The sequence below is a fragment of the Homarus americanus genome, unplaced genomic scaffold, assembly GCF_018991925.1.
Source record: "Homarus americanus isolate GMGI-L3 unplaced genomic scaffold, GMGI_Hamer_2.0 scaffold4060, whole genome shotgun sequence".
NCBI classification, from domain to species: domain Eukaryota; kingdom Metazoa; phylum Arthropoda; class Malacostraca; order Decapoda; family Nephropidae; genus Homarus; species Homarus americanus.
This window is the reverse complement of record NW_024746161.1, coordinates 8236727-8355276: the sequence shown is the minus strand read 5'-3', so window position 1 is coordinate 8355276 and position 118550 is coordinate 8236727. Positions and strand designations below refer to the sequence as shown.

At 38.9% G+C, this 118550-nt stretch overlaps 7 protein-coding genes and 1 long non-coding RNA gene across 11 annotated transcripts in view; 4 read left to right on the top strand and 4 right to left on the bottom strand.

Annotated features, from left to right (window-relative positions):
• Positions 1-4144: 4144 nt before the first annotated feature.
• On the top strand, positions 4145-22586 carry LOC121879017 (carcinine transporter-like; the record flags this gene model as incomplete). Its single annotated transcript, XM_042385470.1, is given in 12 exon segments — positions 4145-4203; positions 4750-5006; positions 6716-6825; positions 8369-8466; positions 9619-9784; positions 13165-13319; positions 15687-15855; positions 16319-16391; positions 17651-17805; positions 19895-20109; positions 20650-20825; positions 21850-22586. Coding segments are annotated over 11 exon segments (1698 nt in total). The 3' UTR covers positions 22120-22586.
• Positions 22587-25111: 2525 nt separating this feature from the next.
• LOC121879016 lies at positions 25112-32586 on the top strand. The gene is made up of 3 exons (XR_006091268.1): positions 25112-25305; positions 26615-26862; positions 32525-32586. It is a non-coding gene; the product is annotated as an uncharacterized LOC121879016 (long non-coding RNA).
• Positions 32587-37635: 5049 nt separating this feature from the next.
• On the top strand, positions 37636-44688 carry LOC121879014 (organic cation transporter 1-like). Its single transcript, XM_042385469.1, has 7 exons — positions 37636-37822; positions 38660-38828; positions 39873-39945; positions 40772-40926; positions 41459-41673; positions 42191-42366; positions 44350-44688. The coding sequence occupies exons 1-7, from the start codon at positions 37651-37653 to the stop codon at positions 44617-44619; spliced, it is 1230 nt and encodes a 409-aa protein (XP_042241403.1). The 5' UTR covers positions 37636-37650; the 3' UTR covers positions 44620-44688.
• Positions 44689-47615: 2927 nt separating this feature from the next.
• LOC121879066 lies at positions 47616-53843 on the bottom strand. Of its 3 annotated transcripts, none has more exons than XM_042385557.1 (6): positions 53739-53843; positions 52040-52141; positions 51070-51190; positions 50520-50723; positions 49833-49953; positions 47616-48286 (listed from the first exon to the last, which is right to left on the bottom strand). In XM_042385557.1, exons 2-6 carry the CDS (start codon positions 52131-52133, stop codon positions 48092-48094), a joined length of 735 nt encoding a protein of 244 aa, XP_042241491.1. In that variant the 5' UTR covers positions 52134-52141; positions 53739-53843; the 3' UTR covers positions 47616-48091. The 3 variants fall into 3 exon arrangements, with proteins under 3 accessions (XP_042241491.1, XP_042241492.1, XP_042241490.1); XM_042385558.1 differs by lacking the exon at positions 53739-53843 and adding an exon at positions 52740-52871; XM_042385556.1 differs by lacking the exon at positions 53739-53843 and adding an exon at positions 52295-52414.
• Positions 53844-57415: 3572 nt separating this feature from the next.
• Positions 57416-69621, bottom strand: LOC121879022 (translation initiation factor eIF-2B subunit beta-like). 2 transcript variants are annotated; one of them, XM_042385487.1, is made up of 9 exons: positions 69518-69602; positions 67986-68160; positions 67479-67565; positions 66416-66512; positions 65128-65312; positions 64843-64999; positions 62061-62255; positions 60508-60686; positions 57416-59382 (listed from the first exon to the last, which is right to left on the bottom strand). In XM_042385487.1, the coding sequence occupies exons 4-9, from the start codon at positions 66461-66463 to the stop codon at positions 59310-59312; spliced, it is 837 nt and encodes a 278-aa protein (XP_042241421.1). In that variant the 5' UTR covers positions 66464-66512; positions 67479-67565; positions 67986-68160; positions 69518-69602; the 3' UTR covers positions 57416-59309. The 2 variants fall into 2 exon arrangements, with proteins under 2 accessions (XP_042241421.1, XP_042241420.1); XM_042385486.1 differs by lacking the exon at positions 67986-68160 and having other exon boundaries at positions 69518-69621.
• Positions 69622-71819: 2198 nt separating this feature from the next.
• On the top strand, positions 71820-77438 carry LOC121879042 (N-acetyllactosaminide beta-1,3-N-acetylglucosaminyltransferase 2-like). The gene is made up of 4 exons (XM_042385525.1): positions 71820-72272; positions 73781-74601; positions 76664-76811; positions 76907-77438. The coding sequence occupies exons 1-4, from the start codon at positions 72200-72202 to the stop codon at positions 77260-77262; spliced, it is 1398 nt and encodes a 465-aa protein (XP_042241459.1). The 5' UTR covers positions 71820-72199; the 3' UTR covers positions 77263-77438.
• A 2858-nt stretch (positions 77439-80296) lies between these two features.
• LOC121878942 (GPI ethanolamine phosphate transferase 3-like) lies at positions 80297-95396 on the bottom strand. Its single transcript, XM_042385381.1, has 8 exons — positions 95192-95396; positions 91599-92103; positions 89617-89718; positions 89215-89427; positions 85599-87349; positions 85105-85384; positions 82919-83039; positions 80297-80928 (listed from the first exon to the last, which is right to left on the bottom strand). The coding sequence occupies exons 2-8, from the start codon at positions 92081-92083 to the stop codon at positions 80731-80733; spliced, it is 3150 nt and encodes a 1049-aa protein (XP_042241315.1). The 5' UTR covers positions 92084-92103; positions 95192-95396; the 3' UTR covers positions 80297-80730.
• Positions 95397-109143: 13747 nt separating this feature from the next.
• LOC121878977 overlaps positions 109144-118550 on the bottom strand; it is a 32186-nt gene continuing 22779 nt past the window's right edge. The window contains exons 9-13 of the mRNA XM_042385428.1: positions 115861-118040; positions 114257-114411; positions 113507-113686; positions 111518-111746; positions 109144-111283 (exon numbers count right to left, since the gene is read on the bottom strand). Coding sequence (XP_042241362.1) covers positions 110284-111283; positions 111518-111746; positions 113507-113686; positions 114257-114411; positions 115861-118040 — 3744 coding nt within the window. The 3' untranslated portion in view covers positions 109144-110283. The remainder of the gene's footprint in view (positions 111284-111517; positions 111747-113506; positions 113687-114256; positions 114412-115860; positions 118041-118550) is intronic.

Genomic DNA, 118550 nt, shown 5'->3' with positions numbered 1-118550 from the left:
AATTTCCTAATTTATTTTGTCAAATAAGATTGAGATTTATTAACCTGAAATTGTTAAACTTTGCACTGGTCAATTGTTTGTTGTATAAGTCTATGTCCCTCATTCTTTGTACTTGATTTTTTAAATCATCAATATGAATTTGGAGAAGCTGATCAAACCCCACAAGACGGTAATTTTTCAAAGGAAATGAGTCCATGCGGAGTAATCTTTTAAGAATCATAGAATGTGGGCAGTATAATATCAATAAAAGTATAACAAACTGGAAGGCCATAATCAAACATTCAATCTATTAGTCGGTGAAGTATCCCACCCTCTGCCAGCCCTGGTGGATTATAGTAGAGGCACAAAGTTATGTAACACCCTGGATGAAGGCGTGTGGCTGTTCGAGGCAGTGTGGAGCGATGTCAGCCTGGATTTACACATAACAAGTCATTCTGATATAAGGGAGAGGACATGGAATGACAAGACAGCTAGCTTTTATCATCTTTATTTTATTTTTACTAATTGCAAATTCTTTGATGTGGAAAGTATCTCACTAGAAAACATCATCACATTATGCTTCCATTTAGATTCTCAGCAGTAGTATCAGCCAGGCTGCCCACACTGGAGATGTAACCAGTGCCGGATTTAGGACTTGTGGAGCTCCATGGGCAGCCTTTGTGGAGGCCTTCATTATAAACACCCCAAGAGGGTAAAAGTATGAAGCGACCCAAACATCTGGGAGTTCCAAATACCAAGCCTTGAAAATTAAAATTGAACATTGGTAATTATGTCATGCAGTTATATTGAGAGTACCAGAAACATTAGAGAAATTTTAATCACCGTAGATGATGAGGTGTGTACTGAAACACACACACACACTCTCAGTAAGCAATTCAATGAATTTTAAAGAATGAAAACAAAAAAATAAACAAAATAAAATATTGTAATATGAGGCCCTCAGATTGTGGAGGCCCCTGGCAAACAATTTCGTTCAGCCTCCCAATCCATGGGCCCTGATGTAACTTCTGGTTTTTTTCTATATTAAAATATTATTGTTGTTTTTTTTGTCGTATATTAAAAAGTGTTGTTAATGCCTCACATTGATTTCTGGACGGACTGTTACTGACTGGACAGACCAGAATGCAACAACGTCTTCTTAAATGATGCAACAGCACTTTTTCAAAATTAGTTAAAGATGTTCAGAGTTCGTCGGTCACATAACATGATTTGAATGTCTCACTCTTCCTGTAGATACCTGGATATCGACTGATATCTATAACGTTCAAGGGAAGATACAAAAACACAAGTACCAAATTCTCATGGAAATATGTATGTAGTTTATCAGAGAGCTTATTTTAGCCCACTCAAGTACAGTAACCGACCCACATCAGGGCCTGGGGGGCAAAAAATATAACACTACTACTATCATTACTACAATGTACTCTCCAGCTTCCCCTGTATGAAATGCCACACCTTCGCCATACCATTTATTTACCTTACATAAACATCTCAATATATAAGAAGCTATCTCTATCTAAAAGCATAAATGAAGAGCCATAAGATTCATATGCGGGTATTCAGTGACTGTAGCCTCATAAATATCTGGCAGTTAGTCGGAGTAGGGCAGAAGCCTTCAGTTCTATGCAGAGCAAAGCTGACCAAAGAGAGAGAGAAGGAGCAAATTAGACATCTCATCCGCAGCTGTATAGAGTAACTTCAGCTGCTGCTGTTCGAGACTGCCATGAATGATGGTGAACATCTCCACTAAATAGGGCCCATCCCCACCCGGAGGTTGTGAACACTAGAGGAGATGCAAAGCCGTTTTGATCAACATTTTAATTCTCCCATATGCCCCTCTTCGTTCTTGTTCTTCCGGCAATTATATTAAAATAAGTGACAACCCGCCATAATCCTGATGCTGTCCCTGAATCCCTCAGAGCACTTTGACGTCCACGGGCTTCTGGAAGTTGATGGCTGGAAGCCCCAAAGGAAGATCTGCCATCCGGTGAGGCCTGTTCCACCGTATGACGTCCCGGCAGATTTCTTCAATTAAGGTCATAAGCGAGATCCTCACTGGTCATGCCTCATGGCGGCGAAGCCCTTTGCAGAGACCATGGCGTGATCGGAAGACACGGGCCAGGGCAAAACCATTCGTCAACCGTACCTCCTTAGAGCAATGGCATCTGTAAATTTAGCCACGAAAGGGCAATGTTCATTTGCCCTTATCGGCATCGTAGTTAACCAGTTCGAGGCGCTCACCGTGCCAGCAGCTGCACCTCGAACCTGGCAAAGCAACTAAGGCTTAACAAAGAAAACAGCGGAGAAACGATACACATGGCGGCAGCAGGTTAAGAAAAGAGACACCACTGTGCGTAAAAATGAGGCAGAACAGCCTGTAGCAACCTGTATCATCGCACCCGGTGATGACTCCAGGTCTTTGCAGTCATTTATCCATTCTGCATCTTGCAACGGCCATGATGCCTCGCTTCGACGATCAAACACCAACCATAATTGAAGTTATACTGTCCCGTGACCAGACGTATGCCACCGAGGTCACTGACGACGTAATATGCCGACAACAGTGATGTCATCGCCGTATCGCAAAACGCGGTGAATTAATTCACTTCGGCCATTCCCCGAAGGCTTCTTCCGTTCATCGCCCATGATCAGCGTCATCAAAAAGTTTCCTCATAAAATTTCAATGTGCGAAAAGCAGCTGACCAGCGCAATGATTCCCGCGTTTTCTCGACGAGGTTTTTTTTCATGTACGACATAATCATGTCCGAACCAACCATTTTCATGATAATTTTATCTTGTTGAATGAAGACAGAATGCAATTACTGCTAGCTAGGAGTTGTACAGAAGATATATCTCACCACCGAGGTTTGAAGCGTACCGCAGTCTGTGTTGTCTAGTAGCCACCACGTGCGAGCATTATAGGGATTATGTCGAGGTGCTGGTTATTGGCCTGAAGAGCGCAGGTAAATCAAACCAAATGACAAGATATAACCCTTTGTTGATGTTGTAAAATTAAAAGGTGTTTTAGTGGAAAAGCAAAACGGCGAATCAGGAAGCTAGCAAATCAAGAGCCTTAACGGATTGATGCATAAGAGAGACTTTCCTGAGATTGTGAGGTCAAGCCAGAGTTGTGCCATTTATGGGGACTGTTTCAGAGGATTATGGGTCTGAAAACAAATATCGACGCAAAATGAGATGTGTTACATCCAAATCGAGGATATCAGAATCTCCGATCCGTCGTCACTAGTACGCAGACCTCCCAAGTAGAGATACTGGCACCACATCAAACTGGCTCATAGAAGACGTTGGTCAAAATGATGCTCAAACTGCGAGAGCTGTATTTAAAAAATTCTCTTACCCTCATTCAAAGACAAAATAGGTCGTATGAAACGTTGAGAATATAGTTCTTAACAAGAACTTTATGGAGGACACGGGCGGTGCTGCGCCACGAGATATGCGCGGAGCTGAGAGCCATACATATTGGTGGGCACCAGTGAATGAACCACAGCCGTCGCGTCCTCCTCCGAGGCCCACTCATTTGGTTACATGCTATCGGAAAATCAACGATCATTGGTATTTCTGGAAAAAATCAAGAGAAACGAAGATAATGAAATTGTTTAGATTTTAATATACGTGATGAATTAAGGGTGATAATGTTAATTTTTAAATTTTAAGATTAAGAGTCAATGAATGAATGCTTTTAGTGAATCGTTGTTTACACGTTTGTAACGAAGTGTAAAATTTAATACATGTAATTGCTTAATGATTACATATACTGTATACATTTTAACGTAATCCTGCTAAAATGTAAGTTTTGATAGCTGGTGACAAAAGTGAAAGTGGCAAGCCTCAACTGGCTATGAGATGACGGGCAATGAACTTCAATATTGGTGACTCAATACTCAGGAAATTTATGGCATATCAAGTCTTAATTTTATACGGCCATCGCCCTGCCCAATGAACTAGATAGGTATCTGATGATCTTAGGAAGTGAAATTGGGTCCTAGAGGCATAACTCTGTTAGTGACTGTGTGGATGTGCATTAACAGGCGACAGGCGACTCAATGACCGCCTTCATTACTAACTAAAGTTCACACATACTATGAACTGCACAGGATCGAACCAGCGACTCTATAAAGATGAGATGTTTCCAGTCAGCTTCTACGCTCCTTGCTGGGCCCCATTAAATAAAAAAAAATAAAGGTGACATGATCAGACACGTCCAAAAAGCGGAACACACACGAGCAAGTATATAAAATACAATACTCTGAAAACATCTAGAAATTTTGATATCCCGCTTGATATATTTTTGTACAAATATTGGTGAGGTATAGACTGTACACAAATTCCTTTAGTCAGATAAAAATAAATTTACAACGGTACTTAATTTTATAGAATTCAACATATTTGGATTAAAGATAAAACACCGCCTCCCAGGACGGAAATTAACGGGATTCATCATTCATTTGGGAGACGATTTCACCCGAAAACCGAAATACAGTCTGAATGTCTGAAGGATCTAGAGATTAAATTTGAGTCTGCATAACTTTAACTTCCTGACTATCATATATATATATATATATATATATATATATATATAATCAGATTCTTCAAAGGTCTGCTGATGCTGATTTGATTATTTGCCGATTTGATTACCAAGTTTACCTGATGGTCAGCCTATCTAGTGTGGCTTGTAATAGTAGAGATATGTATCAACTTGATAATAACGATGTACTCTTCTCAAGGTAGATAAGAGTGAGGTAAGCGTGGGATTACGGCAGATAGGACAGAAGGCACTTTGAGATATAGAGAAGAGGCTTCAGACAAGATAACAGCTGAGTACGAACATCACCATCACAGGGACAAGGTGAAGCTGGAGACACCCGGAAATTACCATGGCGAAAGAATTTGACGAAATCCTGGAGAGTGTTGGGTCCTACGGCTACTACCAGAAGTGGATGATATTAATTTTCTTCATGCCAATATCATTCTTTGTTGGATTTACAGTGAGTGTTTAGTTCTTGGGTAATGCATAAGAAGAAAGCCCTAAAAATATACCTTGGTGTCGTAAGGTGCCTCAAATGGTGGTCTACTGTACGTTTAGATGCACTGTCACCACAAAATTAATTTTTTAAACAAATGTGCACGAACTCGCGTAGATGATAAAATATACACAGCCACCTACAACATTTAATGTGTGGCAAGGTGGGGGCACGAAAATGATGATAACAAACAGATAGGTAACATACACTTATAGATTTAGCAATTTACGTACAGGTAGAATTGCTAGAAATTTTATCGAATAAGCGGAAGAAAGTGAATCAAAGATTTGGTAAGAAATGAAAAGTGTTAATTGGGAGATAATGAATTATAGTGAAACACAAACTGTATGTAAAAATAATGAATTTTAGGCATGTGAGCTGCAGAATATCAACTATAAGTCAAGTACTATTAAAAATTGATATATGGATCTTGTCTTGGTAACGAAGATGAAGTTACTTAAATAAAAAAAAGTTATGAATATCTTTAGGAAATAAGTTTTAAACGAAATAGTAAACGTGTGTACAGATGCCTAAAGAGTGAAGGGGGGGTTTAAGATGTGGCAATAAAACTCAGGAGTCCCAGGTGAAACAGTGGTACTGGAGGTGATAATTATAGGACGGAGGCAACTGTGATCATTAGTGTATCATATTTATCTTCTCGACACAAAATTATACTTGTGTCCAGAACGCAGGGAGAGGAAAGTTAATAAGAAAAAGAAAAAGAAAAATCATTGGTGATTTATCTTCTAGGAGTATACTGTATATAACAGGTATGGCATAAGAGAGGCAGGGACTCTGTAATCATGTGACAGAAGATTGTAAATTAAGGATGTGGCCAAGTTCCACTGAGCCTAACATGTCCCTTACAGACATAGGGGATAAAAATGGTAGGTTGAAAAATGAAAGAATATGACGAGACATTCCGAAAAAACTGAGTAAACAGTTAAGTGATGTTGACAACTATACACCATGTTGTGGTAGGCAGCTGTGTGGTGGTGGACCCGAAGGGGGAATGCTGAAGCCCGCAGCCGGCAGAGGATGTGAGAGTTAACATCAAGTACACCAACTGTTGATATGAGAGTGAGTTGCAACACCACCACCCTCATACGCGACACATTTCATAAACCGGAAACATCATAAACGGTTCTTAAATGTGTCAGACCAAGATATGACTGGTGTTTCAAGTTGCATATACTGTAGATTATTATAATATTATTAATTACAACAATAATAATAATAATAATAATAATAATAATAATAATAATAATAATAATAATAATAATAATAATAATAATAATAATAATAATAATAATAATAATAATAATAATAATAATAATAATTATTATTATTATTATTATTATTATTATTATTATTATACAGATATCCGTGAGACACTAAGGAAATGGAAAATTGTTCAATGATCACATTCCTCAGTTTAAAATAGAGTAACTTTGAGCCAGTCGTGTTAGTGTTTTCTTAAAATGCAAAGTAATGCTCATTATTCAAAAGAAATTTATTTATTTTCTGCTGCTAAAAGATACTAAAAAATGCCCTTAAATATATTTCGACGATATGGTAAACAACTCTGAGATCAGAGGAGTATGGAATTAGGGAAAGGGGAACTTAAGCTATAGTCGTCCTTCAGTAATATTTATGTTCCCTCTCGAGCACAGATGAACCTAATGTTGTTCCAAGTGGTGGTGCCGGATCACTGGTGTTACGTCCCAGGACGAGAGAACACTACACTCTCCCCCAAGGAGTGGAGGGCCCTCACATTGCCCAGGTAAGTCTCATCTGGTACACACACATGGTAATACCTAAGGTTTCAATCAAGTATTACATAGGGAAGAAAGGTTTAGATACAGAACTGGTGAGGTCGTAGGCAGAAATGGATGGAGGGACGGAGACAGATATGTTTTTATGCTCCGGCGCTCCGTCTACAGGGAAGGTGTCCAAAGAAGATTATGTGTAGGGGCTTCATGCAGGAGCAAATTCAATGGGGAGTAGTGGCACCTGACGTGTGAAACAGCAACTATTGTAGATCGCGCTGCTGGCCCTGGCTGGCAATAATATCACTCGTGTTCTTCTTAACAGACTCCATCCTGGGGCAGAAAACTTCCTTACAGTTAATGTGCTGGTTTAGACCGACGGCACATCTAACGTGGTATTTGCTGCCCATCAGATACAGAAGTGCAGCGACCACCCATTCATGTCTTACACTAGAAAAAATTAAAATACATTTTTGAAAAACAATATCAGACAAAATCCCAAATGCAGTTAATGATTCAATGGCATAAAGAATTACTCTTATAGACACAAAAAACAACAAAAATATATAAATTTGAAGGCAAAAAAAAACTGAAAAGTTATGAATTTTAAATAACATTTATAATTATAATGCAACCATTAAATTTTCTTAAACATACTTGTCATGAGTTCTAGACCACAGAGGTTGAGCACAGTAATTGATTACACATATATAATTCCTGAATATATATATATACTGTACAGTATTAAATATAAATTGATATCAGTGAAATTAGTAAAATGTTTGAATTATAACCATATCCAAAACATAAACAAATAAATAAAGGCACAAAGCATAACTGTAAATATATTTTCAAAACATCCCAAAAAATATAAATACATAAAAGACTTTCTTAGGAACTATAACTTGCATACGAAAATAAAAATGTGTTCTGTCCCAGGGCGGTCATCTCGTAATTTACGTAACTGTTTTCATATCAACTTTTACTAAGTTTTCAGATAAATAATTATCGGTTTTGTATTTTTTTCAGACTATAATTTTTACATTAATTTCCACATAAGTTTCAAAATAAAATCACTCATACGGTTCCACCTGTTACAGTGGTTGGCGCATTTTTTGAGATGTGGCAGATCTGTCTTTGTTTACATAATATTAAAATTCCAGAAATGGCCCTAAGGAACCTCACAATAATAGCCATCTCGGAATGCAAACATTTCTCGCATGGTTATAGTTTAAATACAGGTTGCAAAATAAAACGTCATTGGCTCCTATCTGCTACTCTAAGCTACTGATACCAAATTCGGTGTCTGTATGACTCACCCATGATGGCTCTGGAGAAAATACAGTATAGTATGCGAAGACCAATTCTGCCACCACCACATAGTTAGTTAGGATTAATACTTATTAGGCGTCGTTTTATTAATCTTGAATAAAACGGTATATTTTAACATACAACAATTATAAATGACAAAGGCCAGGTACCACGAGACTGGGTCATCTCGTCACTCAAATCTTTATGGTGTTTCTGTAATTTCAACAGTTCCGGCTTGTTTTACAGAGCCATCGAGTCCGAGAAGTATTCAAGCTGTTTGATGTACAAAGGGGAGTGGAGTGAGGACGACGGGGCGAACTACACCGTCACCAACGAGACACAAGGTGAGTGGCTAGTACACCTTAAATGCTTTTAAACTGTAGTGCACCATTAAAATTTAGATAATGGTGATGTATAAATAACATCCTGTAATGTTCTTCATTTATAACTTGTATTTACACTGTGTCAGACTACTACATGGTCTCCAACACAATAACGAGTCAGTCTTGTTCTAACTTAAATGAATTGTATTAGTAGAGGTACTGTACTGTATAAATAGATAACCCACCAGTGACGTAGAAAGAGTTGAGTGCAAGTACGAAACACTACAAATTTATAAGCAAAGTTGTTTGAGTCTTAGTTAACTGGTCACGTGTCAGTTTCAGTGACAACGAAAAAAAAAAGAAGAAAAGCAGGAACTGTGAGCCTCGTTATTCCAGAAACGGATTACGACCACGGGAGGGTAGCAAGGGTGGGTGGGTGAGACACGTGTAGTCAGCCTTCGCCGACTACAAGTAAGAAATAGAGAAGGGAGTGATATTCACGTCATTTGGTAACATTATATATATATATATATATATATATATATATATATATATATATATATATATATATATATATATATATATCTCCCGTGCTGTTTATGTGGATGTCAGTAGCATTTTACCGAATCTAGCTGGTATGAAACACGCGGTACCATGTAGTATACTTCATTTTTAGTCCATATAACATAGGTCGAGGGTTCGAGTCCTGGCTGGTGAGGTCGTTGATTTTATATATATATATATATATATATATATATATATATATATATATATATATATATATATATATATATATATATATATATATATATATTTCAGAATTTGTAATAAATTATTGGTTTGGGATTGCATTGGATTTCAATTATTTTGTGGACATTATTAAGAGTATTTTGTTGATATTGTTCAGCTATGTAATAAACACCAGGGGGGAAGGATCTTTTGATAAATGGCGCGATATAAGGTGTGACTGTGCACTCAATCTAAGCTGGGCCAGCGCGGACACCAACAACAAGGGTTAATCACTTACCTATAGCTTCAGGTAGGTGAGCGTGTGGCTCAACAAGAGCTTAAAAATAAAGGCTTATAATAAAATGATAAGTGTAGTTGTCTTATTGTATCATGTTATACTGTAATAAATGATGTACAGTGTGAAGAATATAACTATTACCGCAGAGTGTATCAGTGGGTGGCAGCACGACCTATCACAATTCACCACCACTTTGTCTACTGCATATGAGTGGGTGTGTGAGCGGGAGATATACTCCCAACACGTCCTCTCCATCACGATGGCTGGCAACACTGTGGGCACATTCCTCTTCCCGCTCCTTGCTGACAAATAGTGAGGCTTTTAATATCATCAATTATCTGTAAGATGAGTGATAAATGTAATTTTTAACTGATCTTTCATATTTTTGTTAGATCACTGTACGGTAGTTAGTATGGCTCTATAACACTAGTTTTAAGGACAATAGTATACTAATACTACTACTACTACTACTACTACTACTACTACTTTTTTATTTTTTTAATAAAATACGTGGCCTCCAGCCTCCCCAAATAGCCACACCTTCGCCACCATTTATTTACCTTAATATTAAATATCCTAATACATAATAAGCTATCCTATCTGTGTTAAATTAGTTGAGCCGCAGATCTATGCGGCATTCAGTGCCTGTAGCCTCATAGTACTACTACTACTACTACTACTACTACTAATAATAATAATTCATGATGACGATACTAATATTGATTCACAATTATCATTATAAGTAATAATTACTATCGTACCACTAATATTATCATTGTCACTACTACTACTATTATTACTCTTACTATTACCCATAATAATTTCCACAACAACACACATAGAGTGGTGGTACTGACGTCACTGTTATGGACATCCTCACCCTTCACACGAATTATCAACTGTATTAGTGTTTTCACATCCACAATCACTAGTTGTGGCTTAGATAAGATTAATCTCTTTAGGTATATTGATCAGTACCCCACTCTGATGTACTAAAGCAATTCAACCTTAATATTATTACATTCATAATATTACACTGAAGGTATAAAAGAATATGGATATGTATAAATATTTTCTAAAGGTTGGATATGGGACCGATGTCTTGATCATCTTCCTCCCCAGTGAAAGAGATTGAAACAGGTCCCATAGGGTAGTGTGGATATAGCGCACTGAATACCACGCTTTCGTCAGCTACGCATTGTATTTGACCACCTTCACTTTTCCAGCTGCAAAGTTAGGTAACCATTTTCAGCAAGGTGGACTGGAGGTGCCCTGGATATGAATGAATGACCCGTAGGAGAGATTACTGTACTTTTACCTGTATCTAAATAAGTGAGTAGTCCAGATCAGTGTGTCTCAGACTCAGAACTGTACCGCGGCGAGGTAAGGTCTTCTCTGCTCCCGAGGTACTACGTGAACCTGACGATGAGGCTGATCTGTGACCAGGCGAAGGACGTAAGACTGTATCCAGTCACATGCCCTTCGCGCAAGCAACTAAACCTTGTTCTAAGGAAGTTTTTTGACTCCTTGGGAATCAGGGGGGTGACAAGGGTCGTCCGCAGACCAGTGAGTGGTGGCCTAATCGTCACCTTCGCGGAATGGGGACAGGCCAAGCAAATAGCCAACATAACAGAAATTAATGGGATCAAGATATTAGTGGAAGCTAACACAGAGGATAACTTGGTGTTGGGAGTTATCTCCCACACCGAGATAGAACACCTTTAAAAAGAAGAACTGGCCGAGCTGATCGGAGACCAGCTCTCAATAGTACGGAAGCTGACCAGCATAACTGCACTGGTTGGTTACCCAAAGAATCTACCAAGCACCGTATTGCTGGGATGGGAGAACATCCCATTAAGACCGTATGAAAGAAGACCAACAATGTGTTACAGATACCAGACGTATGGCCATCTGGCAGGGAAGTGTCGAGATCGGGAGTCTGTTGCAGTTGCGGGACACCTGGGCACCAGCACACCATCTGCTCGGCGGCCGCCAAGAAATGCGCAGCTTGTGGTGGCCCTCACTCCTCCTCCGACCGTGAGTGTCCCAAGTGGAGAGAGGAGTGTATGTAGGTTGGCTAAGCTGCGAAGCAAGAAAAAACTGAGCTACAAGGAAGCTCTCCTTGTAGTGAAGACCGAAGAAAAGAAGAATTAAGACTCCAACAAGGCAACAGAAAAGAAAAATCAAGACCCCAAGAAGACCACAGAAAAGAAGCCAGAATTAAACCCACATGAATATGACCTATATATACTGTTAATGAATATGATCTATTCCTTTGTGTATGAACCACTGTCCTGCGTGGCATTGAGAAGTGCACCTTCAGTGTCAAGACCTGACTGAATTATTCAGAATAGACAAACTGTACTCCAAGCTTTGTCAATAAATTTGTTAAACTAAAAACCCTAACAAAATTGAAGAAAAGACAAAAAAGCCAGATTTAATAACATTAAAATCATCAGCGTTTTTAGACTTTTACGAGAATATACCAGAACAAGACCAAGAAGAAGAAGAATGGAAATTGAAAAGCAAAAAGAACAAAAGGAAGAAGTCCAAAGAAAACGACCCAGAAAAAATTAACACCCTTAACTATTCTCGGGTTAAATTAATTTATTCATCGTGCCTTTCCCTTTGTTTATGATTGTTTGTAAAGGAAAAATACAAATTATATTCTTTATGCATTCATCAGTCCGTTTGTATATCGAGTATCTTAACACTGAAACACAACGGTGGGTGAATTATTTAAACAAGCATTGCAACAAAAATTGTGACCAAGTCCCAGGTTGCTGAGCTGACTTCTGCCTCATTTACACACAATTACAGGGTTTCAATTGTTTCTCTTTAACAACACAACATACGTAATGTACATCGTTTCTCATTTTTTATTTATTTTTTCCCTTTTGTATTTATTATTTTTATTATTATTATTTTTATTATTTTATTTTTATTTTTATTATTTTGTTATTGTTTTTTATTAATAATTATAATACTGATTATTATTATTATTATTATTATTATTATTATTATTATTATTATTATTATTATTATTATTATTATTACTATTACTATTACTATTACTATTACTATTACTATTACTATTATTATTATTATTATTATTATTATTATTATTATTATTATTATTATTATTATTATTATTATTATTATTATTATTATTATTATTATTATTATTATTATTATTATTATTATTATTACATTTTCGCCCCCAGACCCTGATCTGTGTCAGTGCCCTGTGCCCGTAAAAAAGAAAAAAAAAGTCGAAAGACGACTGACAGACCTGAGCATGATAGACCCATCAGGCATAACCCTTATGTACTACACTGACTACAGTATTCCCAATAAGCGTGAATTCGGATGCTGATACTTATATTAATATTTATGGTTAGGTGAGACTGCCTGACCCACTGTGGGACGTGGGGTGACTAACTCACTGAAGCCCAATGCGTGGGTGTTAGTGCATGACTCACTGATGCCTAGTAGCTGGATGTGAATGACTGACCCACTGAAACCTAATAGGTGGATGTGAATGATTGGCTCACTGAAGCCTAATAGGTGGATGTGGGATGACTGGTTCACTGAAGCCTAATAGGTGGATGTGGGATGACTGGTTCACTGAAGCCTAATGAGTGTTCGTGCTTCACTTATTCCTCTCACTGAAATATGTTTGTACCTGGCAGTTTGGGGCGACACTCCGTCTTCTTCTTGACTCTGGCCATCCACATCGTCTTCACATTACCATATTGCTGGGTTTCTAACATTGGCCTTCACCTCACACTCCGCTTCTTCCAAGGACTCAGCTTCGAGAGTAACTACCTAATGCCTTACACCATCGGTGAGTAACTACTTCTTTCCTTACAACATCATCGTCAGTAGCTGCCTCATAACCCACATCATCATCAGTAGCAGCCTCATGACCCACATCATCATCAGTTGCTGCCTCATGACCCACATCATCATCAGTTGCTGCCTCATGACCCACATCATCACCAGTTGCTGTCTCATGACCTGCATCATCATCAGTTGCTGCCTCATGACCCACAGCATCATCAGTTGTCTCATGACCCACATCATCACCAGTTGCTGTCTCATGACCCACATCATCACCACAGTTGCTGCTTCACACCCACATCATCATCAGTTGCTGCTTCATGACCCACATCATCACCAGTTGCTGTCTCATGACCCACATCATCATCAGTTGCTGACCCACATCATCACCAGTTGAATCCCACATCACTGCCATCCCACATCATCATCAGTTGCTACCTCATGACCCACATCATCATCAGTTGCTGCCTTATGACCCACATCATCATCAGTTGCTGCCTCATGACCCACATCATCATCAGTTGCTGCCTTATGACCCACATCATCATCAGTAGCAGCCTCATGACCCACATCATCATCAGTTGCTGTCTCATGACCCACATCATCATCAGTAGCAGCCTCATGACCCACATCATCATCAGTTGCTGCCTCATGACCCACATCATCATCAGTTGCTGTCTCATGACCCACATCATCATCAGTAGCTGCCTCATGACCCACATCATCACCAGTAGCAGCCTCATGACCCACATCATCATCAGTTGCTGTCTCATGACTCACATCATCACCAGTAGCAGCCTCATGACCCACATCATCATCAGTTGCTGTCTCATGACCCACATCATCATCAGTTGCTGTCTCATGACCCACATCATCATCAGTTGCTGTCTCATGACCCACATCATCATCAGTAGCAGCCTCATGACCCACATCATCATGAAGTGATTTATGAAGTAGTGTGGATATGAGGATATTATGAGGGTGGGATACATGACATCGCTGACATATGTAAGAAAAATAAGGGACGAAACAACAGATTGAGTACTGAAACCTGAGGCTAGGAGGAAAGTCAACAGAAGTGAAATTTTCCGGATGGTTAATGGCAATAGCAAATATATTTTTTTAATTTTGCAGGAGTTCATGTGCCCTAGAATGCTATTTTTCTTGCATAATCAACGTGAATAAAGTTTTTCGCTTATATTTATAACATATACTATAGATAAGTCATGATGACCCTCTGCCAAGTCCGAAATTTCATTTGATTAATATATACAGTAGGTGACAAGAAATACTCGGTTATATCAGTACTCTTAGTTGTGCTGATGCCAGTTCTTCACAAGTTGGTATGTGCAATAAGGCTTTAAGTGACTATCTTATGCACCACTTCATTAACTGCTGCCTTTGGTTTTATGGTACTAGAAGTCATCAAAATGTTATAAAGAATCTATGTAAATATTTTTCATGAAGAAGGACTATTTTCTTTTCCTCGGTTGAAACATCCTGACATGCTTGATAATTATCTTATGAAGATTGAATTGAAACAGTTTATTTTGCCAGAAAAACACAGATACAGAGTGGATAATAATAACAATATTAACATGGCTGAGCCAGATGAGAACCTGAGCTCTCCTGTAGGCACTTGATAAATATATACTATACATTTATCTCAAGGAAGTATTATGTAACATTTAGCATCATCTGGAATAGTTCAAATAGCATGGTGGTAATAAGAACATCTCCTAATGTTACCACGGTTGTCACTTCGATATTTATTTATTTTATTTATTTATTATTTATTTTAATTTTTGAAATTTGTATTTTATTTTTTTACATTTATGTTATAAGTATTATACATAAGTTACAGTGGAGTTGAAAAACATAAGTATAATGGGGGAGCAGTACAACATGGGTTGTACAGTCATAACGTTGAACAAGAGGACAGAGCTGTCAGGAGTTTGTCTCGTTGGCAAATATATTTATTGCAATGGTAATTTCTTATCTATTTACATGATAATTTCCGATAAACCGGTTTTGCTGGTAAAATAAAAGCACATATATATAGTCGGTATTACAAGAAATATCAATACGTAGACAATAGATTTTTTTTTGAAATTATTTAAAGGACGGGAGCGTAGTCTTTGCTCGGATGGGTGGGGGTAAGTTGTTCCACACCTTCACACCATATGTTATGGAGGTCTGGGACTGAGAGGAGCGCATGGGGGGGGTGGTCTTAGTAGCTCTGGGTGCCTTAAGTTGTATCTCTGATTATTCGGCTAGGTCCGTATTATTGAACTTAGATGTCAATGTCTACTTGCACTGTAGATATGAGGGCAACGAATTTGTAAAAGCTTATTATTTCTGTTCCAAACAGTGTTGGAGGTGGTTTCGCCAGACCATCGTGCACTGGTCATCATGCTGTCTTTTATCTCATGGACGTTTGGGATGTGCTTCACCGCATTGGTGGCTTGGCTCATCCCTAACTGGCAGTATCTAGCTCTCATATCCTGCCTCCCTTCACTTCTCGGCTTTTTGTACTGGAGGTAGGCCGTCACTACACCCCACTTCCTTGCCACCTTATGCTAAGCACATGACCTACGAAAAATAACTTTGGATTTATATGGTTTATGGTTTTACAGAAATAATCCGTTATTTTTCGCTCGATTTCGTGAACTAGATCGCAAAATTGAGATTAATTCCGTTAACACGCTCAAACCTACGGAGACACCCCAGACACATGATACAGTAAAACCTACTTTAGTTTACGGAGAATGTACTAAATGTGTGTGTGTATATATATATATATATATATATATATATATATATATATATATATATATATATATATATATATATATATATACACACACACTATCACCGCCAGAAATCATGTTGTAAAGTTAACTCTAGCTATCATTTACATGATCTTGATTAGTGTATGTCTAGCCGTAGGAGGTCTGTGTGTGTGTGTGTGATATTATTGGTGGGGTTGTTTATCTTCCTCAGGTACTTACCGGAGTCGCCACGGTGGCTGTTATCTAAAGGTCGGCTGGGACAATGTGTGGACATTCTGCTCGAGGTGAGTACCTCCAGCCCCAGTGTATCCTCAGGGTCATTTAGGACTCCACCTGTCAGGCCTCTTTGTGTCATTATTCGCATTACTATGTGAGTCTTAACTAATGTATCTTGTTCTTGTATCACTAGTGTATTAAAATTTTAATGTTTCTTTAAAAAATGGGCAATTAACAAAAGGTTTGGTTCTTCTTACGATACAATAATACAAGTTAATGGTTAAAATAGGCTAAAAAAAGGTTGCACCGTGGTTGGAACACATGTTATACTCCACAAGTGACCTTATGATGCACAATTTTCGATGGCTGGTGTCTATAGTAAAATTGTGGAAGTGATCTTGTGTTGTTGCTCTGATGAACAATAGCATGAAATTCCGACATATAACCAGAAGAAATGGTTTCACAAAGCATTGAGAATATAGAGAATCTCCCATTTTCCCATTACAGGTATTAGGTTATACTCGTAATTTAGCTACTATTTCATAAGAAAAGGCAATTTGATTTGGGCAGATTGATTGGTAATCATGTGTTATATTCGCTAAATTAAGTAACTTAAATGAATATTCAAACCATTGTAAAAAAGAATCAATTAGAGTGAACAAGTGATCGCGGGCCCTTCGTGCCCTGTTCGCCGTCCGGCTGACAGTGTACAGCGAATGAGGGTGCGCCAAGCCCGTAGACTTGCATCGTTTTCCATCGTAAATAAAATGGTTAATTAATGTCTTCCTAAAGAAACCATCGACATGGGACCAGGTTTGTTCTACTCTACGAATTTGTTGCGATTTTTCCACCAAGTTTGATGAAAAACGATTGTGCCGTTTCGGCTGGCCAGAACAGACAGACAGACAGCTAGTCCTATAGTATATCAGACAAGTGATAGCAGGCACCTTCGTGCCCAGTGAAAGTTTGAACGCTCGTGCTTGGCTAGCGTACAGTGAATGAGGGTGCGCCAAGCCAGTAGTCTTGCATGGTTAATTAGGGTGCTCCAAGTCCGTAGACTTGCATCATTTTCCATCGTAAATAAAATGGTTAATTAATGCCTTCCTAAAGAAACCATCGACATGGGACCAGGTTTGTTCCACTCTACGAATTTTTTGCGATTTTTCCACCAAGTTTGATGAAAAACGATTGTGCCGTTTCGGCTGCCCAGAGCAGACACACACACACACGCCTAGTCCTATAGTATATTAGATAACATGGTGCTGATGCAGTTGGCTGATAGCACTGGAGATGTGGCAAAGCAGTTAATGTGGATATTTTTTAACAGATAGCGCGGGAGAATGGCAAAGAGGGAGTGTCACGAAGAAACCTGGAGGAAGAATTGAAGCACCTCACTTTGACACAGCAAGAAGAGATGCCCTTTACACAAGCCTTAGCCTACCCCAAGCTTAGACTCAGGGCCATCTTGGTCTTCCTCATGATGTGAGTACTTCTAGTGTAGAATGACCCTTTAATCCTGGGTCAAATCACTGTTCTTATGCTATAATTATTGTTCTTACATTCTACCACTGTTCTTATAATGCACCACAGCTCATGTGTTTCACTGTTGTTCTCGTGCTGCATCACTGTTCATGTACTTCACTGCTATTCTTTAACTTTATCACAGTTCTTATGCTGCACACTTCTTGTGTATCTGAACTCACTCATACAGGGTGATTCTCAAATACGTGCAGTAAATTGCAGGGTGTATTCTGGGACAATTCTAAGGCACATGTCGATATGACAAAATGGCGGAATCCGCGTAGTTTTCTAGTTGCAGCACCTAGAAGAGGTTAAGGTAATGATAGTGAGGTTGGAGTGAAGCAGCCGAAGATTTTATGCACATAACACTACACAATGTGATCCAGTTGTGTTAATGAAGTCAATGTTCAAATTTACCTCTCTCTTTCTCTCTCTTCCTCTACCACATTGTGCATTACAGTGTGAATTACACGAAAGCGCTTGGGAACTTCGTGTTTTCTTTTTCCTTGTGGTTATCAGCATATACCTGGATCACGCGCACCTACAGTGATTTACTTGCACATATATATATATATATATATATATATATATATATATATATATATATATATATATATATATATATATATATATATATATATCAAAACAAGGATGATTTGATGGCAGACTAACTTTTACTAGACATAAAAATTAAAGTTCTATAGAATTCCCCCAGCGGACTTGAAATTTTTTAATATCTTTTTACTGGTATTTAATATATGTCACCCCAGCAAACATTTGCCGTATAACCTTTTCAAAATGTTAAATAACTAAAAATTAAATGAACGACGGTGGTTGCTATGTTGTCCAGTGGATTGCGTGATAACACACCCAACGGACACTGTTTATGCGCACCCTTGCCTCTCGTCCTCAGAACTGTACTCACATTAATAACCTCGAGGGTGGAATCATGTACCACGGTGGGTTGTAATTGTTACTTAGGTTTATGCTGTATAACCATGACTGTTACAGTTTGCCCTTCCTGACACGGGTAACCACCTGAACCTAACCTAACCCAGTCTAATCTAATCTAACCCAACCTAACCTAACTTAGTCTAACATAACCTATCCTAAACTAACCCAACCCATCCCAACCCATCCCATACCACCCCTTCCCATACCATCCCATCCCAACCTAACTTAACTACTTCCGTTTTGGAGCTATGGCTGGAACAGACAGACACACTCACAGAAAGACATACACGTAATTTTATTATTAAAAGTAGATAGATAGATAGATGTTGACGATAATGTTATCAACACTGTTGCATTGGTGTGAATCCACATTAAGAATAACATCCGGAGGCATATTGTGACAGCACAACATTGTTCCCGTCTTCAGAATATAAAGTGACCATTAGTCCCAGCATTAAATAATTATAAAAAAATGTAAGGTAAAGTGGGTCTGGTATAGAAACGTTTAGAGAAGATAACTAAAACAGACAACGTAACAGTGATGTATGGAGGTTGGGGGCGAGAACACCATTAGTAGGAACAAAGGATCTGGCTCTGGCTTGTGCTTCACATCGTTTAACGGATGCAGCGTAAGTTACCATTTCAGACAGAACTGGGGAGAGAAAATGTAGCTAATGGAGGTAATCTCTGTGCATATTTTAACCATCTTCCTTGTGTCATAACTTGCATGATTCACTGACATGATCCTCCTTTTAGGTTAAAGAAAAAGAACATACATGAGATTATGGGTTAGGTAGACCATCGGTCCTCCTGTTACTGAGCCTATTAACTACTACTACTACTACCAACCCTACCACCAAACATCTGCAGCACCACCAACACCATGCACCACCATTACTCCCATCATCACCACCAACCCACACCCTACTCCAGCAGATATTCACTCGTTTCTCAGCAGAAGAATACAATTCATGCATCTTCTGTTGTATGAAACCGATGTTTCTACGTGTTCGACAGTTTTTCTCCACCCAATGATACTTCCTCACCCGCCAATGGTTCTCAATCTCTAGTAATGTAAGGTTCCCCCCTCCCCCAGGTACAGCGTGTTCGTGGTATATGGTATCTTGCTGCTGGGAATCAACGTCATGCCCAGTAACTACTTCCTCAGCCACTTTATATTGTCGATCTCGGAGCTGCCCAGCAACTTCCTGGGGTGGATCATCACACACTACCTGGGTCGCCGCTTCATGTGCTGGTTCACTTATATCCTCCTCGCTGTCTTCTCCGTCGCCGCCACTTTCTGTACTCAAGGTAACTTTCCAGCATCATTCTCCCCCTCGGCGTATGGCCAAGTTTCTCCTACTTAAACTAACTGTAATTATAACCTTTGCACTGGATAACTTCTTACTGATTACTCAAACACTGTATGTAGATGATATCTCATGAATCAGTGGAACAAATTTCCAAATTTTCACCCGGTTATACTAAGGTCTAAACCCGGATCACATAATTATACATACACGTAGCTGTAACAAATGACACAATATGCAATTAATTTAAGGATACAAAATCCTTTGTTATGTTAACACTTACAAGAAATGCAATGGGAAAATGAAGCACATTTTACTTTGCTCACTGATGCGTATACACAAGAGAAGGTTCACGACACCGCACATTTAAAACCCACGACACTTAATAACATTAGAAAGTTGGTTGATTGTTTTAAGATACTGCTACTGTTTTAGAGAAGTACATTATCATAAATATTAATATCTAAATAGAAGGTTAAACATATCACAGCGTCAGGATTTTAACGGATCAAAAAGTTAACGTTCGCATCATGTGTTGCAGACGAATGGCTGCTGCTCATTGTTTTGGCGATGGCGAAGCTGCTGGCCACTCAGGGGCTGTACGTGATCTTCGTGTTGGCCTCGGAGATCTTCCCCACCCCCGTCAGGACCTCCGGCATCGGTTTAACCATCGTCTTCGGGATGTTGGGCATGGTCGTGTGTCCCTATGTCCTGAATGTAGGTGTCGGTTCTGTTGATGCTATTAATGCGATGTTGATGGCGATATATTATAAAGTTGTTAAGTTGTGGCCCAAGACGGTGAGACAGACGGAGGGAGGGAGGGAGGAAAGGAATGGACGGAAGGAGGGAGGTACGAAGTGAGGTAATCAGAAGGTCGGAAAGCCGTATGCTATAGTACCCAACTTCATTTTATAAAGGACCGTTTTAGGAACGGCATTCACCGTGAATACAACAGAGGTGCGTGAAACCTGGCAGCTCACCCGCCACCATCTTGGTCAAGGCAGCACGGCCACAGTTGTCGCAGCTGCTCACTAACAAACGGTGGTTACAGATAATTATGGAGGATTTAAACTCTTGTTTTATTTATCACGCACATTATAGTGGGTCAACCAAGGAGGTTGAAGGCACTTGAGTGAGAAGTGCTACCATATTGGTCAAGGCATCAGTCATTAACCTCACTTTAGGCAGCGGATGCGACTCCACCCATTCAAACTCCTTGGTAAGAACACACTTGCATGTGTATTTACAGTTGGTTAAATATCTAGGTAAGTATTAAATTACTTTATGTGACTAGTGTCTTTAAGACTTAAGTTTAGAATCATACAACTCTGTAGTTCTGTAAATGTTTCTAGTAAAAGTGTAATGATAACACGTAGAAAAAGAAATAATGATATAAAATCCATTAGTTTATTATTTATTTTCATTTAGTAACCAAACACTGAGAATATCGATGTTACTGCAACAATCGTCTACTCAACTGCGTGCGGGGAGGGGAATGTCTCCTAAAAGCTCTCGTAATTCCTACGTTAGTGTTTAATCAGGGCTACCGCCCATAAAATAAAAGTAATGGGATTAGTCACATTATCGCTATCTGTTTAAGCAACATCCGGCACGGAGAACGATCTAAAGTACTAGACAACGGTTTATATCCATAAGTGTACTAACCCTAAGTAGTTTTCTTTAGTCATCACTAAACATATACTTTATATGCTTGAGTAGTAATTGATGTATGGTGTTGCAGTCCGGGCTGGGTGCGACCTTCCAGTACTGGGTAATGGCGGGTCTGTCGCTGATGTCGCTGCTGCTCTCCCTGCCAGTACCGGAGACCATAGGGCTGCCCCTCCCCCAGACCTTTCAGGAGGCTGAGAACCTGGGTGCTGGCCGGCCCCTCTCGGCCTGGATCCACCACTGGAACAAGAACGAGTACCCGACCCCATCACCACTGCACCTACTCCCGGATCACCAACAGGAACTAAAAGAGTTAAACCCCAAAAAGCCTTTCGTTCAGTAAGGTGAGAAAAGAGTGTGTCACCAATACACCGATGCCAGTAGAGCGAACATAGAGAGAAAAAGAAAAGAAAACAGAAAACTTTATTTTTGTTGGGCGAACACGACCCTACAAGAGGCACTGCTCGCTTTGTTCCCCTACCACTATGTTATCTTTTATTTTGAAAATATATTGAACTTTCGACTAAAGGAAATACTTTAAAAGTAGCATGAAGCTTTCAGTGTAAAGATGAGACATTCTTCCTATGTGAGCCATAGTCTTATTTCTACTTAAAATATTTGTTCTTGTTTCTCTGAAGTTTGTGGAAAATCTAGAGATGATTTTTTTTTAATTCACGGGTTTCTAATAATAAGTTCTAATGCAAATTGTGCAAAACGTATCTTATATTAAAAAAATCTTTTTCCTTGACTTTTTATATTAATTTATTTTCCGATTTTAAATTTAATTAAATTTCTCAGTAAAGTCCTTTACTTGTATTGTTTTATTTATATCCATTCTGAATGAAATCTAATATATAAACTTTTTTCTTTTATATAATTAGGAAATAACAGCACATTACGTTTGATCTTGTTTTACCTGTATGACAAAATATAAGAATACACAAATTTAGCTGATACTATTAAGTGGTGTTTTATTTTATTACTATATTGTAGCAGCGCTGTTGTCGTCTGTCTCTTTAAAATCATTATCAGTAAAGAGAGATTTTTCATTAAAGTGGTTATGATTATTATATGTAATGTGAAAATACTCAGTTATTTATCAATAGAAAAGATCGAGCAAGTGAATTCATTACTAGTAATGGGCAACAAAATAGCAAATTATACTGGAAGCCCATAATCCAATGTACACCCACTAAAAAATTATTCGGCACCTGTGTAATATTGTATCACGCCGTAAGGGTGCCGAATAATTTTTTAGTGGGTGTACAATTGTACATGTAACTCATAACATTGGCTGTGAGGAACAGCCCAGCTTCTACCAACCTCGTGAAGTGTGGTAAGGACTAAACACCCTTTGAGTGTAGAGGTTAGAACTGATGATGCTACTGGTCCTGCGTGAAGATGGGTCGTCAGCCTTGACTTACTGTATATGACGTTTTGATTTAATGACGTAAAGAGGAACATGACAGGCATTCATAGTTAGTTATTGGAAACTATTGTAATATTTGGGACATATCAATTTTTTTTTACTATTTCAATATTATCATGTTACTTATTATTAATTTTCAAGATAGGCCGTTCATTTGTATGTCCAGGGGCCGGATACTCAAAACACCTCATAAGTTACGTTTTTCAGCATGATACAGTACCATATATTGAGGAAGCCTTACACTACCATAAATTTAGCAAACTCCAAATTTAATTATGGTTCCGTAAGCCTTCCGTAAGTTCTCGTAACTCTAGTGTTTATCCTGCAAATTAAGTTCTCTTGTCGGACGGTAGATGTCATTGCAGATGCTAGTTGGCCAATCAACGCTCAGTTAACAAAATCATCAACCAATCACAAGAGAAGGAGAAATCAGCTGAGAGCGACGCACGTAATATTATTTTGTAAACATGGAAGGACCACCAGCCAAGAAGAGACGACCTAATTTCATACAAAAAACAACAATTTAAAACCTGAAAATATATCGGATTAGCCGTAAATTTTCTTAAATTAATACTCTACCTACGATAATGTTCAAGGAAAGTCTGGAACTAGGCCTAAGGTAGCTGCTAGACAAAGTGTCTCACTGACGGCCTGACGCTCACCAAAAACCATGTACACATTCTCTAACCTAACCTAACATACCATAACATAACATAACATAACCAAACCAAACCTATCTAACCTATACCCTATTAGTATAATTTCTTATTTAAATAATCCTCATGTTCTAACTAAATTAAGTAGGCCCCATGTTTAAACATTTATTTGCCTAAGACTGAAAAAGCAGTTATATAGGCACCTATTAATCAAGTTAATTGCAATCCATATTTTACACCTAATATCATTTAATTTTGGCTAGCCTATGGAAATTTATAGCCTTTCATGTTATCATAAGCCATATACATAAGAAAATAGGCTAAGGCTATTGGTTGAATATTAGAAAAACAAGGCGAAGTCTTGGCAGGAATGTTCACTTGACCTCATATTTGGCTTTCATTACTGAGGGATATTTACGGCTATACAACATTAATAAGTTCTATCTGCAAGTTTACTTAGTCATAAAACATATTTTTACCCTAAGTGTGAACAATACAAACCTTCTATTTTGGTAAGAAATACTTTATAATGTGTAAGAAGACAAAAGATGCGTCTCTTCCAAACTGAGACAAACACAAACACTCAAGCCTCTTATTATACAACAAAAAAGTTACGAAAAAGACAAAGTGAAATATTGTATTTCAGTATGTTGATGTACAAAACATTTTCTTCTTTATTCTATGATAAAACAAGTCTAACAAGCATTATTACAACATATATTATTATTATTTTCTATACAATCGGAAATTAGTCACTACTACATCCGGGTTGAGAGTGTTACACAACCTCGGGAGCTGGTGTAAGTTACCCACTTTAACTTACGGAGTTCGATGTCAAATATTGGTTTTGAGTATACCATCTGTGTTTTGAGTATGCCAATCTGAGACTGTGAGTCCAGCTACGGGTACGCAACGACATACAGTCCCATAAATTTTTTTGAATATCCAGATCTCTAGTTGAATAGTTGGCACTTGTTAACAACAGAACTATTTTCGTAGTTTAGTTTGTGGACATGTACTGAAGTGTTTAAAACTATGAACTTGTGTGGCCAGAGTATCGGGCAGGCTCCTTCATGATATATTCCAACGATCACCCTGGATGTCTTAAATATATAAGAAAAACCTCTTGCGAAACATTTTGACTATAGTTCTTGATCAGAGAAATATGGGCGGTGCTGCGCGAAGAGAATGCGCAGTACCCACAGTCATTGTTCATTGGTAGTTCCTGACCCTCCCGACGCACACTCGATTTGTTACTTGCTGACGGTCAGTCACTCAACGATCAGTCAATATTGTCAATAGCTGAAGGCAAGAGAACTGGGATTGTGAAACGTTGTGTTGTGGGATTTTGGTGTACGTGACGAATTAAGAACGTTGTTTCTTTGTTGATGTTATAATGTTATTAATGCGCTTCAACAACTAAGGTATTTAAGCACGTAATTAGGTAAGTAATTACATGTCAACATCAACAATTTAAAAAATATATAACTCCACTGTTGACTGTAAATTGCAGGATTAAGAGTCAAGTAAATGAATACTTTCAGTGACTCGCTCTATACACACATACAGTACTTCACGTAATAATTGCTGTTGGATATACCAGAAAATTTGGCAAATGTATTCTTGATGATCTGTTATGATGGAAACCTTTTATTTTAGAATAAATCAGGTCAGAAGGGAAGTTATTTTACTTGCTTATGAAAGTGAAAGTGGGTCTTATAGGCCTAATGGCCCATCAGGGGCAGTGTGGATGCAGCAAACTATTAAGCTTTTCATTGCACAAGGAGGGCAGCAGGGCCGACACTAGTTATAAGCTTTCACAAACTTCCGACAAAATTCTCACCGATAATTCTTCACATTAAGGCTGAAATTTGATCCGAGTCTAAAGTTAATAGGTTAAAATTGATAAAGTTACTCTTGATAGCTTGACCTTAACCGTAGAACCAAACCCAAGTAGCTTCCAGGGACTTAATTATCCAGGAGAAGACTTCGACTACTGACCAGAAATGAATATAAAAGTTAGAAAGTAACATCTTAAAGCCAGTTCAGTGACTCCCGACTTCACGATCTTGACCTTAGACCTTTATCTAATCCCAGTCCAACAAAACAACCTTATTCGTTGAGAAGAAGTCTTCAGTTGGTTAGAATCAAAGCAGAGCTTAAGGCTCTTTCTCTATTGAAACACAAGATAAATACTTCACCAGATATAACGGAAATATAATAAACTAGACCAATTTAGGTTAATGAAGACAGTACTGACGAAAATCTAACAATCTTATTTCCATTTAAGAAAAAATAAATAAAAAAAATAAATAAAAAAATGCTCACGGTCCCAAGAGGAAAACTTCACAGAGGATGATGTTAGTCTTCAATGGTGTGCTGATGTCGATTTGAATATTTACACACGCTCAAGAAAGTATTTGTACACATTGCGCGCGAAATAATCTGGCACAACATACAATGGATATTGCAAAATGCCACATATCGCTTGCTAGCGACATTTCCTGTTTTATCTATGGTAAGTAATGTTATTATATGCACACTCACAAGAAAATCGATTAATCTTGGGAATAATATGTTGCGAGGTTTATGTTTGTGGTAACATTGCGACATAGGTGTATTGATCATTGAGGAAATCATCGGACCTCCCCTCCCATGTACACAGATATTTTTTTGATCGATGTATACAATAAGATAATATTGATAAATGATGTGTGTTAACATGCTGATTACGTTGTGTTTTTTCGACGTAGGTAACAGTGAGGCAGGATATAGGGAAGAACCTTGAGGCTCTAAGAGGAGGAGGCTTCAGACAGTCCCAAGCTGCGAAGACCCACCACTACCACAATAGAAAAGGCGAGGGAGAGGAGGGGGAGAACTTGGAATTACCATGGCGAAAGACTTTGATGAAATTCTGGAGAGTGTAGGATCCTACGGTTACTACCAGAAGTGGCTAATATATGTTCTCCTTATGCCAGCAACCTTCTTTAGTGGATTTACAGTGAGTAGTTAGTACTTGGGTAATGTTTAAGAAACAAACCATATAAATGTACTCGCTCTCTCTCTCTCTCTAATCAACGACCTCACCAGCAAGGAATCGAACCCTCGACCTACTGGGTGTGACTAGGGAACGCTTACCGGCTAGGCCACAAGGACACTAAAAGCAGTTCTAGACTCTGTTATATTTCACACAAAGCCTGTTCATCGAGCTGATGGCGCCGTGAACCTCAATGGGAAACTGCCCGTGCCTCTTATGTGGTGTCAGTAGCATTTTACCGAATCCAGCTGGTATGAAACGCGAGGTACATATATATACTTCATTTTTAGTCCATATAACACGCGGACTTTGAACATATAATCAACGACCTCACCAGCAAGGAATCGAACCCTCGACCTACTGGGTGTGACTAGGGAACGCTTACCGGCTAGGCCACAAGGACACTAAAAGCAGTTCCCTAGTCACACCCAGTAGGTCGAGGGTTCGATTCCTTGCTGGTGAGGTCGTTGATTATATGTTCAAAGTCCGCGTGTTATATGGACTAAAAATGAAGTATATATATGTACCTCGCGTTTCATACCAGCTGGATTCGGTAAAATGCTACTGACACCACATAAGAGGCACGGGCAGTTTCCCATTGAGGTTCACGGCGCCATCAGCTCGATGAACAGGCTTTGTGTGAAATATAACAGAGTCTAGAACTGCTTTTAGTGTCCTTGTGGCCTAGCCGGTAAGCGTTCCCTAGTCACACCCAGTAGGTCGAGGGTTCGATTCCTTGCTGGTGAGGTCGTTGATTATATATATATATATATATATATATATATATATATATATATATATATATATATATATATATATATATATATATATATATATATATATATATATATATATATATATATATCTTGGTGTCGTAAGGCGCCTAAAATGGTGGTGTGGGTTTAGGTGCACCTTCACCACTGAACTGATTCTTAAACAAATGTACACGGACTCGCGTAGATGGAAAAATATACACAGCCACCTACAAAGTGCACTCTATGACAAGGTGGGGGTACGGGATGATGATGATAATTAATAAAGTAATGTATATATATATAAGATTTGCTACAGATGTGTTCGCGTAATATGAAGGATGTGAAACAATTATTTAGAAAAAATGAGAAGTGTTTGTTGGGAGACAATGAATTATAATGATACACAAACCGTATGACAAAATAATGAAATTTAGTTATGTGAGCTACAAGATTTCATCCATACGTTAGTGGGGACATTAATGTTAAGTTCTATTAAAAATTATACATGGGTCACGTCTTGGTAATTAAGATGAATATACGAAAATAAAAGGTTAAAGAAAGATATATTCTGATGAGAAGTAAAGGAAAACATCAGATTTTTGTGTACAGATTCCTGAAGTGTGGTATGAATCAATGGACTGGTGAATGAGTATATGTGGCTAAAAATGTAAGCAGTCCCTGGTGGTATGCATATTTGTGTCCAGAACGTAGGGCATGGAAATTGAATAAGAAAAGAAAGAAAAAAATCATTGGTGATTTATTTTCTAAATTAATGTATGGAAGGTATTATATAGAACAAATGTTCCAGCACAAGAGGAATGCAAGGCCTTAGTGTAATAGGATGACAGAAGACAGTAAGGATGTGCCTATATTTTTCTGAACCTGAACGTGTCAGTTAGAAAACATGGGGGATAAAAATCGTAGGTTGAAGAATGAAAGAAAAAGATGGTTGGACATTCGAAAGAAACTGAGTGAAAAGTTGGGTGTTGTTGACAACTATACACGACGTTGTGGTAGACAGCTGTGTGGTGGTGAACCAGGAGGGTGTATGTTGAAGGCTGTAGCCGGCAGAGGATGTGGGAGTTAACATTACTGTAAGTACACCACCAACCGTTGGTGTGAGTGACACCACCACCTCCACCACCATGTACGAGACATTTCACTAGCAGAAACATCATAAACGGTACTGATATGTATCAGCCCATTTTGATAATGATATCTTACCTCATCAGATTAAATAACCTTATATCAAGAATGGTTATATTAGAAACTCCCCGTGAACAGGCATGAACCAGTTCTGTTATCATGTTACTATACAAGGTTCATAGCCAAAATTATCTCCATAGATTTGAGAAATGTGTCAATTTACCTTTTGTAATATACGGTTATTATTATTATTGTTATTATTATTATTAGTAGTAGTAGTAGTAGTATTAGTAGTAGTAGTAGTAGTAGTAGTATAGTATTGTGTTTTAACTATTTTTATAATTATAATTATAATTATAATTATAGTTACAGTTGTTGTTGTTGTTACTACTACTACTACTACTACTTTTTTTTCAACGTGGCCTCCAGCCTCCCCCAATAGCCACACCTTCGCCACCATTTAATTACCTTAATATTAAGTATCCTAATACATATGTAGCTATCCTATCAGTGTTGAGTTAGTTGAGCCGCAGATCTATGCGGCATTCAGTGACTGTAGCCTCATAGTCAATATCTGCAGCAGTTGTCGGAATTGGGGCAGAAGCTCTCGTTCCCCTGAGGCAGAGCAATGCCGACCGAAGGAGAGAGAAAGACAGTCGACATCTCATCCAGGCTGTAACAAAACTTCTGGGCTGCTGCTTCTGTTCGGAGATCACCTCCGCTAGTCTGGCGTAGAAACATCTTGCACTTGGTCCCATTCCACCAGGGGTTGTGAACACTAGAGGAGTGAAGCTGCCTTTATCAACGTTTTGGATTCTCTCCCCATATGCCCTTATCTTGTCGTTCTCGTTCCTCCTATGTGCAGCATGGAGAGCTAGGTTACGGTGACATGCGGCCATGGGATCAAAATTCCTGATGTCGAAGAAAGCTCGCTGTCCCCGCGTCCAGAATCCTCGAGCACTGACGTCAACACGGGCTTCGTTAGATGTGTTTGAAGTCCTATGTTGGAAGATCTCACCATCCAATGGAAGGAGGGTCGGTTCTACCATGACATCCCGTGATGATCCCGGCAGATTTCCTTCAACATATTTGCTGTAAGGTCCCTTACTTCGTCATGCCTCATGCAGATGAAGCCCCCTTTCTTGCACACCATGGCGTGATCGCCGTCATAGGAAGAGCCACACACGCATTGGGAGGGCAAACCTTCTACTGGCCGACCGTACCTTAGAGCAATGGCATCTGTAAATTCTTGTTTGTTAAGACTGAAACCATTTGCCCTTATCGGTAACGTAGTTAACTAGTTCGAGGCGCCCACCTCCTGCGCTATAGCTACTTTTTTTTCTAAAATTTTCTGGAACCTGCAGCAACAGTTGCTGCAACTTATCATTTTGGCAGTGCTGTCAATCTGTCGTAATGGACCTACGAATCTCGTTTACTTCACTGGTATCGACCTCCCCTGTTGCGTTCTGGGCTATCATGTGGTCCGTGAGGGCTGCCGTGAGCTTAAGTGAATTTTGATGTTCGGTGGCTGCAATCTCCTCTGGATTGGTTAGTCCCATCCCTCCCAGTCTTGATGGAAGTGCAAGAAGTGCTCTTTCTGCTGGGGTTAAATGTGTGTGTTTTACTAATTTGGGAATGAACTTGACACTGATAGCTTCTTCCAGAGTGTGGAGGAGGGGTCCGATATCAGGGATGGTACGCATCAGGTAGTTCCAACGATGCTTGACTCCATGAGTGAATGCAGCAAAAGCCGCATGTGGCTCTGTGTTAGCAATCTCAGACAAAGCTTGGATTTCACTAACCCACTCATTCACCTTTCCCGCTACGTACTCGGTCTTGAAGTCCGTAGTGCCAATTACTGCGCCTAGATGTCTTTGGCCGTCCTTAGTTATTTTGACCTCACTTCCGCCAAAAACCTCCTTTGCCCGTTCGTAATGTTCTGGCTTCACAATGAGGAAGGACTTGCTGGCGTTTGGGTGGTACCCTATTTGTGGACCTTGCGATGTTACCAAGTCCCACCACTTTTTGATGCCCTCCACTTTTCCTGCTCCTGTAAGGTCGTCAGCATACGCCATTTGTTTGACCCCAGTTGTTTCAAATTTTATTTCTTGTTGGAGCACTGATAGGCCTATTGCATACATTGCCATTGCAACAGGGTCCCCCTGTGTTGTTCCCTCGGTTGACTGTAAGATGGTATCACCTCTTAGGGCCTTGTTGTTTACTATATAAAGGTCTGATGGATTCCTATAGGAGTTTTCAACGTACATTGCAAAGCTTGGACACTTGATCTTAATGTTGTGCAGTGCGGCCTTGCGGTTAAGTATGTTGAATGCGTTTGAAGCGTCGACCAGGAGAACGGCCTCACAATCGCGTTGCTCAAATATCGTTCTCATGGCGTGAATGGCAGCTTCCCCTCCAGCTTGTTGGCCAGCACAAACTTGCAGGTTCCCTGCTGCTGCCCTGACATCGTCCTTTACCACCTCCATTATGCATTTTCCGATGATTCGCCTCAGCACTTCCCCCATTCCTATTGGCCTACATCCTGGATTCTTATCCAGGGGAATGAGGCGGCAGGCCGTCAGAGCATGAAGGTGATGGCAGCATGAGGATGCCAGCTTTCTTGCAAGGACGGCAATGGCCGTGCAGAGATCACTTGCTGCGGGGCCAAACTTGTTAGTACTGAGGATGACTCTCCAACCGTTTGCATCCAGACCTGAAGGGCCGGCACCTCCCTGAGTCTTCAGTGCCTTTTTCCACACCATCCCTCCTGTTATTTTCTCGAACAGGACAGCATTTGGTGGGATATAGGCACCCTGAAACCTGATGCCTTCGTCTTCACTTGCAGAGGGATGTTTTTCTTTCAGTTGTTTTAATGTCTCTCTACTACTGTACTACTACTTCCGCCGCTACTACTACTACTACTACTACTACTTTTTTTTTTTTTACTACTATTACTACTACTACTACTACTACTACTACTACTACTACTACTTTTTTTTTTTTTAGCCTCCCCAATACACACCGCCACCATTTATTTAATATTAAATATCCTAATACATAAGCAACTATCCTATCTGTGTTAAATTAGTTGAGCCGCAGATCGATGCGGCATTCGGGCTGTACCCTCATAGTCGATATCTGCAGCAGTTGACGAATAGGGGCAAGCTCTCGTTCCCTGAGGCGAAACAAGCCGACCGAAGGAGAGAGAAGGACAGTCGACATCTCATCCAGGCTACTACTACTACTACTACTACTACTACTATTATTATTATTATTATTATTATTATTATTTTATTATTATTAATTTATTATTATTATTATTATTATTATTATTATTATTATAATTATTATTATTATTATTATAGTATTATTATAATTATTATAATTATGATTATAATTACAATTATTATTATAATTATTATTATTATTATTATTATTATTATTATTATTATTATTATTATTATTATTATTATTATTATTATTATTATTATTATTATTATTATTATTATTATTATTATTATTATTATTATTATTATACATAGATATGCCTGAGATACGCAATAAATAGAAAACTTTTCAAATGTTGTTTAGAAGGAATTCCCATATATTCCACTATTAAATGTAAACAAAATCACTTAAAATAATTTGAAAATAAAAAACAATTCGAAGGTGGGGGTTAAGCTATAGTCGTCCTTCAGTAATATTTATGTTCCTCTCGAGCACAGATGAACCTAATGTTGTTCCAAGTGGTGGTGCCGGATCACTGGTGTTACGTCCCAGGACGAGAACACTACTCTCCCCGAGGTGGAGGCCCTCACATTGCCCAGGTAAGTCTCATCTGGTACACACACATGGTAATACCTAAGGTTTCAATCCAAGTACTACATAGGGAAGAAAGGTTAAGATGCAGAGCTGGTGAGGTCGTAGGCGGAGAAGAACTTGTTTATGGCTCCGGTACCTAAACTGTTTTCCGTGCGACACTGTATCATTTAGGTAAACAAGATCAGAGCTGTCAAATTTCGGGCAATAAGCGTGAAACTCACATAATATGCGCTATTTTTCTTAAATGCATTATTACATCATAAAACAGCATTTATATTTTTTACAATATTATAAAACATCAGAGCTTTGTGATTCTCAACATAGATGATCTAACATCAATGTCATTTAATACTGAAGCCTTATCATGTAATATCTTTTACATTGTCATTTTATCTATGATGTTCTCATGCAATATTTTTTTCAACTAAATATGAGACGAGGCACATGCAAGAAATAATGCGTATTTATCTTGAACTCTGATTATATCAATGAGCGGATAATTTAATTGTGTTTAAGCATTTAACAGTGATCATAAATAAATTTGTGCAATTATGTAATATTTATTATTATCATTATTATTATTGTTGTTGTAATTCCTCACGATATAAGACACGGCAAACCAGTACAAGTGTACATTATTAAATGATAATTTTTCTATACCTGAGTGTGTATAGTCGATGGATAGATTAAGCAGTTTTCTAAGTCGACGGCTTACAGTTATCAGTTTTGATGTACACCACTGAAGAGAAAGTTACTGACAGGAAAACAAATGAAAAAGTACTAATATTAGCAAAAACTTCAGGAGAAATACCCGAACTGCTTACCCAGAAAAAGAAAAACGAGATACTTCGATCATATATTAAGGACGAGGAAGAACAGAAATAATAATGGGGGAAAGTTAAGGGTAGAGAGGGTCAAGGAAAGCAGAGACTGGGATGGATGAATTAAATTAAAACTGGGTCCCCCATAGAGATGCAAAACCTTGAATTTTTGACTGGCAAGAAAATAATGAGAACGTTTAGAGTGGTCATAAACCCTCAGATATGAAGACAGTTCTCGATAAGCATATACCAAATGAAAACTGTTTCCACTCGAGCCTAGGTCATTTCGTCGCAAGAAGAGCATAAGAATGGAGAAACTGCAGCAAACCTATTGGCCCATACTGGGCAGTCCGTTTACACCCAAACTCTTTCGCTCATATATCCGCCCAACCTATATTTGAAGCTACCCTGCATGTTCGAGTTAGTGGTGATGTTTGGTAACTTATTGCCACTCGCAGGCTTCTCTATTTCCGAAATAAGAGTACTGTGTACTGCCGCCAGTTTTCTCGTTATAGTTAAATTTCAGCGGACTTCTGTAATTTCAACAGATCCGGCTTGTTTTACAGAGCCATCGAGAGTCCGAAGTATTCAGCTGTTTGATGTACAAAGGGGAGTGGAGTGGCGGCAGGGCGAACTACACCGTCACCAACAGACACAGGTGAGTGGCTAGTAGACCTTAAATGCTCTTAAACTGTAGTGCTGCCATTAAAATTTAGATAATGGTGATGTATAAATAACATCCTGTGTGTTCTTCATTTTATAACTTGTATTTACACTATGTCAGACTACTACATGGACTCAACACAATACAATATGTCTTGCTCTAACTCAATGAAATGTTAAGGTTTCGTCCATATACAATATTGTAGATAACCCAGCATTGACATTAAGGGCAGCTTGAGAACTTCAAGTCAAGAATTTCACCACCATGTTAAGTTGGGAGTACTCATGAAACACCAAAACTTTCTTAGAAGGTGTACCTCATTAAGTTACTAGTCGCGTGTTAAGCAGGCCGGCAATGTAAATTTGTCACAGTTGTCCTTTATATTCAGGGGTCTGTAACTTATCCTGCTGACAGGTGAGCTTGTGGCTGGTGGCAGCTTTTTGAAATAAAGACATGAATAAGAAAATAAGTTATTGTACGTCTGTAAATGAAGCACAGTACAATGATGTTATAGCCCATAGATATTTATTGACTATGTGCTAAGTGATTATTGTGTATGCTGAGTGTAATAGATATGTACAGTATTACTGCAGAGTGTATCAGTGGTGGCAGCGACCCATCACAGTTCACCAAAGAACTTTGTCTACTGAATTGGGTGGGTGTGTGGGCAGAATGCTCCCCAACACGTCCTCTCGCCTTCACGATGGCTGGCAACACTGTGGGCACATTCCTCCTCCGATCCTTGCTGACAGATGAGTGAGTAGCTGCTCATCCTTTCTTTTAGATGGGTGAATTAGTGTAATTTAATTTACATGTACAGTAGAACCACGTTGGAAACACTATTTCTTTTCCGATCTGCGAAGTTAAGCAATGTTGAGTTTACTTAGTACTTGGATGGATGACCTTAGAACACCAGATGTTGCTTGCATAAGGACTCAAGTCACTCTATTGGAGACAAGCCTCTCACGGCGTTGTCAGCTGTTCTTGGTCAAATTGACTGAATAAAGAAATTTGTTTATATTTTTTGTTTGATCAAGGTAGTATTGCTCGATAATACTAATGATTAAGAATAATAACTGCAGTGCATGTGTTGACAGGATCATGTTACTATAACTTGTGGATACAAGAGACCCATGTTTGTATGTTGGAGTTAATAGAATCGTCAAACGAATTATATACCATGTGTCCCTTAACCCTTCTGTTGCAATTCCCGCACTTGCCATTTTATTCGGGATACCACCAGACGATTTTATTCCGCTTAGGGTAACCTCCCGCAGCCAAATGATTAAGACCCGCTTTGCACAAGCGTTTTTGTCCCATGCAGATAATTTCACGCCCGTGAGTTTTTCTAGAAGCCGCGTGCTCGCTAGGGTGTGGTTTTTGTTTTTCACGCTCCGTCTGCTTGCATCTGGTCATGATGGAGGACGCAAACAAGAGAATTATTTATGTGTTTGATGAACAATATATTCTGAGGAAGAAATACAGCACAAATGGCGGGTCCATCCAATAAACAGTACTAGACTATTAGACGGTACATCCTGTATTTTATAATTTATACAGGTCTGAAAGCTGATGAAGTTACAGTACGTTCATATCCTAAAAGTCAAATATCACCTGACTGGTCTATTTCCCTCCCACCCATCAAATGACGATTCATGACAACAAGTCGATTTGATGGGTGGGAGGGAAATAGACCCGTCATGAGTTCAGGTGCAACACCTATGCAAAGTCTAATTAAACCAAGTCTACCCACGAGCAAGGGCGAAACTTATTATGTGATGCCGTTGGCGATAGTAGAAGAAAACGGTAGTAAGGGAGGACTGTATATTAACACGGGTGAGACCACCCCACTGTATTAGAATATATTCTTGCCATATTTCCTGACTTTCTCTTCCCCTGGCACACTATCTTTCAGTTAGTCACTTGAACTTCTCATGTAATCATTATTTTTATGATATTCCTGTTCTTATTATTAAAAAAATATTATAATTATAATTAACAGTTCTCTTCTTCCTCTCTCTATTGTTAATTATACTCTTATGATTTTCCTGCCAGTATCAGTGTGAAAGCAATTAAGTAATGATTAGCAATCATAGGAAAAAGGCTAGCTATTTACTGGGGGGGGGGGGCAGAAGGAATACAGGAATTAAATAAAATAGTTAACGAAAATAATAAAAATTGTTAATGATTATCATCATCATTCGCTGTCCCCAAGCTATTGCAGTAAATCAGTGAATACAAGTATATATGTGTATAAGTTTTAAATTTATTAATATGGCCATAGATATATTACAGATGGCTAGGCAATACAACAGTTTCAAGCAACAAATAGGTACTTGTCTCTCCACATCCAGTTTCTTGGCCGAAGGTTAGACTTTAGGGAATTTAAATTAAATCTGCCAAGGCTTCTCAAGCAGTGCCCTTCCTCCTGTTGACCCAATATATTTGCTGCATGCACAATAAAATCCACCTTTTTCTCAGTTTTTCATTCTTTGGAAATTGATGAACTCTCAAACTTTTATCATGTAGACTGTAATTTGATATGCATCCAAATACGGAGCATTTATCAGGCATTGCCACAGACCTTCTCACTACGACGGCCAGCTGGTAACTGAGGTCCCACTCTAGGGCCCGACCACACTCCCGGGCTGCCGGCCAGATGACGTCATGCTGGGTGAAGAACGAGTTTTCGACTCGAAGTGGGTCGACTTGGTATATTTAGACTTTGCCCCTATGTATGAAATCTAAAGGTCTAGGACTGAAGTAATGAATATCTGCATAGAAGCTTCACTAGTGACCTCTGGCAATGAGAAATTCTTTTTAACAGTAATTGAATTAGTAAATCGCATGTGATTTATAAAGTAGTATTTTATTTTATTTTAATTTATATAATTTCATAGTTTTAACTTAAAACTTATCTCATTGCCAGAGGTCACTAGTGTACAGTAGGTTAAGTGCGGTTGTCCACGACTTTAGTCCTAGAGTGTACTACTCTCTATAAGCGTAAAGTCAGACAAAGTAAAATATTTTCACAAGTGCGTGCTGGGATTCGAACTAGGGCCACTATGATTAGTGATCAGGCAGTAATCCACGGTGTTGTGCTGGATATTTTATGAAAAAGATCTCTGGAACCTGTGTGTGGGTGGGGTGCCCTAACTTATCAGGTTTACAGTTCTTGTCGTGGGACCTTGAGCTGTAAGTGATCAGCTTTTTGCCCATCGTGTTCCGGTGGATTACTGCTTGCCTGTCAACCTTGGTGACCCAAGTTCGAATCCCGGGCCACACAGGTGAAGATTATTTTCTTGGTTTACCTGTGTAAAGTACAGGCTATCATAAAATGAAGTCATATACTGATATTTACATTAAAGTTTACATGTATGTAGTTTTGTTAGCCCAGTGTTTTAAGTGTGCGTTCCTAATCCAGTGAAGCCGAATATGTGGGTGTGGGTATCTGACTCACTGAAGCCTAATGGGTGGATGTGGGATGACTGGTTCACTGAAGCCTAATGAGTGTGGGTGCTTCACTTATTCCTTTCACTGAAATATGTTTGTACCTGGCAGTTTGGGGCGACACTCCGTCTTCTTCTTGACTCTGGCCATCCACATCGTCTTCACATTATCATATTGCTGGGTTTCTAACATTGGCCTTCACCTCACACTCCGCTTCTTCCAAGGACTCAGCTTCGAGAGTAACTACCTAATGCCTTACACCATCGGTGAGTAACTACTTCTTTCCAGACAACATCATCGTCAGTAGCTGCTTCATGACCCACATCATCATCAGTTGCTACCTCATGACCCACATCATCATCAGTTGCTGCCTTATGACCCACATCATCATCAGTTGCTGCCTCATGACCCACATCATCATCAGTTGCTGCCTTATGACCCACATCATCATCAGTAGCAGCCTCATGACCCACATCATCATCAGTTGCTGCCTCATGACCCACATCATCATCAGTAGCAGCCTCATGACCCACATCATCATCAGTTGCTGCCTCATGACCCACATCATCATCAGTTGCTGCCTCATGACCCACATCATCATCAGTTGCTGCCTCATGACCCACATCATCATCAGTTGCTGCCTCTCCTATATTTCTAATATTTACTAACGATAAACCATTATAAACCCTCTGCTAAGTCCGAAGTTTCGTTTAAGTAATGAATAGGAAACAAGACACTCTGGGTTACTAATGGACGCTGTTAGCTATTCTTATTTATAATGTTCCCATTTCTTAACAAGTTGGCTCATGTAGTTAGGCGTTAAGTGACTACTTCCAGCCCTACTTCATGAGCTGCTGCCTTTGGTTGTATTATACTGTACGTTATTAATAGGCTGTGAATAATCCCTTCAAATGTTTTTCGTGAAAAAAGACAATTTTCTTTTGATTGGTTGAAACATCCTGTTATGTCTGAGGAGTGTGTCATACACCTAGGGCCATATTCCCAAACCTCCTTGAAAGTCTCCTAAGTTCCACTATTCAGATACATTGTAGACGCGAGGACAACGAATCTCTATATGTGCTCATCATCTCCCTCCCAAACAGTGTTGGAGGTGGTCCCGCCAGACCATCGTGCAATGGTCATCATGCTGTGTTTCGCTGCCTGGTCGTTCGGGATGTGCTTCACCGCATTGGTGGCTTGGCTCATCCCTAACTGGCAGTATCTAGCTCTCATATCCTGCCTCCCTTCACTTCTCGGCTTTTCGTTCTGGAGGTAGGCCGTCACTACACCCCACTTCCTTGCTACCTTATGCTAAGCACATGACCTATGAAAGAAAAGGTTGGAGTTATATAGATTTGGGTTTTACGAAATAATAAAAAAGTCCATTTCCTCTCCCTCACCTTGTAAATGGCCTACAGTGCATAAAATCAACTGATATTTGACACAGGCAGTGTAACCCAGACTCAAATCTCCCCATTTTAGGTCAACTAGAATAAATTATCATTGTCATGTCCTCAAGTGTGGTTCCTCGGGTGGATGAAAAGCAATACATAAGTTATAAGTTTTATGAAGTGAACCATCATCATTGCTCTGTGTTAAGCGTAAAGTGAACTCCACCTCCTAAGCTCTAAAATAACAATTACCCAATGGAACAAGAATGCGCCCTGAAGAAATAGCTAACAGTTTAAGGGTGACTACACATAAGCATCCAACCCTTTAGAAAAAAAATTATTTTTACCAAACTATTAGCAAAGAAGAGTGTGTGATTAAATTTCAATGTGTCACAGAAAACCCCCAGAAATAAAGAGCTCTTGCTAAGAAACTCATGGGTCCGTATAGTGGCAGACATCTAACTATGAATGAACTGTGTTTTAAACTCACTGAGGCTACCAAAGACTCCAGAGTGTCCAGTTACCAATTCCAGCAGCTCCACATAACATTCTATATGAGGATCGTCTGCTGTACATTTCAAGGCCATTGGATTAAAAGAGAACTGACGTTTTACCAAATAGGAATACATTTACCTTTATTGCTTCAACTAATTGGAAATTTATAGGTTAATGTACAGTTTCCCCCGATTCATTTAAGACAGTGGTATCCGACCTGTAGCTCGCGGGCGCCATTATGGCGCCTACAAAGGTTTATTAGAAAATTGTGAATTATTTGGGATTATCTGGAAGAGTGAAATTAATGAAAATATGTAATAACTTGATGCAACAGCTATAATTTACATGATCTTGATTAGTGTATGTCTAGCCGTAGGAGGTCTGTGTGTGTGTGTGTGATATTATTGGTGGGGTTGTTTATCTTCCTCAGGTACTTACCGGAGTCGCCACGGTGGCTGTTATCTAAAGGTCGGCTGGGACAATGTGTGGACATTCTCCTCCAGGTGAGTACCACCAGCCCTGGACTGTATCCTCAGGGTCATTTAGGACTCCACCTGTCAGGCCTCTTTGTGTCATTAATCGCATTACTATGTGGCTCTTGTAATAATATTACTGCGGTTCAATAACGAGGGTCTTTAGGCGCGTTACACAGTAATACACAATCCCAACAACATTAAAAATTATGAGATAAAACTCTGTGTGTTCTCTCTGTGGCTCTTATCTATTACATCTTCTTATGTTGCCACCTTAAAATTATATTTTTTCATTACCCAAATACAAAACATTTTCTGTAACTTTTAAAATAATTTAGGTTTCTTTTAAACGAAAGTTATAAAATTTACCAAATAACACATTGTTGGGTATCCATTACAATACAATAATAGAAATTAAAGGTTAAAATGGTCTAAAGAAACTAATGAAAAGTTATCGTGGTAGTTGGAGCACACCTTACGCACGCTTCGCAATTGAGCTGTAGTCTATAGTAGTACTGTGCAGGTGTTCTAGTGACCATTAGATTGAAATCTAGGTGTTCGAATCTCACATAAACTCAGAAGAAATGGCTGCCAGAATCATTGAGAAATTAAAGAATCTCTTCTCTTTTTTTCATAATAAACTCGCACTTTAACTGGTCATTTCCTAAGAAAAATGATTGATATGAACCGATTGATTGATTAATCATACTTTGTGTTCGGTAAATTTAATAACTTATAGAATATTCAAACCATTATAAAATGATAACCAAATAGGGTAAATAACGTGGTGCTGATGTGGTCGGCTAATAGCATGGGAGACACGACAAAGTATAGTTCACGTGAATGTATTCAACAGATGGCGCGGGAGAATGGCAAGGAGGAAACGTCACGAACTCACCTGGAGGAAGACTTGAGGCGCCTTACATTGACGGAGCCTGAGAAGGTCCCCTTTTCGCAAGTCTTAGCCTACCCCAAGCTTAGATTCAGGGCCATCTTGATCTTTTTCATGATGTGAGTACTGTACATTGAATGTAGAATGACTTTTAACCTGGATTGAATCACTGTTCCTTTGCGGCATCATTGTCCTTGTGTTTCACTACTGTTCTTGTGCTGCATCACTCATTTTCTTGTTAGGCATTTGGCGTTTGGCACTTGTTATCTTATTGTTACTGTTCTAGTTCTTCGCTGGTTGTTTTAGTGCTGCAGCACTTTTTTGCTGCACTGTTTTTATTGTTTTGCATCACTGTTTTGTGTTTGATCGTTTTTCTTGTTATGTGCCGTTCTTCATGTGGTTCACCACAGTTCCTGTACTACGTCAATGTTCATGTGCTACATTATTGTCTTTGTGCTGCAACACTCTTATTTTGCTTCTCTGTTGTCTGGTATTGAATTTTTGATCCTGTGGCCCACTACTGAAAAAATTTGGGCGACCCTGTACTTATGGTTTTATGTGTTCGACAGCTGTCCGCAATCCTATGACACTGCCTCACCCCATCAGTGGTTCCCAAACTCTAGTAACACCAGTCTCCCTCCTCCCTTCCAGGTACTGTATGCACGCAACTTACGGCAGCTTGCTGCTGGGAATCAACGTCATGCCCAGTAACTACTTCCTCAGCCACTTTATATTGTCGATCTCCGAGCTGCCCAGCAACTTCCTGGGGTGGATCATCACACACTACCTGGGTCGCCGCTTCATGTGCTGGTTCACTTATATCCTCCTCGCTGTCTTCGCCGTCGCCGCCACTTTCTGTACTCACGGTAACTTTCCAGCATCATTCTCCCCCTCGGCGTATGGCCAAGTTTCTCCTACTTAAACCATCTGTCATTATAACCTTTGCCTAGTTGATCCATGAAGACTTTTTCTTCTCTGTAGTAGATGCACTGCATAACTTCTTACTGGATACTCAAATATGTAGATGACATCTCATGAGTCAGTGGTACAAGTTTCCAAAATTTCTCGAAGCTGTAACAAATGACATGATATGCAGTTACTTTAAGGATACAAAATCTTTTCTTATGTTAATACTTACAAGATATAGAGTGTGGAAAACGAACCACATTTTACCTTGTTAAAACTGATTTGCAAACATGACATAATACTCATTTAAAACACTGAACAACATGAGAGAGCTGGTTAATTGCTTTAAGGTATTTTTACTGTTTAAGAGAAGCAAATGGCCATGGATGTTAATATCTAAACAGAAGGATAAACATATCACAGCGTCAGGATTTTAACGGAACATAAAGTTAACGTTCGCATCATGTGTTGCTGCAGACGAATGGCTGCTGCTCATTGTTTTGGCGATGGCGAAGCTGCTGGCCACTCAGGGGCTGTACGTGATCTTCGTGTTGGCCTCGGAGATCTTCCCCACCTCCGTCAGGACCTCCGGCATCGGTTTAACCATCGTCTTCGGGACGTTGGGCATGGTCGTGTGTCCCTATGTCCTGAATGTAGGTGTCTGTCCATCTCTAGTTTGAATTATATCTGTGTTTCCTTGTGTGTATGTTTGTATTCATGATCAAAGAATGTCTGATACTTCAGAAGTCCATAAGTGCAAGAATCATAAAGTAACCTTTCTCGTTGATAATATTGGCCATTGTCTGATGTTGATAAAAAATTGCAGGGTCTATTCTAGGCCCAGATGATCTCTTTCATATGGGAAATTTTATTGTGATCGATCAATAATCGGAGATGTTCCTTTGACCTACAGTAGACCTTGATCTTGTCTCCAGTGTTGACCATTATGTCTGGTGATGATGCATACTGTCCTAGTGGTTCTTGATGGTGTCCTTTTTGTTTAGGAAGTTGCAGAACAGACATGAACAGTTTGGTTGTGTGTCCAAATTTGACCTTTTACCTCCAGCTGACCTGGAATATTATGACCAAAAATACGAATGTGAAAAAACTGGGTTCTGTTAATACTAATGATGTGATGTTGATGACGATATCTTATATATGTCTCAAGTTGTTGCCCAAGACGGTTAGGACAGGCGGAGGGAGGGAGGTACTGAGGGAAGGAATGGACGGGAGGAGGGAGGTAAGAAGTGACGTAAGCAGAGGGCCAGAAAGCCGTATGCTATAGTACCCAGCTTCACTGTACAAAGAACCGCTTGTAAGAACACCTTGTATGTTTACTTGCAGTTGGTCAAGTATCTAGTTAAGTATGAAATGAATTTGTTTGTTTAATGTCTCTAAAACTTAAGTTTATATTTAGATAACTCAGTAGTTCAGACTGGTTACCTCAGGTTAAAAATGATACTGCATAAATGTTGATATTAAATTATATATTAAATTCCAGGCATAGGAAAAAATATTGGAGACCAAAAATTGGTCGGGTCGTCTCGACACATCTGGCTTTTTCGATTATATTCACGAGAAAGAACAGAGTTGGTTTGCAGGTTGGTATTCAAATAAAAAACAAATATTATAACAATCAGAAAAATAAATAACGATACAAAATTCTTAAATAAGGCATGGGCAACCTTTCCTCACTCATGGGCTGCATTACTATTTAGGTATTTTTCTGCGGATTAACCCACCAACATTTACATCTAATCTAACCCAAAAGTAATGTTAATATTGTATTAGCACGGACAGTGAAACAGTTTATTGTCACGTCCGCCTTACGATATTTTTAGTTTACAATCACAGTCCTTTTCCAGTTTATGAAACAAATCCATAATAATAATTGTGTATGTGAAATGCTAATGTTTCTTGGCATTTAACAGAAGATGCGTGAAGCAGTCTGTGAATACGTTGATTTTTCCTCCAGTTACAGCTTTTTTCTTACACCCACCAGAATAATGTGAATGTTAATCTTAGCGCATGAGGAACTACAATGAAACAATGACCATCGCCCGCCACCCCACTTGGACTTACCCAACCTTAGTTAATTCCCAAGTGACCCACTGCCCGTAAACTCACAAGTTAAAATGTTTATAGTGTTGACTATTTATAGTTATTTCACTGTTCATTTTCGTAGTTATTTACTCTTAGATGATGAAACAGTAATGAATTATGTGTGAAGATTTTTTTTTAAATATTGCTTTACTCACCACAAGCTGGCTGCATGTACCTGAACCGCGGGCCGCTGGTTGCCCATGCAGCCTAGTTTATTAATCATTTTAATTTTATAACCGAAAACTGAGAATGTATGCGGTTGTGCAATACCTGCGTGCGGGAGGGGAATGTCTCCTAAAAGCTCTCGTAATTCCTCCGTTTGTGTTTAATCAGAGCTACCGCCCATAAGATAAAAGTAATGGGATTAGTCACATTGTCGCTATCTGTTTAAGCAACATCCGGCACGGAGAACGATCTAAAGTACTAGACAACGGTTTATATCTATAAGTGTACTAACCCTAAGTAGTTTTCTTTAGTCATCACTAAACATATACTTTATATGCTTGAGTAGTAATTGATGTATGGTGTTGCAGTCCGGGCTGGGTGCGACCTTCCAGTACTGGGTAATGGCGGGTCTGTCGCTGATGTCGCTGCTGCTCTCCCTGCCAGTACCGGAGACCATAGGGCTGCCCCTCCCCCAGACCTTTCAGGAGGCTGAGAACCTGGGTGCTGGCCGGCCCCTCTCGGCCTGGATCCACCACTGGAACAAGAACGAGTACCCGACCCCATCACCACTGCACCTACTCCCGGATCACCAACAGGAACTAAAAGAGTTCAACCCCAAAAAGCCTTTCGTTCAGTAAGGTGAGGAAAGAGTGTATGTCACCAATACACCTTTTCACATATCCGTTGAGACATTGTTGCATAACTATTTGACAAATTTCATAACCGAATGACAGACAGAACACATATCGAATGACAATCTAAAATAAGTGTTGGTGGTATGTCATTCTCCAATTGTTACATTCTCAAACTATATGTAGACTGTCGGTTTATTGTTCACGTCTGTCAACTTCATAACTTATGTCAATCATTTCCGTTATCATGAACGAACAGTTATTTTAGATTGTCATTCGATATGTGTTCTGTCTGTCATTCGGTTATGAAATTTGTCAAATAGTTATGCAACAATGTCTCAACGGATATGTGAAAAGGTGTACATCGATGCCAGCAGAGCGAACATAGTGAGAAAAAAGAAAACAGAAAACTTTATTTTTGTTGGGCGAACACGACCCTACAAGAGGCACTGCTCGCTTTGTTCCCCTACCACTATGTTATCTTTTATTTTGAAAACATATTGAACTTTCGACTCAAGGAAATACTTTAAAAGTAGCATGAAGCTTTCAGTTTAAAGATGAGACATTCTTCCTATGTGAGCCAGAGTCTTATTCCTACTTAAAATATTTTTTCTAGTTTCCTGAAGATGTGGAAATTCTAGTGAGTTAATTTTTTTTCACCTTTTCCATGTGCAAAATGTAAAAAATATTTTGTTTTCAAATTTTTTTTCCAAGTTTTTAAGACAAAATTATTTTTAGCAAATAACAGCACATCATGCATACCTTGTTTTACCTGTATGAGAAAATGTAAGCATTGAAAAATGTTAATGATACATTCATGTGGTGCTATGCTTGCTGTTAGGCTGTATTGACCAGTAGGCTTAAGACAGGGATAAGAAGAGCAAAGAGAAATAGTGAACTAAAGGTAGCAAGAGAAGCGAAGTCAACCCCAAAGAGATTCTTCCAAATGTTTCAAACTAAAACAAACACGAGACAAGACTGAACCAATGCAGTCAGATCCCGGCGAACTAACTGACAACGACGGAAAAATGAGCAATGTATAATCTAAACAGATATTTTTCAACAGTTTTCACCACCGAAAATTTAAACATGATCCCGAGGCACCGACTATATACTGAGATAGTGAAGAAATAGATTAAGCGAGATAGAAGTGACTAGTAACGATGTTAATAAAATATAGATAAACTAAAACTTACTAAGTCACCACGTCACCCATTAATAATGGGTGCAGTACCAGAATCCTGGAGGATAGCGAATGTGATACTGATTTTCAAGAAGGGAGATAGATCACTATCCTTAACTACCGCCCAATCAGCTTAACACTAATTGTAGGCAAATTATTGGAAGCAATAATTTCAAACTCAATTCGAAATCACGTCGAGAAACGCAAATTGAGCAATGGTTCCCAGCATGGCTTCACAGTGGGCGTTCATGTCTGACATTCTTATTATCATTCATTTTAAGTGTTTTAGAATCAGTGGATGACGGATACGATTAGGATGTGGCTTACCTCGACTTTATTTAAGCCTTCGCCAGGGTCCCCCATGAAAGCCTAAAGACGGCGGGCGGCACACTGAGCACTTTCCTCCAAAGATATTGCCCATTTTGCTGGCCGCTGGCCTGATAGCCCAGCAAGCAGCAGGATTACGGCTGTTGTTAGAAATGGACAGGGGTTTGCTGGCGAGCTTTATTGACGGATTAGTGCACAAATGAGCTTTCCATGTAATTTCAAGTAAAAAAATGAAATAAATAACGAAACAATAATAATATAAAATATAACACATAAAACGGTGACATGTTTCTCTTTATTCGTCACTTTAAAACTTCTGTAGTATTATTAAATTATTCAGGGTCTTCTTTGACCAGCAGCCGTCGCCATTTTTAAAAACTCTCGACGCACCCATTGTCCTTTCTTTAGCTTTTGCAGACGCCTCTCACTTGCTTCAGCAATTGAAGAACTATAGCACAATCCTGCAAGGCCTCAACTGTAGTAACGGAATCCATGGCGAACCTCGTCTAGACGCTTTGTTGTTGTTTTCTTTGCCTTGGGCAGACGGGGCAACAAAATATCCCAGTGTGGCGCAAACGTCTCTTTGTTTTGCTGGACGGACAGTGTTTGACAAACATGTTGGGAGGAAAAGTGCGCAGTGTGCTGCCGCCTTAATACGTGAAGTGGGGGCTCTTGGAAATGGAGGAGATATTCTAAACTGGATTATAGGGCGTGGTTACAGGACAGGAAACAGAATAAACATTAGTGGTTCTAAATCGGATTGGGGGTAACGTCACTAGTGGAGTACCCTAAGGCTCAGTATTTGGACCATTAGTATTTATTATATCCATAAGCGACATCGATATAGGCATAGACAGCAACATAAGTATATTTGCTGATGACACTAAAATAGGGCCTGTGATTAAATCTGACGAGGACTCCGCAAAACTACAGGAAGATCTAAACAAATTTTTCGCATGGTGTGAAAAATGGCAGATGAAATTTAATGTGGAAAAATGTAATGTATGTAGATAAGGAGATGTAAACAGAGAAACCAGATATCAGATGAACAACGTTGATATAGAGAAAACCGACTGTGAGAAAGATTTAGGGGTAATGATAAGTAGGAATCTTAAACCAAGACAACAATGCCTATTTGCTCGAAACAAGGCTAACAAAGTACTTAGATTCATACAAAGGAGTGTTAGTTAGAAGCCTACTGATTTATCGATGAAGGCAGCTCAGTGTGTTTACCTTTAGGTCACCGACCCGCATCGAAGCCTGGGGGAGGTAAAAAGAAAATAATAAAAAATAAACACAGTACCGTAATGGACAAATTAAAGAAAACAAAGAGTGAGAAACGATATATATGTTATGTTGTCAAAATAAGAGAAACAATTGAAACCCTGCAATTGTTTATAAATAAGGCAGAAAGTCAGATAGCAACCTGGGACTTGATCACAATTTCTGTGGTGCCATATGGCAGCAAGGTCTACCATTAGATAACACAATATTCTTCCAAATATCTTCCCAGGTGGTAGTACCTCCCTGTTTGATAGCTGCTGGGATATCTCTTTATTGATATCGAAACTTTATACATTTTCTTTGAACACGTTTTTCTCTTCCTATATACTCTCTATGTTTCGTCATAAGATGTCAGAACCAGGAGTATATTGTTATCAAACACACACATTATTATTGCCATAACCACGGGTGATGTGGACCCGAACACTCACTGATTCGTAAACCTCCAGCGTAGTTGGGGTGTAAAAACACATCTAAATGGCTCTTTCCAAGACTCACTTAAATGGTGTTATAACTGTATTAAGACTCAAATAATTCATGTTTTGTTTCTCTCTCTCTGATCCCCATTTACTAGTATAAAAAATTCATGTCCAAATTTTTTAGAAATCGGGTCCCTGTGACGTGGCCTAGGGACATTGGGCCCTAAGCTCATGTGACCGTGGTTGGAGATCTCACGTCGATTTCTTAGGGTTCGACGTCACTGTGGAGGGTTGCAGCGCTCGTCTTGGGGGGAAAGAGGCTGTTAAGGAATTCGACCAGTTTGCCGCTCTTATTGATCTTGTCCTCCAGTATATCGAACAACTCTGGTCCATGCTCGCTGAAGAACTCGTTAAACACCTCACCCAGGTCACTCTCTGGCATCAGCCCCTCGAAGTCTACCTGTGGGAGCACACTTACGTTACGACATACACATGCCTGGGGTGTAGATAGGAAAAAATATCAGTCGAAAACTCGCGTAACCTAACTTAGCCTAACCTACCTAACCTGATCAATGACTTTTTGTCCCATGAGCTTTTGTTTGTGCACCACCTAGCCTGGGGTCACTGCACACACCTTGGGTCACCATTCATATGCTTAATTACTAAACATACTAAAGATCACTATACCTACCTGGGTTCAAAACACACATACACACACACACACACACACACACACACACACACACACACACACACTTGTATCACCACGCACAAACTACATCACCACACTCCTGAATCACCACATACAGTATTACTACGACCTTGACACCACACACACACACACACACACACACACACACACACACACAAGTAATAATTTCATATATAGTTTACACATACCTTGTACCGGAAACAACATTAATATTACTGCATTTACTAAACAGCTAAATATGACCTGTAGGATGAAATATAGACATCTATTAAGGTAAAAAAATAGCTTACTATTTTTTTGTGTGTGTGTATGACCCATAAATGCTGTCAATCATGGTCCTTTTGTCTTTTTATGAACCCCAAAACTTACAGATTTACTTTAGTGGAGTTTCGAACAATCTATTTTTACACAAAACAGAGAATGGCTGGACACGTTTACACACAGTTGCGCGCGTGCTGCAAGAGAGACTTCCATACCGAGGATTCCCAAGTGATACACGTATATTATCCTAGAAACTTTTTCACCTTTATATTATCATTACGTAGATTTATAATGTTTTGGTTAATTAATGAATAATCATGAAGAATAAATATTTAACAAAAGTAGACTTATCATTAAGAGGGTAAGTTTCAAGTACTGAAGATGTCTTGGTGTTTGCTGTAGATATAAGGGGTGAATGTAGAAGATTGTTTAAAGTTAAGAAATATAACTGAACATAAAGACATACAGTACGTAAATAAATGATAAGAGGAAAAGTTAAGCTTACCATACCATTAATATATAACTAAAGGAAACATATTCATGCAGTTGCCATCGCGTAAATAATTTTTTTAGAAATCCTAATGGAGACAACATTCAAAATTTACCTGAGACATGTTTTATATGTATGTATGTATGTATGTATGTATGTATGTATGTATGTATGTATTGTATGTATGTATTGTATGTATTGTAATAGCAATCTATGAATTAAATTTCTTGAAAACTTTTGATTGGTCATAAACGTTCAAATAGATAAATATAGTAAATAAAAATTAAAAGTCAAATAGAAAACCTAACGAAAACTACTTTGGTATCATTTGGCTGTCTTGTAATGGTAAAGGACGTTATAAATGAAATGAGTAATTTTTACCGTACACGAATTAATTTCCATAAAGGTTTAGCAATAAGAACAAATATCCCATTTCGGTTAAAAATGGTAATTGTTTTTTAAAGCTTAATCAGCAATTATCCCCATTTACCGTGACATATACAGAGAGAGAGAGAGAGAGAGAGAGAGGCGTTAACAACTTACTGTCCAGCGCCTCATCTCCAAGTCAATGATCGCGCTGTCCACCACCATAGTGATAACTTTTCCTGAGATGTTGATGATACCTTTTACTGCCACACTGAGATCAAAGTCATCGATAATAAACCTGAAAGAGAAGAAACCTATAAAACAGATGATCTACAATGTATTGAAAGAGAGAAGAAGAGGGGGGGGGGGGAGGACAAGTCATGACTGAATAGGTACGGGAGTGTGCAAACTGTTTGAGGTATCTTTTATAAGACTATATGAGGAGTACATGAAGATAGCTTCGACTAAAGGTCCACTTCAATCCCATGTTCATTTTACTGTTAGTATACTATCCATAAAAGGATAAATACTTACGAAAATCGAAGTCTAATTTTATACAATTTTTTAGGGATTTGAAAACAACCCCCTTCTCTTTGTGATAACTCTTCTCTATCAAATCAATTTACATTATTTATTCTCGTATTTTTTTTATTTGTTTGCTAAGGAGACCACCAGGAAAAACTTTTATATTACTATATTACCTGTTGAGTTTTCCCATTCCAGAAGGACAACGGGAAAGGAACATTGTATTAAGTTTTCGAGGCAGATTTTCAAATATAATTGGAATAAGTAAATATGTATGCTTCACTGATTCATAATTATAATAAAGAAAGAAAAAGACAATTAAGTACAGGAAATACTAACGATGCAGGTCCTTTGCCGTGTAAGTCGATGTGGTCGACGACGGTGCCGTTGATGACGTAGGCCGGAGTCTTAATCTTGAGCTGCGGCGACTGGAACTTGAGCACAACGCTTTTCTTGTCGTTTCCTGCATCGTCGTAAGTACAGTCATGGGCAGTAAAGCTCTTCACGCCTGCCAGTGTTGTCTTCTCCATGTACAGTGTAACGCTGTACGGATATGTGATATTATTTATTACACTTTAAATGACTATTACGCACACACACACACACACACACACACGTGTCTCCATGACCAGCCCAGGCCCGGGCCATCAACTGAAAACTATAATAATTTGTATGTTCAATCATTGTTCCTTCTTCTTTCAGTAATGAAAGCTTTTGTTAAACGACCCACCCACCCCATGTCTTTGTATGTAATAAGTCATTTTTGTCCAAAGTATATTTTCAGCCCACGGGCTGCAGAACTTTTTCAATTGAACTGTTAATTATTATTATTATTAAGACCTTCAATTGAACTGTTAATTATTATTATTATTAAGACCTTCGCACTTACTCGGCCATGTAGGGTGCATCGATTCGGAGGTTCAGGGGATCCTTCAAGTTCAAGGGGTCGTCAACGGAATTCAGGATGAATGTTAAAATCTCATTAATTATCGTTGTAAATTCGTCATTTCCTTTGGAATAAAGAAAAAGAAACACCAAGAAATTGATTAGTGAACAATACATTAATAAATTAATAATCGAATGAATAAAACGCAATATATATATATATATATATATATATATATATATATATATATATATATATATATATAAATAATTATTCAAAATAAGGAAAGCGTACAAGGAGTTGATGTGATCAGCCTTGCATTCCATCGCGTTCACTTCCCAATTGTAAAGTTATGTACCCATTTGAAACTGGGTGAACTAGGGGCACTTAAGGCACGAACCAGTAACTTTTAGGGCAGTAAGCGAGCGTTGTATCCACTCAGCCAATCATGACCCCAGTCACCTCCTAAGAACTTAGCAGTACAGTGGTACCGGGCTCGTCTCTCACCAATGCGCCCCCGATTCGATTCCCAGGTCGGATGTGAGAAGAGTAACATCCAGAGTAACCTTTCCAAACATTGCACGCTTTCTACGGGTACTGGACAATGAAGGTCGTAACAGAGAACAGACAAGTTACAGTAGCAAGCTGACAATTGGTCAAAATGATAAATGAAAACAATAAAAATTAATGAACTTGTGTGACCCCATCTTGACACCCGTGACCTTTATTTTTCATCCCATTAAGACACCCATCGCCCTATGTGATCCCATCCTGTCTAGATCTCAGAACCTCACTTCACCCCACCCATATCCGCACGACTCTACTTTGCTCCTGTATCCTCATCTAGATCCACGTAACCCAGTAACACTCCACTTTTACCCCAGTGACCGTTTGTAGTTCCCCATGACACTGTGTTACCCCTATGACATGTGTAGCATCACCTAGATCACCAAATGAATCCACGTGACCTCACCTGGAGACTGTAGGTAACCTGGGGCAGCTTGTGTGCCCTGCAGTAGAGCCAGCACCATTACCACCACCATACCCAGCCTCGTTGTTGGTCCCATCTTGTTGTCTGCAATGTTAAGCTCATTATATGCCACACAAAATGGGCAAGTAAAACAAAAAGACGAAGTATTTGTGTTCGTCTGGCTGATGACTCTCCAACAAGATAAACATATCCTGTATTATTCAGTAACTCCTACACTTGACTGGACAATATATTAACCTTTCGTCAAGTTATTAGCGTGGACAACTGCAGCAGACACCAGCGTGACCTCTCAAGTGGGCAGGAGGAAGCTGAATGACAGTGGTTAAACACACTGGTGATGCTGAGAGCTTTCAGTTCCCACAGGTTCCCTCGCGCAGTTGACCCTGCCCCAACCTCACTACACTATTCTAACCCGCCACTTCTGTCCTCCCATACTCTTTCCACCACACATTATAACAAACATTTTCTCTCACCCATTCTCTCCTTTCAAACTCAATTATCTTAAAAGACCTCTGTAATGAAACTATTTACCGGAAATCAAAACCGTACATTAATTACACTTTAAGCTTCAATGTTTACGAGTGAATATAAAAACAAACGAGGAGAAGTTAATGGCAGGTGAGTACTAGTACCGTAATGCAGCTGGTCGTCTCCCACATATCTGTTGTTTTTACTTTTTTACCTTTTTATCCTCTTCGCCACTAATCGGCTCGTTCGCCACTTGGGTGGGCGGTCACGACTGTGTTACGCACTGTTGGCAAGTACTGGGTATGCACTGGCTCCTGAATGTATCTGTACCTGCTCCAGTGTTGGTCAAGTCTGGTCTGGAAAGAGCTCACAGCTCACACTCGGTGCCGTCACAACACTCTCTAGCAGATTTGTATATGTATTTTTAAAAGTAATATCTAGATATAACAAAGTCCATATTCTCAGGTTATCTATTGTTATCAAAAGAAATTTCACCTTATTGGTGATCACAGGGTTCGTCATTATACGAACTGGCCTGTACTATCTGCAGTAAACCTATGGACTTTAGCACAACCTACTCGAACACCTGTACTCGGTCAGGAACATATACCAACAGGAACATACACTGTCGACTAACACATACGTTCTGTATAGATTGCAAACACACGACTTAATAAGAAACTTTTGGCAAAGTTTTGAAGGTGACATCACTGTTTTCCCCCTTCAGTAACCCAAGTTAACCCAGTGGCGTGAGTCGTAGTATAAATACATTTTAAATTCAGTAATAATTACACGGATGTCTTTCTGTTATACGTAAAGATGATATGACCTGATAATGTACGTTACTCCTAAATGACGAGTAGGATTATTAGCCTTTTTAAATGCTTCTACCTGTACTTCTATCCATCCATTGTTTTCTTTTTATTAATAAAATTAAATAAAAGTAGATTATTTCCCCCAGTGCTATGATTAAACGTTCCGACAACTTTATTACACCACTTGTTTTTGCGTCGTGTTTCTAAAATTAATCGACATATCCAAACTAGAGCGATGTGTCACATATGAGTACAGGAGCTGATATTATTCTAAGAAAGGCAAGCAATATCAAAACAGGTTATATACAACAATATATTAAATTTGAGAATTGTGTAACATTGCAGCTCTACGTTCACTGTGCAAGAACCCAAATGGAGGACGCATGTCGACAATTTACCTTAAAGAATGTAATAATCAGTGCGACAAGTATTTTGAATATCCTTGGTGAGTGAAGGTCCACGAGTGATTGATTGCCACATCACCGTCGGAGGAACAGCAGGTGGTGGTAAGGACGGTGAGTGGCGCCACCTGTACCTTCACACGTACAGGTATTGTAACTTATTTACAGGTAGGGGTAGTCGGTTAGAGGCCCACTCCGGCATTCCCAGTTATACATACATACTGTACATACTTCCTTGGTAGTTGTTTATGATTGACACTAGTTTTATGCAAATGAATGATGAATTGTTCAAATCATCGCTTGACTTGACACTGACTTTTTATTCTATTTTTATTTCTTTTTCATATCACCATTTATTAACTTTACTAGCCGTTCAAGTTGTTGTCTGTTCTATGTTGATGTTATAATGTATTAATGCGCTTCAATAACTCAAGCCACATAAGGGGTCACAGCTCAAGATTAAAGAAGGCGCAGGACCAGAAAACTGTGAGGGCAAACTTTTTCGGAGTGAAAGTTGTGAACTCTTGGAACAATCTACCAGAAAGTGTTGTAACGGCACCGAGTGTTAGCTCTTTCAAGACCAGACTTGACCAACACTGGAGCAGATTCAGGTACATTCAGGAGCCGGTGCATGCCCAGTACTTGCCAACAGTGCGTAACAGACACGTGACCTATGTACCAAGCGGCTAACGAGCCGATCAGTGGTGACGAGGATAAAATTAAAAGTAAGTCTGTCGGCACTTTAACTGATATTTAGTATAAAGACACTTGGATTTTTTTTTTTTTTGTAAGTTGCAACCCCAAGCATTCTTCTCCTGTAATTTTTCGATGCTAATTTTTTAAGTTAATTCCCAATTCCATATTCACACCCGGTTGGATTTTTTTTGAGTAGCCCACCCAGGCAGCTGTCACCAACCCACATCGGGGTCTAGGGGAGACAAAAAAGAAATGAACCAAAACTAAATACAGAAATTGAAAAAAAAAATCAAGAGTGAGAAACGATATATATGTTGTTATCAAAGAAAGAGAAACAATTGAGACCCTGCAATTGTGTGTAAATGAGGCAGAAAGTCAGACCAGCAACCTGGGACTTGGTCACAATTTTCGTGATGCCATATGGCAGCACGGTCTACCATTAGACAACACATTATGCTTCCAATATCTTTCCAGGCGGTAGTACCTCCCTGTTTGATAGCTGCCTACTACCTAGCCCGAGATTCTTAGAACAAAATGAGTGCAGTTAATGGGAAGCTTGACAAGTCTCCAAGGCGAGAATAAGGTGTTATGAGAGGAAAGTTGGTGCATTTTAAAGGAAGGTTAGGATGTTATGGGAAGATGTCTTGAGGAACAGTTAATGTGTTATGAGGGAAAGTTAACATAGTGTGAGTGAAAGTTAATGTGTTATAGTGGTGAAAGTTAATGTTATAGTGGTGAGATTAAATGTTATATGGGAATGTTAACATGTTATGGGGGTAGATAGTCTAAGAAAGGTTAATGTGTCCTCAGGGAAAATAATCATGTTATGAGTGATGGTCATCATGTTATCCAGAAAGATTGTCCAATTAGAAAGGTTCATGTGTTATAATGAAAATTTAACATGCTATGAGGGAATGTTTAAGTGTTATAGAGGGAGGCCATGGTATTACTCTATAACAAAATGGTTTATTTGCTACAGTATAAGGGAAGATAGTGTGTTATACGGAAGTTATAATGTGTAGTGAGGGAAGGTTAATGAGCTATATAGAAGGTCGACATGGCATAAGAGAAGGTTAATATGGTATAAGGAAAAGTTAATGAGTCATGAGGGAAGGCTAATGAATTATGAAGAAAAGTATAAGAGGAGAGGATATTGGGTGCTCGGATGACCCTTATCTCACGGAGGATGGGAAGAACGCAGCTGTTCACCTAAACCAAGTGGGTGTACTCACTCCTGGTAGATGACAGTAGTTCTTGATCAGAGCCACGGGTCCTCCAGCCCATAGGTTAACCCTTTCACTATGGGATACCACTTTTAAAACTAAACAATTAACCAAAGCAGCTAAGCTAATTAATTTTTCTCCTCCTCCTATTCCTGTATTATTAGTATTAGCACTACTGTACTTCTGACTAACTTCGAAAATTCATGATAATTTGTATCCCACCCTGGCTGGATTACTGAAAGCCATGCATTTGCAGAATATGTGCTAATAAGCCAATGCTAATTATACCAAATACAACTTTGCCATTTGGAGTCATTTTTCACCCAGATTATTTTACGAAAGAATGTGTTGTGTAACCTAGAAAAGGAAAAAAAAAGTTTTAAATTACACTGTACCTGTCACCCACATGTACAGTATTCGTATACACCTTAAAACTTACTACTATGCCCTAATTGGTCTGATTCTGATAACACTGCTCAACAGCATATCCAGGTGTACGATAAAGCTCAACTCTGCCCCCCTCCTAACCTGTGGCTCGGTGTTGTATTTCCATCACCCTACTACTACCGTACTGTCTGTTTCGCCCATACTGTAATGACCTTCCAGCACTTGACGGGCAGCAAATCAAAAACGATGATAACCCCCATTGTGTCTATACAGTCCTTTGGCATTACCCATTACTTTCATGAGTACAGTACTGTATATCTTCTTGTTATTAATCATGTAATTATCAATCTTCATATTATTACAGTATTATCATTTTATTATAATTATTAACTTTCAATGTTTATTTGTATTCTGTTCTCATTACATCAGTTTAGGTACAGGTTACAAAGCAATATTTATGACTTAGTGGTTAAGATTGACAACCACACTGGGCATGATTGAAAAACATTAGTGTGCGGTATAAGGTGTGATATCACCTTATTATACCGCCTATATTTCACCATCCAAAGTTCCCCGCCCCTTCATCACCTTTCCTCCCACCCTATTTCACAGACTTCTTATCTTCCCAATCCTGCCTCTCTCCCTCTGTTTCCAGCTAAACTTTTCTATTTATCCCTGCCCCTCTTAACAAGACAAAATATTCCCTTGCAAACACAACATCCTAGGTTCAATTTATTTGCAGAACTGTTATGCTTAAGCACTTAATAGGAGCCTTATTATGCTTCATGATCATAAATGCAATTATATAACATGAAACACTAATGAAGATATTAATATAAAGCCCCAAAACCTTAGAACCAGACTGTGCAACTCCCTCATGACCACTTGCAAACCACTTCCAAACTTGCACAGGACACTAAACTTGGGCTCTACATCATTGAAATGTTGTATGTCACTTGTGAACATCCACAGGTTATAAATACAGGAATACAGAATTCTCTTCAGAACTGATAACTATCATAAAATTTATTGTAACTTTCTTCCTCACAATCACTAGAAAAAAAAAATACAATTACAGAAGGCAAATTTATTTTATCAGTTACTAGATTGCAATGAGATTTAATGGCAAGTGTTATACATAATATTATAAGGGTGATTCAGCAAAGACTACATTAAATTGGAGGATGAAATGCTTGGATAATTCTAAACCACAATGCCTCTATGGTAAAATGTCAGGTTCTGCATAGTTTCCATGTTACAATACATTTAAGATGTTGTATTAATGAGAGTGAATTTGAAGTAAAACCCCGTAGGTTTTTGTAATCATTTATTCACAGATCTCTACAGTGTGACCCCTCTTTGTTACAACCTAAAGGAAATGTTTAAAGTTGCCCCCTTCTGACATTTTACCATAGAGACATTGTGGTTTAGAATTATCCAAGGATTTCATCCTCCAATTTAATGTACTCTTTGCTGAATCATCCTGTATACGTATAATTAGTCATAAATTTCAATAATTAAACACACAAGAAAATAGGATCTAAACATTTATGAAAAGGACTGTCTACTGCATCTTACTGAACTCAAATTATTTTCATGATTAACGAATGAGTCCACTAATTACTCAGGGTACATCCATATACTGTAGTTGGTGTGCATTATAACCTTAGTTATAAAAATATTTGTTGTGCTATTTATATTCATTTTCCTTTCGTTCACTTCTGTGGTGAGCAATTACTTAAAAGCTGTCTCTTTTAAATTTACATTTCTACAAACAATGACAAAATTCTTACAACAAAACAAAAGAGGTGAAATGTAAATAATACAACTTTCTTGTATTACTCTCATGGTGCTAGGTCCCAGTACTGTACCCAGAATCCCCCTCACAGTTGGCCAGAACCTGGGATATTGGCTGTCCAGCAAAAAAAAATTTCACCAAAGCAAGTTTTCCAACCATGAATTGATATTTATAGAATTTCAACAATGTCTATAAATACAAAAGCATGTAAGGAATGGATTTTAGAAAACAAAAGGTGGCCATGACAAGAAAGGAGGCCAGTGGCCTGTGTAGGATCCCTCCATTGTTCTTGATAATTTTGTCAAGGACCATTTTGAAGCCCAGTACAGTACTGTTTTTTATTCCACAACTTGAGCTGGTAGACTGTTCCACAGGTCTACCACCCTGTGAGAAAAAGTATTTCCTTATACAGTATTCATTTATGGTGTTGTTAGAATTTATGTCCCAATTCTCATGCATCAATAGTGGATAGTGTTTTAATACCAAAATTTGTATTTTGTGGATGGAACTATTGAGTTCAAGACCTTTGAGTGTAGAAAAACTTTCAGACATGCCAGTTGCATCCAAGACTGTGAGTGTTAAAAAAGTTGATTTTACTATTACCTATGTTTGTAATTTGTCTCTGGATTAAGGAACCTTTTTCCAACAATAAATAATAATAATAAAAAAAATAAAAAAATGGTACCTGTATACTATTCTGCTAATGTGACAACACACGTGCCCTAAATCCTTCAATCATCAAAGCTCAGATATTGGGGTGGCCTTATCAAAGGGGCCAATTTCAACATTGGAGAAGATGGAAGGTTATCCACCACCACCACCACATAAACATACATGTTTGTATGAAGAAATATTTTATCAAAATCAAAATTTTTCTTCCTCACAGCATGATTTAATTACAACAGATGCCTAAAATGTCAAGAGGATAAGAGAAATAGGAGAATATGATGCATTATTTGAGTGGAAAAGAAGAACCTAACAAGAAATTAGATCCATGGTGTTTCAAACAGACACGGGGATTACCTCTGATATGGTTTAAAAAGTTGGTTTATATAACATATTTTTGATAAAGGTAAAATTTACTTTTAAAGAGTGTAAGAAGCACATAAAAGTGGTCTTGTTAGAGCAGCAACAGAAATACAAGTGAATGTGAATGCAAATACACACTTGTCTCTCTAACAATAATAAGTCATGTTATTGGAGTATTTATTGGTGAAGGACACAGATACTGGAACTGCCTAAAATTTCCTTTGCCAAATTTGGCAATCTACCAGATTTTCACACCATTTATATTAAAAAATGCATCCAGAGAATGAAAATTAAATAAGCTTCTGTTATAAAAATCACAATTGTGAGGATGAAAAATATTCTGCAGTATATTGAAAGAATTCAACTCTTATTTGTTTCTACTGTATTTGTGAAAGCTTATTCACCCAACCAAACAAATGCATGCTAAATCTAATTTTAAAGATCATATGAAGTTGGATGATAAAGTTCACTCAGTTGTCGATATACATAAGATGGTGCAATGCCACGACTGTAAAAAGAAAGAAAAATTAGATTATTTAGACAACATGAAAATTAAGTAAATGTACAGTACAGTGTATTGACAGGATATATACCAAAACAAATGATGGTCATATAATGTGTGTGCCTACACTTTTCTGTAAAAAATTTCCAGGTATGAATTGTTGAAAAATAAATGTCATCCCTGTCTCATAATAGCCAGCACTACAAAATAAGAGGCATTCCAAGGCTGCTAAACCACCTGGCCTCATTATGACTATAATATCCTACCTTCAACCCACAGCACCAAAATCCAGTAACTGGGTATGTATATTTCAACTAGAAATCATGAAGATTCACATTACAGTATAAGTAAGTTACAGTAATTAAGGTAATTATCATGCAGTCATTTATATAGGGCACTGTCTTCCCTCTGCCATACAGTCTCCAGGTTCCACATAAAGTATATGGATTAACATACAACTGCAATAATATCTCAGTCAGCCAGAATCCCTCTTAGCTAGAACTCTCCAATAGCCAAAATTGCAATTCCGAGTTTGGGAAAAATTTTCTGAAGTTGAAAATCAGGCTCATTTTCTTGAAAATCCTGAGAAAAATTGCAGAACCCTTTCTCTCTCTCTCTCTCTCTCAAAAAATACAAAATAAATAAATAAAATAAATCCCCGGGTCTGGGAACAAATTCCGAGGTTGAAAATCAGGCACATTTTCTGAAAATTCTAAGAAAAATTCCGGAAGTCTCCATTTTTTCCGGGTTTTGGAGTAAACTCAAGGGATAAAATAATGTGTAATTCTGGAAACTCTCTCCAAATTTCTTTCTGATCTGGGAGCAAATTCTGAGGATGAAATTATGCACAATTTCCAGAAAATTACAAGAAATTTTTCCCAGGTCAGTGCCTGGAAAACTTCCCGGAATGGGGGATTTTTTCTAGGTTTGAGAGTTGTTTTGTTAACCGGAAATTTCTCATTCCCAGAAGGGCTCTGCACCAATTGTTCTGGCTAACGGGGATATCAATTATGTTGTAATATTTTGAGAACGATGTGCATGAGATATTTAATAATAAAATGGTTAAAAGCATCAAACATGATGATAAAAAAATATATATATATGTCTGCATAAAATACAAATTATACTTACTTGTTTGTAATAAAACTAGTGACATTTTCTGGAGGGACATAGTCAAACTTTGCCACTACAACATTAACAGAGGATGTCAGATTTGAGTCTTGGGGAACAATAGTACTACCACTGCCATGATGATTCACTTCCTCTGAGCTCACCAGGCTGAATTTGTATGTTGGAGTGCAGACATATAACTGATGAAGAATCAACAAAAAAAAAAAGAGTAAGGTTATGTAAAGAATCAGTTACCTGGAGAATATCAATACTGTAGTCTAGGAAAAAAAATGCTTAAATACTGTATTATCAAATAAAACATTGTAAGAAACTCACATCAGCATGGTTCGGGCTATGGGTGTTACTTGTATTATATACATGTTTATTCCAGACACATGGAATACATTACCAATCAGAAAGTCCACCACGCCACCTATGACAAAAATACAAACTACACCTGCATGGCTAACATATCCCTCATATTGATAAACACTGAAAAACAGCAAGGCCAACTTAATTTACTACTGTTACACACAGGAGGATAGAGCACTGTAGAGGATCTCAGTCCCTCCAGTCTCCTGCATCCTGCATGTACAGTAGTCAAACAACTGCCAACTGGCAATGCGATAGTATTTTTTATTTCTTTATTTATTAGTGTATTTTTCATTTATTCCTTACATTTACTGGTACTACAGTATACACATGACCCTGGTCTCCAATAGCCTTGGATAATAAGGACTGTACAGTACTGTATATCGAAAAATACTATACTGTATGTGGTGAAAGTTGCAAGCTGGGAACACATCCCCATCTATTTACATTAATTCTTAAGGGTTCTGCACCCAAACCATCCTCTGAGCAACGTGACAGTTCAACCAAGCAGCCACCCAGCCGACTCAGAGACGTGTGTCTACTGCGCAGTGTGTGTGCCAAAGAGTCACATCAGAGGAGGCAGAGCAACTAGGGTGGTGATGCAGTTACAGCCCATTGCCTCCACACGTGTTCACTTTCCAGACATACACACCCATGCTGTTCATTTTTCTAATTCATAGATTTAAAATATATTTTCTTTCTTTCTAACTCTTATTAGAGTATTAGAATGATTTTTCTACCAATTTTATAGTTTCATTACATGTAACAAAGGCAAGATGCATAGCCATCTCATAGATCATCTTATCCTACACCACCACCATCTTCCAGTCTACATAAAAAATGACCTGTACCGACTCTATACTATATTTATAGTGAAACATATTAATGTACATTTACGTATTATTTGTGTGTATTATGTTAGTGAGAAAATGGTTCAGAATTGGGTCTTGGGACAAGGTCTGGAACCTACCCCCCTTTGTACCATGTTAAAATAGATTTGCTTTAAACACCCTTTTCTAGGAATGCATCCCTCGTTTAAAGTGAGGGAGTATTGTACAGTACAGTAATAACTTGTCTAAGCAAAGCCCTAAGATCACCAGCTGAGATCAGTTTGGAAAAAATATTTGGTTCTGTTTCATTTCTTATTTTTACATTTACAGTATCACAATAGTAAAGACAACAAAAATCACAATATTACTAACCGGAACTGAATAAAACTTTGCTGCTGAAGCCAAGGGGGCTGCACCAACAAATGTTTTGATCCCACCATTGCTTAAAACTGTCTGAGTACCAATTATAACCTTATTGACACGAGACATCATGGGAAAAACAGCACAGTCCTGTATCAGGGTGGTCTGAATACCAGCAGAACAAAGAGATTTTGCCATTGGATGACCCTGCAAGAGAATTATGATTTCCATTAATTTACTTTTTCTTAATAGAAAATGATAGGAGTGGAATGATAAAAGGACAAGGATGCAATTTTGGCAACGCTTGCATAGTACTGTACAGTATATATAATATGTAGGAAGGATATATGTGGAAGGAAAGGCAAGTACAATGAGGATGTTCCACTGTTTCAAAGAATGGGAAACAAAAGTTAAGAGGGAAAAGGATGTTTTCATGTGTGAATTTTTGGCAGTGCAGTGATAAGAAGCACCCGAGAACTGAGAAGCTTATCTGAGTTTGAATGAGTGGATTAAATTTTTTCCTTGCATATGCATATCGGAATAGGGAAATTATGTTGACAGTGGATAAACAGAGTCAAAGACTTAAGGATTTATGGATAATAGTTGGATAATAGTTATCAATTAATTTCAATTAGTGATGTTGCATCCCTTTTGGTACTGAAAACTCAAAGCAATACCTGTTTATATATTATGTAATCAAGAATATTCTATAATTGTCTAGCTATCATGTGTATGAACAATTATTAAACATTTATGGTGAAAATGAGACAACATAAGAAAATCATGAGCATCCTCACTGTTCACAACAGGAAATACAGAAATTTGAAAGCCAACAAGAACAAAAATTATCTTACGAGTGTTGAGTATGATATTGTGGACAGTACCTGTTGAGTTGCAAAACTGATTACGATATAAAAAGACCAACAAGAATTATACAAAAAAGGTCACTATAAATTAGTAATCAATTTAGTTAATAAAAAATGAGTACTGTACATGAAATCCTCAAGCTGGAGCCACTGTCAAGAATTCATGGCATGAATTGATTTAGGGTGAGGGACAGTCAGTAGAGCTGGTTGAACTGATAGTTATGTAACTAATATAAGTAAGACATCTTAGACTTTATTTTTTTTCTATTTTTTATTATGGAGAGAAGGATATACTGTCATGAGTGCATAGCCTTTCTTTTACCATTTACTAGAGTTGTGATGGGCATTATACTATGTTAATTACAGCAGGTTTTTGAGAAACAAATACTGTACTGTATTATGTTTTGCATTTAATAAGGTTCAGTACAGTCTTTGGGAATTAAACAGTTTCTCTCTTTTACTTGACTAAGATTTGTCTGAAAAACATATATATTTTCCATATTTTTGGGGGGGAGAAGGAAGACTGTACGGGAGCTAGTTTATCCAACTGCTCTATGAAAAAACAAAAACAAAAACACTGCATCTAACTAAAATTAACAATATTATGTACAGCCAATCTAAAAAGTATCAAGACCCCTGGGTCCGGTAGAAAAGGAAACAAGCGATAATCTCAGATGAGTTAATGTATAAGCTGGGTTGGTACCTCTGACTATAGTATACATTATGAGGATTGAATTTGGTATGCAGGGTTCATTCATTGCTTTGAAGATGACCTGGAAGGTGCACAACCCATAGCCATAAGAATCATCCACAAATAAACACAGAGGATGGATGAACTATTTTCTCAAGTACAGTACCTCATGGAGATATGGCCGAGGCAACTGACCGTGTGATAAGATGTCGTCTGTATAATTGTTATTGTTTTCTCGGTGATCATAGCTTTTACCTTGTACTGTTGATTTTTCTCTTAGCAAGTTTGGCTTTTACTGTCATCCATTGCCACGTGTATTAATAAACCATATTATACACAGCAGAATCCTATTTCTGGGTACTGGTATAAGATTTTTTTTTAATATACAGTGCATAACATTATCATACAGGTATGTCCATATTACATAAAGTTATGTCATTACAACTGAGTGTAAGTGATTCTCTCACACATGAAATTGAGCTGGATATATATTTATATTGTTCTCAAACACATGATTATTAAGCATGGAATAATTTATTATCAACCATTATTATATGCTAATATACATCCTTCTGATTCTGGCTACTATACACTGCATGATACAACCAGAATAACACAATACGGATGCTTCATTGAACATATAAAGCACTGGATCTCTTTTCTAAGATACTTATTAAACAGACACAAATCTGTAGCACCTGTTGTCACAAAAGGTGTAGCCATATTTATACCACTACCATATTATTGTTATCAATGAAATACTGTACAGTACCAGGATTATGTCGAGGTATACGCAACATATTACTGTTATGTGATAATGCAAGACGTGTGTGTGTGTGAACTTTGCCACATGCACCAGCTAGTTATATACTGTCTCTTTATATACACATATACTATTGCAAATTTATCCAATTATGTATTGCAAATGTATCCAATTATGTATTAACCCATTAAAGAACCATATACTGTATATTCTACACACAACTAAGAAAGATATACTGTACTGTATATTGGGACAATAGATATAGAATTATCATAGTAATATAATTATGGTAACATTGTCTTACAGGTGGAGCAGGCCTACCAATACATGCCGATAACCACAGATGTAAGCTTTACGTCTTCACCCAATGTTTCATATTCTTTCGGATGCCTGGGGGTCTCTATACTATACTCTTATGTGGACTGGCTGTACATTAGCCAATACCATAGGATGTATTTTTTTACCCCAACTTACATCATGCTTTGGAGCACACTCAGCAACAATAACATGGAATTTTCTCCGTCTCGCAGCTTTGGTGAGGAAAGCTAAAACCATTGGACACATTCCACAAGTCATGATCACTTCATCACTGTGGATCTTGCTCTCTCCTTGCAGTGCTATCAATTCCTGGCTGAAAATGAAAATTGAGTTACTTCCTTCAACAAATCTGTGAAAGTGTACCTGTACAATATCTTAATACATGGTTACAACAGTTCGTATATCACAGATAGAGACATACCCCTGTACAGGTAAATTTACCTCTGCTCAACTTCAGCTTTGTGTTCAGCAACAGCCTCAAGTATTCTGTCTTGAAGTTCTGGTATGACATCTGTACATTCTGGGAGGTCACCACTGGCTGGGTCAACAAACATCATCTGTGAGAAACCTTGATACCCTCCTCCATCACTGGCTCCCCGGCAGGTGTTGTATTCGTCAATCACTATCTATTGGGGTAATCATTACATTTTAAATGATCTAATATTAGTGCATGTTAAATATTTCTCATTTTGCCACAGATTTTTCTTTTTTACTCTCTTAATTCTATTCCACTATCAATGTAGGTTGACCAGAATGAAGAGTACGGTATTTAAATATAATTACATACCACATACAGTACTCACACACACATGCTTTCTTCATTTGTTGTCATACTATTATTTGTAATACAGTACAATAACACAGTAATAATTTGTTGGGTCTCCCACAACATGGCCCTAAATCTGATTTACCTGAGGCACATCACACAAGCCAACATAGCCCATCAGACATACATCCTTACCACAAACACACTTAATGCCAATTTTTTTCTGTTGCTTCCAATTTGTTCCTTCCTCATGTATTCAGAGTCCATGCTTCTGACCTACAAAAAACTGCTGACTCAACAATACCCCTGTACAGTACAATACATCCCCATCTCAGCCTCATAAGATACAGTTCTCCTTCTCCAGACACTTCTCGGTCCATCTATTACCTTTATCCTTCCACCATTCTGAGGTTCACTTCAGCTCTCATCAATACATCTGCTGATATATCCACTCCATTTTATCTTCATCAGAAATTTGGATGATAACAGATGCATTTGAGCCAGACTGTTTCCCTATGAGAAAAAATGCTGACTGGCAAATAAAGGATTACTGTAAATGATGAAAGGGTGTATGCTAATATTGTTATAGTATATATTATAAAGCTGATTAAAAAATTACAAAGGGATGAAAACCAAAGAAGTAGAAGTGACCTTATGTGAATAGATGAAGCAGAAAATTGTAAACATAACCCTGAAGATGGAGTCTTGTAAAGACAAAAGCTCAGAAAAAGAAAGAGGTCATTTAAAAAGTATAAGGGAGGGATAGATGAGAGCCAAATATTCAATAGGAATGAAACCGAAGGTGCCCAAGATATGTAATGTCTGCACGGGATACTTTGCTACTCTCCTGTAAAATGGTGATCTAAAATAATAAATGCAGATATGATACTAAATGACTAAAAACACTACGGCCTTTCCTCTACATACAGTAGTACATGGTAACAACAATAATTTTGCACTTACTTTTATGACACGTTGTACCATATTACAGGGTGTAGTTTCCCAAGGCATTTTGGCTCTCACAGCAGTCACTACATTACGAAGCAAGTTAAGTAGCTCACTGGAAGGAAAGTAGAATTAATATCAACACATCATACGACTACTGGGCCATGAAAATGTTTGTTATTCAATCAATCTGAGTACTGTACTGTCCTCATATTTGACAGTTGGTGACCACAGTCCTCCACTCTAGATGTTCTTGGACTGTTTTTACCAATCCTCAAGGTTTTGTATCTCTCTGAGGACCCAGTTATTAATTTTATCCCCCCTACCCTTAACTTTGCCCATTAATATTTCTATTATTTTCCCCTCATATCTAAGTATTAAAGAGTACTGTACTAATATGAGTCATTTTCAAGGACACTACAGTATTTACTTTATGAAAGGAATAGATTTGGTTGTTCTGAAAAATCAGATTATGGCTGCAGTCACCCCAATCAAAATGGAGAAGATAATGTGAATAAGGATGGAGACTGAATAGCATTTAGAAAATCTACATAGTTAAAGTATACTGTAACTATACTTTAGTTAGTATCTACTGAAAAAATATTTATTAGTGGTCATTTTTTTTTAAGTATTAAAAAAGTCACCATTCTTACAGTACTGTACTGCATAACCTCATAACCACACACTAAAAAAAATCTGTAAAGTCTATAAATTCAAAGTGGTTTTCTGACATACAGTACCCTGCTATAAATTAAAATGCTGACAGGGGTTAGAAATAATTAATTGGCTATGTGCTAATTATGTCCCTAATTCAATAAAATTTTGGAACTGCATGTCTTAATCAAAGACATAATGTTTAAGTTTGTAAAATAATGAACTTCATAAACGCTTAAGTGCACTTGTCTCCACTTCTCCTTCTAATAATAAGCACAGTAACATTGATACTTTTATCTCTATGGAATGTTAAATACATATTTACACTGGATTTTTTCTTTTCACTTACTCTATCTCCAACCAAAGTCAAAACATGATAACAGTAATCTTGAGACTTATGAATTATGCTGGATCTGTCACCACTTACCTTGCAGTCTTCCACTCAGAGTTAGCCACAACATGTTCTAGTAGCACGAGACTCTCCTCTGCCTTAGCTTGTTCCGATTCAAATTTCCTTAAAGAGAAAGTGTATACTATAAGGCTAAGTCTTGAAAGCCATTTCTATGAAAATAAACATTCCATTGCAGGTTATCAAACATCATCATTAACTCGAATATGCTGGATAGCTTCAAACAAAGGTTGGGAGAATGAGTGATAAGGGTTGGGTGTAAATGGGACTGCCCAGTATGGGCCAATAGGCCTACTGCAGTTTCCTCCATTCTGATGTTTTTATGTTCTTAGTACAGCACCGAATATAGTACAGGGTATTGGATTAGCTGTCAAGGGCATGACTACTTTTTTCTGGAAATAAATGAAAAATACAGTATCAATTCCTACTGGTACCTGTACAAGTACTATTAAAATCTTTATTTATCATCATCATTATCACTATTTTATGGCTATTTCCACACTTGCATAGGTTAACTGTGATTACCAGATGGTAGTTCCTCATGCTGCTTGGAGTCCTGCAGCCTCTCATATAAGGTTCTTATCTCTGTGGTCATTTCTTATAACCTCTCGCTCTGTTATTCTTGGCCTACCCCAAGCTCTCCTCTTCTCCATATTCAGACTAATGCAGCGCTGCCATTTTTCGGAATTTCATCTGCTAGCTATGAATACAATTCAACATTAGTGACGCATTTGTAATTTTACACGTCACTTCTTGAAATATTTGGAATGATTTCAAGTTTTCTAAATACAGTACAACAATTTTTACACCAAACACTTAATAATTATTTTACAAGATATTTTTATTAATTTACTTATCTAGACTATTGTGTCTTATGAATTTATGCGTAAAAATGACATGTAACCTAGCCATACAATTAAAAACACAGTCTGTCAATACAGCTGCCACACCTATATCCAGTGTGATTTTTGGCATATGGCTGCTATACCAGTATCCACTACGTTAAAATTACAACCCATCGTTTCTTAGATTTGGATTACTGAATACAGAAACTGGAAAATTAAAATTTGGAAGAATGGGGAACAACCCTTAATATTGTGAACCTCAACAATTTCTTGTCTCTAACATGACTAAATGTCTTTAAACCCTGACAGGCTAGACTCACACTATTGGTGATGGTCGTCTGTATAAGCAGCTGTATTATCATGCCAATGCCTATATTAGCTTTCAGTATATCTTTGGTATTATTTTACTTTCGAACATAGTGCTCCCAAAAGTTATAAACTACTGAAACATTTAGATCTCCCCATTCTGAGCATTTTGAACCCCATATATACCAGACGGAAATGGATAATAACATCACAATTAAATTCAATTGATTTTACGTAGTTTTCAGTCTTCGTCTGTGAGGAGATGTCATCGGCGCATCAAGCATGCGCAATATTAACTGATGTCATCAGGTCGTGACCAATGATGTATCGATATCATCACACAAACTTTTTCCGACCAATCACACATGATTTTTTTTCAAAGGAAGCAACCTGGGTACAGATTTTAATTTCATTGACCAGTCTCACAATGGCCGTGGTGGAGGTTGGTTGTCATTTGTGCTCCTACGATGATTTTAAGTTTATTGCCGAGTTTCACGAGAAAGACGATCATTCTATCCAATTCTTACCTATCCCTGGTCCTTCCACTTCTAACTAAGGTATTGTACTTTTAGACATGGCACGCCCCAAAGTTTTAAATACTGAAACATTTAGGTTAGTTTAATCTAGGCCTACCAGGGGTCCGGGGGGCGGAGCCCCCGGCTAGGGGTTAGGTTTTTGGTTAGATAACTCGTTTTCGTTTTCTCCACCACCCGAAAACCCAGATTTCCCCAGGCTCTCCCCCATTATTGTTGGGGGAGGGGGCGGTATAAAAGATTAATTTCCGCCAAAAATGAAGGTCAGATGGTGTTTAAAACACACCAAAATACACTGGAAAAACATATTGGTCAACACATAGGGACTCATGTCCGAAAGTAATAATTCACCATATCTTTTAACATTACTTACTCAAATCGAAGCTTTTCAATAAAAGCTTCTTCAGATATCGGGGCCATGACGCCGTGTGAGCCTCCCTGGTGCAGCACTGGACTGTAAACAAACAATAGATCAGCTGTAGCCCAACACTTACCTTTTCAGTGGAATAAAATCCCCACAATACAGTACATACAATGTATTTACAAAAATAAAATGATCTTTTTAATAAAATACAAAATTTACAATATAATTATATACTCAAAATTATAAAATACAGATATTAGTTGCTAATGTAACTCGGTTATCATCGTAAATAAACAGTCAATTCAACTGTACTTGACTCTAAATACCTTTACCACTGAATATTTTACTTGGAGACAGTCACAGGAGCAAAACTAGCTTGTGCAACAAATAAAAATGTTGCTTCACCAATCATTCAAAGAAAATAGAAATGCTAATGTTGGAGAATTTACATATACAGTAAAATAGTCATACAAATTCATATTCATTAAACACATTGTACAGTGTGCAGGTATATAATGAGTATAATGATACTTTTGTATTATCTTCGCCACTGATTGGCTCGTCAACCGCTTTCCCAGTCGGTCACGTCTCTGTTATGTACTGTTGGCAAGTACTGGGCATGTACTGGCTCCAGAATGTATCTGTACCTGCGCCAGCGATGGTCATGTCCGGTCTTGAATGAGCTCACACTTGGTGCCGTCACAATGCTCTCTGGTAGATTGTTCCAAGGGTTTACAATTCTCACTCCGAAAAGGTTTGCCCTGATAATTTTCTGAACTTGTGACTTCGGTTCTTCAATCTTAAGTTGTAACTCGTAGTAGGGTCAATTAAGTCACCCCTTGGCCGCCTATAGTATATGCTAAGCAATTGCAGGCGTTCTAATCTCTGGGTAACTGGGGTGCCGTAGTACAGGCGCAAGTCTGGGGCCCTCCTTTGGACATTTTCAATCAACTGACCGTCTCTAGCATATCTCAGGGAGGAGACCAGGGCCCAAACAGGGAAACATCTCACTCTTGAAGAGCGTTACTAGGGAGGGAGTGTCTCGATATCTGAACGACCTTATAAGACCGACTTACTAGCTTCAGTTCTCTGACAAAATACAAGGCTCAGGTCCTTTTCACATTCAGTCTCGGTTAATACTGTTTCTTCGTCCCGTTGGGACATGTGATACGCCTCCTTACTGTTAGTACGACCGAGGTGCACCCTTTTACACTTCGTGACATTAAGTCTTAACAGCCATTCCTTCGACCGCTCCTGAAGTTGACGTCTCCATTCTGTAGCTCTTCACCGTCAATTTGGTCCCCAATTTCCCTGAATAACTTGGCATGGTCCACAAACATTTGTGAGGACTAATAAGTGGCAAAGAAGTGACAATGTTATATATATATATATATATATATATATATATATATATATATATATATATATATATATATATATATATATATATATATATATATATATATGGGAAAGAAGAAAACACGGTTCCCAAGCGCTGTTCATCAGCATATACCTGGATCACGCGTGATTTACATGTATATATATATATATATATATATATATATATATATATATATATATATATATATATATATATATATATATATATACATATTGAAGCTGATGATAATCGTATCTTCGGTGTATTTAGCCTATAAAACCGACGACTGTCATCAGGGCTGACCCGAGGATAAAAGGGGCCCAGGTCAAGGATCAATTTTAGGGGCCCTTCTGGTACTTTGACACTTTTTACATGTTACTACCCATACAATCTGATTTGCTCACATTTCAGAGATTTTATTTTGTATTTATTTTATTTTTTGCAGAGATAGAAATGTAAAAATTAAACAAAGGACCAACAGACAATATTATCTATTATACTCGATGCAGCTTACACTAGCAATTTATTCATCTAAATAATGAATATGCATGCTTGTACGAACAGATGATAATGAAAAGTATAATGTGTAAGACAACTTAAACAACATAACACTGTACAAGCAAAGTAAAACCTTTTGGGTTTTCTGACATGCAAACACATGTATAGTATTTGATAACTCCAAACCACGCAATATATCAAATATATCAATATGTAACCACACTTCACCAATCATATCCAGTCAACTAAAAACATAGAGGTCATGATGCCCCTTAGCCGATAACCTGCATAATCGTGGCAGCCTGCAGCAGATTACAGGTACCGCTAGGTGAGGCAGGGCGCGCAATTGCCACAACACGCCAGCACCAGGAAAATACCGCCCAAAACTGTAAGCAGCGGCAGGATATTTTGATGTTATTGTTTCATGGAAGTTTAAATTAGTTAAGTGGAAACCTCGGTGGTGACACTACCAGACGTTAAATCGTAAGACGGTGCTTCGTGGTTACTAGCTAACACGCATACACACAGCAGTCCAGTATAGTCTCTAGTCTAGCTCTAGACGAGTCTAGAGTAATGCTGCCCTGCTGGGTGCGTTAGTAACCCACCAGGATAAATTCAGTCAGAGGCTTACGGTTGGCGCTGTTAAGTTTTAATGCTTCAGTATATTATATATTAAGTCATGATGATCTTGGTGCTATCTTTATCACAGTTTTTAGTAAAATAGAGGTGTAAGATAGGAGGCGGCGTATTGGGGAGTGCGTGTGCAGGAAGGGTGGGAAAGGAGGCACCGTGGTGGTGTTGCAGACTGGAGGATGTGTCGAGCAGGAGGGGTGCTCCTGACGGTGGTGGTCGTCTACTGTGTGTTGCTCTCCCTCCTACTGTTGGGTAAGTTTTGCTTCCTTCACCATTGACGTACCGCTTTTGTAGTATTGTGTGTTCTTATTAAATACCCAAATGTGTTTATTCGTGTTTCCCGGAAATTCTGGTCCGCCAACCAAACATCAACTCACTTTATTTAACTTTCATAACCTTGTACGCGAAATACACGTTCATAACTTCATTAGGGGTGGCTAAGTTACTTTTGGTTTGTTTTAACGCATTTTTCATTGTTTATAAATCTTTAAGTTACAGTTGCCTTTGCTTAGAAAGTTTAAGGGATGACGCAAAACTTATAATAGAAAAAAGTATGACAGGTGCTACACAGATTCTTGGAATATAGTAAGATGTCACATTTTGGGCCCACTTCTTACCTGAAGATACGGATGATATATTACAAAATATAACATATGAATGCTTCATTGTTCCACCTGAATACAGCCAATACAACAGTTTGCCACACTTCAGTATAAAGAGTGAATTGGAAAGCACACCAGCCATGGATTAGCCTGACAGAGAACGATGAATCAGTCTACAGTGTGCAGTGTGCTGTACGTGTGGCAGGTTCAGTATCTATTATATAATAAAAATCATCTCTCGTTTTCTTGGCAGGATATTCACAGTTCACACAGAGTGATACTACAAGATGGTTAGGATTACCACTAAGTTCTTCTAAAATTAAAGACACAGTAAGTTTATTGTTGTCATTGTCCGACAAAGTAAAATATATCTTTGTATTTTACATCTTATGAATGGAAATTTAAAAATAATATAAACATATAAAGGCTGTAACTATATCATATCTATTCGTTTATATTCTGAACGTGAAGTATTAACGGTTAAAATAAATGATTCTGGACATACTTTGATATAATTATCATGTGTATGGCTTTAAATTCGCCAGGAAAACAATGCAAAACCTGGCCGATGAAAATGTGAAAAAAGGCGTAGAATTAAAGGTACAAACAGCAGAGGCAAGTAAAAAGTTTAGAATGACGCGTAAACTGAAATATATCTATTTTTGTTTAAATAGTTTGTAATCTTCGTGAATGATAGATAATTCTTCCAGTGAAATTCTTTTGCTCTTCATGGCTATATGGCTGAAGGAGAAACTTAAGCCTCTATTAAAGCATTTCGCATAATTGGTTCCACAGTAGCAAACATCCTTGATGAAACTACGTGAGTGAAATTACTTGTACTCTACGTAAACAACCGAGACTCGGTAATCTTGTTTTCCTGCTCATTACCCAATCACCTGACAAGATTATTCACAATAGATTATCTATTTTTTGTTTTGTTTCTTACTTCATCTCCCCTCCTGTATACTGATATACATTATATATGCCAGTGTGCCCTTCCAAAGTTGCCTATACTGTAGTTCAGCAAGACTTATCTCGCCTCCAGGGAATTTTCGAATCCACTCTAGATATGTCAAATAATTATACATGCATCCACTAGTTATATAATCACAACTACACCCATTTGCTATAATTCTTGTCATCCTTTATTGTATTCAGACAGCAGCAACCATGAAGGAGATGGTGCTGGTGGCATTAGTGATGGGAGGCGATGGACCAGGGGGACCGGGCACCTCCCAACTAACTCACACACCCCACCACCTCCCAGGACTCTCGCGCAAGTACCAGACTACACCCACAATGAAGAACTTACACCCAATTTAAAACCAAACTTAGAGAATTTAGACAAAGTTGAAAAAGTTGAGGACTTTGTTGACCTATTGCACACAAAAAAATCTCATGAATACGGTGACAATGGTATGTCACGGGATGAAGGGAATGATATTGATTATTATGATGATGATGATGATGATGCAGAACAGAAAAACATAGATTATAACTGGTATGAGGATAATTACAAGAAATATAAAGGATATGTGAAGCATATTATGTTTTCCGACTTGTATCAGCCAGGGTACGTTATTGAGAATGGAGGACTGTGTAAGGAAAACTCCCAAATATTTGTTTTTATCAATTCTCGAGTGAATAATACATATAATCGTCATAAGATACGGGAAACATATTTAAAAAAGTTAATTGAACACACAATTCCTTATGGTTTCCTCATTTCAAAGCCAGAGGGAAAGATAGCCATGCAGTTACTAAAGGCTGAGAACGACAAGTTTGGGGACGTGGTGGTGACAGGGAGCGAGGAGTCGTACTTCAACCTAACACTCAAGACAGCCCACTTACTCCACTGGGCTGCCACTAACTGTCTCTCTAGTACCTACATCGTCAAGGTCGACGACGATGTCTACGTAAATGTGGAGATGCTCCTGCATGTGTTGTCTGTCCCCAGGAACTACACTATCCTGGGCAAGGTAAGTGCGGATGGATGGTACTTGGACTACAATTCCTCCTAAAATGCAATCCACTGTACTCTTCGACAATATGGAAACATTAACTGTCGTCACATCTCGGCTATAAACCTCCATTAACTATAATCTAGTACAGTACTTTAGTTTAGTGGTTCCCAAACGTTTTAACATGACTCCCCCTTTTGCTTTTTGCGAAGTCCTCACCCTCCCCCCTTTTATTTTTGTATGTAAAATCTACATAGAATTTATTTTTTATAATAATTATATTTTAGTATTGTTGAGGATCAGATAACACCTTGTGAAAGATACGAGTAGTGTGAGTCAGTATGGTATCATGACAGGTACAAGACGCGTAAGGAGAGTGATGAAATGATAGAAGACGGATAGGGGTGACTGCTATACTTTAGTTTTGCACGGATATGTGGAAGATTCAAACAGAGAGATTCAAACGGAGAGAGAGTTACTCCTGAAAGAGCTTCTTCATTATATTCTTTTTGAGCAAAAAAATGCAACTTTTGGCGGTTGGCTTCACGCCTCCTCTGTACCCACCTCACGCCCCCCACTTTGGGAACCATTACGAGTCTAGTTGATACTCTCTTGAAATACTATTACTGACACCCCTCTGAGAGCTATCCCAGAGAGACCATCATTCCGCATGACAAGTTTGAAGAGTTAGGTCGAAATTACCAGAGCAAGTGAATTACACACACGGGGACAATGTAGGCTTATGGGCACATTAGGATACAAGTCGTAAGATGCTAATAACAAGATTTTCTTACACCATTTAATTTCTTTCATATTAAAACACACATTCAGCATCAGTACTGTCAGTGACTAGTTTTACTATTTTTGTAGTGTTGTAAACTACTGTACTGGATTATCTTTTCTTTAATTTTCAGGATAAATTTCATGTTTCTGAATAAGAACAGGAACATTGGTAAGATATGATTTAGCTTATCATTTCCATACCTCAAAAAAAAATTATGTACTGGCTCCTTGTTAGAGTTAATGACACAACTCGCCCTATAACAGCTGGGATTTTTTAGGGGGGGCCGTGGCGTAGCTAGAGTGTGTGCCGCCCGGGGCGGCCCTCGAGTTTGCCCCTCCCCCCCCGTGCCCCCACAAAAAATACATATTGCACAGTGACTCACTCTTATATATATATATATATATATATATATATATATATATATATATATATATATATATATATATATATATATATATATTAAATAGTTTGTGTACCATTATAATATTACTGTACTTTCACATACTCAAATATAGTATGCTTTAAATACACACCAAACATACTTAAACTTTATAAGTAACAGTTAAACAAAAAGCAAAAACGACATATAGGATAGGGAAAAAAGTAAAAGTGTAAAAAATTAGGACCATCTATATTTCTGAAATGAAAACTACAACTTTCTACAAAGTAACTTTTCTTGTTTTTTTGTTGGCAAATTCTTCAATGACATTGTCAAAAACTATTTCATCTGTCAATTGTCGCTCTATAGACAGTATGGCAAGATTTCTCAACCGCAAGGTGCTCATAGTAGATCTTAAGTAATTCTTGATCAGTTTTAGTTTCGAAAAACTCCTCTCACAGGTAGCAACACTAACAGCAATTGTGAGGAAAATCCTCAGCATTATTACTATATTTGGAACCGAGTTCCCAAGATTATACTTTTGAATAAACTGCAAAAGTTCAAGGGGGCCTTCTTTCCACGTCTGTATTCTGTCTTTAATAGTTATAGCAGCAACAGCAACAAAATGCTGAAGTCTTTTTTTCTCAACGAGGAACTCCTCTTTATCAATGTCGTCGTGATCGTGATCTATTTGACCCAAAGTGCCGCCCCCCAAAAGTGCCCGGGGCGGGCCGCCCCCCCCTAGCTACGCTAGTGGGTGGGGGGAGGGCTATAAGCCCACCTCGAGGATTTTTTTTTTTAAATTTGACCATTTTGAAGCCATGTGCACTTGATATTAGGAGATATTCCAAAGTCAATAGTAATTACTTTTTACTTTACAAACATATATGGAAGTTTAAAAAGGTGTGACCCGGCAGGTGTGTACTTCCTGTGTGCCATTCCGGGGTGCCCCATTGTCGCTGGGAAAAGCACTACGGTTCTTCTCCAACGTGGCGACCACCCGACACATGCCCCTTACTGCCTTCCCACCCTTTGCCATGGGTCCATCCTACGTCATCACACCTGGTGAGTATCGTCCTCACCGTTCAACACTCACCCTTTCTCAATACTTTTAACTTCCAAACATAAAGGATTTAGAATTGATGTTACTTCATCAACAGACATGATTCCACTGTTGATGGAGGCGGCGCAGCAGATGGTCCACTTCAGTTACGAAGATGTGTTCTGGACAGGCTTGGCAGTTGAGGTGGTGAACGGAGAGAGTGGGCTGAATATAGGTGTGCCGAAAGACCCGAAAAGCATCAAGGAGAAATATGTAAGAATGGTGCGAGGTCGTACCCCCATTACTAAGGTGCAGCGACGGGATGTGCCTGGCTGGCGAATGGACCTCAGGCCCTCGGAATCACTGCAGGCCTCCCTGGAGAAGGCCCGCCATGCAGTTATTGTTCATAATGTTCAATGGTACAAGGACAAACAATTTATATTGGCCTTGCAGAATATCAACACAACTGACTAGATCTTGAAGTCAAATTCTAGTTAGACAATTTCCAAAGTGCATTCTTTAAGCTTTTAGAGGAAAATACACATACCAGGTACTCCTCATCTTATGACCTACTTGACGTACGACCACCCAGACATACGACCGCCGCACTCGTATAAAATATTTTTCAAAATTACGTATTTTCGAGTCCCAACGTTAGTGATTGCACTGTGTACTGACAAAATTTTCGTTTGTAATTCCCTTTTAAATGGCTGGCAAGCATAAAAGTGAGAGTTCTCGTGGTGCCGAGAAGAAAAAGAGACACCCATTTTAGGTTTTCTCTGTATTATTTTCGCCTTTTTGACTTACGACCTGGTCGTCGCTCCGGAACCCCTTTGTAAGTCGAGGAGAGACTGTATATGAAATACATACATTACGGACCTCCATATCCTCTTCACAATCCACATTATTTTAGATTAATTCTTCCATTTCTATGGAACGGTTATGTAATACTTATACTCGGATGATAGTCCAGGAACCAGGTGAGATTTTATCAGCATGTCTAATACAATAGGTTTGGGATGCTAGGTGTACAGAAGTGCCCTTCCTGGGCCTCTAAAGCCAATTGTTAAGGTTTGCCAATACAATACTGTACTGTATATAGGGAGGGGGGCCACCATTTAAATATCCCCCCAAATGGTTTCAATCAACATAGGGAGTACAAACACCATTCATCAACCAACAGAAGGCTGTATTGTACACTGCAAATGAATGACTAAAATTAAATCTCTAAACTAGGCTAGAAATAGAATTTTGAGAATACAGTATTGGATACAGTGCATGCAATAATGAATCCCCCCTCCCCTCCCCCTACACCTTGCGGATGGCGTGATATTGTGCAACCAAAGAGGGATTTTATCAACATTAGAGTATTTTTAGGATAATTTACATAGTAATGGAAAATAGAGACATTTAGTTATATATAAAAATTTTCTGACCTATGTTCTTTAACATGACCCTTCTTAAGAATGGAATTTCTGGTATAAAATCCAGTTAAGAATGACTAATTATTTATAATTACACTTTTAATAAACATCTTGAATACAAGTTGTAAAACCAGAACAATAATGTAGCCTAGGGTCACCAGATTCAGGATTAACAACTTAATTAATTAAGAATGAAAACTCTAGTGTAAAAGGTGTTGAAGAACAGGTCAAAGGTCAAGACAATGCACTGATGTACAGCCAATTAAAAAATTATCGAGACCCCAGGGTACGATGGAGTAGAAAATGAGCTATAACCCGAGATGCATTCATGTATAGGTTGGGTTAGTCTTCACTCAATGTTTCATATTGTTTTAGACGACTGGGTTGGTTGTGCAACAGAAATGCCTAGACAATAGAAATTTCTCTACTGGCAGATGCCTGACCCACCTGAAGTCACAACTTAAGGTTGAAGCAGCCACAAGTTCAGGTCAAGACAAACTTTTTCGGAGTGAGTTGTGAATTCTTTGAAATTGGGAAAAAAGCGCGAAACCAAGGCATTATGGAGTTTAGTAATGATCAGTTGCTTTTCTTGATCTTTTCTGATAATGAACATTATATGTTTGCATAAAGTGCTTGTCACGTAAAGTGATGGTACGGTAGTGTGGGTGTGTTGACAATGTGCGTGTAGTGATGTTACCTGTGTGGTGAGAGGTTCAGGTGTGGTCAAGTGATGGCAGTGTGAATGTGGTGGTTATGTTACGATGGCAAGGATGTACCTAATACAGTAATTGATAATCAGTCAATTTGACCAAGGACAGCTGACAAAGTCATGAAAGGCTTGTTTCCAGTCGAGTCCTTATGCCAGCAGCATCTCGTTTTCTTAGGGCCAGGCGGTCACTCATCCAAGTATCTATTGTCAGCCTACATGCCAGTCAGGTAGTCGTTCAGTTTTCTGTTGATCTTTATTGGCAAGTACTAGAAGTGTAAGGGTTCTTGAATTTACCTGAACATCTGCCAGTGTTGGCCAAATCTGGACTTACTGAAGTTCACACTTAGTGCTGATACAATATTCTCTGGCAAGGGTGTGGTGATTGGGTAGGTGTATTATTAATGCAGGTTCAGGTGTTGTACATTGTGAAGGACGGCATAAAGAAGATGTGTGGTGAGGTGGTGAGGTAGTTTGGTATCCAAGGAATGATGTGTTTATTCTATAGTCTTAATCTCACTGTCTGTTGTAACATAAACCACATCTCTTACACCTTCTAAATTATACCAATTAGTTGAAATGCAGCAATTCATCAAACAATTGAGGAGCTTTATGAAACTTTCTTTGGAGTGTTAAAAATTTCTTTAGTTAACCATTGCCTAATCGTTTTCCTATGTTTTCTGTCACAAAAAATTCAGTACAAACTTTCATAACACATGAATCCAAATATTAACTTCTAAAATTGAAAATGAAAAGCTAAATAATTAATGAAAAGATTAGGATAACATTTGTTTCGGTATCCAGTCAAACTTTTAATAAGTGAATAGCGTACTGTACTGTGACTGGCATTTCAAGCTGAATATGGAAATAACTGTCATTTCTTGTGTAATTGAAAGGATGTGGTGTGATATTAAGATGGGTACTTGATGCTGATAACACTAGGTATCATTACCGCAAGTATTTTACCCGATATTTGTTCCTTACCGAATTTTCTGATGAAAAGAAACGACTGCACCGCTTTCTTCAAGCTACTGCGGGTCTTTACACTCATAACAAACAGAACCAAGGTAAAGTACTTCCTTGTTATATTGTGTTAGGTTTCTATGTTATTTGCTTTGTAGCTTTTAGAAAACTATGCATTTGCAAAAGAATCGGACGGCAGATTCGTGTTCAGCACATCTAAATTACCCTAAAAAATGTTTCTTTGTTGTCGAGCTAGACTGTGCACCAAAACCAATTAAAAATGGTTTTAAAATTAGTGACTCATCCCGCTCCTGAAGGCTTCCCTACATTAGATATTTTCTTCATGTGAGTTCAAGCAGTTCTGATAGATTCTACAAAGTGTTGATGTATGGATATAGACAACAGATACGGTATAGTAGGTGTAATAATGCTTATTTAGCTTTGTTTATTTACAATACAATATACAGTACTGTACAGTACTTAAGAGGTGCTTGTTCAGATACAAAACATAATTTGATATAAAACATAAGATCTTATTCAGATCTTAAACAATCATTCATTTTCATATGGCAGTGTTTGGGTATAATTCAGTTTCAATTTTCTTTTAATAAATTTCCTCAACTGCCTAAGTCTTTCTTTATAAAACATTTATTACAAAGAAGAAACAATGTACGACAAGAAAACTGGATCTGTCATCCAATATATACAGTATATATAAATTCTGCAGTGAAGTTAAAAAAAAAAAAATAACTATAATTTCAACAATAAATTTCATATGATTAAATCCCCTAGTCTTCAATGTACAGTTTGAGAAAAATATGGAAAGTGCATTGGATTTTTTACTTCATATTAACTAATCTTACAATAAAGGGAATCACTCCATGATGATAAAACTTTCAAAACTCTTAATGTAAACCAGATGCCAGTAAGAACACTAATATTTGTAACTATAAAACCAACAGCTTCAAAAATGAAGTGTGGAGCAAAGATTTTCCAGACCATCAAATGTCGCCGCAGGATGAAGGCCGACATGGCTGAGCAAAACATCTGCAAGATACAATGGTTGGGATTGAAGTGTAATCATATAATAGTACCTGTACATGAATTTCAAACATTATCTTCATTAACTATCACTGATGTAGAGCACCCTGCATATTTAAGTACTCCAATTTAAACATAACCCATCCCATATGAATATACTGTAGTCTAAAGTAACACAATAAAACCTAATTAACACTAATCTTCTCAACTCCAAACTATCCTCACCTAATTTAATGTAAACCAACAAAGTTCAATGTGGACTAACACAACCAACCTAATTTAATGTAATCCAACAAAAACTAATTCGAAGCTGATACAACCCATCATCATCAATGTTTTACTGTCACTTTCCATGCCTGCACAGGATAGCTGCAATCACCTAATGGCAGTTCTCAACTCTGCAGAATTTCTTGCAATCACCTAATGGCAGTTCTCAACTCTGCAGAATCTCTTGCAACCACTCTTAGTTGGATGTATATCCCCGAGATCATTCTCATAACCTCTCCCCATGTCATTCTTGGCTTAATCTTAGTTCTCCTCCCCTCCACATCCAAACTCATTCACCTCTTAATCCAATTGTTCTTCTCCATTCACTCCACTTGGTTGAACCATCTCAATCTACCTCTATGCCAAACCTCACCAATACTCTTAAAACCCAAATACTGTACTCTCTTAACTCTGCACAGGGTTTCTTATCTCTCAATATAATATTTGACCGGGTACCCCAATCTCACCATTCTTCAGTTTGATTGAGTCTACATGTCAACCTCTTTAGCTGCTCAAGTTTCACTGCCATAAAACAACACACTTGTTAAGCAGGCTACACACAACTTTCTTTTTCAGCAAAGATAAAGTCCTTTCAATGTCAATAAAGGCAACAACCCTAAACTATTACTAGCCACTCCTGACCCTTGCAACCGAGTTAAACTCGGCACCACCTCCAGCACTGATCATGGTACCTGGGAAGCAGAACCCAGCAACACAACCCAGAGATATAGCCCCAGTATATTGGGAAATATTTATTTCACTGTTGATGTATTGTTTCATTTTAATTCCTATCATTATAAAGGGTTTCTGTCTTATGGAAATTTTCCGTGGCATACACAGTGCAGCACGGCAGTAACCACATGTCTGTGACTCGGGTGGCAAGGCAGGGGCACAACTTGCTGAAGTAATCAAAGATAACAAGATTGAAAAAGATGTATGGAAAGAGTGGATGAGGATAGTGTCAGAAGAGTGACCCAGGATAATGGAGAGGGAAAAAGAGTGACCCAGGATAGTGAAGTGGGCAGAAGAGTGACCCAGGATTGTGGAGTCGACAGATGTGACACAGGAGTGGACAGAAGAGTGACCCAGGATAGTGGAGTGGGCAGAAGAGTGACCCAGGATAGTGGAGTGGGCAGAAGAGTGACCCAGGATAGTGGAGTGGACAGAAGACTGACCCAGGATAGTGGAGTGGGCAGAAGAGTGACCCAGGATAGTGAAGTGGGCAGAAGAGTGATCCAGGATAGTGGAGTGGACAGAAGACTGACCCAGGATAGTGGAGTGGACAGAAGACTGACCCAGGATAGTGGAGTGGACAGAAGACTGACCCAGGATAGTGCGAGTGGGTAGAGATCAGTCCAAACATTATCACAGATAGAAAACAAAAGGGAAAATTAGCATGAAATGTTTTTGGATACCATATGATACAGTCTACACAGATTACACATTACTAATACTTCCATCATCAATTTAAAAGTATTTCCTTTGTTTATGTTCACAGTTCACATCACTTAATAACATACAAAATCCCTAACCCAGTGTTATCAGAATCAAACTTTACAATGAAATATGTGTACTCTTGTCCACAGACACTCTAGTGCTCACTTCCTTTCAAATTCCATTTGCTTTATGATTTTAGAAATATTGTACTGTACCCTGTATTTTCCTAAATAAAAAAAAGGTCAATAATCATGGTTAAAACACAGAAATAAATCAATTTTAAAGTCCTTACCTTTGCAGCATGCAGAAAGGTGTAAGAAAACCCCAGAAATATAAGCGCATCCTCAGCTTTGTCAGGTTCATCAACCAAAAGGAATTCTCCACGCCTTGCTTTCTCACTTTCTAATCTGTTACTGTACATGAAGAAATCAAGAAAATATGAAATTAATTCCTCCAGTTAAATGATATGATAATTATTCTCAGTGTCTGGATTATATACAGATTTAATATACAGTCCAACCCCCAAGTGCATGGATTTTAACCGCATGAAACCCAACTACACTCATCAATGCCATGCAACCCACATTCCAAAGTACACAGGGGTCCCAAGTGTGAGGGCGTAAATTTCCCTATGGCACGGCCGAGTGAGGGAGGGAGAGAGACGAGAGAAAGGAAGTGAACAGAGGAGCTGGCTGTTGATTGGCAGAGTGGCCATTACCAACCAATAAGAGAAGAGGACATCACCAATGACACAAATGACAGTCCCAGTCCTCCTCTCCTCAAGACTCTACAGCGGCTTGCTCTTTCCTGTATTTGAAGTGTTTTTGGTTGCTACAGGTACCATGGCTACCCCACCTACTGCTGTTGGGACTCCAGCACCTGCCCAGCCAGGCAGAAGAGTGAAGTCAATGACCCTGGCATGCAAGGAGATAAAAGACTGGCTGGACAATGGCAAGAAAGTGTTTATTCTTTTTATTTAAGGGCTTATTTCTGTTTTATTATTTACCTTATATAACTCAGGTACACATATTTAACTAAGGGTAACTTCCATAGAGGTTATGTGCAGAAAAAGTGCTTTGAAAGACCAGTTTTGGGTTCATGGTGTGTATCTGGAGGGGTCCCAGAACCATATTTTTTATTTTATTTATATTTTATTTTGTTTTTATGGGGAATAGCCCACCCGGGCACAGGTCATCGACCCACAATGTGGCCTAGGGGGCGAAAAAATAAGAGTAAAAAGAAATTAAAAATAGAAAAGAAAAAGATTATATTAATCTACACCAGGAAGATGCCAGAAAACCAACTTTTTGAAGTGAGACAGATAGTATAAGTATGGAAACACAGAAAAAGGCAGAACATTCCACAGTTTGGATGTGTGAGGAAAGAAGGATGTACTAGAACGGGTTATCCTAGTGTGACCGACATCCGCAGAGAAATGGTGGGCACCACGGGCAAGACGAGTGTTACAAGCCCACGGCCTTGCCGGCGGTACACTGGATGCCAAATCCACCAAACATTGCTCGTTAAAGTACCTGTAAATGAGTGTGAAGCAACATTGCGGCGAAGAGAAAGGAAAGAAAGATTATCAGCTAAAGGAGGAGAGTCAATAAGACAAAATGCCTTTGATTCCACCCTATCTAACAGTTGGACAGAAGAAGAGCCACCCCAGATATGAGAGCAGTACTCCAAGCTAGGACGAAGGAATCACTTATAAACTTGAAGCAACTACTACAGCATTCCAAGCTTTTGGGAGGCAACTTTAGCAATGTTGTGGATGTGTGGCTACCATGACATATTAGAGGAAATGGTGAGGCCTAGCATGTCTATTTTAGAAATTGGCAGAATGATAGCATCCTGAAATGTGCTTGGTGGGAGATCATCTAATTTAGAAAGTGTACTTGGTAAATACAAAGTTTTATTACCACTGAATTTAACCAAGATTCTACCTCCTCATTCAGGGAGGCTCCCAAGTACGCACCGTTCCGTTGGCACCAATTACCCGCGTACTTGGGGGTAGCACTGTACAGTACAGTATATCAAACAAAGACAGCCGATCAGCTGATGAAAATATAGTATCCCCCACACATCACCTGCTAGCAGATAGTATTGTAAATTACTGTAAAGTACACATTAATATTTAATATTTTATTCCTTCCCATAAGGTACAAATAATCCAAATAATCTTAGATTATTCGAGTATTTACTCAAATATTCCAGAATTACTGCACGACTGTATGTATAACTGAGTATGACATACAATACATATAACAGTTCTTTGGTGGTAAAAATTGCTATACTATACTGTACATATAAGGGAGTGCAGTATAGGAGTAGCAGGTACAGTATATGGATTCCCTGTAGCTATTTCTTAGAAAATTAGATCATCAAATATCTTGAGAAATAAAAGCAAGGATACAAAATCTCATTAGCAAATAAAAAGTTATCCAGCAATAAAAAAAGTAATTAATAATAAATTACCTGTTGCTTCGTAGCTTTGGGAATATCACCCCCATGGTGAGTGGTGCCAACAAAACCAACGGTAATGAGAAGCCAAACAATATTTGTGAAGAGAATGTGTTCAATCCAACTAGAAATGCTGGTATAAGATTGCTGCCGCTCCACTCGCCTTCAAACCCCACAAAAGCTGCAGACCAGTGCAAAGAAGGGAATGTTGCTTGATGTCCAGTACTGTAGAAGCCATGAATGCTCAACATAAACCATACACAAGTTGCTGACCAGGATGGCTTCATAATAATACCTAAAACAAGAAAGTATGTTAAGTACTGTACAGCATTCCTGAAAGTCAAACATTAACTCATCTATCTTACCAGCAAGTGATTCACCTTGCATGTTAATTCATAATTAAACACTATTTCAATCTTTCCAGTTAATGAATTATTTGAAACTTGTGAGAGCATTCTGTTAATATATATACTTCCCTGTTTAATATTGATTAAATAACAAAGACTTACTTGAATTGTCAGCAGTCCTCCAGGAAGTAGCAGCTTGGAGGAAAAGGCAGGCTATGGCAGTTAACAGGAGAAATACCACTGCAGGAGCTATACCATCCCCAGCCACCATCACTATCACAACCAGAGTCACTGTTAACACTGTCACTAGTGGAGCTGACACAGCTGTTGCTAACCCATACACTATAGGGATATTTGATCCTTTTTGACCGTCTGATTTGTATTTTTCCACCAAAGTCTGACAAAGTCGGGGTATTAGTGCACTTGGGTTTTCCATCACTGATTGGATATTAGTTTTACTTTTTGATGGTGGCACCTCATATATTAATAAAGGGACTAAATACAAAATCGCTGTATAAATAAGAGCAAGGGCATAACTTATTCTTGGCAGAATCACCACATACTCATTGACCTTTAAGTTGTGTAGTGTGGGTGCTGCTTGTAGTGCCCAGTGACCTGCCACAAGGACCCCACACACAACTGGGACAGAATTATACAAAATGACTCCAAGTCTAGATCCATTCATGTTACCACACATCAACAGCCACCGACGTGGTAACCACACCAGTAAAATTAAGGCAAAGAGGCTAGTAAAGTACCGCCAATTACGCAGACTCTGAGGCAGCCCTGTCATGGGTGTGTGAACTTGGCCTGGAGTACACCACGATTGCTCCTCACGGCACTTCCAGAACCAGGAGCTGAGTCGCACAGAGAAAAATAATACTGACAAGGTCACAATATATAAAATGGAATAGAAATTAATTGATAATTTGAAACTCTTAGTTGAGGATATATTGAAGCCCCTTTTTCTTTGTCTTTTAAACAGTGGTATGAAAAGCTGAATTACTAGACAAGAAATTAAAATAAATGCTACCACATAATTTTCTACAACAACATAACTATTGGAAAAACTTCCAACACACAAAAGAAATGATAACAATAGTGAAATGCTGTCACTTGCATTAATATAAAAACTAGCAGAGGTCATGACCTGCCTATGAAAATATATCCATATTAGTATGAAGAAACTGGCAATATAACCAAGCACTGAAATACTACAATATGGAATGAAGAGAAAAAGAGCATTAACCATAACTGTAAGATACAGTAGCCTAACAGGTATTTTGCTCCTAAGCATGCACTTATAATAGGTAACAACCAACATTAGTGTCAAAACAATAAACATAAGAAGAAGTCCACTCATCATCTCTGACATATTAAACTTGGCCCATACTTCTTCACACATAATTTTTGCAAGTGTTAGGTACTCAGTGTAAACTCTCTTCTGTTCTCTAACTGGAAGCTTTTCAAAGCCTAGTGACATTTTGCTGTGTAGTGACTCTATTCTGTGCCAAAGATCACTGGGAAATACATTTCCTAAGTTTTTATAATCTTTTAGGTATCTTTTGACCTGCTTTACATTCTGTGCTAAAGCAACTAGCTGCCGCTGCTCAGCCTCCTCACCGGTCTGACCAACAGTGACTAATATCCTATCCATAACTTTGCCCAAATTAGAATATGGTATTGGAATTCCAAGAGCAAGAGCAAGTGTTGGAACAAAATCCACTTGAGCAACTGACAGTGGATGTTCATGCTCTGAAACAGAGGGTGTCATATCAAGTGCTGGACTGTACACGAAGAGAGCGGCCTTAAGTTCATCGTCTGAGTCACCACCGTGGTCTCCAGTCCTGGTCATGCCATGATCACCAAACACAAAGAGAACAGTTTCATTCCCAATACCATTTGCCACTTTCCTGAAAATTGAAAACAAGAACATTACAATACTGTACAGTACTCTCCACAAAAAAATATTAAATAAATCTAACAAACAATATCTACATAACCTTAACTCTTAACACCAACAAGCTTATCTTTATCCCCAGAGAAATCTCCCTAATAAAGTGCACAACACAAGAAAAGTATCCACTAACCCTAAGAGTGTTTCATAACCAATCTCCACTAATCCCTTCACTTCTAGACGTCACTTATACTATTATATTTGACCAATGCCAGAAGATTTCATTCAGAAGAGAGACCCCTCATACCTAAGGGGTTTAGGGAAGACAATAGTAATTGGAATGTGAATGATATTTTTTTTCAAATGATAAGATAAACAATGTACAGTACAGGATTCCAGAACAAATATTAGTTTGTGTAAAGGTTTAACTGATCATTTAATGGATGGATAGATAGATAAAGAGCTTTATCAGTAAAATCATTAAACAACTTTACATTGAATCAATGTGTACATATACAAAGCAGATATACAATGCACATAAACAGTTCAAGTATACAAATGATGTATGTATGTATATACTGTACCTGCATGGCCTGTTGCAGCTTCTTTTGTCATGCATTTCTCACCTCTCCCCATGTCATTCTTGGCCGACCCCTACATCTCCTTTCCATTCAAACTCTTGACCTAATTGGTTTCCTTCATTCTCTTCACGCATGCAAACCAACTCAGCATACGTCTACACAAAACTTAGCCAATACTAGCCACCCTCTTAGCTCTGAGCAGGGTTTTGTAGCTCTCAGTCATATTACACCAAAAAGTCATCTATTATGATACAGTATACAAAACAGTATTATTTCCACCTTTTCTACAGTTCCACACATTTCTGTCACTAACAAGAAAAACCTGACACACTAGGAAGAACATATGTAACACACAATAAGCTGCTGAATTTAGCTGGAAACTCAATGCCAGCAGATACAAACACGATGCTGATTTGTTGCTGGCTTGGGTAGGTTCGTCTCCTACTGACCCAGACCCAAGTTACAGTAAATTATTTTTTATCATAATTGTTTTTTCTAGCTGCACTCACCATTTAATTATTATTTTGAGAGAGAGAGAGAGAGAGAGAGAGAGGAATGTGCATAAGTTTGACTTGTAGCAGGAAAAATAATGATAGATCTATGATATTACTAGCAAAGGGAGGGAGGGGGGAAAAAAGAGACATCTGTTCTCTCACCACTGAAAGAGTGAAACAATCCTCATTAATTACTAAGTATTAATATATGATTACACCAGTCATCATCTTCAGTTGAAATCTTTATGTTGAATACTAGCAAGTGTCAAGATTATTCTCCCCGCTTACTTCACCTGATGATTAAACACCCCAAAACTGTATTACCTAAGGAGGGGGGGGAGGAGGGAGGTTAGGTTGGTATTAGGATGTTTATACATTTTTTAAACTTTGTATTTATTTATGGTTCTTTATTATTATTAGTTTTTGTTATGCTTATTTCTATTTATTTTTATATTTTTATTATTATTACTGTTGTTATTATTACTATATTTTTTATTTAATATTATTATATTGTTGCCCCCCAGGCCCTGATGCGGGTCAGTGACCTGTGCCCGAGTGGGCTAATTCCCCCCCTCCCCCCCCCCACCACAAAAAAAAAGTTGGGGGACAAAGTTTACTTAATCCACATATTTGACAATTAATTACCTATTAATATTTTACAAGGGTCATTGTTGTCAATGGGTAATAGCCTAACATGAGCAAAACTTCTGTGAATGCTTATCTTTTCATCATATACCTGCTTGTGATATTTCAATATCTCTGTAAATTTTGGTTTGGAAAAATGTAATACTGTAAATGATACCAACTCTATTATGTAATTCATCTGCTTCAGCTTGGCAGCCATTTCAGGATGATTTGGACCATAGCGATGGCCACAATGATCCACTCCAAGAAAGTGGCCAATGATAACATCCCATTCCTCTTGCATCATCTCTTGCTCCAAATGTTTCTTCACACTATTGTCAACAGAATGCAGATCCATCACATTGAAGGATGGGTAAAGAAATGACTGATTAAACCTGCAGAAGAAGAAAAATTACTGCACAATCATAAAAGTAAATAACTTTTCTTTTTGTCTGGGGCAGAAATGAAAAAATGACATGATTATAATTGATGATGAAGAACTCTATTAAGGTCTTTTCATCCTAGGCGTTCTTTAGAATGTCAAACTTTCACACAACAGACGCCAAAAAGAATAATAATCTCACCTGCCAGGGAACAGTCCTCCCCACGTATCGTCTCCAAGAATAATCACACGTCTTCCACAACTGACCAGTTGATCCACAATGTTGTCTTCTGATATCTCTTCACTGTTAACAGAGACAGCAAAATTATATTCTGGAATTCTGTACTTCTCAAATTGATACTTGACCAGTAGTCTGAGATAAGTGATAAGGAGTCTGAATGAAGGTTCACAGACAGTAGTGAACAAGTACAGTATAGTATGCAAATGGCAAGGTTTGGCCTACTGATGTATATAAGGTCAGCAGTGTGAACAGTGATAATGAATTTTTTAACATTAGCCAGTTCAAACTGAAATTATTAGATGAAATAAGGCAAATAAATAAAAAACAGTAATAAAATTAGAAATAACATGTCATCTGCTTTAGTATCAACAGTGTAGCATCAGTAAATGGGAGAATATAATAGACCATCAATATTCACAAGACTTCTTGAAAAACCCCGTGAATGAAGAAACCGTAAATGTTCAAAACTTGGTACAGTGGGATAGAGGGGGCATGGTTACTGGTACGACTGATCATAGTGGTAAATGTTTTAAGAACAATGACTACAATAAATACTGTACCTGTAATTAATAATAAATTTTAGAATGTAAATGTTTTTTGCTTGCCTTTGATGATGACGATAATGATATGAGGCATTCTGTGTAACAGTGACGATTGCCCCAAATTTACATTTTGAGAAAGCATACACCAACTTACCACTGTAAGAAAAAAGAATTCAAGCGAGCAGTTTTTCTCTCACCAACAAATGTGCTGTAGATGTCCACAACTTCTTTATTATTTAATATGAAGATACTAATTATACATTTATAGTCATTTAATGAAAGAATTTCAAGTACGGTAGTAAATTACAGTACATGTCATGGAATTCAACTTAGTAAACATGGCATGGAGTTTAAATTGATGGTGAAAATTTACCTTATTGTAAAACAAAATAATTAGTAATGGACACACACCATTATTAACTCTGAGTTAGGGATTTACTATATGTACTGTACAGCTCTGTCTTTTCTCCCAGTCCTATTCATTTCTGTACTGTACTCACAGATCTCAAGCCTTCATTTACCTGGCACACAGGAAACTGTATACTCACATGGCCTACCTACACTGTATACATACTGTACAGTACAGTAACTTTATGCAGTTATATAGTTCAGCATGAATATAATAAATTGGTTTACAAACATGCTTATCCAAATGTAAACTTGTATGACAACTTTACTGAATACTGGTAAATATTGTTATTACAGTACAGTGAACCCTCGAAGATCTGGACTTAAAGGGAGAACCACCTGTCCGGAAAAGCGATTGTCAGGATTTTCCAGCGAATAATAAATGATATAAGAAACACCAAAAATACAGTACTAATGAAGTGATAAACAAATTACCTTATAAAAACCATGCATTTACCTATGATAACATAATAAGAAAGATTGTATCATTATTAGAGTGAATGAAATAATATTACCACAAACCACAATTGTCAACTCTGTTATGTTTCCCACCTCCTCGGGCACCTGTGTCCAAGCAACTGCTGGGTAAAGCAGTGCCCACGGGCCTAAAATGTTCTTTGCTCTGGTTTGGGAATGTTTCTTAAGGAAACTTCTAGGAGGCTTCTTAGCCCAGAACCCCCAATTTTTTTGTCCCGATCTTCCGAAATCCGGATTTCCCGTGTCAGGATCTTCGAGGGTTTACTGTACAGTATTATAATTATTAATTTGGTTAGAAAATATACTAACAGGCCTTACAAGCATTGATTCAAATATTTTACATTAATTTATATATCCACCGGTAGCTGCTTGTCCAGTTAAAATAATTACTGTAATCTACAGTACAGTATTCTCACACAAATAATTAAAGCTCTGGTTCACAGGCCTGTAGTCTTCATTGAGAATAAATTCAAACTTAAAAAGTTTTACTGTATAAACAACTATCAAATACTGCACCTGGCAAAGTTGTGACTGACATCAATGAATGTAGGGAGACTACCAGTGGTAAGGCCCTTCAGCCGCTGCATGGTGGTGGTGGGAGCATCAGCAATGAATGGAACAAGGTGAGCTTGCCTGGGTCTGTCCTTAACAAGATTACTGAATATTGGCATTTTGTTCTGATAAGGTAAGGCATCCTCATCCTTCAGGGAGTGATTGTAAATGGCAAAATCATATCTTAAGGCATCAATTAAGAGTACAACAGCTTTTTTGAAGGTGGGGGGCATCCAACACCCATCTTTTGAAGTCTTCCCAATATTGGTTCCATCATTCTTAGTTTCAAAAGGAATTTCTCCCATTTTAAAATCTTCACAGCTTGAATTAAGCATAACAACTTGTCTTGTCAGGAGAAACCCATGGCTAAATATTAACAATCCAACTACCACAAGCTCACTAAAGCACAAAATTAAGATAAAAACTTGTGAACTTCCAAAACCTGCCATCTTCAACAGCTAAGCCAGACCTGTAAAGGAAAAAAACATGTTAGTTACAGTACAACTAAAAGAAATAGCTGATGAAAATCTTCAACGTAGCTAAGCAAAGTTCCACAGATAGCCGTAGCTGTACACTAATATGTGCTATGTGATTCACTTAAATGATTTTAAGGCAGTGAATATTTGTCCAGCACTCTGGTGATAGTCATCGAGCATCCCAGACAGATAATTATTAAGAAATTTTATATATATATATATATATATATATATATATATATATATATATATATATATATATATATATATATATATATATATATATATATATATATATATATATATATATATATATATAGTACTCACCCTGAAGATGTGAATTACACCTAAAGCTTTGGGAACTATATATATACCTAGATCACGCTACAACAGTGATTTACATATATATATATATATATATATATATATATATATATATATATATATATATATATATATATATATATATATATATATATATATATATATATATATATATATATATATATATATATATATATATATATATATATATGAATACAGTAGTTGCTGAAGTTTGACAGATTGAAGTTTATTAATACAAGTACCTGTAATCAATTAAGATTTGTATACAATAGATCATATACACCTCGATGGTCCATCCCTCATAAAGCTCTTCAAAAGCATGTTCCCCCACTTGGAGTACAAAATGTAATGTCAATCTGTTTCATCCCAAGATACTGTATGCTAAAGACTGCCAGTTGATCAAAAATGTCCAAAAGAGATCTACTTAACTAGTGCCTGCACTTAGGACCTCAGGTTCCAAGAGAGAATGTTATGTGGGTTTCTTTCATTGGCAGGTTTTAATTATAGATGTTAATCACTATCTTAGGTTGTATTAGGTTAAATTTAGCTATACAAGTTAAGTTGGTTCAATTCATTAACCAATGTTTCCACAAGAAATTCTGGGGAACTTCTAACACTGCTGAAGTACTAAGTACCAGATACTGCTACATTATATACTGTAATCTAACATTTATAAAATGAAACAAATTAACCTACCTAACCTAAAATACTCGATACAGTATATATCTTCTTTTTCATCTTCTTCAACAGTTCCTTATACAGGTACTGTGTGAAGTTTAACCATTTTTTTTGTAGTTAGGTAAGGTTAGTTAGATTTCTTTGGTTGGTTAGATCATGTTTTATTAGGTTGTAGTATATGTCGCCTCTTTTAAAATACTGTACTGTACTTACCATAAATATAAGAACAGTATGAAATAATTCTTAAAATCCATAAGCTTTTTCTGGTGGCAGCAGTGCTTTCATACATTACCAAAGTTCCTACTATACCCTTTCCACACTAACCTGGCCCGTAGGCCCCACCCCTCTTCTATACTAACAGCTGATTGGTTCATAGAAAATTCAAACTATTGTGTTCACAATTGGTAAGCAGACCTGTTATTATCTAAAATAATGTTAAATATATGGAATATCAAAATGCAAATAATTTTAAGGCATTAGCACTTCAGAGAGGATGTTAGAAAATATAAATATTTACTATTAAAGGTCAATATAAATACGCGCTTATATATGTGCAGTCCAGGGGTAGGTAAAACGCTCAGGGGAACCAATCAGCTATCCATTCTTATGCTAAAGATTCTACTCTTCACTCTTCTTCGCATTTTTCCCTTACCCCTAATTCTCAAACTAGATCTGTTTCTAGAGCCGATATCATTACAACTATCACTGCGGATCTCTGCAGCATCTCCGAATGGGGAGGTAGAAATTTGGTTAAATTCAAGAGTAATAAAACTCAATATTTACCAATTACACTTTCCAAATTAGATGATCTCCCACCAATCGCATTTCAGGACGCTATCATTCTGCCAATTTCTAAAATAGACATGCTAGGCCTCACCATTTCCTCTAATATGTCATGGTAGCCACACATCCTCAACAATGCTAAAGCTGCCTCCCAAAAGCTGGGAATGCTGTACAGATGCCGTAGCTACTTCACTCCTGAGCAGTTGCTTCAAGTATATACAGTATAGGGGATTCATTCGTGCTAACTTGGAGTACTGCTCTCATATCTGGGGTGGCTCTTCTTCTGTCCAACTGTTAGATAGGGTGGAATCAAAGGCATTTTGTCTTATTAACTCTCCTCCTTTAGTTGAAAATCTTTCTTCCCTTTCTCTTCGCCGCAATGTTGCTTCACGCTCACTCTTTTACAGGTACTTTAATGGGCAATGTTCGGTGGATTTGGCATCATGTGTACCGCCGGCAAGGTCATGGGCTCGTAACACTCGTCTAGTCCGCGGTGCCCACCGTTTCTCTGTGGATGTCGGTCACACCAGAATAACCCGTTATAGTACAGCCTTCTTTTCTCACACAGCCAAACTGTGGATTGCTCTGCCTTCTTCTGTGTTTCCATACTCATACAATGTCTCACTTCAGAAAGCTGGTTTTCTAGCATCTTCGTGGTGTAGATTAATATAACCTTTTTCTTTTCTATTTTTTAACTTCTGTTTACTCTTATTATTTTGCACCCAAGGCCCCATTGTGGGTCGATGACCTGTGACCGGGTGGGCTATTCCCCCTAAAAAAAAAGACGAGGGGCGTGGCTTACGAGCCAGCTTAGCGTGGAAATACTATACTAGTTAAGTTAGGTTGGTAACAGAGAAGAGTGAACGTCGAGTATAAAGTGGTATCAGCCAGTTTGGGGGAAAAAAAATCCGTAAAATTATCGTTTCCGTCATGCACCTATTTGGAAGTCATTCAAAACACTACAAAAACCATTGAAAACACAGAATTTCAACCTAACCTACACTTAAAATCCAACAATTCACTGGATGACTGAACCGAGAATAATAAATAAAATAAGAAAGGTTCTTTAGTTATTATTTCGGTAGTGCCCTTACAATAATTATACATTACCTATATTTATTAACTCTTTAAATATCTACTTTATCAATATCATAACATTTCTCAATACTTTCTTTTAACAAATCCTGGTCAACTAAGCCATCATATACGTCAACCATCATCCATACTTCTCCACCAACAAACAACAGTAAAACACAACTCCTTCTAATACATTACCGAATATTACAGGCAGGAGAACAGTCAGAAGATCATCTTGAAGTAAATGTGGAGGCCACCAGAAACCTCCACCATCACCTGTTAGGGAGAGCCAAAGTGAAGCATTATACCGAACCCTCACACTCTCTACTTTAACAGAACAGTCACATATTAAAGTAATAAGACAATATGATAGTTTTTTATATTCGTTATCTATTCCACTAATAAAAAAGAAATCCTGTAATATATTTATCAGAGATTGTGGGTCACTGTTGGAACCAATATTTATATAAAAAGCCTACACAACTCCCCTAACCTAGCTGAATTATTACTTTTATTTACTTTTATCCTCTTCACCGTTAATTGGATCGTTATGACAAATTAATGCCCGAACTAATTGAAATAAATGTGATAACTAAATAAAACATAAAATAGTGTTGATAGAGGAGTTTGGGTCTAGGGGTCCGGAGGTTCGGTTTGGGTTTCATTACAACCGGTAAATAATCTAATGTAAAAATAAATACTAATCAATGGCATAATTAATATCCCTGATTTTCAGTATGTTTATAATTTTCTTGGTATTCCCGTCGATATATAATGTTGGTGTCTCTTTTATTAAATTATTGTCTCTTTTATTAACTCGTCTGGGGTTCGAGTAACGCTTTGGCAGTACACACGTGAGAAGGGTGTAATCCAGTGATGTATTTTGTACGGATAAATTATATAAATTAGTCTAAATAACAGCTTTTGGATGAAATTTCAGACGAATTAGTTTAAATGGTGGTTTAAATTTCTAACTTCTTTCCTCGACCAAGTGAAAGTTAGTGAAGTTGATGAATAATTGAAGGTAGCAAAATAATAATAACAAAAATGTTAACTTTGACTATACAGTATATGGTAGAATTTACATATCTGAGTTGAATATTGTTTATTCATAGAAGCTTAAATAATTATTTTAAAACACTTTATTTGGGCAAAGAATACAAATACTGTACAAGTGAACAAATAACACTGTGTATTGTCTGCGGGTGATTACGTTAGATGGGGTTGGTTTGGTTTGGGCCGAGTCTGGGTTAGGTTAAGTTGGGTTAGGTTAAGTTAGGTCAGGTCTAGTTAGGTAATTTGAGGTTGAGTTAGGTTATATAGTATTGGAAGATTAAGTAAGGTCAGTTTATGTTAGGTTATATGAAGAATGGGTCAGGTTACAATAGTTTAGATTCCGTTAAATTATTTTACATGTTAGGATAAGTTATGTTAGCTAAGGTTATGGGAAGGTCAAATTACGTTGTGTTAAGTTTGTGTTAGGTTAGGTAAAACTAAGGTAGGTTTGGTTAGGTTACATTTCTGCTTAGGCTAGGTTAGGTTTCACATACTTTTATTAGTTACCGGGTGTTCCCGGGTTCGGGAATTAGTGAGTTCTCTGGAAATTGTTATTTCGACGCAGGTAAAGTACATACCTCTGAGGACCTGACAGGTGCAGGAAAAATCGAGAAAGAGGTGAAGGTGGTCGTGGAGGGTCGCCAAGGTGACACAGAGTTAGCGGAAGTTATCCTAGACTTTTGTGAACATGAGTGGTACTGTAGGGGCCAGTGATGACCTGCCTGGGGACCAATCATAACCTTGACGTTGACATTATATATATATATATATATATATATATATATATATATATATATATATATATATATATATATATATATATATATATATACAGTATATATATATTTCAGGTAGATCCACAATGAAAACGTGGATAAGATAAATCTTGATAAAATCACACGGGAAAAAGGAAACAACGGAGCACCTTAGCTTTCGTCTTTATTCAAGACAACATCTTCAGTTGCCTCTGAAGATGTCTTGAATAAAGACGAAAGCTAAGGTGCTCCGTTGTTTCCTTTTTCCCGTGTGATTTTATCAATATATATATATATATATATATATATATATATATATATATATATATATATATATATATATATATATATATATATGGTTATGATTGGTCCCCAGGCAGGTCATTAGCCAAATATACAAAACTACTACAAAACTTACCACCACCAATGATGAAACAACTCGCAGAAATTTTCAATGCCTCATTAGTAGCCAGATTTTTCCCTAATCCCACTCAACACAACAAATAAACAAACAAACAAAAACTACAGGCCGTGCAAAATATAGCCCAGAGAAGAACGGTAAAACACAGACCTTCATATACACACACAGTACATGTTATACACACACAGTACATGTTATACACACACAGTACATGTTATACACACACAACACAAATTGACGCAATCACACGCCCAACAAACGCAATATGGGATAAAATCCAACAAACACAAGACCCATACTACACCAAATAACACGAGACAACAATAACACATCCTACAACTGGTGGCCAAAAAGTATAAAGATCCAACAAGAACCAGATTCACTACCAATATACACACAATAAAGAGAAAGATGCGGACTTTTCCCTCTAAAGACACAAGGACCTGGAGATTCCCCCAAACCAAACACAAGACCCTAAGCTGGCACCATCGATAGCTTAGTTTATAGCTTAGCTTGTCAACCTTGCCCCTGTGGACTTATACTCTCGTCCCCGCCAGGTGAATAGCCCACCTCCTTTCAATCTCCCCCCCTGTACTTCCCTCTTCTAACTTTACCATCCTCTAACATCTTTCTGTATCATCAGAGCCTGTAAGGTTCCGTTCCCTCCACCTAGACCGACCGACCTCACCACTTACCCCAACGACATGACACGGGACAGAGTATACAGTAGTTGCTCTTCACCTACCGAGTACAGCCAGTACCGGACACTCACGACTTCATTACTTTGTTTCTAACGGGTATGTTTTGCTCTTGATTGTTGTAACATATTATGCCTATCTTTGTATATTCACCTGTACGACTTAAGCTTTTGTTAATTGTAGTGTTTTTGCATTGTATAATTAAATGGAAGAAAAGGTTAATAACTCAATGGTTTGTTGGTTCAATGTTTTCTCTCTCTCAATGTACTTAGTGATTTATTTATCTTAATCTATTGTCATATGGATTTTGAGGGTTTTTTCGATGCTCTTGTAATAAATTTTTTGTTGTAGATCTAATGATAAGAGATTTGTCGAAAAGTTACCAAATAAATGTTGCTGTTTATCCATGTGTGTGTGTGTGTAAAAATGTCCTCATAATACCCAGAGAGAGAAAGAGAGGGAGCATTGTCAAAAATTAGATAATCTGTGAGCAAGGCAGCCACGTCGAACTTATGCATCACCAATATTGAAGGGATAAACAAACATGACAGGAGGGATTCTCAAAGGTTCCTACGTTAATATAACTTTCTTCAACCCGAGATGAGAAAATACCCTAAGTTATGATATGGTCTCAAGACAATTTTGTTGCAATATTGTGCCGCAGATAGTTTTTGATGCGATTTTTCACCTCGACATGAAGAAAGAAAAATAATAATTGAATGTTTAAGAATCCATCTTTATTTCTCAGATTTAGTGAACCAGTTAAAAGCGTTCTCACATCTCCGGTTACGAGGAAAATTAACGTCGGTGGCTTTGAGACGATCCTTTGAGAGTTCGTAACAAGAAAAAATATGAAGCGACACTGCAATTTTTTTCCAATATTGTCGTGTGATATGTAGCATGACGTCACTACTAGTGTTAAGTCAGGTGTTGAGTTTCCGATAGTGACTCATGGTGACAGAGGGTACTGCGGTGACTCACAGTAACTGAGGGTGTACTGTAGTGACTCACAGTGACTGGGGGTGTACTGTAGTGACTCAGTGACTGAGGGTGTACTGTAGTGACTCACAGTGACTGAGGGTGTACTGTAGTGACTCAGTGACTGAGGGTGTACTGTAGTGACTCAGTGACTGAATGTGTACTGTAGTGACTCACAGTGACTGGGGGTGGACTGTAGTGACTCACAGTGACTGAGGGTGTACTGTAGTGACTCACAGTGACTGAGGGTGTACTGTAGTGACTCACAGTGACTGAGGGTGTACTGTAGTGACTCACAGAAGACTGAAAATCTCTCTCCCTCTTTCTCTTTGTTTATTGATATTAACTTCCAAATACATTCTTCTCTCGTTATATTCCTCTCACCTCTGACACTTCTCTCACCTGGGTAGAATTGGGGAGAGGAGAGGGAGGAGGGAAGGTGAGAGAGCAGGATGGAGGAGCAAGGAGGAAGGGGGGATAAGGAAGATGGAAGGAAAGGGAGGAAGAACAGGAGGTAGAGGAGAGGGGGTGGGAAAGAGGGAAGAGGGAAGGAGAAGGAAAGAGAAAGAAGAAACTAGGAGAGAGAGAGAGAGAGAGAGAGAGAGAGAGAGAGAGAGAGAGAGAGAGAGAGAGAGAGAGAGAGAGAGAGAGAGAGAGTCCCAGTATCACATGATGTAAAAAGTGGACTGGCACCAAATCAAGGACCACCCACACACACACACACACACACACATGCGTGATTAACTACTATTAAAACTTCTAGATTACTTGACCGGTTCCCACAATATGAGCTATAAGTCCCCCACCAGTTTAATGAGCAACGATCAGCTCCCGAGGTGCCACGGAGAGGACAGTGCCAGGAGGTTTGGTAGTTTGGGATGGCACTCATCTTATATACGTGGTTGAGTATCTTTTTCCATACATACATACATACATACATACATACATACATACATACATACATACATACATACATACATACATACATACATACATACATACAAGTAACATGTAAACATACTTGAATAATAACCTACACGTTTATATAACATACAAAAATATATACCTAACATACACACACACTTATACTTTCATATAACATAGACACATACACGTTCACATAACATACATAGACGTTCACATAACATACATAGACGTTTCACATAGCATACATTCACGTCCACATAGCATACATACACGTTCACATAACATACACAGACGTTCACATAGTATACATACACACATACACGTCCACATAACATACATACACGTTCACATAACATACATAGACGTTCACATAGTATACATACACACATACACGTCCACATAACATACATACACGTTCACATAACATACATAAACGTTCACATAGCATACATACACACGTACACGTCCACATAACATACACACACGTTCACATAACATACATACACGTTCACATAGTATACATACACACATAGTCACATAACATACATACACGTTCACATAACATACATAGACACATACACGTTCACATAACATACATAGACGTTCACATAACATACATAGACGTTTCACATAGCATACATTCACGTCCACATAGCATACATACACGTTCACATAACATACACAGACGTTCACATAGTATACATACACACATACACGTCCACATAACATACATACACGTTCACATAACATACATAGACGTTCACATAGTATACATACACACATACACGTCCACATAACATACATACACGTTCACATAACATACATAAACGTTCACATAGCATACATACACACGTACACGTCCACATAACATACACACACACACACACATAACCTACAAACTGACTAATGAAAAAAATATAAAGTTTGCAAAGTTTTGGTGATTGTCTGCAACAAACTACGAGGGGTAGCAATTAAATGTGTGGAACAACTCTCTCTATCATTTATTCTCCCCTCCTCTATTCCTCCCCCATCTGTCTGTCTGTCTGTCTGTCTGTGTTTGTCTGCCTCATCCATTCCTCCCCCCTGTCTGTCTGTCTGTCTGTCTGTCTCCTCCATTCCTCCCCATCTCTCTGTCTCTCTTTCTCATTGTCATTCCCCCATCCTTTCCTCCCCTTCTCTCTCCCTATCTCTGTCACGTTCGAGAGAGAGAGAGAGAGAGAGAGAGAGAGAGAGAGAGAGAGACCCTCTTACTTCCGTCTCTCACAATCTACCTCACTTATCTTCTCACTACCCTTTTTATCGGTTAGTCGAGGAAAGTGACTCCTTTACTGAGGTAGGGAGGGGCAAGGGGGGGGGAAATGGAAGGATGAAAGGGTTGTAAGGAGAGGGAGACTTAAAGGAGGTGGTAGAGGAGGAGTAAGGAGGCCATGGGGAAGGGAAGGGAGTCGTAGGGAAGGGAGTCGTAGGGAAGGGGTCGTTAGGGAAGGGGTCGTTGGGAAGGGGTCGTCGGAAAGGGGTCGTGGGAAGGGGTCGTAGGGAAGGGGGTCGTAGGGAAGGGGGTCGTAGGGAAGGAGGGGGTCGTTGGGAAGGGGTCGTAGGGAAGGAGGGGGTCGTAGGGAAGGAGGGGGTCGTTGGGAAGATAGAGAGGTAAGGGAGAGGCCAAATAAGGGCGGTGAAAAATACATTACGAGATCCAGCAGCTATTTTTACATCTCGTATTTTGGCGTCCATTTGGAGTAATGTTTGCTTCATGACTTTAAGAATATATCGCCAGGGGGACAACTAATATAGCCAGCCAACCCAGCCACCCCGAGTAATATAGCAAACCTATATCATTTAATATATACCCATGTTTCAACTGATATAGCAACCACAACGTGTAATATACCTCATGTTTCAGCTAATATAGGTTATGTAGCCTCCCTCCTCCCCCCTCTCTCCCATAATTTAATGTTGCCAGCGAGTGGAATAATATGGCAGTGGTTCAACAAGGGGAAAATAACTCAGACGTCATAAACACCAATAATGCTGAGATAAGATCCAATATCGAAGGGGGGAGTCTATAAACAATCTGAACCGTTTTCCAGATAGTATTAGATTTCAAACGTTTATAATTGCTGATTGTAATAATGATGACTACTACTACGATTACTACTACTACTAATAATAATAAATTTTATGTCTACTTTACTTTATTCTTGTAAATGTCTGCTGCAACTCTGTCTGCTGGCAGATTGAGAGACCATCAGTATTCTGGTCAGCGCCACAAGGACACAACTATACGTCTGATTGCTGTAAACATCACTTGGTCTCTCGAAGGCTCTTAGGATGATTTTTTTCTCGTAACTGATAACATAACAATTCACGCCACTCAATTAACCTGAAATAAAAAAAAAACTTCTAAAAAATAATATTAAAACTTAACTACAAGAAAATTTTAGGTTAAACCAAATATCGAAATTTTTTGTATTTATTTTTTTCTGTTAAGTAGATTTAAGAGAATATTATATAGATTTTTTGGAGTTCACTTAAGCCAATGAGATAAATATTTTTCTTACACCCAGAGTCAGTTACGAGGAAAAAAATTCATCTTACGAACTTTTGTGACTCCGTGGTCCAGAAGTTCTAATAGAATCGATTTTTTTTTACAACTCGATGTGAAAAAACAAACAAACTTGAGGACTGAAAAAAAATGTTTAATATATTTTTGGGGACAACTTTCGGTTGTAGGTCAGTTCGCTTTGTCGTTCAGAAACTTTCGAGGCAATTTATCCCAGATTTTGTCTTATTTTTCTCTATTTTTACGAGAATTGTTTGAGCCGGTTTTGGGGGTTCGATCCCGGGAGTTTATTGGTTCATATTTAAACAGGGTTATGTGTGTGTGTGTGTGTGTGTGTGTGTGTGTGTGTGTGTGTGTGTGTGTGTTTGTGTGTGTGTGTGTGTGTGTGGAGGTGAAAGGGACAAAAGGGGAAAGGGTTCAAATATCTATGTAACCATTAGGATGACAAAACACACACACACACACATACACCTGCCACTAAACGTAACCATTTTTCTCTATTTTAATCAAAAGTCACAACGCTTACTCAGTCCGTCTCGCTAAGTTACCCCTGCCGTCACTAAGGTTTTCTATGAAAAAGTGGTCGGTTACCCTTCCAAGCAGCAGTCAAACTCTACGGTATTTTAACCCTGACTGTCTCCCTCTCTTTTCCACTCCCTCACCTCTTCCCTCCCTTCTCCATTCCTCCCACCTCTTCCCTCCCTCTCTTCCTGCTTCGCTATCACTCTCCCTCTCCCTCACACCTCCCTACCTCTCACATTCTTCCTCCCTCTTACACCTCCCTTCCGCACCCCTACCTTCCTATCTTTCACACTTCCGTCCACCTCTCCTTCATCTTCTTTCCTTCCTTCTTCCTTCCCTCCGTGACACACTTCCCTCCCCGGCACACATCCTTCCCTCCCACCCCCTGACACACTCCCTCCCTCCCTCCCACTCTGGTCTTCCCTCATGAGACTTATAACATGTGAGGGTAAAATTTATGCTGACCAAATATTGGACCAGATGACGGAGAGAACATATTCGTACCTTCTGAGGCGGCGGCTTATACCTCCTCTTACGGTAAGGTTAGGTTAGGTTAGTTTAGGTTAGGAGGTTAGGTTAGGTTAGGTTAGGTTAGGTTAGGTTAGGTTAGGTTAGGTTAGGTTAGTTTAGGTTAGGTTAGGAGGTTAGGTTACCTCATGTTGTGCACCGTAGATTAGATATAGTTAAGTTAGATTAAATTAACTTTACCTTACATTAAGATAAGCTAAGTTACGCTCTCTCTCTCTCTCACACACACACACACACACACACACACACACACACACACACACACACACACACACACACACACACGTGCTGGCTAAGGGGTCGTGATTCACTGAGCGTGTTATTAAGATATAAGACTTTGACCTCGATACTGCTTATGTTGTCGATATGGACTGATAAGACCTCCTGACTCGGGAGATTGATGAAGAGGTGAGGGGGAGACTGGAGAGGGTGAGGGAGGGTGGCGAGGCAGGGGTGTGAAGGGTGAGGGAGGGTGGCTAGGCAGGGGTGTGAAGGGGAGGAGATGAGGAGAGGATAGGTGAGGGCGGTAAGGAGGGATGTGGGGTGAGGGAGTATGGCGAGGCAGGGATGTGCAGGGTGAGGGAGGGTGATGAGGAGGAGTACAGGGTGAGGGAGTATGGCGAGGCAGGGATGTGCAGGGTGAGGGAGGGTGATGAGGAGGAGTACAGGGTGAGGGAGTATGGCGAGGCAGGGATGTGCAGGGTGAGGTAGGGTGGCGAGGCAGGGGTGTGCAGGGTGAGGGAGGGTGGTGAGGAGGAGATAATTACTGTACATTAGTCTTGTCAACAGTACCACAACAGTCAACAGTACCACAACAGTCAACAGAACCACAACAGTCAACAGAACCACAACAGTCAACAGAACCACAACACTCAACAGAACCACAACAGTCAACAGAACCACAACAGTCAACAGAACCACAACAGTCAACAGAACCACAACAGTCAACAGAACCACATTCTTGTAAAAACAATTTCTGGAAAGGTTTGTCGCCAGACCAAAGCTTTTAGCCGAGATGAGAGTGAAGTGACCCGATGAAGTGACCCGAGGTGGAGGCGGGGAGAGACAACCACAGCTGCCACCACTGACTGACGCCCCTGACGCTCTGATTCACGGCTTTCTGACGCTCTGATTCATGGTTATATAACGCTCTGATTCACGGTTATATAACGCTGTGATTCACGATTTTTTATTAACCTTTCTGATTAACTGGTTTATGACGCTCTGGTTCATTACCTTCTTATACTCGTGACGTTCTGATTAACAAGAGAGAGAGAGAGAGCAGTGTGCTAATTAATAATTCCGACTCACATACCCCAGCTTGTGTGTACCTTCTCGTATACACATACACAACTGCACTTACATAAATGAACATAAGTTTCCACGCACCAAAACGCACACACTCACACACGCTGTATGACCTACATTCACACACACACACACACATACACACACACTCACACACGCTGTATGATCTACATTCACACACACACACACACACACACACACACACACTTATATTATGGACTCAAAGACGGACCTGGTAATTTGGACTCAGAAAGATGTACCCAGTAAACACACAAGTAATTACAGTTTTAATAACATTTAGGTAACAATCACAAGTGTTGTTATACACTACCTAAATTAATTACTTGTGTTTTCCACCTTTGTTATGAAAACTTATTAGGAGGAAGTTTCCCTCTACTCCTCCTCCCCCTCCTCTTCTCTTCCTCCTCCTCCTCTTCCTCCTCCCCTTCTCTTCCTCCTCCCCCTCCTCTTCTCTTCCTCCTCCTTCTCTTCCTCCTCCCCTTCTCTTCTTCCCCCCCTCCTCTTCTCTTCCTCCTCCTTCTCTTCCTCCTCCCCTTCTCTTCTTCCTCCCCCTCCTCCTTCTCCTCAAAGCAACCTAATTTTTCTTTCTTGGATATTAACGCATTACTGTATCTTAACCCTTTGATGACGACGATTTAACCCTTTGATGACGATTTAACCCTTTGATGACGATGACTTAACCCTTTAATGACGATGATTCAACCCTTTAATGACGATGATTTAAGAGTAGGAAGGACAAGAATCCCTTACATAATTCATTTAAGGTCGAGTCTCAGTGCAGTTTTAGACGCCATTTTGTCTTTTCTCTTATAATTCTAACATGATTATCTATATTTCTATTTTATCAGTGAAATATAACTTGAGGAACTTTTTTAGAAACTATATTTGAGTGTAAAGAAAGATCTCTATTTAACGGACTATATAGGAGAGTGTATTCCATTATATCGGGTCCATTAGATGTGAAACCTCCATATACCGGACTATACCCATTATGGTTGATGTCCGTTAAATGGAGGTTTTACTGTAGGTGAAATGATTAACATAAGAAACGTTTGGGAATCCAGGCCGTATGAGAGAGAGAGAGAGAGAGAGAGAGAGAGAGAGAGAGAGAGAGAGAGAGAGAGAGAGAGAGAGAGAGAGAGAGACCCCATGTATTACATTACTTGACTAACATTATCGTTTAAAATTACTTATAATCACCTAACGAAGACTTTTAGGGTTTCACAAAACTTCACCTCGTAGCTCCTGGGACGTTGTGTGTGTGTGTGTGTGTGTGTGTGTGTGTGTGTGTGTTGATAACCAGTGCATTTACTCACCCAAAATAGTTGTTTAATATATCCTTAGCTATTGAACCGTACTAATACATTATAACATCAACACCTTCCTAGCCAATTAATTTGTTAGTGTGTTCGTGTGTCAGTGTGCAGTATGTGTCAGTGTGCAGTATGTGTCAGTGCTCAGTGTGTCAGTATTTAGTGCTTAGTATGTGTCAGTATGTGTCAGGAATCTATCATCTCATATTACAAATTCCTAGTCTTGGGAGAGACGCAATAACTGGCCGCGTCTCAACCTTAAACCCTTCAAGTTTTCCTCTAACAAATTATTTTTCTTTTGTTTACTTTCTTTTAGTAAGTTTATTAGTTTTTAGAATTTTAATATTTTTTTTTTCCTGAATATATATATTTTTTCAGTTTTATGTTAATTGGTGTTTTTGTTGTTATTTAGTTTTAATTTTTTTATTTATCTTGACTATTTGTGTTTGTTTGTTTGTTTTATAATATTGTCTTTATAAAATTTTATCGTATTCCGGTTAGTTAATTGAAGCATTTTTTTTCTTCAGTGTTTATATTATTATTAACGAGTTTTTAAATATTCAACTTTCCACTTTTTTTTTAACTTTATCTCTATTCGTTAATTATGAAAGTTTAATTTTTTTACTTAAATAGATAAGATAGTAGACAGATAAACAGACTAAGCTAAGATGAAGCCACGGAAGGAGTGTATCCCAAGAGACTCGAGTAAACCCCACGATTATTATTTCGTCACTTCTCTTTAATTTTCCCCGCTATGTACCTACATTAATTTACTAGATAATTAAAACTTAATAAGGTACGTCAAGGATGTCCGTATCGGCAAGCGTTCATTAACTATTTCATTAGTTCACGTTTCTCGCGTTTATTGTCTCTTGGCGCTGTTTCACGTTCACTGACGCCTTTATTATTATTATTATTATTATTATTATTATTATTGGTAGGAGTGTTAGTATTATAAATAGGGTTCAATTATAGATAGGAAACACTCATATTTTTTTTATTTTATCAACACACACACGAGTCCTGGCACCAACATTCTCAAAGCGTCGTGTGGTGGACACAAAGACACCAGCCAAAATGCCGTGGGAATCCTGCTGAATTTACCTTTGGCACCCCTTCACCCTGCCATGTTAAGGTACAGCCTCAGAATTATTTCCACGCCTTAGTTTTGGCTTTTTCCTGCCGTAGTTTAAGCGAGTCAGTTTAGATAATGAACGAGTGTTTGAGAATGTTTGTCCCGAGTCTCCCGTCTCTGTAGGTACTTCTGACACAATGTTAGTACATGTTATATATATATACATATGTGTTACACAACTCTCACTACATGGTAGTACATAATGTTATTACAGTACATGATTGTTAATGACGGCACGCGTTGTATTACATGGTAGTACGTGATTGCTAATGGTAGCACATTGTATTTCATGGTAGTACAGGGAAAACTTGCTATCATGTGGTAATACTTGCTATATCATGGTAGCACGTGTTATTGGGTTGTGTTACACGGTAGTACTTGGTACTACATAGTAGTACTCACTATTTCAATGTTCTGTATTGTATGGCATGGTAGGGCGGGGCAGTAGTCGCCATTGTTTGGTATTGAACTGTTGCAAATTGTATTATGGTAGTATATGGTCGTGTATGTTTGTCATTGACATGGTGTTAAACTGATGCTTATAGCAGTTAATGGTGATGAAATGCACAATGTAGTACATTACAGTGCATTGTACTTCACAGCAGCAATATTAGTACAAGAGTGTACACAGTAGTAAATGGGAGAACTTTGGTGTACATTACCTGGTAGTACACTACATTTCAAGGTAGTTCCATAGATGGTAAAGATGTGTTAATGTACATAATAGTATACGAGGAAGTACAGGGATAATACATGGGTGTATACATTACTGAGTACTGTACATCACAAATTACTGCACAGGCTACGGATGATTTCATGGTTGTACATGGTAGTACATTACAATACATGGTTAGTACATAATGGTAGTAGATGTTAGTAGATATAATGATACCAGATGGTGTTAGATGGTAGTACAGTATATATTGATTCATTCCCGTGTATAGGTGGTATTGTGTAATGGTAGGAGAGAGGTGGGTGGTGGTGGTAGAGAGGTAGGTGGTGATAGGGGTAGGGTGGTAGGAGTTATAGGTGGTGGTAGATGATAGGTGATGGTAGGGGGTACATGGTAATAGGTGGTGTTTGCGGGGTAAATGGTGGTAGGTGATAAGTGGTGGTAGATAAGAAGTAGGTGGTAGGGATACACGGTGGCAGGTGAGAGGTAGAAGGAGAAGGTCTTAAGAGAAAGGAGAATAGATCTTTCACGTCACTTCGATACTCAAAAGTTCCTACATGTGTCAGTTTATCTTTTAATTTTTATCGTCTTGGCTCAATGCAACTTCTCCGTGTCGTATTCATCCAAGGAAACGAATTATTGCGGTAACTTTGATAACCTGAGATGATTTTTTTAACCAGGCTGTTACGAGCAATGGTTTACAATGGTTCATGTTAGGAGGATTGGTGCTAGGTATACATTGTGCATGGTGTTAGGATTGGTATTATGTAGCGTAAGGAATGGTAGACAATCGGTTACGTACAGTGTTACCAATGGTATACAGTGTTTCTTGTTAGGAGGATTGGTACTTGGTCGTGTTAGCAGTGGTACATGGTTAGTAAGCTACATTTCTAATCCTAAATCATTTATGTGTACAAGGGGATTGGAAGCTGTTAAGTACATCTAATCCTGAGTACTACTGTGCATAAAGGGGTTCGAAACTATTGGGTACACTTGTAATATATTTTACACCAATACAGCCATCTTATTAGTGCTGGAAAAATTATCGTATTTTCATCTAGAATCCTTGGTTCATTTTCTTAGCATGCTAGCTTTGTCTTCTCAATGTAAAACAAAATATATCGTTATGATAGAGTCCCAGTACTCTGTAGAATCCATTTATAGACCTTAGTTGTATCGTATTGAAGGAAGCAGTTAAGAGTGTGCGAACATTTGTGCATCGGAGTCTAACCGCCCGCCAGCCACATAGTTCGTAAGATCTCTCATCCGATACAGCTTGAAACTTCCTGAGTTTTTTTTTTTTGAGAAAGAGAGACTACCAGTTTCCACACAGCTTATAGCTCTTTAATAATTTCTCTGCCATAAGTTAAACAATTCACAATAGTTTTTAGTTTACTAGTTAATGTAATATTTACCTGTCCACTTCTTGACACATTGTATATGTTCCTACACAGGTTGCAACTTCTCGATTATTTAGCTGAGACATTGTTAGAGTTACACCATAGTTTATAACTCTACTTATTTATTTAGAAAATTATAGAGAGTTTCTGCAGTTTCCATATATATGTTCATTTATTTGAGAGACTGCAAAAGTTCTCACACAGTTTATAACTTTCCCTTTATTTATTTGAGAAATTATAAGGGTTTCTGCAGTCTAAAATTATCCTGATAATATCACCGAGAAAGTGTATGAGTTTCTGCACTGAATATTTTAATAGGAGTAATAGCGTCCTTTAGCAGGTGAGGTTATGGCGGTTTCTAAAACGTTAATACACGCACAAAGATACACACATACACAGTCACTATACGACACAGTGAGACACCATCATCAACGTTCACCACTACACATCTACCACAACATTCTCATGTTTTACAAAGAGAATGAAAAAACAAAAATGTTTCCCGGACGTGTGGAAAGAAAAGCTCCCATCTTTGTGTGTGTTTTTCCAGGCGACACTTGATCCCGCGTCAACGTGAGCATCACTAACAGATCTGAAGTCTTATCTCTTGCAAGACTCTGGGGCTAGTACCAGGGTTCAGAATAGGAGTCACAGTGTTTCTGCTCCTGTCCCCTAACTGGTGCTAAGTGAACGTTGCTAGTTTAGACTGAGTGATAGTATAATTTCGATGCTATTTTCGACGTAAATCGTGTGTTGTAGTATAAATCAGTCAGTGATCTTACATTCTCAGTTACGACGGAAATTCAACATACGAGCCTTTGAGAACCCGGGAGTCTTAAGCGTTCGTAGTTAAATTTCTTTCCTCTGCATCTACTGCTACGAGAATGCATCTACTTATGAGTACGGTAGGTGTTTGTGTCACAGCTTAAGATAGATATGTGCTCCCAGCACCAGTCACGTTAACATGAGGAGGGCTGAGCATCACTGTCACAGGTTTATACTGAATGATCGAGCTCAGGTGATATGGGGGTGGTGATGGTGTCGGGCGTGGTGGGCGTGTACACGGACAGCGGAACAGCCTCGTCCTTATTGTTGGGCGTGGTGCTTCGCCGCGCATTGGCAGGAGTCTCACTGGGCTGTTTGTCTAACGCATAACGCATGAGCAGCGCCTCTTGCTCGGGGGTGAAGCTCATGCGGGCGTAGCAGTTCTTAATGGGGTGGGGGGAACCCGAGGAGGGGTTCTGAGTGCAGGGTTTAGGAGACGTCCGTGCGTCACGCACTTCTGCTACGGGCTGTAAACGACGGCCTAAGTCTGACTGCCGACGGTCGGCCAAACCCATCGTCATGGGACTCGGGACCGTGAGCTCGGCTGAGACACTTCTGGCACGACTGGGGGAACACTGTCGACCCAGGGACTCTTCCGAACCGTCCCTGATGCGGCTCCGCCAGTCACCACAGGTGGTGAGCTGTGTGAGGGTGGAGATCCTTCTGCTGGGGCCTCCACTACCTCCGCCAGTACCTCCACTGACACAAACATTGTGATGGTTGAGCCAGGTGTTGGTGGAGTAGCCGCCCTTGTACTTCATGGCTCGCTTGGTACAGAACCCGTGACGCGCCAGCAAGATGAACAGGTCGCGGCGGTACTGCTTGGTGAGGATGGCGTACAAATAGGGGTTGGCGCAGGAGTTAAGTGGGTAAAAAAACACCAGCAGGAACTTAGCGTGTGTGACACTGATGAGAGGAAAACCCGAGACCGCCGTCAGTCCGAAGAAGGCTATGGGCGCCCAGCAGGCAAAGTCAGTGAACACCAGGAGCGCCATCCTTTTGGCCACCGTCGTGTCGGAGGTGTTGGCCGCCAGGTTGTTGCCAGCGATGGAGCAGTACATCTTGGCGTAGCAGACGCAGATGAGCATGAAGGCCAACCCGTTGGTGATAAGTAGGATGAGGAGGTAGGTCTGGTCGGCTCCGTCTACCGTCTCCATAGGTAGACAGATGCTACGGAAGGAACACGATAGATGTGTATAGTTACTGTCTCACTGAAGTTACCTGAGATATGTATGACTTTGTCATAACAATATTGGCTCAACTAAGTTTGGGTTAATTGGGTTAGTTTAGGTGAACAACGCCCGGGACCTTTGTTTATATTTCACAATAGTTATGTCAATATGGAATTACTCACCTGGTCTTGGTGACCACGACTCAACTTGGTTTAAGATACCACTCACTCACCTTGTCTTGGAGTAACCGGAGACCCCCAGGATGGGCAAGGTAGCCATGGTAAGGGCGTACACCCAGGCCAGCACCATCACCTTCATGGCCACGGACAACCTGAGACGTTTGTTGAGGTGGATGGCGTACGTGATAGCGTACCACCGCTCCAGCGTGATCACCGCCAGTGTCAGGATAGACAGCTCTGACGAGAACACTGTCAGGAACCCCGCCACCTGACACCCGGGGCCTGGGGGAGAGAGAGCAAGCGTCAAGTCCTTTGAAGTGAGGGTGTGTCAGCACCGTCAGCGTCAGGATGGACAAGTCTAATGCAAACACCGTCAGTAACCCCAGGCACCTGACACCTTAGGGAGGGAGAGGAAGGAAGTGTCAGCAACTAAACTTCCGTCGTGAATTCATCTCCTCTACAAACACAAGTTGTTGACATCTAAGAGGGAAATAATTACTCAGGCGAGTTATTGATGATTTCTAGTTTCTTTTACCGCCTCCACCCGCTCTCCCTGTCTCTGTCTCTCTGCTGCTAATAATGAAAGGACAAAACACACACACACACACACACACACACACACACACACACACACACACACACACACACACACACACACACACACACACACACACACACACACACACGAGTCAAATGGCCCCCAGAGTTCGGATGTTATATAGGGAAAATCCTGACCATAAATCCGCATAAGAATTCCTTCATTTACAGCCACACTTAAGGGTCCTCACTGATTCTCAAGAACCCTCAAGTTAATCAGGTGATTTTGGTGACTGTTTAGGGTGATCGACGACACTTTACCCATAGGAGAAAGGCCTTTATAGTCACCTAGATTCGTTTAAATAAAAGCACAATTCGCGGGAGGTCAAGTAAACGTGATTCTTTTTGATTATTTACTTCTGCATCTTGTTTGTCTCATGTTGATAATTACTAATAAGTTTAGCTTCCTCACTGCCATTTGAGAACGTCTCTAGCTTCCCGTGCAGCTAGAGTGTTGATAAAACGCTAAGCGAGTTTTATAGTCCAGTGCTATAGATTAAAAACGGGTTGGGTAGATGGGGTTCTTGCGTCTTAACTGTAAAATGACTAGATTAACTTAGGAATCTTTAAGAACGTAGGAATATTAGGATGAAATTAATATAAGATCCGGAAATCAAAATGAAAATCGCTCTCCAGTTGTGCGGAAAATGGCTGCCGTCATTATTTACTTGTTAAACTTTGAGTCTCTAGGCGAGCAAAACTTTTGTTGACAACTGGACTGTCTCCACCTTGTTATTGCCCAAGTCCAACTGAGAGTGAGGTTGACTATCAGTAACTTTCATCCCCTACAGTAGCAATACACCTGTTAGTACCTGTGGACATACCTGTTGTAGTAGAGAGAGAGAGAGAGAGATACCCACCTGTTATTCTTCTATGCATTCTCTTCCCATGTTAGACGAGCGTTCACCTGGCTCTAAACTTAGTCACACCTGTACAACGATCTCTGTCTCTGTCTCTCTCTTTATCTCTCTCTCTCTCTCTCTGTCTCTCTCTCTATCTCCCTTTAGTTTCTTTCTCTTTCCCTTTACTCTTTCTCATATTCTCTCTTCCTCTATCTCCATCTCATATTCTCTCTCCCTCTATCTCTCTCTCATTTTTTCTCTCTCTCCCTCGCCCTTAGCAATTATTTCCCCCTACTGTTTATCTATCTTTCTCTTACTATATCTGTTTGTGTTCTCATATTCCTTATCTCTCTCTCTCTCTCTCTCTCTCTCTCTCTCTCTCTCTCTCTCTCTCTCTCTTGTTTTCTCACTTACTCACAACCTTTCTCCTTTTTATAATCACTCTCTCTCTTTCTCTCTTTCCTCATTCACAATTATTCTCTCCTTTATTCACTCTATATCTTCTCCCTACCTTCATTTCTATCTGTTTTATTTCATTTTTTTCTCTATCTCATTCCTTCTTTTCTAGCTGTCAATCACCACCTGTCTAATTTATTCTCTTACCGTTTTGCCAGTCGATAGCGTAGTTGAAGTAGACCCCGATCGTGTGTAGGTCCATGGCAGCGATGATTAACAGGTAGAGACCCATACATAGGTCAGCCACGGCCAGATTACACATGAGGAACTTGGATACAGTCATCTTGAATCTGGTACTCATCAACACCACCATCACCGCTAGGTTACCTGTGAGAGGGGTGAGAGGGGTGAGAGGGGATAATTATATAAGGTGAGAGGGGTGAGAGGGGATAATTATATAAGGTGAGAGGGGTGAGAGGGGATAATTATATAAGGTGAGAGGGGTGAGAGGGGATAATTATATAAGGTGAGAGGGGTGAGAGGGGATGATTATATAAGGTGAGAGGGGTGAGAGGGGATGATTTATATAAGGTGAGAGGGGTGAGAGGGACACGTGTGTAGGGTGAGAGGGATACGTGTGTAGGGTGAGAAGGATGAGTGAGAGTGAGGTATAAGAGGAATGAGAGGGACACGTAAGAAGGGTGAGAGGGATCGAAGGGGATAACAGTGGCACATGAGTGGGATGAGAGATTCCACCAAAGAAATTTTGACACTTATCTTGAGAGGGATGAGAGGGGTTAGGGAGACACATGAGAGGGACATACTTATGAGAAGGAATTAAACTCATAAGTTGATTATATAGTTATTTAGTGACATAATTAAAATATAAAAGAAATAAAAAAAAATAAAAATATTACTCTCTCTCTCTCTCTCTCTCTCTCTCTCTCTCTCTCTTACCAAACACAGCAGTGACCACCACCAGCCACACAGCCACCCTGAGTCCGAGGTTGCCCATAATATCTTCACAAGGGTTGAAGGCGTCTGGTTCAGGAACACATTGTACGTCTCGGTAATTCTTGGATAAGTTGCCTCGACACACCGTCCTCTCCGGGCTGCAGCAGATAGGAACAGTGTGATGGATCAGTGCTCACGGGTGACAGCGAGGAGATTGAATTTGAGTGTGAAATAGTTTGCCAGAAAGGATAGAAAATAGATCAGACTTTTCAATGTAAGAGTAAATAGATTAATGACGTGAAATGTTGACAAATAACAGTAAATAGATCAATATATTGAAAGTATTTACAGATGATGGAAAACACGACAATATTGACAACATAACAATACTTCTTGGAACTGGCGGTAGTAAAATATTGAAATTGACTTTGTTGCAATTCTCGGAGACGACGGCAAACAAATTGAACTCCATTGTGTGAAAAAATAAACTCATGACATGACAGCAAATGGATTTTAAAGTTGAGTGCGTGAAGTGAATAACTTAGATGAGAACCGTAAGCAAACTGTCATAGAGTTTGATGAAGAATTTACAAGACGATATAAACTGAGATGAGAGAGAGAGAGAGAGAGAGAGAGAGAGAGAGAGAGAGAGAGAAGGACAGATACCTTTAAACACACTAATCAACAACAGGTGTATAAGTGAATTAAGAGATTGATAACATCCTTCTGGTTTGAGATGATCAGCAGGTGTTACGTGTAGTGGGGGGCGGGTAGGTTGAGGGTACAGTCTTAAGGAATAATTCAAGTAGACTGACCGTTCCCAAGAGGTAACAAGACAGGTGTGAAATCCTAAGTGGCTGCCGGATTATTATTATTATTATTATTATTATTATTATTATTATTATTATTATTATTATTATTATTATTATTATTATTATCATTTAACAGGAAGAGGATACAAACCATTAGAAGATGATTCAAACAACAATTAAAACAGAATAACCAAAAAAAAGTAGATAGAAGCACACAGTAAAACAACGATTAAAACAAAAACAATTTCACACCAATAAAACAACAATTACGGAGGGAAAAAAAAACTGACAACTCAAGAAAATATTAGGAAACGTAAAGTTGTGGCAGAGGCGAGGCTTCTTGGACAACGGCTATTGTAGAGTGGAGGGAGGCGAGGGAGCAGTCGCCCTCACGTAGCCTCTGTGACAACTGAGAGGAAAATAACCAAGGAACATATTTAAGGGAGGAAAATACTGAGAGTGAAATAAGTAAAGGAAAAAAAATTGTATTTGTGTTGTCACTATTTATATAATGTACTGTATGCTTTACTCACTGTGTTAATTCATTATACTTAGCGGGTTAGCATTATATTCATCACGGTATCGAGTAAAGGATTTACTCAGTGTTATGACGGGGGTTAACATCGTACTAAAGGGGTTTAATACCTGACAGTGTCGGTGTAATATAACCAATTAAGAGGTGGAGGCACAACAGGTGTTCCCCCCGCATAACTACTTTGTAGACAAGAGGTGAGAGGAGCACAGGTATTTCATCAACATTCCACTCCGACCAGGTATTGAAACTAGAGACCTTACCTGACGGTGACTTCGGTGTGGAATGATTCGTGGTCACCAGAGTCGCTATCCACACCAGGTTCCACCACGGAGCCGAACCCCGCGTCGCCGTAAAAGACTCCTGTGTGCTGGAAAGGGTGAGTAGGGTCGTAGGGATGGTTGGGGTCGTAGGGATGGTTGGGGTCGTAGGGATGGTTGGGGTCGTAGGGATGGTTGGGGTCGTAGGGATGGTTGGGGTCGTAGGGATGGTTGGGGTCGTAGGGATGGTTGGGGTCGTAGGGATGGTTGGGGTCGTAGGGATGGTTGGAGTCGTAGGGATAGTTGGGGTCGTAGGGATGGTTGGGGTCGTAGGGATAGGCATAGTCGTAGGGAAGGTTTAGGTCGTAAGGAAGGCTAGGGTGGTAAGGCTGACCCTCGTCATAGGGATAGATAGGTCCACCAGGACGCGGGTGACTTGATATGTTTGGACAGAGGCCGTTGACACACTCGTCTGGGTCGTACTCATCCAAGGGTCCTCCGTTGAAGCCTCCACTGAAGCCTCCGTTGAAGCCTCTATCTGGAGAAGCCGTGTCGTGACCACCACCTAATCCTTCGTCCATCTCAAAGCCGTGGCTCGGTGGCAAGCCAAACCCATCCATCTTACCGAAGCCCACGTTTGAGAAGTCTCCGTCACTGACACCAAAGCCGTGGCCAGTGGTTCTGACATCCCTGGGGTCTTCTCGTTTAACATCAGGAGTCTTTGTTGGAGTCGATCTTCCCTTGTCATCTCTAACTGCAGGATACGTCGTTCCTTCTGAGCGGGCTGACCTTGATGACCTGAAGGCCGAGTGGACGTTTATCTCCTTCCTCTCACTTTTTCGTCTAGCAGGATAACTAGCTTCTCCTCGTTCGTCAACCCTTATCGTCCTGTAGGTCGCGAGAACGTCCGATTTAGCATTCATCATGTTTCTTCTTTCCTGTACATCCTCCCCGTCTATGGCCACCCCTCTACCATAAATATCAACAGGGACTTTCCTCAACTCTCCTAATCCCACGAGAAATTCACTGGTTCCTGCGATATCGTCTACGAGACGACGACCTATTGTACTGGGGCTGTAGGCGGGAGTCCCGTCGGCGACCTCATGAGTGAGCGGAGTTTTAGTGGCTATCAAAACTAAATTGTTTCGCTCCGGACGACGATGTTGGTCGTAGAGGCAGCGACCACTCTTACACGGGTTGATGAGCGGTCGTTTTAGTCGAGGCTTCATAACACCGGCTTTACGCCACCCGTTACTTCTCTCAGTGTGGACAAAATTTTTGTTTACGTTGCGTGTTTCACTTCCTCGGTGATTCAATCCTCCGGCCTGGCGTTTAAACTCCGCCTCGGCCTCCCCAACTCCAATAATCGCTGTTGTTTGCTCGATTAACAAGTTCTTTGCCTCTTTAGCAAGCAGTGAGGCGGAGAGATCCCTGTTACTCACATCTCGCTGTGCAGGAGGAGAGGGAGGTGGATAGTAAAGAGGAAATGAAGGAGAATGAGTGTGTTTATGGCGCTCCCGTTCATGAGCACTAACGGGTAAGGTCGGGTGAAAAGCACCATGACCGACTGAGGTAGATTTTACACTGTTGTACCCCTTCGTCAGCGGAGGTTGATGAAACTGAGATGAAGCATGAAGATCTGCTAAATGACGGCCGGGGACGGTAGGAGACGGAGATGAGGCGTGTGAATCAACTAGGTGGCGCCTTGGGACGGTACGTGACGGAGATGAGGCGTGTGGATCAACTAGGTGGCGCCTTGAGACGGTAGGAGACGGAGATGAGAGGTGTGGATTAACTAGGTGGCGCCTTGGGACGGTAGGTGACGGAGATGAGGCGTGTGGATCAACTAGGTGGCGCCTTGGGACGGTAGGAGACGGAGATGAGGGGTGTGGATTAACTAGGTGGCGCCTTGGGACGGTAGGAGACGGAGATGAGGCGTGTGGATTAACTAGGTGGCGCCTTGGGACGGTAGGAGACGGAGATGAGAGGTGTGGATTAACTAGGTGACGCCTTGGGACGGTAGGTGACGGAGATGGGGTGTGTGGGTCAGCTGGGTGACGGGTGAGGATCTCAGGTGAAACCCTCCGTCGTCGCCTACCCAGACCGACCTGTGAACTGCTGGTGACTGGCTGTGGGGAAGTGACTTCACCACAATGCTGCTGCTTCAGACGTCTGAGTGACTCCTGTTGTGTTGGGGGAGGGAGAGACAACCTATGTTAGGATATGCTAAAGGCCTTTCAGTTATACAGTCCGACATTTCCTAAACTTTCTTTCTTTACATCCATTAAATGCCATATCATTGCATCATGACCGAATAGCAATATTATTTTCATTTCTTGAATTTGTTTTAGTTATTCTACCGTTCAAAACGCAAAAAAAAAAAAAATATGAAGAAGACGACAGCCATTTCTCTATCGTTTTTTAATCTATATTTCATTCAATAAAGATAATGTAATGTCAGAAGATACTTTGATACAGCCTGACCGACCTCCGCCTCACTGGTCGCTCCCCAACCAGACTTTCTTATTGTTACTAAGATATACTGATAGATTTAGACATTGTTTTGTTGGTACTGCAGACGGGAGTCACAGATCACACGGTGTAATGTTCTCGGGGAGAGACACATTGCATGCAATTGCAAACGTTGCAGTGTATACTTGTGCTTTTATTCTCATGCAAAGAGATACATTCCG

Coding starts and splice junctions, on each gene's coding strand:
- LOC121879014 (XM_042385469.1), top strand. CDS start 37,651: ATGTTTGTACCTGGCAGTTTGGGGCGACACTCCGTCTTCTTCTTGACT. Junction 38,829..39,872: donor CTCGGCTTTTCGTTCTGGAG/GTAGGCCGTCAC, acceptor TATCTTCCTCAG/GTACTTACCGGAGTCGCCAC. Junction 42,367..44,349: donor TGTGTCCCTATGTCCTGAAT/GTAGGTGTCTGT, acceptor ATGGTGTTGCAG/TCCGGGCTGGGTGCGACCTT.
- LOC121879066 (XM_042385557.1), bottom strand. CDS start 52,133: ATGGGACCAACAACGAGGCTGGGTATGGTGGTGGTAATGGTGCTGGCT. Junction 50,724..51,069: donor GATGCACCCTACATGGCCGA/GTAAGTGCGAAG, acceptor ATATCCGTACAG/CGTTACACTGTACATGGAGA. Junction 48,287..49,832: donor TGGAGATGAGGCGCTGGACA/GTAAGTTGTTAA, acceptor GTGCTCCCACAG/GTAGACTTCGAGGGGCTGAT.
- LOC121879022 (XM_042385486.1), bottom strand. CDS start 69,564: ATGGCCCCGATATCTGAAGAAGCTTTTATTGAAAAGCTTCGATTTGA. Junction 66,513..67,478: donor TCTGAGTGGAAGACTGCAAG/GTAAGTGGTGAC, acceptor CTTTCCTTCCAG/TGAGCTACTTAACTTGCTTC. Junction 59,383..60,507: donor ACTAGTTTTATTACAAACAA/GTAAGTATAATT, acceptor TTCTTTTTACAG/TCGTGGCATTGCACCATCTT.
- LOC121879042 (XM_042385525.1), top strand. CDS start 72,200: ATGTGTCGAGCAGGAGGGGTGCTCCTGACGGTGGTGGTCGTCTACTGT. Junction 72,273..73,780: donor GCTCTCCCTCCTACTGTTGG/GTAAGTTTTGCT, acceptor TATTGTATTCAG/ACAGCAGCAACCATGAAGGA. Junction 76,812..76,906: donor ATCCTACGTCATCACACCTG/GTGAGTATCGTC, acceptor CTTCATCAACAG/ACATGATTCCACTGTTGATG.
- LOC121878942 (XM_042385381.1), bottom strand. CDS start 92,083: ATGGCAGGTTTTGGAAGTTCACAAGTTTTTATCTTAATTTTGTGCTTT. Junction 89,719..91,598: donor GTCAGTCACAACTTTGCCAG/GTGCAGTATTTG, acceptor CTCTGTTAACAG/TGAAGAGATATCAGAAGACA. Junction 89,428..89,616: donor GGAGGACTGTTCCCTGGCAG/GTGAGATTATTA, acceptor CTTCTTCTGCAG/GTTTAATCAGTCATTTCTTT.